This window comes from Scyliorhinus canicula, chromosome 4 (genome assembly GCF_902713615.1).
Source record: "Scyliorhinus canicula chromosome 4, sScyCan1.1, whole genome shotgun sequence".
NCBI classification, from domain to species: domain Eukaryota; kingdom Metazoa; phylum Chordata; class Chondrichthyes; order Carcharhiniformes; family Scyliorhinidae; genus Scyliorhinus; species Scyliorhinus canicula.
The window spans coordinates 121,764,248-121,908,426 of record NC_052149.1 but is presented as its reverse complement, the minus strand read 5'-3'; positions in this window follow the sequence as shown (position 1 = coordinate 121,908,426).

Here is a 144,179-nt window from a genome sequence, read left to right as displayed (position 1 = left end):
AGGAACCCCCTCCCCATAGAGACCCCCTAACTAAAGGATCCCCCCCACACAGAAACCCTCTAACTAAAGGAACCCCCCATAGAGACTCCCGAACTAAAGGAACCCCTCCCCCACACAGAAACCCTCTAACTAAAGGAACCCCCCCCCATAGAGACCCCCTAACTAAAGGAACCCCCCCCAAAGAGACCCCCTAACTAAAGGAACCCCTCCCCCACACAGAAACCCTCTAACTAAAGGAACCCCCCCCATAGAGACCTCCTAACTAAAGGAACCCCCCCCCCACACAGAAACCCTCTAACTAAAGGAACCCCCCCCCCCATAGAGACCCCCTAACTAAAGGAACCCCCCCCCCCACAGAAACCCTCTAACAAAAGGAACCCCCCCACACAGAAACCCTCTAACTAAAGTAACCCCCCCCCCATAGAGACCCCCTAACTAAAGGACCCCCCCCCACAGAAACCCTCTAACGAAAGGAACCCCCCCCACACAGAAACCCTCTAACTAAAGGAACCCCCCCCCCCCATAGAGACCCCCTAACTAAAGGAACCCCCCCCAACACACAGAAACCCTCTAACTAAAGGAAACCCCCCCCCCACAAAGACCCCCTAACTAAAGGAAATCCCCCCCCACAGAAACCCTCTAACTAAAGGAACCCTTCCCCCATAGAGACCCCCTAACTAAAGGAAATCCCCCCCCCACAAAGACCCCCTAACTAAAGGAGCCCCCCCATAGAGACCCCCTAACTAAAGGAACCCCGCCAACACACAGAAACCCTCTAACTAAAGGAACGCCACCCCCCCCACAGAAACCCTCTAACTAAAGGAACGCCACCCCCCCCCCCCACCAACAGAAACCCTCTAACTAAGGGAACGCCACCCCCCCCCCACAGAAACCCTCTAACTAAGGGAACGCCACCCCCCCCCCCACAGAAACCCTCTAACTAAGGGAACGCCACCCCCCCCCCACAGAAACCCTCTAACTAAAGGAACGCCACCCCCCCCCACAGAAACCCTCTAGCTAAAGGAACGCCACCCCCCCCCACAGAAACCCTCTAACTAAAGGAACGCCACCCCCCCCCACAGAAATCCTCTAACTAAGGGAACGCCACCCCCCCCCCCCCACAGAAACCCTCTAACTAAGGGAACGCCACCCCCCCCCACAGAAACCCTCTAACTAAGGGAACGCCACCCCCCCCCCCACAGAAACCCTCTAACTAAAGGAACGCCACCCCCCCCCCCCACCAACAGAAACCCTCTAACTAAAGGAACGTCCCCCCCAACAGAAACCCCCTACTAATGGAACGCCCCCACAGAAACCTTCTAACTAAAGGAACCCCCTGACACAGAGTCCCCCTAACTATACAAAAACACCTTCATTCATTTTATTTTGTTCCCTCTTCCTTCCCATTATTCCTCCAGTCCGCCGGCTCCCTCACCGCACCCACCTGCTTTTCAGTTCGCTCTCATCTCTGGTCTCCACCTCCTCTTATTCCCCCACACGCTCTTCTTCTATCTGCTCTTTTTTCTCCCTTTCCCTCTTCCTTCTTCCCCCTCTTCCTTTCCTCAGCTGTTATCGCCTCCCTCCCCTCATCTCTATTTTTGTTCCCTTCACCCCGTTCTCCTCTTCTGCCTCATGCAGAATAACGGAGGGCTTTCCAATCACTGATGTTCGACCACGCTTGTGTGTGGCACAGAGACAGAACTTGAATGAGGAAGTGTGTCTTGGTGATTGTAGCTCCACGTGGCCCCAGTGCAGCATCGAGTGCCGGCCTCTGACCCCATCAGAAACATTGAAATTCAAACCCAATTTCTGTTTAATTCCATTATTCCAGTTGGCTTCACCAAGGCAGTGTGTTAAAGATACATCACCCTCAGCCAAGCATTAAATTAGCTTTGCTCATTCCCATTTCAGTGCAAAGTGCACTGAATGCTGCCAGTTAATTATCTAAGTCAGCATATGTTAGATCTCTAATCAGTATACACATTAACACCTTGTTGCAGAATAGATAGATTCATTGCTGGCGTTGTCGCACATTGAGAGAATAATCAAATTCCTGGAAATGATATGAAGAGATAGGAAGTAAGTAACTAAGAGAGAGGGGGGAATAAAGCATCCAAGCGTGCTTCGTAGCAAGTGAATAAGTTTACAAAATGCAGTCACTTTGCCTTTTGTTGTTAAATGCAGCAGCCAATTTCTGCACAGCAAGATCCCACAAACATAGTTAGCGATCGGTGGACTCTGGGTCGAGGCCGATACACTTTTGTGCATTAAAGGTGTTGAAAGGATGCGAGAGGCAAGGTTGGTAATTTGATCTCACTTCATGGTGGAGCAGCTTTGTGGGGCCAAAGGGTCTCTGCTCACATTTCCATAATCTGGTTTGGTTGGTTCGGGGAGAAATGCTGGCTCGACGTGAGGAATTAGGAATTTTAACACAAGAGGGCCGTTGTGATCGTGAACACATGATCCAAATGAATGGTTGAAGCTGATTTCATAGGAAAGTCTGAAAGGAAATTCGGAGTACATTTGAAGTGGTTTAATTTATCGGATTATTGGAAAAATTTTGGCGTTTGGGACTAAATTGTCTCGCACTTTCAAAGGGCCAGTACAGTACAATTGGCCCAATAGCCTCCTCCTGTTGTATGATGATGTGGAGACGCCGGTGTTGGACTGGGGTGAGCACAGTAAGAAGTCTTACAACACCAGGTTAAAGTCCAACATGTTTGTTTCAAACACTAGCTTTCGGAGCAGGTGAAGGAGCCTGAGGAACCTGCTCACCTGAGGAAGGAGCAGTGCTCCGAAAGCTAGTGTTTGAAACAAACATGTTGGACTTTAACCTGGTGTTGTAAGACTTCTTACTGTTGTTATGGTGTTATGGTTGTAGGACATCAGGAGACGTCGTCCATTCCTCTTTGAATACCAGCTGCTGAAAGTAAGCATGCAGGTACAACAGGCGTTAAAGAAAGCAAATCATAGAATCCCTGCAGTGCAGAAGGAGGCCATTTGACCCATCAAGTCTGCACCGGCCTCTGGAATGAGCATCCTACTTAAGCCCATGCCTCCACCCCTAACACCTTAACCCAGTAACCCCACCTAACGTTTTTGACACTCAGGGGCAATTTAGCGTGGCCAATCCACCTAACCTGCACATCTTTGGACTGCAGGAGGAAACCGGAGCACCTGGAGGAAACCCACGCAGACACAGGGAAAACGTGTAACTCCACACAGGTGTGTTCCATATGAACATAAGAACTCGGAGCAGGAGTAGTCCATCTGGCCCCTCGAGCCTGCTCCGCCATTCAATGAGATCATGGCTGATCTTTTTGTGGACTCAGTTTGACTTACTTGCCCGCTCACCATAACCCTTAATTCCTTTACTGTTCAAAAATCTATCTATCTTTGCCTTAAAAACATCCAAGTGCTTCAGTGGGCAGGCAATTCCACAGATTTACAACCCTTTGGGTGAAGAACTTCCTCCTCAACTCAGTCCTAAATCTTTTCTACCGTATTTTGAGGCTATGCTCCCTAGTTCTAGTTTCACCTACCAGTGGAAACTACCACCCTGCTTTTCTCCAACAATTCCCTTCATAATTTTATGTTTCTATAAAATTCTCCCCTTATTCTTCTAAATTCCACTGAGTATAGTCCCAGTCTACTCAGTCTCTCGTCATAAGCCAATTGTCTCAACTCTGGAGTCAACCAAGTGAATCTCCTCTGCACACCCTCCAGTGCCAGTACATCCTTTCTCAAGTAAGGAGACCAAAACTGTACACAGTACACCTGGTGTGGCCTCACCAGCACCCTATGCAGCTGCAACATAACCTCCCTGTTTTTAAACTCCATCCCTCTAGCAATGAAGGACAAACTTCCATTTGCCTTCTTAATTACCTGCTGCATCTGCAAACCAATGTTTCACGATACTGCACAAGGATACCCAGGTCCCTCTGCACAGCTGCATGCTGCAATTTTTTTATGATTTTGTAATAGTCCATTTTGTTGTTATTCCTACCAAAATGGTTACCTCATATTTACCAACAATATACACCATCTGTCAGACCCTTTCCCACTCACTTAAACCATTTGAATCCCACCGCAGAATTTCAGTGTCCTCTGCACACTTGGCTCTACCACTCATCTTAATGTCATCTGCAAACTTTGACACATTACATTTGGTCCCCAACTCCAAATCATCTATGTAAATTGTGAACCATTGCGGACCCAACACTGACCCCTGAGGCTAGCTACTGATCACCAACCATAAAAACACCCATTTATCCCCACTCTTTATTTTCTGTTAATTAACAGATCCCCTATCCATGCTAATCTATTACCCATAAGGCCGTGCACCTTCATGTTATGCAGTAGTCTTTTGTGCGGCACCTTGTCGAATGCCTTCTGGAAATTCAGATACACCACATCCACTAGTTCCCCATTGTCCACCACGCTGGTCATGTCCTCAAGAATTCCAGTAAATTAGTTAAACATGACCTGCTTTCATGAACCCACGCTGCGTCTGTCCAATGGGACAATTTCTATCCAGATGTTTCACTGTTTTTTCCTTGATGATTGATTCAAGCATTTTCCCCACTACAGAAGTTAAGCTAACCGGCCTATAGTTACCTGCCTTTTGTCTACCACCTTTTTAAAACAGTGGCATCACATTTGCTGTTTTCCAATCTGCCAGAATCACTCCAGAGACCAGTGAATTTTGGTAACTTACCACGAGCGCATTTGTTATTTCCCCGCCACCGCTTTTAGTATCCTGGGATGCATTCCATCAGGGCCAGGAGACTTGTCCTCCTTTAGCCCCATTATCTTGCCCAACACTATCTCCTTAGTGATAATGATAATTTCTACTCAGACATGGGGAAAATGTGCAGGCTCTGCACAGATAGTGACCCAATCCGGGGATCGAACCCGGGTACCTGGCGCTGTGAAGCAATAGTGGTAACCACTGTGCTACTGTGTCGTCCTGGGGTTGGCCATTTAGGACAGAGATGAGGAGAAATGTCATCACCCAGGGAGTGGTGAGTCTGTGGAATTCGTTAGCACAGGATGTAGATGAGGTCAAAACATTGTGAGCAGGATTCTCTGTCCAGCGATGCTGGAATTGCGGAATGTGATTGGGCGGAGAATCGTGCGTGAGGCATAAACCATGGCTGGCGTTGGGTACCCGACAGATTGCCATGCTCCGGATCCTCGTCAGATTTAATCCAAGGTACCTCACGACAGAGAAACCTCTGTGAGTGAATGTGATCCAAATGCTGCCTCATGAGTCGCCCCAGGACCCGAAATTGGTAAAACACTGGTCCCGTTTAACAGACGACATTCCCAGAGAGCCAGAGATCAGCTGTACCTTCTCGGTGACCAGGTGCAGGCCATCTCAGTCCACCTGATATCCCAAATATACCACTTCTTTCATGTGAATCACGCACTTTGTGCAGCGCAGGCGGACCCCATATTCGTAAAACTGCTTCAACACCACCTTGAGGTTCAGCAAATGTTCTTGTTCCGTGGCCCCGTGACTAGCACATCATCTAAGTAAACCGCAACGTGCGGCCCATTCACGCAGGATGTAATCCATGACGCGCTGGAAGACTGCTCGCGCCCGAGGATGCTCCGAACGGGAGCCAGGTGTATTCATAGAGTCTCTTGTGCGTATTAATTGTTACGTCCATCCGTTAGGATTTATCGAGCTCCAGCTATAGATAAGCATTACTCGTGGCCAATTTTGTGAATGTACAGCCACCGGCCAATGTTGCACACAAATCCTCGATGCGTGGTAAAGGGTAAAGGCCCAATCCCGAAGCTCTGTTCACTGTCAATTTATAGTCGCCACAGAGACAGACTGCCTTATCCAGCTTCATTATGAGGACCACCTTCGCCACCCAATCAGCTACTGGCTGAATAATGCCCAATCTTTCTAAACGCGATGGCTGGTATCAACCTTCTCCACTATACCATAGGGAACCAGACGGGTACGAAAATACCGGGGCTGCGCTTCCGAACCCACCTGGACTTTGGCCACGGCCCTTTAATGGTACCCAAACCAGGCTGGAAAACTTCTGGGAATTTGCTCAGTACCGTACACAGACTGCCAGACCCCTCTTGGAGGATATACTGCCAATCCATCAGCAGCTGGTGTAGCCAATCACGGCACAACAGGCTGGCACCATTTCCCTCCACGATGGTGAGGGGAAAGGTGCACTGATCAGCGCCCAGTGAGGGTCACCAGAGTGAAGGTGGATCCCATGATATATAGTCCTTCCTCTCAATACGTGGCCAAATGAGCCGCCATGTCAGCCAAAGACAAAGTAGGCACTCCTTGTTTGAAAAGATCAGAAGTGTTATGTGCCACATAGACATGGTTGCTTCTGTATCCAGCTCCATTTGGAGCATATGACCATTCATCTGTATCGGAACACGGATAAGGGCACGCAGAGCACTACCTAACAGCTCAGCTACATCACAGCCTCATCCTCGGTCTGTTCCCGATCATCCAGATGCAAGGCCTGGCCCCAGGACGGACGCCTACCTCGACCAAAGGGCCTGGAGAGATGGCATTCCTTCTGCCTGCAGCTACGCCTGGACTGGCGGCCACATGTCGTACACAGGGCAGAATCGCCTTCAGCTGAGTCCGGTGACACCGCATGTCCCGGTGACCTGCTCAGAGTCACAGCGGGGTTCAGTCCGGGCCACGGAGATACCACATGAAGGGCGACACCCCAAGATGTTCACCTCCATCCCTTGTATTTTTTGAATGCTACATTCCACACTTTCTGGGGACAGGGAGATCTGTAGCGCCTGCTGAAAAGTTAGGGAGACTTTGCCCAAAAGGTTTTCCTGCGTCTCCATATTATTAATACCGCAGACCAAACGATCATGAAGCACATTGAACAAAGCAGTTCCATACTCACAAAACTCGGCTATCTTCCGTAGCCGAGATACAAAATTGGCACCACAGGTGCCTCAAGCTGGTTGAATGATTATGCATCTGATGTCACCGGATACATGAGACTCCATATCACCCTGAACAATGTGGTCCACAGGCCATCAATCGTATGACCGTCTGGCGCTCGTTCTCTGTGATATTGCTGTCCCGGAGGAAATTATGCATTCATTCAGTGTATTGATTCCAGTCCTCAACACCGGAAACAAATCTCACCACCCAAACAGAGGCATGACGAATCCAAACCTGGGCCCAGTATATTGTGGAGGTGGCTCAGCTGAGTAGGTTGCAAACCATCAACAGCAAACCAGTTTAATCCAAGTCGCCAGTTTAATAAGGACATGGGGAGTCCACATCGAGTAAAAATAAGAAACAAAGTTTTATTTACACAAACGATATGAAAATGAAAATGAAAAATGAAAATCGCTTATTGTCACGAGTAGGCTTCAATGAAGTTACTGTGAAAAGCCCCTAGTCGCCACATTCCGGCGCCTGTCCGGGGAGGCTGGTACGGGAATCAAACCGTGCTGCTGGCCTGCTTGGTCTGCTTTAAAAGCCAGCGATTTAGCCTGGTGAGCTAAACCAGCCCCTATGCACGTTACCCTGTAGATCCCTACCTGGTTCCTGCTGTGTCAGTGCTTACCTGGCCATCCTTGTACATATGGGTTTATTGAGGCACCCCAACCCTAGCGGATGAGCGCGAACTCCACCAGGAGCACAGGGAAGACAAGCAGTCCCTCACCATAGGTCCCGTGCGGGATATTACAACTATATATGGTGCACATTAGTATATATGATGCATATTAGAATATTAGTATAAATGGTGCATGTTAGCAAATTAGTATATATGGCATATTTTAGTATATAGGTTGTATATTAGTATAAATGGCGCATATTAGCATATTAGTATATATGGCGTATACTTATATATCTTACTGCGCTTTCATGATTAATTCTAATTCATCCTTATTGTTTATCAGAGGCAGCTTGCAATTGCATTCCCAGCTTTAGAGCGTTATGTATCTGATCTGGACCAATGTGTTGCTGTTTAATTTTGAACAAATTAACAAAGGGAGTGTTATACCGTCAATTCACTGTGAGACCGTGAGAACGAGTGAACATTAGGCTTTATTAACCATGAACTTGCCAGAGTCAGCTGTACAAATGAGTGCCACCCACAGGTGGCCGGGCTATATATCCCCCCGGTGAGGGCGGAGCCAGAGGCTGAGCCCACTGGGGTTCCAGTACAGTACCTGGAAGTAGCCCATATCATCACTTCCAGGTCACATCATTATACAGACAGTACAGACAGCTCATGCATTAGGTGAAATACATTCACCACAGGGAGAGGCAGTGAGTGAGAGACAGACCCTCGGTAATCTTACACATCAATAAAAGTTACCAAATTCTCAAAGCAGAGAAGTGTACAATGATAGTGCTGAGGATGTGAGAGGGAAAGAGGGGTGCTGACAGGGGAGGGGGAACAGGGGTGGGAGGAAACAGAGAACAGTGGCTCAGGGCAGGAAGTTTCAGGGCAATAATGTGCACAGCATTAGGGTGGAGGAGGCCCAAATGTGTTGCTCAGACAATAAAAACTGTGCTCAACCCAACATACAATGTAATAAATTCTTTATTTACAGCCTGCCTCCTCATTCCTGTTGATGTTTCGTCTGCTATCCCTTGAAGCTCCACGCTGCTCCCAGAGTGGTACCAATACACAAACAAACACTCAGTCCGCAGCCTGATTGCACCCGTCACCAACCCAACCGCTGCCTGCTGAAGCCGGAAAACTCTCACAGAGTAGCACAGAACAGAGTAGTGGCCAGTGCTTATGGCTGAATGTGGGCCTTAGGTTGCTCAGGCATATGCTGTGCACGTGCAGATACCAAAGGCACTTGGGTAGCAGCAAGAGGTGGCTCTGAGCAATCAACTTCAGTCACTGCTTGGAAGAATCTGGTACAAGTGGCAATTCCAGAAAGCCCAAGCACAAGATAATGGACAGGAAGGTTGCTCTTTATTTCAAAGGGGGCTGGAGCACAAAAGTAGGGAAGTCTTGTCACAACTGGTACAGGGAATTGGTGAGACCGCACCTGGTGTAGTGTGTGCAGTTCGGTCTCCTTACTTAAGGAGGAATATGCTTGCACTGGAAACAGTTCAGAGAAGGTTCACAAGGTTGATTATTGGGATGATAATGTTGTCTTGTGAGGAAAGGTTGTGCAGGCTGGGCCTAGACCCATTGGGGTTTAGAAGAATGAGAGGTAATCTTATTGAAACATGTATAATTCTGAGGGGGTTTGACAGGGTGGATGCTGTCAGGATTTTTCCCCTCATGGGGATATGCAGAACTGGAAGGCACAGTTTAAAAAAAGGAGATCTCCCTTTTAAGGCGGAGATGAGGAGAAATTTCTTCTCTCAGAGGGTTGTTAGTCTTTGGGACTCTCTTCCCCACAGAGTGTTGGAGGCTGGGTCAGCGAATATATTCAAGGTTCAATTGGGTGGATCCACATGGGAGACAAGGCTGATTGGGTCTTTATGGTGGCTCGAGAAACACACTGAAGGCTTCCAGTAGTTAATAAGGGGTTTATTAATGAAAGGTAAAGGCAGATAAGTAACAGACACAGAACTCAATACAACAGGTCTGATCACTTTGACTCCAGGATCCACACTGCCTGGGCCTTGCTCCCAGGGCCCCACACAAACTCCCTTTGGTCAGAGTTTGCACCTCCCATGCGAAAGGCCCCAAGCCGATCACGTGGTCTGTCAAGCCTTAAAGGGGCCGCGCTACCACAGGGTTAGACAGGAAAGTGAAGCTAAGGTCACAATCAGATCAGCCATGATCGTACTGAATGGCGCAGAGCAAGATCAATGGGCCGAATGGGCTACTTCTACTCCGATTTCAGAAGATCTTGTGAACAGCTCAGACAGTCTGCTGTACAAGATTGAGGCTTTCCTTTGGTTCTGTTACCTGTCATGCTCTGTAGACAGGCCGAAGTAAATGATAAATGACAGAACATCTAATTTAAATAATTTATTATTTTAACAACCATGTGATTAAAATAACTAAGATAAATAAAGTAATGAACTGCCAACAAATTAACTATCGTAGAGCTACTGCAAAATACGTCTGTCTCCTAGCACGACCTACTCCCAACTCGCAGAACCAGAGTCACGTGGTGGGTTAACACTGCCACCTAGTGGTCAGAGGTAATCCATAACATTATGTGCATAACTGCTTTATGCACATCATTACATTGCCTTGCAGATTATGTGGTTACATAGGGCAATGTAAACTTTGTTTGTTTATTTAGTACTGGCCAGATGCACACAGCAAAACAATAATAGAGAAATACTTCAGGGCATTGGAAGGCAGGAAACTGAACAACATGGCATTCTCTGTCAACACAACTCAAACCTCATTCATTTCTCCATCAATCACCCAAATCCTTCCAGCACAGGCCAGTGGCAGGTGGGAACGGGAGAGATTCCTGGTCAGCCACGTGATGGGAAGGAAATTGGAAGCTCTCCCATCATGATCCATAGCTCCAGTCTGCATGTTAAAAGGTGCAGGTTGCCACAGCAACTTGGCCTCCCTGACAAGGTCCCAAGTGTCACAGCTCAGCTTCATCAGCTGATCACTTTCAGCCATGAGGGCCAACCTTGTTGGCCAGAAGTTTGATGCAGGTTAGAATTTATTCTGCGGGATGCGAGAAACAACAATAAAAAAACCCACACAAAATGGGATCCTTAGGGTCAGAGTGCCAAACGCGTACCTTTGTTCTGGGTTGTCGGGTAAGAGGTCCAGAGTTTCCAGACTGAACAGTCTTAAAATGAAACAAGGACAACGTCTGGTTGCACTTTAGGTCTCATCCTTCCCCCCCCCCCCCCCCCCCCCCCCCCATTAACAGTTTTGATGTTATTCAGCTGGACAGAGACTTGTCTATGTGGATTATTTTCACCACTAGCATGTATTTGTAGTCAACCAAATATAGGACAGCATGAAACCCCAGCGGCTAAAGTCACTGCTGACTCACACACCCCCTCCCCCCCTCCCACCAATATGCCAAGCAACAATTAAGCTGCACTATCCCCTTCACCCCGTCCCTGCTGCTCCCCCATCACCCCTCACACAGCCCTCCCCCCGCATCCTCTCACCTGACAGAAAATAGATCCACAGTCGCTGAGGATACTCAACCCCATTGCTGAGATGGCCAAGGGCCAGTGCACTGAACATTGAGATAATCCTGGCAGCAGGCACTTCAATTGACGGGCAGGATGTGGGATACAAAGGAACTGCAAGCAACTGTCTGCCTTACTGATCCGAATAACCTTTCTAGAAGCTTCCGGGTGTTTCTCTTCATTCTACTGTCATAAATTGGAAAGAGGCAGTTCAAGCATTCAGGGGCCTAAAAGCCAGGCTTTGTTAGTGAGGCAATTGAACTCACAGAGTCTGGTGTCCATGGAAACCTGTTGGGGGGAGATGAGTTTGCTCATATTGAACTGACATGATAATTTCTGACAAGATTTGATGACTGCAAAAAATCGCATTTTGTTGTTGAATACTCTCACCCCACCAATGTAACACGCTATTCCAAAGCAAGGAGACAGCTCAGAAAAATGCTTAACCTCACAAAAGGCCTCATTGTGGCTGTCAGTCACAATATTTATCAGGCAATTCAATAAAGAATGCCTCCACTGTGGATGGCAACCGTATGGTGTTGGCTTGGGTGGCACACATGGTCGGCACCACCTCCTGCTCCTGCACGCGGTTAGATTCCTCGAACTGCACCTGCAGGTGCTGGATGCTCGCTGACAATCCCTCATGTAGTCCCTGGTTCTGCGACAGCATCTCCACAATCGATGGAAACTATTCATTCCAGAAGCCCGAAACCCATCTGGACGTCAGCTAGTTCCAGGGATCAGCCTGCCCTCTGACCGCCTGGTCTCCTCCACCTGCTGTACTGGGTCAACTACGTAGTGTGCATCAGTTAGTGTCCCGGGAGCCTCTTCACTGAAGTGCCCAACTGAGGTGGAGACTTGGCTACTGACGTGTAGCCAGTGTCATCATCGGACTCGAGTTCTTGGATGTCTTGGTTCATAGGAATATGGCTCCCATTCATGCTGCTCTCCTCATTGCTGGTCAACCAATTAGGCAGCTTTGAGAGCGCTCCATCAGTCCACCAAGGAGCAAACACAAACTACCGCTGACCACACCAAATGCAGCGAGAGATAGAGGGACTCCATTCATTACTTTCAGTTCAAGAGGGAGAAGAAGAGCTGGCTGATTGGGAGGAGTTACAGGAAAGTGCTCAAACGTATGTAGTGAGAACTGAGAGTCGAAAGCAACCACCACCACCCCCAGTAATAAAGACACCAGCTGCACCAGCAGGCCAGGTTGCACAGGTCACACCAACCCCAGTGAGTAGTGAAACTGCCCCGGCACTCATGAATCCACTCGCTGCATAAAGAAGGATATTGAATACCGCAGGTCCTGCTATTACCTTTACCACCCACCCACAGATATACACAGTCCGAGCTCCCCTCTTTTGAATTCAGTAAAGATACCCTGAAATTTATACCTCGTGAATGTTCGTAAACAATTGCTGCTAAATGGACCATTTTTGCCTTTATGTGAAGATTTTGGATTGGTGGTATGAAATGTGATGCTGCTGCTTTAAATTTCGTGTTGTAAATAAGTTTTCTTGGATGTATAAGCAAGCAGGCTGAGATTAGTTTAGTTTAGAAATGAAGTGTCTTTAAAATGAATTTGATTTTAAAATGAAATGGTAGTTAGAAATGAATTACATTTTGATGAACTGTATGCAACAATGAATTAGGTAAAATTATGCAATATATTTTGGTTGGAGTAGAATAGGACCTTGATTGACCCACAGGTGACTGGAAATGCAGGGCAGGTATTGGTTCGAGTCTGTGATCCACCATGCTTCGCATTCAGGATCAAGAGGATGGATATGTAGCAATCTAAAATGGCCACCGCAAAGGATGATGGGAATTATGGTTAGGTTGGGACACAGACAGGACACAACTTGTGTATATTGCAAACAACAACTCAGACTTATACAGAAACTCACACCTGCTAGTGGCCACTCACAGGCCTTACCGGGACAATGGGCTCCAGATTGAAACTTACCATTAGTAGCAGACTTGGGGGTGCCTGTTTTCCTTATTTGGGAGTTCCTACATGCCTTGGGCATTAATGGCCTTGACCGACTAGGACCCGCCCAGCCATCAAGGTACCCACCCGTAATTGGCCAGAATCGATTGGGGTAATTGAAATCCTATCGATCCATTGGATCCCAACGTGGGACCGCCCAAAAAAGCGCAAAAGATCAGAGGGTAAGAAGAATTTCGCAGCCAACATTCTGCCTCTTTTGGGGGACCGACTTCTGTCATCCAACTGCAGCACATCGACCAGCCAAGTTCAAGGATCCGCGATCTCCACCTGAAAGACGACACTCAGCCTAGACGAACTAAGCAACCTCCAGTCGCCACACGTGGGGAACCAGATAAAGGCCTTATCTAACCTGCACAGAGCCGGTCACTTGGAAATTAAGTCAACGTTGTTTAAACTGCTAGATATAGTCACATGTGTAAGCGTGTAATTTATTAAGTATAGAACTAATCCTATGTTGAATAATAAACTGTGATTATGCCAAATACCTGTGTGGTCATTTCGTAGATTATCATAGAATTTACAGTGCAGAAGGAGGCCATTCGGCCCATCGAGTCTGCACCGGCTCTTGGAAAGAGCACCCTACCCAAGGTCAACACCTCCACCCTATCCCCATAACCCAGTAACCCCACCTAACACTAAGGGCAATTTTGGACACTAAGGGCAATTTATTACGGCCAATCCACCTAACCTGCACATCTTTGGACTTTGGGAGGAAACCGGAGCACCTAGAGGAAACCCACGCACACGCGGGGAGAATGTGCAGACTCCGCACAGACAGTGACCCAAGCCAGAATCGAACCTGGGACCCTGGAGCTGTGAAGCAATTGTGCTATCCACAATGCTACCGTGCTGCCCAGTTGTCCCCATTTGTCCAATAAATTAATGAATGAAAATCGCTTATTGTCACAAGTAGGCTTTTTAAATGAAGTTACTGTGAAAAGCCCCTAGTCGCCACATTCCAGTGCCTGTTCGGGGAGGCTGGTACAGGAATTGAACCGTGCTGCTGGCCTGCCTTAGTCTGCTTTCAAATCCAGCGATTTATCCCTGTGCTAAACCAGCACGCTGTGGTTATTATTAATAAAGGTAGAAGTCAGCAACATGTACAGACACATGGAGATGCTGGACTACACGGTGTCAAAGTGAATCATTCCTCTTCACCCTGTGTGTGCTGTAAATATACGGGCATTGCATTGTCAAATTTTATCGTGATTTAGGAAGGCTTGAACATCTTGTCCTCACTGTTATGAGCCTCACCTTCTGACTGGAGGTAGACTATCTATTTGGAGAGCCAAGCTAATGCTGCCTCCCATTGGCTCACAGTGGTTGGGTTTAGTTGGGTCCTGATTTTCTAACTTGAATCTCAGAATCGAATTCTATATCGAGAGATCAAACACACTCAAACACAAACAAGCTGGCGGGAGAGGTGAAAATCAAGCACTGCCCTGGGTGCCGATTGGTTTGTGATCTAACCGGCCCGCTCCCGTTGGTGAAATCCAGATCCCGCTGCAGTGTGTCGAGAAACCAATAATCATCAATTAAGCCCAAACTCCATACAATTAATGGGAGCGACCCCCTATCTAACGGTCCGCATGATCCAATGGCTTCCCCAGCAAGTGGTCATGTGGCGCCTACGAGTACATCTTTTTACAGAAGTGAAGCTGGTGGAAGGGCTACTGCGGGGACCGAGGAGGTGAGGAGCCATCTTCGCTCTGGGAAATGAGCCCAGGGGCATTGGTGTTGCTGCCCCAGTGCTCAGAGTGGGGTTGGGGGAACCCCCTGGGGGGCTAGTCTCAGTCGGGTGGCCCGCCATCGTTGGAGGGGGGGGTTGTGCGGTAGAGGGGTGGCCGCCAATGGCCTGAGGTGAGGAGGGGGGGGGGGGGGGGGTAGATGGGTGTCTCAACACCCATGGGTCTGTCATGCAAATCCCTGGATCATATGTGTTCCCACTTTGGGGGCACCCCCAGCCCTTTAGCCCCACTGACCACACATAACTCCTACTGACTGTGGAGGCCTTTGGCCACGCAGCTGAATGCTATTGCGAATTGGGAATTGGCAATATTTGGTAAGTAAGCACTTCACACAACCCAAGTAGGGTAGGAGTGCCATGTAGCATGTGTGGGTTATTGCCTAGCATTCCAATCAGACCGTGATGCCTGGACACTGTGCCTGGACACTTCAGGAGGCAGCACCACAGGTGCAGCAGCCAATACCTGAACACCCAGGGGCTGGACTCCAGCACCGGGGACAAATCGGCGACCAGAGGGTGGGTGTGTACACTGGAGTGGGGACCAGCTCCCAGTCCAGGTAACATTACATGTGGGTGTCTGGGGTACAAGGTGTGGGGTCCAGTGTTCAGGGATCCCCGCTGTGGCTGGGGTTGCGGGTTGGACGGAAGGAGATGTGGGGCGAGGGTAGGGGGGAGCAATGGGGGAATGGAGGGTCCTGAGGAGGAAGACACCACTAATCGTTTGTCTCACACCCTCTCCAATTTCTTAAAGGTATTACATGGGATGGATGATATCTTGGGCCCCACAGAAGCTGCTCTCATGGTGCTGCTGGCAGGCCAGGTGGCTAAATGCCGGAGGAGGTGGCAGTAGTATTGACAGAGACTCCTCAGGGTGTGGGACCCTGCCGCCCATCAGGCGAGGGAGGGACCCAGAGGGGGAGGCCAGCGACGGCCCAAGGTATACAGGCATTGCTAGTGTTTCGAACAAATGATGGACAACGTGTGCCACAGGATGCTCCACTTCAACAAGGTGATGGTGCGGCACCTGTGCCATGTCCTTGCGGCGTTGTCACCAGGTGGAGGAGGAGGATACCCACTCGCAGTAACCTTCAATGTCACCGCAGCTCAGAATGTCTTCGTCTCAGGATCATTCCAGGGCTCGAGTGGGGACATGTGTGGCATCTCACAAACTACAGCCCACAAGAGCATTTATGAGGTCACGGAATGGACAGTTAGCTCTCAGGGATAAGGGGTACCCACTGAGGTCCTGGTTAATGATGACAGAATGGAGGCCTGAGACCAATCAGAAGGCCCGATACAATGAGGCCCATGTGACCACCCAGGCTTTCATTGAGTGGTGCATGGGACTGCTCAAAATGTGGTTCCAATGCCTCGACCGCTCTGGTGGAGCACTGCAGTTCACCTCCCCGGAGCTCACCCGTTTTGTGGTGGTCAGTGTGTCCTCCACACCCTCGCACATGCTGGAGGTGGAGGATGAGGAACATGTGGCCACCTCCGAGGAGGAGGTTGAGGCTGAGGACGCACAGGATCAAAAGGGGCTGGAGGACGAGCCCGGGCAGGACTAGCCGGAATATGGAGGACAGGCGGCAACAGTGAAGGACCGGCATGCCCGGAGCGCCAGAGAGCCCTCATTCTCGCTCGCTTCACATATGCCATTACCTCGTCTGTCATTCCCCCACCTCCCCCTTCCAATGTGGTTTTCCTGGGGGGTGTGGGGCAATGCACATGTGTGTGTGTGTGTGTGTGGGGGGGAGGTGACACTGACCATGGATAGGGTTCCAATGTTCAGCACCATTTGTGACTCCTCAGGTAATGAAGCAGTCCATGTCCAAATGCAGCAAGATCTGAACAATATTCAGACTTGGGCTGACAAGTGGCAAGTAACATTCGTACCACGCAAGTGCCAGGCAATGTCCATCTCCAACAAGAGAGGATATAACCATTGCCCTTGACATTCAATGGCATTGCCATCGCTGAATCCCCCACTCTTTGCATCCTGGGTTTACTATTGACCAGAAACTGAACTGAACTAACCATATAAATACTGTGGGCAGGATTCTCCGTTAGCGATCGGTGAAATCGGGAAAGGCGATTGGGCGGAGAATCGGTTCCAACGCCAAAATCTCAGGAGGTGCCAATGTGACGGCAAATTACAATGCGGTGATAGCGGTGACAATGCGTTCTGCAACGCACGTACAGTAAACACCGTTTGCAGATCATTAGCGGGCGTGATCTGGTATCCCTGGGGCTTCCACGATTTTCCACCTTCGATGGGCCGAGTTTCCGACGGCGTGGTTAACTTGAGCTTTTGAAAACGTGACGTAGCGGTTGCTGAGGGAGAGAGAGAGGCAATATGGGAAGTATCCAACTTCGCTATAGTTTATTGACAGTTGAGCCGCTGGCGGGGCTTCTGCCGGGGGTGGGGGGTGCGGCGAAGCGGGGGGGGGGGGGGTGGACAGGAATTGTGCTGTGGGGAGGGGGTGGAAGGGCATGGTGTACCATTACATCAGCCGGCAAGGCAACCAGACAGCTGCGCACACCACTAACAGCCCACCATGAACCTCAGGCCCATTGGTGCCCTCTGGCCCCAGCCAACCCGTCAGCTGTATGGGCGCACTGCAGCACAACCAGTGCCATCTTGTTGGCTGGGATGGTGTGTGTGGGGGTGAAGAGTGTATAGCTTGTCAGCCTCCCGAGTGTCAATCACGGACCCGGCGAATCCCGCACTGTTTTTCATTGGAATCGATTGTGTTTCACGTGGCATCGATGCCAGCTCCTCAATAGTAGTGAAATCGGTCCAGGTGCGGCGCCAGTTTTTCTGTCATAAAAGTCCACGAATTCTGCGTTGGCATCAACATTTATTTATCCCGCCCCATAGCTACAAGGGCAGGTCAGAGGGTGGGAATTCTGTGGAGAGCAATTGACCTCCTGACTCCCCAAGCCTGTCCACAACCTACAAGGTATAAGTCAGGAGTGTGACAGAATACTCCGCACTCACCTGCATTAATTTTTAAATAATTTTTATTGTCACAAGCAGGCTTACATTAACACTGCAATGACATTACCATGAAAGCACGGAGTCGTCACATTCCGGCACCTGTTTGGGTCACAGAGGGAGAATTCAGAATGTCCAAATTATCTAACAGCCGTCTTTGTGGGAGGAAACTGGAGCACCCGGAGGAAACCCCACACAGACACAGTGAGAACATGTAGACTCTGCACAGACAGTGACCCAAGCTGGGAATCGAACCGTGGATCCTGGCACTATGAAGTAACAGTGCAAACCACTGTGCAACTGTGCCGCCCACGATGAGTCCACTATGAGCCTTGGATGAGTGCAGCTCCAAGAACACTCAAGAAGCTAAACCCCATCCAGGACAAAGTGCCCTGTTTAATTGACTCCCCGTCCACAAACATCCACTCCCTCCACCACTGACGCACAGTACCGTCTGCAAGATGCACTGCAGGAACTCGCCACTTTTCCTTGGACAGCACCTTAACCACTACCATATAGAAGGAGAAGATACCTGTGAACACCACCAGCTGGAGGTTTCCCTCCAAGCCACTCACCATATTGCCTTGGAAATATATCTGCCGTTCTTTCACTATCACTGGGTCAAAGTCCTGGAGCTCCCTCCCTCCCTCCCTACCAGTACTGTGGATGTACTTACACTACATGGACTGCAACGGTTCAAGAAGAGAGTTCACAACCACCTTCTCAAGGGCCATTAGGGCAATATTGCTGGATTAGCCAGCGATGCTCACATTGCATAGAATAGAATCATGGAACCATAGAATCCCACAGTGCAGAAGGAGGCCATTCAGCCTATCGAGCCTGCACCGACCTACTGAAAGTGCAACCTACTTTGGCTCACTCCCCCATAACCAGACAATGAATAAATAAATGCTCCAGTTTCACTTTTGATCCAGATAGCAGAGAAAATGAGACATGAATTTCAGACCTTTACAAACTGGAAGTGTGATTATTAACATTTGGGAAGCAATGAAACAGCATAAAAACACAGCATGCTTTAAATTATGAAACAAACGAGAAAATGCTGGAAAATCTCAGCAGGTCTGGCAGCATCTGTAGGGAGAGAAAAGAGATAAAGTTTCGAATCGGATGACTCTTTGTCAAAGTTAACAGACAGAGAAAGTGGGAAATATTTATACTGTGGAGTGAGAATGAAAGATGAGTCATAGCCACAGAAACCAGGGAAACCGGGTGCTAATGGCCACAGGTACCAAGGGGAAAGAGTGCTAATGGCAGTCCCCAGAGAGGACAAAAGATGTGAAAGGTCCAACAGCAGGGAAATTAACATCAGAGGATGAACTGTAGGTGTGGGGGGAGGGGAAGGGGGAAGCAAAGAGGAGAAAGGTGAAGGAAAGGTGGATAAGATTGGGGGTGGGAATTAAATATATATTAAGAAAGAAAGAAATGGTAAAAGACAGTTAAAATGAAATGGAATGAAAACAAATGGGTTGAGGTGGGGTAGAGCTGATCATCTGAAGTTGTTGAAGTTGATGTTCAGGCCGGAAGGCTGTAGCGTGCCTAACCGGAAGGTGAGATGTTGTTCCTCCAGTTTGCGTTGCGCTTCAGTGGAACATTGCAGCAGGCCAAGAACAGACATGTGGGCATGGGAGCATGGTCTTTTGTCAAAATGGCAAGCAACAGGAAGGTCAGGGTCCTGAATGCGCACAGACCGAAGATGCTCAGCAAAGCGATCACCCAGTCTGCATTTGGTCTCTCCGATATAGAGGAGACCACATTAGGAGCAGCGAATGCAATAGACCAAATTGGAAGAGATGCAAGTGAAACGCTGCTTAACCTGGAATGAGTGTTTTGGGCCTGGAATGTTAAGCATGGAAGAGGTAAAGGGACAGGTGTTACACCTTCTGTGATTGCATGGGAAGGTGCAATGGGTGATGGGAGAGGTACTGGGTATGGTGGAGGAGTGGATCAGATTACCTTGGAGGGAACGGTCTCTGCGGAATGCTGACAGAGGGAGTGAAGGGAAGATGTGTTTGGTGGTGGCATCACGCTGGAGTTGGCGAAAATGGCAGAGGATTATGCTTTGCATACGGAGGCTGGTGGGATGAAATGTGAGAACAAGGGGGACTCGAGCCTTGTTCTGGGAGGGAGGGGAAGGGGCGAGGGTAGTGGCGCATGTTGCACATTTTACTTGAGTGTAATTCGCGTTTATTGGAGTGTATTAACACGCCTCCGTTTAAAGGCCGTGTGCTTAACACTGCTAGGCTCTGTATGTGTATTTTCAGCTTGGGAGTCGCCAGGTGTCGTATAAACACCTCACAAATATTCCAAGGTCAGGTTCAAAGTAATAAAACGATACACCGATTAGTAAGTTCCAAACGATTAGTATTTATTATTACAAATATAATAAATACACATGCACACGCTAAGGGACTAAGCTACAACTAAACTAAGCGATCAGAATACTTAACTAAACAGGAACAGGCAAGGTCAGGGAGCGAGGCCTTCGTTCCGATCTTGGTCTGTAACCTTCAGAGGGGCTGGTTCGCGTAGCGAGCGTCGTATTGTCACTTACGGTTCAGCGACTGGTGCTCAACGGCTGGAGTCAGGATACAAGTCGAAGTTCTGGGTCGAAGTCAAAGCCGGAGCACAAAAAAACAGACCGGACCATGTGTGGGGGTCTATCTTTATAGTGGTCCCCAATGTCCGTGCCTTTTCGGGGCGGGCTTTACTTTCCATGCATTGATTGGATCAATTCCCAATCGATGTCTCACTAATCCCCCAATCTGAGGGTCCCTTCTCGATGTGTGGGGCGGTTTCTAGGGTCTTTTGAGATGGATACTTTTGGTGCCGTTTTGTCTGGGCCTTTACTTAAAGTATCTATTCAAAACCAAATGTTGCTATTGTGTGTGCCCAGATCTGGATTGCCTCATTAATATGCAAAGCGTTTTGCTATTAACACCTTTGGTTGAGATCTTCCACCTGGCCAGAAACTAGTTTTGCTGCGTGCAAAATGCTAATCAGTCTTTGCAGACTGCTTGTCTTGGCTAAACTGCTTTTTCCCTGCAGTCTTAGCAGTTCTCCATCTTGTTAGCCCAGTGTCCATCTTAGGTGGCTACACGCGGGAGATGGACCGTGCACTGTTGAGGGCCCTGTCAACAAAAGTAGGTGGGAAATCACAGTTGAGGAAGAAGGAACACATTTTCGAAGCACCACTTTGGAAAGTGGCATCATCGGAACAAATGCAACGGAGGCGAAGGAGCTGAGAGAAAGGGATGGAGTCCTTACAGGGTGTAGGGTGTGAAGAGCTGTCGTCCAGATAGCTGTGGGAGTCAGTGGGCTTGTAGTGGATATTAGTGGATATTCTATTGCCGGAAATGGAGACAGAAAGATCAAGGAAGGGAAGGGAAGTGTCTGAGATGGACCAGGTGAAAGTGATGGAGGGGTGGAAACTGGAAACAAAGTTGATGAATTTTTCCTTTAAATGTTTTTTGCTCATTTCAGGTGCCAGTAGTTTCTCATGGCTCTCAGTGCACTGGCGAAGCAGGGAGGTCCCTACACCAGGAGAAATACTTACAGCTCCTTCACCATTGACAGAGAGGAGCAGGAGCAGAGATAACAATGTTTAATAATGCCAGCTCGACTTCCCCATGGTGCAGGGTGCCATTGAATGTTCACACATTGTCTTTGCATGTTCCTGATCAGCAGCCTCCGATATTCAGACAGAATGGGATCCAACTTCCTTGATGGTTGGTGATCACAGGCAGTGCAGCTTGCCTTCTATCCTGACAGCAGTTCATGTGTTCATTCTGCAGAAGTCCTCTGTGACGTATTGGACTCCTCGTTATTCGAATATACCCCAGCTGTACAACCAGGAGACAGAAGTTTGGGGAAAACCGGGACAATGCCATCTCAGTAAATCTAGCTGTCGAGCAAAGAACTGAAATTATGCCAGTAAGTAGGTGAAGTGAAGGGTAGCACGGTGGCCTAGTGGTTAGCACAACCGCCTCACGGCGCTGAGGTCCCAGGTTCGATCCCGGCTCTGGGTCAGTGTCCGTGTGGAGTTTGCACATTCTCCCCGTGTCTGCGTGGGTTTCGCCCCCACAACCCAAAAATGTGCAGAGTAGGTGGATTGGCCACGCTAAATTGCCCCTTAATTGGAAAAAATAATTGGGTAATCTAAATTTATAAAAAAATAAAAATAAAAAAAATAAGTAGGTGAAGTGCAGACTCGGGAATCCAAGGAAACGTAGTCTTGGAAAATGAGACTGAAACTTTGAGAGGTGAACAGTTGTAGAGACAGTCCAAGTTAGAGTGACCTTTGGAAGGAATTCAGACACTGGGCTGGGATATGTCAGCCCTGGTGCAGCAGGTCCCACCACGGCGGATGCGGCGAGCTAGCCAAAAGTCCATTGACTTAAACAGGACCGGAAGATCCGCCAGTGGGCAGGGCCATAAAATCCCACCCAAGATCTTCAAAGGTGAAGACTGTTAACCCCTTATGAGGGAGACAGAGTTTTAACGAGATTGTGTAACTCTTATGTAACTCACAGGGAACACTGATGTCTGAATGGGTTGCTGAGAAATCCATGGGATCTGTTTTGGTTGCATTTGCTATTTATTGTACAGTGTGACGTGGTTGACCACAGTTTGCGTGTTAATTCACATGTACCTCATATTAACCCTGAATATTATAGTATAAGCTAGATATTGTAAATTGTGTTACTTTCCTGAATTTGCAGAATAAAGTTTATTTTATCTCTTCAAAATCGGTGGAATCTTGCAGCTTTATTCCCTTGGCAAGTACCTGGGATCTCAAACTTTGTTGGCGATAAACAAAATGTTACCAGCCGTAACATGAATTTTGGGTTCTAGTCCAGGGTCATCAGTTGAAAGCTATATGACAAGGTTTATTCTCTCATGCCGCAGTCAGGAAACCTCGTCCACAGTAATTATTTATTTAATAAATTTAGAGTACCCAATTCATTGTTTCCAATTAAGGGGCAATTTAGCGCGGCCAATCCACCTACCCTGCACAAAGACAGGGAGAATGTGCAAACTCCACATGGACAGTGACCCAGAGCCGGGATCAAACCCGGCAGTTCAGCGCCGTGAGACTGCAGTGCTAATCACTGCGCCACCTTGCTGCCAACGAACACAGTAATTATACAGTGAAAGACATACAGCCACCAGTAACATTATTGAGCATTGTGTCACCATCTTCAAACAACTCTTCTGCTGCTTGGATTGTTCAGGAGAGGATCTGCAGTACTGAGCTGAGTGAATATCCAGATTTGTGGTATATTGCTGCACAACCTAGCCATTACGATTGGATTGGATTTTGGTTTGTTTTATTGTCACGTGTACCAAGGTACAGTGAAAAGTACTGTTTGTATATAGCCCAGACACATCTTTCCATGAAAAAATACATAGGGCATACATAAATGCACAATGTAAATATATAGGCACAGGCATTGGGTGAAGCATACGGAGTGTAGTACTACTCAGTAAGAGAAAATGTGTGAAGAGATCAATTCATTCCGTAAGAGAATCATTTAGGAGTCTGGTAACAGCGGGGAAGAAGCTGTTTTTGATTCTGTTCGTGTGTGTTCTCAGACTTTTGCATCTCCTGCCCGATGGAAGAAGTTGGAAGAGTGAATAACCTGGGTGGGATGGGTCTTTGATTATGCTGCCCACTTTCCCCAGGCAGCGGGAGGTGTAGACAGAGTCAATGAATGGTAGGTGGGTTCACGTGATGAACTGAGTTGTGGTCACGACTCCCTATAGTTTCTTACGGTCCTGGGCCGAGCAGTTGCCATGCCAGGCTGTGAAGTAGGCAGATCAGATGCTTTCTATGGTGCGTCTGTAAAAATTGGTAAGTGTCATTGTGGACATGCCGAATTTCCCTCCTTCCCTGAGGAAGTATAGGTGCTGTTGTGCATTCTTGGTCATAGCGTCGACGTGCGTGGACCACGGCAGATTGTTGGTGATGTGCAGACGCAGGAATCTGAAGCTGTCAACCATCTCCACCTCAGCCCCGTTGATGCAGACAGGGGTGCGTACGATACTTTGCTTCCTGAAGTCAATGACCAGCTCTTTAGTTTTGCTGACATTGAGGGAGAGATTGTTGTCATTACGCCATTCCACTAAGTTCTCTATATCCCTCCTGTACTCTGATTCATCGTTCTTTGAGATCCGACCCATTACAGTTGCGCCATCAGCAAACTTGTAGATGGAGTTGGTGCCAAATTTTGCCACGCAGTTGTGTGTGTACAGGGAGTATAGTAGGGGGCTACATTCGCAGCCCTGCTGTGCCCCGATATTGAGGACTATCGTGGAGGAGGTGTTGTTGTTTATCTTTACTGATTGTGGTCTATGGGTCAGGAAGTCGAGGATCCAGTTGCAGAGTGAGGAGCCAAGTCCTTGGTTTTGGATCTTTGATATAAGCTTGGCTGGGATTATGGTGTTGAAGACGGAGCTGTAGTCAATGAATAGGAGTCTGACACAGGAGTCTTTAATGCCAAGATGCTCCAGAGATGAGTGTATCGCCAGGCTGTGGACCAGTTGTGGTGGTATGCAAATAGCAGTGGAACAAGGCATTCTGGGAGTATGGAGTTGATGTGCCTCATGACCAACCTCTTGAAGCTCTTCATAATGATCGATGTCAAGGTCACTGGATGGTAGTTGTTGAGGCACGTTGCGTGGTTCTTATTTGACATCAGTATGATGGTGGTCCTCTTGAAGCAGGTGGGAACCTCAGAACGGAGTAGGGAAAGGTTGAAGATGTCCGCAAACACATCCGCCAGCTGGTCCGCACAGGATCTGAATGCACGACCAGGGACCCCATCAGAACCCGCCGCTTTCCGAAGGTTCACTTTCAAGAAGGTTGATCTGACTTTGGAAGCTGTGACAGTAGAAATGTGTGTGTCCAAGGTTGCTGGGGCAGTTGACAATGGTTTGATGGATTCCTGCTTGAACAGAGCATAGAATGCATTGAGTTCATCAAGGAGGGATGCCCTGCTACCAGAGATTCTACTCGGATTTTTGCTTTGTAGCCCATTATTTTGTTTAAGCCTTGCCATAGCCGACGAGAGTCCGTGCCATTAGACTGTGACTCTAGCTTAGTCTGGTATTCTCTCTTGGCATCCCTGATGGCTTTGCAGAGGTTGTACCTGTCTTGAAGCCTCAGACCTGGCCTTCAGTCCGGGGTGAATCTCCCGATTCAACCATGGTTTCCGTTTTCTTTGGCATGTAGTCTTCTACACACTTACTGATGAAGTCTGTTACGATGGTGGTATACTTGTTCAGGTTGGCCGCTGAGTTCTTGAAAATGGGCCAGTCCACTGACTCAAAGCAGTCACGTTGGAGTTCTTCCGTTGCCTCAGAGCAGCATTGCACAACCTTCTTAACCGGATTCTCCTGGTTAAGTGCGAGGGAGGAGGATGAGGAACAAGATGAACAAGGTGAAGCAGAGGAAGATGAGATGGAGGAAAAGAGGAGAAGGGGCAGAGAGTGACTGTGAAAGTCCCTTTCTGCCCAAGACCTGCTCACTAGCGATTGTTCGAGGTTGGCACGGTGACACAGTATATCGTGGTTAGCACTGCTGCCTCACAGAGCCAGGGACCCGGGTTTGATTCCGACATTAGGTGACTGTCTGTGTGGAGTTTGCATGTTCTCCCTGTGTCTGTGTGGGTTTCCTCCGTGTGCTCCGGTTCCCTCCACAACCCAAAGATGTGCAGGTTAGATGGATTGGCCATGCTAAATTTCCCCTTAGTGTCCAAAGATGTAGATTATGGGGACAGGGCAGGGGAGTGGGCCTGGGTAAGGTACTCTTTCAGATGGTCAGTGCAGACTCGATTGGCTGAATGACCTCGTTCTGCACAGTAGGGATTCTATGATACAACAGGGCCGGGATTCTCCAAGCCCGCGCCGGGTCGGAAAATCGCCGGGTGACACGAGAACCCCGCCACCCTGCTCCGACGCCAGGCCGGCAATTCTCCGGCGACCAGAGAATCAGAGCCAATCGCACCCGCGCGGTCGCCGCGGTGCCAGTTGGGGGCTGCGGATTCTCCACGGGCGGAACTCCCGCCGAATTCTGCCAAGTCCCACCGGCATGGTTCAAACCAGCTACCAACCATTGGGAGCCGGGACCAGCGGTTGATGTGGACGTCCTGGTAGGGGGGGGGGGGGGCGGGGGTATCTGACTCCGGGGGGGTGCCTCCACAGGGTCCAGGCCCGTGATCAGAAACCCGCGATATGGAGGGGCCTACCACCTTCCACGCAGGCCCACTGTTCGGTGGCCGACATGTTGCTCCATGCTGGCATGGAGACGGCAACCACGTGTATTCGCCGGCGCAGAGGCGGCCATCGTGTGGACCCGCTCCGGCTGTGGTGTGCATGTGCGGATCCGCACCAGCCGTGCATGGCTGGCTTTTGGTGCCAGAGCAGCGCACAGCACTTCGCCGCCGTTCTAGCCCCCTGAAATCCGGAGAATAACTGGGCTAGGAGGCCCGTTGACTCCGGCAGACACCACTCCGGTATTTATGCCGGCGTCAACACTTGGCTGGGATTTTGGAGAATCCCGGCCCAGAACTCCCAATTCCCCAATAGTCCCACATTCTTTATCTATCTTATCACAAATACCATCACATTGCTCTCTTGTAATGAGTGTCAGAATTTCAGATATATTGGTGCAGTCAGGGTTAGTGTGTGTGTAAGACTGCTGCAGCATTGTTTTTAAGAATCCTGGTTTGCAAGACAGCAAGGCTTTTTTGGGAGCCAGGGGTGTAATTGAAGTATCGTAAAAGATTGGGCTAATGCTTTTTTGTTTATATTATAGGAGCTCCTTGCGGAGTAGTTAATTAGAGACAATCAGCTGGATTCTCCATTTTTGGGACTATGTCCCCACACCGTTGTAAAAACTGTGGCCTTTCACGACAGAAAAACTGGCATGAAAGGGCCACCTATTCACAGCCCTGGAGGGGGCGAGCAGAGACCCAGCGTGAAACTAGCAGCTTTATCTGCAGATATGGGTCGGAGGCCACGCATGGTGACGGCCTCCAGCGGCCGCGCCGTGCTCCATGGCGGACTCAGATTGTGGAGCTGGAACTCCCCAATAGTGCCCACAATTGGCCGCGTGTCCGACTCGGACCGCCCGCCATAAATTAGTCCAGTGGCGTATGAAACCCTCCGATCGGCCTGCCCCCGACCATGGTGGCCGCGTACTGAGTCCGCTGCCGCCACTCTAATATCCTGACTGGCAGGACCACATTAAATCCATGCTATCGGGACTTTGGCCAGTTGGGGGCGGAGATTGGCGGAGCAGGCCTCCAGCAATAGTCGCAGGTAGGCAATACGTGTCGCGGCGTACTCGGAGATATTGTGCGCCAAAATGTATTCTCCACCCCACGCCAGCCGTGATTTCGGCGTCGGGGTGCGGAGAATCCAGCCCATTGTGTTCAGTTTAGGATGGTGTAGTTAATGGGAGGAGCCAAGGGTTGAAGCAGTCAGGTGTTGAGGTTCAGTTTTAGTTTGCGGCTGGAAGGTGACCTGAGAAGGTTTCTTGAAGAAATGCAGCCAGAAATTCTGCATTGTTCTGACAGGACTTTGGTCTATCTTTTCAAAAAGTCTCAAAAGACATCTCTATATCCAGCAAATATTCCTGAGTTCTAACTGTGTTTAAAAGTGGATTGGGATTTGAGATAGTTTTGTTGTTTGAGTGGGAATAAAGATAGCAGTTAGGGTTATTGTGTCACTGTAGTGATAGGGGCTGGTTTAGCTCATTCAGCCAAATCGCTGGCTTTTAAAGCAGACCAAGCAGGCCAGCAGCACGGTTCGATTCCCGTACCAGCCTCCCCGGACAGGCGGCAGAATGTGGCGACTAGGGGCTTTTCACAGTAACTTCGTTGAAGCCTACTCGTGACAATAAGCAATTTTTATTTCATTTCATTAAGAGGTAACTGTAAGCTATTTTCGTGTGTGATGTTAAAGATATTTTCATACTGTGTTAGTCATAAAGTTTGTTTTACTATACCATATTGTTATGGGCTAGGGTTTAGAAAATGCCAAAGTATATCATGGAGTTCACCTGACTGACAACTGTTTATTAATTTTGGTTACGGGGAGCACAAGGGCCTACCTTTCAGGTGTTATTCAACAGAGGGCTAAAGCACTTTTAATCAAAAATCAAAGTTTATTCTACAAATTTAGTTAACATTTTTATAAACACACCCAGTAGGCATTTTTATCAACTGCAAACATAAATACCCACACAGCTACAGTACTCTATATATAACCCTCAATAAACTTCCCCTTAAACTGTTCTAATTTAATGACAAGATCCCATAAACCAGAAAACCCTTTTCAAAGGTGTGGCCCAGCACACAGCACTCAAGACCTGGTTTAGAATTTCTTGTGTCCTTTCCAAAACCGCAGGTTTGAATTTCTTCCAGAAAACAAGTATTTATTTTCAAGTTAGCAAGTAATCTGGAAACAGTTTTTAAAATGCAGATAGAGACAAGACTTCTCTGTCTGAGTCCAGCAGCCAAATGTGAAAACGAAAGCAAAAAACTCAGAACCACAAAACAAGCCCAAACCAAAACAAAAGTAAAGCTCAAAGCCACAGCCCAACTCCACCCACATAATGACATCACTGAAGTCATGTGATAAGTATTTCTTAAAGGGACACTGCCATGACAATATATTTCTTTGTGAAATTACTCTTGGAGCAAAGTATCCTTTCCTCATATTCTACAAAATTCAAATAAAATACTGGGGGTGGAGGGGTGTTGGAGGGTGTGGGGGCGGTGACACAGGTACCATGGGGAATGGTAATTCAGTGGGGTCTCACTTGCTCGCCTGATGTCGACCTATGCCTCGATGACCGCATTCTCCCCGGGCCCACCAATCATGTCCAGTGCCTGCTGTTCAGCTGCGGTGAGGGGCCGCAGATCTGGAGGTCCCCTTTGGTTTTCTCCCTCTCTAGGCAGTTATGTTCCGCCTTCTCCTGGAGTCAGCGGGAGATAGAAAATGCACAGTGTTAGTTGGACACATGCAGCACAGGGGGTGGGTAGCTAGTGGCTGTCATGGCTGGGCACCTGACCATGGCGGCCGGTATGGGTGCTGGCAGATGGTACAGGGTGGGGGTTCAATCGCACCCTGAATAGGGAGGTGGAAAAGATGGGGTTATGTGTGTGTGTGATGGGTGTTAGTACCCGGGGCACAGAGTTGCCTGCTCACCCTGGTGGGCCCTGGCAGTGTTGCCCACAGCACTCATGACCTCTCCCACCTGTGCCCAGGCCTGGCATACGGCGGCAAGTGGCAACAGCCTCTGCACCCCAGGGTAGAGGGTAGCCAGCCTATCCTCCATTGCGTCGAGTCGGGTCTCCAGCTCAGCGTCCGTGAACCGGGGCCGCTCTCCTTGCTGCCACCTTGTTGGCTGGGATGAATGTGCGTGGGGAGTGAAGCGCTTATGTGTGGCTGAGTTTGTCAGCCTCTCGAGTGTCAATCCCGAATCCGGCGAATCAGACATTGGTTTCCATTGGAATCTGTCGTGTTCCACGTGGCGCCGGCGCTGGCCCCTTAAGGCTGGTGGATTGATCTGGGAATGGTGCCAATTTTGCTGTCATAGAACACCGCCGATTCAGTCAGCCCTTAGTTTCTGGCACGGAGAATCCTGCCGAAGAAAGAACTTTGCAAAGGAGCAGAGTAACACACGAAAGGCCACTGAGCTGAATAATTTACACTGCCTGTGAGATCAGTCCTTCCAGCTTCTCTGACACTACAACATTAACCATTAGCTCCACCTTCTGACGGTAGCACAAACTACATACAGTCAACTTGCACTCACCAGGCTAAATATCAGAATTCACCGTGTGTATTGTCAGCTGTATGCACTGCGGCGTCAACATATTGGACATGTTGCTGTTCACAGGAACAGGAGGCAGCCAATCAGCCCCTCCAGCTTCACCCATCAATCAGTTAAACCGTGGCTGGTCTAGTCCTTAACCGCAGCTTTGTGCCTTCGTATGCCACTTGCCTAAGAAAAATCTATCAATCTCAGTTCTGAAATCTCCCCCCCTCTCCCCCAGCCAGAGAGAGAGAGAGAGAGTCCCAGATTTCCATGACGGTTTGTGTGAAGAAGTGTTTCCTCACCTCACTCCTGAATAGCCTAGTGCCAGTTTTGATGTTATGGGCCGGATTTCCCAGCCGTTGCCGCTGGTCGGATCTTCTGGTCCCTGTTGTCAACGGCGGGGACTTTAGATCCCGGCACTAGTCGATGGAGGGCTACCTCCACCATCGCAAAGCACGTCGCTGGGGGCGGGGGCAAAAAATCCCACCCTTAGTCTCCTTGTTCTGGATCTCTTGAGCTGAGGAAATAATTTATATCAGTCTACGATTATCAAATTCTTTTCTAATTTTACATACTCCAATCAGATCATTCTTAACTTTCAATATTCAAGGGAATACAAACCAGGCTTAGTTAATTTTTCCTCACCTCAGGGTAATTCGGCTGAATCGGTGCTGCATCCCCTTCAAGGCCCATATATCCTACCTGAGTTGTGGTGCCCAGAACTGGTCGCCCTTTCTCCAGGTGAAATTCAACCAGAGCCGTATACAAACTGCAGGAGGCAGGGGGAACAAGTGGATGTGACAGCAGGAGAAAGGGGATGTGGGCAAAATGCAAGCTTTCAGCACCCAACAGCTGTATAGGCAATTGGGTATGGCTGCAAGTAGCTGCACCCTTTACTGATGCATGAGCAAAGGCCAATGGCGATGGTACGACAATGCACCTCCACCAGCTATGCAGCCCTATAAGGACAGAGCCACAGAGTAGCACAGAGCAGAGGCCTTCTTCCCACCCCTCCTGCCAGTGACTACCCTTAACAATTCGAGAACAAATGCTGACCAACATTATTTCTCCATTGCTGCCTGTGACCAGTGCCACTTCCACTTTGTGCAAACAGCCAGCGTTTAAGTCATCGGGGAAGTGATTTTAAAAACCTGAGAGAACTAGCCAGTGATAAATGCCTGCTGCTACGTTTTCCCGACCAGGCTTATCACGATCCCATGGGTTTCTCAGTCTCAGGAAGCGGGGAAGGTACCAAAACGGGATTTTTCTTTTGGAGCTGGTTACACACCTTGCTCCAGCCAAGGTCCCTCAGAAGATTGTTGAATAAGGAGGAGAGGCCAAGTGTCGGCAGACTCTGTCCAGATGTGTCTCCGCCTGCTCAGGTACCATCACCTGATGCTTCAGAGTCACAATGAGGGGGCGGACGATTGGAGGGCAGGCTGACCCCAGGATCTAGCTGCCGTCCAGATGGGTTTTGGGTTTCTGGGACAGACAGTCCCATCGATCGTAGTGATGCAGTCTCAGAGGCAGGGACGACAGGAGGGGTTGTCAGTCAGCATCCAGTACCTGCAGGTGCAGTTGGAGAAGTCCAACCCCATGCAGCAGCAGGAGTTGGTGCTGATCATGCATGCCACCCAGGCCAACACCACACGGGTAGAGGCATGGCAGGGGGGGGGGGGGGGGGGGGAGGGGTGACAGTTTTGTCTATGGATCAGCATGCCCAAGGCCTGGGGCATTCTGTGCAGGCGCGGGACGAGGCCCAGGACAGGGTTGCAGTCATTTGCCAGAGCCACCTGCAAATTGCAGCGCCGCTCCTGAGCCCAGTCACAGCAGGCCATGGCTGGGAACGTCGGCGGCATTGCCCAGGAGCTGGCCAATGTGGCACAGACACAGATGGAGGTGGATCAGTCCCAGAGGGAGATGGTGCAGTCACTGGCTGATGTGACACAGACCCAGAAGGTGGTGGCACAGTCAATGGCCTATTTGGTGTAGTCCCAGATGGAGTTCGTCCACTCCCTGTTCTCCACGGCCACAAGCGTGCAGGCCTGGTCGAGACCAGAGCAGGCCTCCAGGATTGGCAGCGGCAGGTGGCGGGGTGCCTCCGCAGATAGTTCTGCTTGCACCATGTCCCATGGAGTAACCCAGGGGCCATCGGGCACTCCGAGGGACGAGGAGGGATGAGGGCAGCACAGTAGCATAGCGGTTAGCACAGTTGCTTCACAGCTCCAGGGTCCCAGGTCCGATTCCCGGCTTGGGTCACTGTCTGTGCGGAGTCTGCACATTCCCCCCTTGTCTGCGTGAGTTTCCTCCGGGTGCTCTGGTTTCCTCCCACAGTCCAAAGATGTGCAGGTTAGGTGGATTGGCCGTGCTAAATTGCCCTTAGTGTCCAAAATTGCCCTTAGTGTTGGGTGGGGTTACTGGGTTATGGGGATAGGGTGGAGGTGTTGACCTTGGGTAGGGTGCTCTTTCCATGAGCCTGTGCAGACTCGATGGGCCGAATGGCCTCCTTCTGCACTGTAAATTCTATGATTCTATGACTCTATGATGTGTTGGGGCCCCTGCTGGTGACTCCTGGAGGGGAGTTGCCAAAACACCACAGCACCCCGCTTGTCTCTGGTGCATCTTGCGGGCAGCGGGCAGAACAAGGCAGCACCATGCCACCTGGGACACCCAAGCAGCAGCCGGGCCCATCCAGGCCTGACTGTCCAAGAAGACGCCCGCCAACGGAGACCCAGGTCACAGGGTGGAAATCACAGTGGGCCGCCTCCCCTCCCAATGTGCCGTCTGGGAATTCAGCTAGATGTAGTGTTAGGGCCCGAAAGGTCAGAAAGTTAGACACCAGTTAAGTCAGCATGGATGCAGGGCACCGTTTAGTCATAGGGGCCCGGGGATGTATCTGTAAATATTTGTGCACATTAAAAACCTGTTAACACTGTTACAACCTGTTTCTGTGCTTTATCAGATGGGTGTGAGGGGTGGGCTGGTCTGGGCTGGCCAGTCAGGGGGTGGATGGGAGGAGGAATGGGCGGACTTGGGCGGTGGCCTGGGCTCCCCCCCCCCCCCCCCCGATCACCCCCACCACCGTCACTCCAGCGATTCGATGGCACCGTGTGATGGAATGACCAGCTCACATTCCGGGATTACCCAGGTGGATGGTGGAAAGTGCTACCATGCGCAGGAGTCAGACATTGTCAAACGATGCAGAGCAGGAGACCTCATTGCAGAGCTTGTTGTCACCATCCTCCATCCCATGGACCAGACCCACTGTTACTGCCAACCCAGGACCCGCTCCCTATACCGCTGCAGGTAGGTGTCACAGAAGGGGCTGCAGGCAGGTGGGTGGGATGCAGTGTCCATGCCTCCGGCCAGTTCTCCCTCCCAACCCCCCCCCCCCCTAGCCTGTGAACATGGAGGCAATCAGAGCGCCTGTGTGCGTTGGCCCTGGCGCACAAGTTGTGCAGCCTCCCATGCCTGCCTGGGCCCTATCCTCCCCCTCTCTGTTCATTCTCCCCCTCCATAGTTCACCCCTCTGCTGTGCTATGTTGTGGAGGATGCAGCAGGCTGCCATGATGCGGGCGACCCTCTCAGCATCATACTGGAGGCCCCTGCAGAAAGGTCCAGGGACCTGAACCGCATCTTCAGGAGGCAGAAGCACCGCTCGATCATGCCCCTGGTCACTGCATGGGCATCGTTGTCGCGGGTCTCTGCATCAGTTAGGCTGGGGAATGGTGTCGAACATGTCAGGAATCATCGGCAGTGCCAAGATGAAGGCATCGTACACACTGCATGGGTACTGGGCGCAGACGTGCATGATGCGCAAATGATGATCACTTATCAGATGCACGTTCATCGAGTCGAACCCCCTTTCGATTTGTGTAGAGCGGCCTGTCCTCTGCAGGTGCTCATTGGAGGACAGCATCCCGCCGATCACCCCAGACCCGGATATCCTGCTGGGCTCGGTCCACAATGAAATGGATGAGCCACCTCCATGACGGTGCGGATGCACCTGTGCACCGTGCTCTGTAATATCCTGGACAGGTCCCCACTCAGCAGCCTGGGTGGACCCCATGGTGTAAACGTTCAGAGCAACCAGCACCTTGACGACCACCAGGAGTGGGTGTCCTCCCCCATTCCCTTGCGGTGCTGGGTGCGCCAGAATCTGGCAGATATGTTGCACTGTCTCCTTGCCCAGCTGGAGTCTTGAACAGCATGCCCAGTCCGGAAGATCCTCGAATGACAGGCGCTGCCAGTACATATGAGTCTCCATACGGCGTTTTTTTTGTACCTCCTCCTCGACCTGTAGGGCGGCCACTTCTCCATTCTGCATGGCTGCCTCCTGCCGCTCTGATGCACGGACCGCTGCTGCAGCTTCCTCCTCCGCGAGCAGCTCCAGCTCATACAGCTGCAGTGCATCCCCCACGGCTGCGATGACTAGGAGGAAAGCCACCATTGCTGGCTGAATTCCAATGTCCATTGTCTGCAGGGGGTGAAAGTCCAGTATGTAGCATGGTGCGTACCCCTGTGCCCAACCAGGCCCAATGGGCTACATGGTGGCCCCGGTAGGCACTGTGCTCTGCACCCGAATGTCCCTCCCCTGCATCCCCGTACCCTGCCTCTGCCCCTGGTGCCCATCCCTGCTGCCAGGGGTACAGTCAGCTGACGCTGCCCTTACCAGCCGTGCAGTCTGCAGCCCTCCACATTATCTCCATAGGGACTATAGTGGGTTGCCCAATACCCATGGGTTTATAAAGTATGGCGGAGGGTGGGTTGCGGGTTGGAAGGGTGGGGAAACCCATACGGCTGGTGTCACCCTGCAGAACCAGAGGCCAAGGTAGGTGGTCAATGGGGTGCACAGCAAAATGGCTGCCTCGCAGGCTGCGGTAATGGTGTCCGTGCCTGGGCACCGCCCCAATCCCGGGGGGTGTCACCCTGTCTCCCTCCCCCAACCCGGCACTGGCATTTCCCACCCCCAAACCAGCCAGCCCGGCTAGTGTCCGGCCCGGCAGCCTGTAGTTGCTCCTCTCTGTGTCCTCCCTCCTCTCCCTCATCAGCCATGGCGCTAGTTTCACGGTTTTTAAAGCACAAGTGAACTTCACTGTCATAAATTGGCCCACCGGCGGCGGAGAATCGCGGAGGCCCTGGATAATACCGTGTTGGGCCCGCTAATGATACACAAATGGTGTTTATTGCACGTGTGATCAGGAACACTTTGACACCACTGTCAAGGCGACGGAGAATTGCGATTTGTCGTGAAAACATGGGCGGCATGGTAGCACATTGGTTAGCACTGTTGCTTCACAGCACCAGGGTCCCAGGTTCGATTCCCGGCTTGGATCACTGTCTGTGTGGGGTCTGCACATCCTCCCTGTGTCTGTGTGGGTTTCCTCCGGGTGCTCCGGTTTCCTCCCACAGTCCCGAAAGACATGCTTGTCAGGTGAATTGACATTCTAAATTCTCACTCTGTGTACCCAAACTGGCACCGCAATGTGGCGACTCGGGGATTTTCACAGTAACTTCATTGCAGTGCTAATGTAAGCCTATTTGTGGCAATGATAAAGATTATTATTATTATAAATTGGCGCCCAACCCGATTTCGGCTTTGGAACGGATTCTCCACCCAATTGTGTTTCCTGATTCTGGCGTCGGCTGACAGAAAACCCAGAAACGCATCCCTGATCTTTGCCACCATCCTTCATCTGGTTAGTGCCTGTTGTGAAGGCCCAAAGTCAGGTGGTAAGCGCTGGGAGAAAAGTCTTCCCCGCTCATCCTGGGGCCCGTTCTTGATACAAGGAAGTTCGAGAGCTCTTTGAGAAAGGCTGGGTGATTGACATGAAGGATCTGCCTAAGAGAGACAAGCGTGGAGAATGGAAGTTGGTAGGAGCAGGTTATAGGCCAAGATTAAATCGGATCTGCGCAGACTCACCTCAGCACAGGACCATGTTCAAAGGCGACATGTTAGTAAACCGTGCTACAGTGTGGAAAATTCAGGTCTGATGTGCATTTCATCTCAATGTGGCTCCCTTGACAGTGGGTTGTATGTGTGGGCTTTAGCTCAATGATTTACATGCTAATTTACACTATCGATATCCTGGGGGTTACTACTGACCAGAAACTGGAATAACCGTTTAAATACTGTGGCTACAAGAGGAGGTCAGAGGCTGAGAATCCTGCAGTGAGTAACTCACCTCCTGACTCTCCAAAGCCTGTCCACATCTACAAGGTGTCATGTGAGAGTGCCGTTAAGAAATGGGGGTTTATAAAATAGCTGTAGTGGATGTACCTTTAAGAAATGGGTGTTTATCAGTGATGTCAGCGTGTGGGTGGAGCTGAGCTGTCTGTCTGCTTTTACTTTGACTTTCGGCTCGCAGCTACAGGGTGTATTTAGTTTTGTTTTCGATTTGGAAAAGCTGCAATGACAGAAAGATGTGTGTGAATCTCTGCAAGCTTATGAATATTCATTTAGTGATTTCAAAGTGGTAACTGCTCTCAGTAGTGAAGTTAAACTTGACGTCTTTCTGTAAAAGGGTTCTTTTTGTCTTATGGATGTTGCAAGGAAAGATTAAGAGTTACTTAGAGAGTACTGTATCCTTTGGGGGATTTATTGGTGTTGATAGTTAAGATGTTTACTGTGGGTTTATAAAGTGTTAACTGGTTTCATAAATAAACAGTTTTTTAATTTAAAAGTACTGTAGATTTTTGTTGCATCACACCTATAAAGTAGGCCCATGTGCTCCCCATAACCACAATCTATTGAAAGTGGTGGGTCAGGTGAACTCCATGATACACTTTGGGGTTCTCTAAACTCTGACCCATAACAAAGGCAGAAGGCAGGAGTGTAATGGTATACTTTCCACTTGCCTGGATGAGTCCATCTCCGGCACACTCAAGTAGCTCCAGACCATCTGGGACAAAGCAGCCTATTGGATTGGTACCCATTGCACAAACTTTCTCTCCCTCCACAACTATGCACAGTGTCAGCATTTTGTGTCATCTACAAGCTGCACAGCAGGATCTTCCCAAGGCTCTTTGGACAACACCCTCCAAACCCATACCCAGTACCATCTCGAAGGACGAGGACAGTTGACTCGGTAAAATATTACCATTCCTTCACTGTCACTGGGTCAAAATCATGGAACTCCCATGAATGCTTGCTCCTGGGTTAGGAAAGAAGTAGTTTCAACAAATAACAAGTCTGATACAGCACCAAGGGAGCACTGTGTTGGCAGAGGTGCCTATACCAATGTCACTGATGAACCATCAATCGAACGCAAGACGAGTTGCTGTACAAAAGTTAGGCTTTAATAAGCTAGAAGTTAGCCCTCCGGTCGACTACAGTAAATGGACGACCGCCGGGCGTTCTGGCTATTTATACCTCGATCTGGAGGCGTGGTTAACTCAGCCTCTCGACCAATCGGAGGGCCGTCACATGACTGGTCTCAACCAATCGGTCGAGAGGCACATGACCGACCCGGGCCAATGGTAAGCCGGTGTTCTGCACCAATGGCAGACAGCTATGCAAATCATACCACCACAGTCACTGTGTGTCCTTTCAATTCCCATTACACAAAGAGAGCAAGGGAGTTCCCCAGGTGTCCTGGTCAGTATTTACTTCTTCAACTAATATCATTGAAACAGATACTCTGACCATTAGCTGATTGCAGTTTGTAGGTGCCTGCTGTGCAGAATGGTTGCTGCACCTTTTACATTACAAGTCTAAAGTTAGGCACTTTGGAAAGTGGACACAGATTGTGAAAGGTGCTATTTCATAGAATCAGAGAATGGTTACAGTCCAGCAGAAGGCCATTTACCCATTCTGTCCATGCTAGCTCTCTAGAAGAGCTACTCAGCCACTCCATCACCTTTGCCCCACAGCCCTGCAATTTTGTCCAATTCCCTTTTGAAAGCCATGATTGAACCCATCTCCACCACACCCTCAGACAGCGCACTCCAGATTCTTAACTACCCGCTGCGCAAAGATGCCTTTCCTCATGTGAGCTCTGTTTCTTTTGCCAGTCACCTTATATGTTTCCCGGGGTGTTTATTTGCTGTAACCTACTTTGATACAAGTTTGAATAAAATGCGTTTTTAAAAAAACACTGTGCTGCCCATAATCTCATTGGACAGTTTGTTTCATTCTAAGCTAAGTTGTTGTAAGGAGTTTTGAGTTATGTTAGAACATAGAACATAGAACAGTACAGCACAGAACAGGCCCTTCGGCCCTCAATGTTGTGCCGAGCCATGATCACCCTACTCAAACCCACGTATCCACCCTATACCCGTAACCCAACAATCCCCCCCCCTTAACCTTACTTTTTATTAGGACACTACGGGCAATTTAGCCTGGCCAATCCACCTAACCCGCACATCTTTGGACTGTTGTTAGGGAACTGTTGTTAGGGAACTCTGACTCTGGCATGTATAACCCAGCCTTGTACAGTTGATGAACCTGCAATACGGGCTTTTGTTCTCAAGCTGCTCTTTATAAAGCTCAGCATCTGGTACGTGTACCATATTAACCAGTTTCTCAGATTACCCTGCTGCCGCCATTAAAAGCCCCAAGTCCCCCGTTTCTTCACCCGCTTTAGAATTGTACCGTTTATTTTATATTTGTCTCTCCCATTGTTCCTATTAAAACAAATCACTTCACACTTCTCCGCGTGTCTGCCCATTCCACCAGCTTGTCTGTTCCATTTACTTGAAGCTGCTGACTAACCGCTTCACAGTTTACAACATTCCCAAGTTTTGTGAAAATGAAATTGTGCCCTGCAACACCCAGTCTATGTAATTAATGTAGATCAGGAAAAGCAGCGCTCGTCATACTGACCCTCGAGGAACCCCCACTATAAACCTTCCTCCAGACTGAAAAACAGCCGTTCACCACTCCTCTCGGTTTCCTATTAATAATAATCAGCCAATAATAATATTAATCAGCCAATCTCATATCCAGACTGCCACTGTCCCTTTTATTCCATGGGCTTAAACATTGCTGAGAAGCCAGAGGTGTAGGGCTTTATCAAACGCTGTTTGGAAGCTCATGTAAGCACTGCATTATCAAGCCTCTCTATTACCGTATCATAAACTCAAGCAAGTTACTGTAGTGATCTCTATATGTGCATGTACACAAGGGGTTAATGTGTAATCAGTAGCACCACATGATCACTGGAGGGCCGGACCAACAGGGTATAAAAGGCAACCACATTGGGTCTCTCTCTCTCTCTCTCTCTTGGGTGCACTGTGACCAGGGCAATAGCAGACTAGTTCAGATGGCTAGTGGAGTTACGTATAGTTACCATAGTTACATCTTGTTAACCTCATCACTAGTATCAAACTTAAAGTAAAGAACTCATGTAAATATTGTTACAGTTACTCAATAAACCTCTTGTTACTACTGGATGAGTTTGAGTCTTCTTCATCGAGATTTAGAAGACCTCATCACTAACCAAGGTTTGAGAAGCACATGTTACCTACCACACAGGTAACAAAACAGTTACTTAAACATGATTTTTCCTGAACAAATCCGTGCTAGTTTTCCTTAACTCTGCCACACTTGTCTAAGTGATGGTTAATTTTGCCCCGGATTACTGATTAAGTGTGCAACATTTGAATTCTCCAGTCCTCCGGCACCACCCTTGTATCGAAGGAGGTTTGGAAGATTCTGGCATAGAACATAGAACATAGAACATAGAACAGTACAGCACAGAACAGGCCCTTCGGCCCTCGATGTTGTGCCGAGCAATGATCACCCTACTCAAACCCACGTATCCACCTTATACCCGTAACCCAACAACTCCCCCCCTTAACCTTACTATTAGGACACTACGGGCAATTTAGCATGGCCAATTCACCTAACCCGCACATCTTTGGACTGTGGGAGGAAACCGGAGCACCCGGAGGAAACCCACGCACACACGGGGAGGACGTGCAGACTCCACACAGACAGTGACCCAGCCAGGAATCGAACCTGGGACCCTGGAGCTGTGAAGCATTTATGCTAACCACCATGCTACCGTGCTGCCCGTGTGCCTCCTCCTTTTCCACCCTGACTTTCCCCAATTTCCTTGGATGAATCTCCTCCGGTCCCTATGATTTATCAACTTTAAGCACAAGCTGGTATTCTTGCCCTCACACCCACATGCTCGTCCTCGGCCTACTGCAGTGCTTCAGTGAAGCCCAGCTCAAGTTTGGAGGAGTAACGTCTTAGCTCCCGATTATGCCATTTACAGCTCTCAGGACTCAACACTGAATGCAACAACTTTACACTGTGACCTTTCTCCTCTACCTTGACCTTTTTTTTACTATCATAGAAGAATTACAGGATCACTACAGTGCAGGAGTAGGCCATTCGGCCCATCATGTCAGCCCCGACCCTCTGAAAAGAGCACTCCACCTACGCCCATTCACCCACCCTATCCCTGTAACTCCATCTAACCATTGAACACCAAGGGGAAATCAACCTAACCTGCACATCTTTGGATTGTGGGAGGAAATCGGAGCGGCCGGAGGAAACCCACGCAGACACTGGAAGAACGTGCAAGCTCCACACAGACAGTCCCGAAGGTCGGAATTGAACTCGGTACCCTGGAGCTTTGAGGCAGCAGTGCGAACCACTGTGCCAAAGGTTTTTTATTCCCATGCACAACCCCTCCCTCCCCCACCAGGCCATCTGTCACCTGTTAAGTTTTGCGACATCTTTGTTACAATCTCTCCCAGTTTCCACTACTCACTGTTCCAGCTGTTTCACGCCTTCTTATATAGTATTTAACCTGATACATTTTCCTTCTCTTTAGTTCTGCAGAAGGCTCATGCGGACCCGAAGTGTTAACACTAATTTCTTTCCCCCGGGATGCTACTGGACCTGCTGAGTTTTCCCAGATTTGGTTCAGATTCCAGCATCCGCAGTACTTTGCTATTATTTCAGTATTTCTAAGAGTTGCTCTGCATCAATGTTTAGCCTCTCCGGAACCTTACTATGTCCTTTTTCACCATGGCTTTGGCTGCACCTTCTCCCTTGTTTACAGAAGCAAAGTCGTACAAATGCAAGTTCTTCTTTTGAATTTAGCCTTTAACCTGCACTTAAATTGGGATGTGCCCGTCTCGAGAGGAGCTGACTTTTAGTAATAGAGTTTAATAAAGCTGAGCTGCTTCCCTTCAGCCACACGGATTTCTCTCGGCTCAGTGAGCACCAGAGCCACATTTCTAATGATGATGTGCGACTTTGTTTAATCAAATGGCCTTGATGGTGTGAAAGCTGTCAGCTGCTTGGCCATACCATTGGGAAAGTGCTTCAAACCAAATCATCTATACCCTCCCTCATTAAAGGGCAAGGTCCTCTGCTGCACCTTTTGTTGGTTCATGTCTCGACAGCCATTGGCACAAGGTGGCTAATTGAGTGGCCACATCCTACACCTGGACGCGAGTGGATTACTGCCGTACAATATTGATGCTATTTTTAAAATTCATCAGCGGGATGTCGGTTTCGCTGGCAAGGCCAGCTTTTGTTGCCCATTCCTAATTGTCCTTGAGAAGGTGGTGGTGAACTGCCTTCCTGAACCGCTGCGGTCCTTGAGGTGTAGGCACACCCACAGTGCTGTTAGGGTGGGGGTTCCAGGATTTTGACCCATCTACTCTGCCTATCTTTGGGTTGTTGGGGTGAGACCCACGCAGACACAGGGAGAATGTGCAAACTCCACACAGACAGTGACCCGGGGACTGGATCGAACCTGGGTCCACGACGCCATGAGGCAGCAGTGCTAACCACTGCGCCACCGTGCCACCCTCTGCTCTTAATTCATATGTTCGTATGCCCATAGGTGCTATGATTTGGATGAGACGTTAACCTTTTTGATCCCATCTGTCCTCACAGACAGGGATAAGAGATTCAGTGACATAATCGGAAGAAAAGCAGGGGGCGTTCTTCGACAGTGACTGAGACAGCATTTATCTATCAACTAACATCACTAAACAGGTTACTGGATCATACTACCTCATTGTAATGTGCAACTTCATTGTGGAACTTAACTAAGTACAAGGTAGCTGTCATCTTGCCCAACATTACAGCACTGACTAGATTTCTAATGTACAAAGCACTTTGGAACCTACTGAGGGCAATTGGATAAATGCATGAAGGATGAGGAAATTTAAAGGGATGGTAAGATAGTGGTTTCATTAATGGGGGGATGGACATTGATTCCGTTGACTCGACAGCCAGTTTGTGATGCAGAGCGAGGCCAACATCGAGGGTTCAATTCCCATACCGGCTGAGGTTATTCATGAAGGCCCCGCCTTCTCATCTGCCCCTCGCCTGAGGTGTGCTGATCCTCAGGTTAAATCACCACCAGTCAGCTCTTCTCCTCAATGGGGAAAGCAGCCTATGGTCATCTAGGACTATGGCGACTTTATTTTTGGAATCCTTAAACCCGGAATAACAAATTGTGGAATGTTTATTCAAATCTCACTGTGATGTTTGAACAATTTAAATGCAGTTACTTAATTACATCTGGTATAAAAAGCTGGTATTAGTAATAGTGGCATGAAGACTGATCTGGCTCATGAATATTAGGGAAGGGAACAACACCCTTCCGGCCTCTGCACAACTCCAGACCCAAAGGCCAGGATATTAGCCACAGTGTATGTGAGTGTGTCCGCCCCTCACCCCATTGATGCGACAGACATTTAAATTGGTGTTTCCTGCGACAGGAATGGGATATCTCAAAGGCGTGAGGGGATGTCAAAACCTGGCCAAAAAATATGTGGCTGCTCACAAATGGCCTAGCAAGCCAGTCAGAGTGTTGGACTGGCCAATGAATGCTGTTGGCCTTACCAGTGTCTCCCGCATCGAGTGGTACACCCGAGGGAAGTGAAAAGCTCTCTCAAAGAGCTGGCAGGGGTACAATGGGCTGAATGGCCTCTATCAACACGATAAGATTGTCTGACAGGAGCAGTGTGGTACAAATACAAATCGCTCTTACACTGAGCTAGCTGCTCAGAAGCAGAGAGACCTTCACTCTCTTTAAAGCAGAGGGTCTCGGATGCTGAGAGTTCCTCTTTTAAAAGGGTTCTAACGAGGAGGTCTCTTTAAACAGTGATTTGATGATGAGCCTTTCACTTGCAGCTTGTGTGGCACATTGCAGGTATGTGTGGGTCAACGTGGAGGGTGGTTTAATTCCCTACACCTACACTGAGCGCTGAACACAACGTTATGGTAATGTCACGACTGCCAGTGTTAATAAAGAGACTCATTAATCACAGCTTGACTCGAGTGGCAGTGTGGCTGCCTAGCCGCTCCTGTCTGGGTCCAAGTGAAACTCATTAGTTGTATTGTTTCAGCCCTGATTAATTAAAGAATGATTGCAGGACGCCTGCACTCTGCACCATCACAGGGCATGTGCCTGCATGACTTTCATTGAGGTAGTTAGTGGTCGGGCATCACTTTCTACAAAACAGCTAATTGATAGTGACATGTGTACCAGCTGTAGAGTGTGTGTAGGGATGCTAAGAGTCTTCAGTTAAAAACAATGAGTCTAGGACGACAACATTGTTGTGATGAAGAACACAATCAATTCATGATAAATGCATTCTAGCAGACAAATATCTCAATTTAATTCCATAGAATTGTAACAACCCTCTACCCATTCAGTCCTACTATCTACAGTTCCAAAGGATCAAGAACCTTCTCTTGCACTCCTACTTTATAAAATCCCAACCGACCATTTACTCCATGTGGATCACACCCCTTTCCATTCACTCTCACTGTATAAAATGCCCACGGATCACACCTGTTTCCATTCCAGGTGTATAAAATCACAATGTGAAGGCTCCATCCCATTCATGGCCATGAGGTAGGTTTAGATGGACCACATCTCTTCATATTTTCTCCGACAGTTCTGAATCCCAATGAATCAAGCAGTTTCTGATCAAATCCCAATGTACAGAATGCAAATTGACAACATGCCTATCCATTCACTCCCAATGAACAGGATTCAGGTTCAGTCTCAATTCATTAAAAGAGCGATGAATCAAAAACCTTTCCTTCACCACTCCTGTACAGAATGAGAATGGACCAAACTCCTTCCCATTCACTGACACTAGTGTCTGAATGAGTGTCTGAATGAGACAAACACCTTCATATTCACTCACACTTTAAAACATGCAAATCCCTTTCTCATTCAGTCTCATTGTGTAGAACCCCAAACTACCAATCGCCTTTTAATTTACCCCCAGTGTACTGAATCACAAGGAACCAAAGCCATTCCCATTTACTCCCCTTTTACAGAATCCCAATCGATCAAATATTTTCCCATCCAGTCCACACTTTAGGATTCAATTGGACCAGTGGTATTGTGGTATTGTCACTGGACTAGAAATCCAGAGTCCCGGGCTTCTGGGCTCATAGAATCATGCAATTTAGTGTAGAAGGAGACCATTCAGCCCATCGAGTCTGCACCGGCCCTTGGAAAGAGTACCCTACTCAAGCCCACACCTCCACCCCATCCCAGTAACCCAGTTACCCCACTTAATTTTTTTGGACAGCAAGGGCAATTTAGCACGGCCAACCCACCTAACCTGCACATCTTTGGACTGTAGGAGGAAACCGGAGCACCCAGAGGAAACCCACGCACACACGGGGAGAATGTTCAGACTCCGCACAGTGACCCAAGCCGGGAATCGAACCTCGGATTCTGGAGCTGTGAAGCAACAGTGCTAGCCACTGTGCTACTGTGCTACCCAGGGTCCCAGGTTCAAATTCCCCCACTGCAGATGGTGAAATTTGAATTAAAACAAAAGTCTAATGATGACGATTAAACCATTGTCAATTGTCATAAAAACCCATTTGGTTCACTAATGTGCTTTAGGGAAGGAAATCTGCCGTCCTTACCTGGTCTGGCCTACATGTGACTCCAGATCCACATCAATGCAGTTGATTCTTAACTGCCTCCTCAAGGGCAATTAGGGATGGGCAATAAATGCTTGCACAGCCAACGCCGCCCACATCTCATTGACGGATCAAAAATCCTTAATCACAGCCACAAAATGTACTTCCCCACACCCTTTATTCCAAGAGTGCAGAATTCCCAAAGAGCATATCATCTTCCCATTGACGATGTCCGTAAAGTATTCCATTCAATCAAACACCTTCTGACTTACTCCATTAATATGGAAGCAAAATGGACCAAAATAATCCATTATTGTTTTTTACAGAATCCCAGTGAACAAACACATTTACCTTCACACAAATGTATAAATTTTCAATGGAAACACAACTCCTGTTTACAAAATACACAATACCATTAACAAAAACACTTTTCAATTAAATCTTCATGTTCGGAAGGCTCAGCGAAAACAAGACATCATGGGCGGGATTCTCTCAGCCCGGGGCCGGGCCGGAGAATCCCCGTGACCGGCGCAAATCGCGGCACGCTACCCCGACACGGGCACACGATTCTCTGCAGAGTGCAATTAGCACCGGCGTGGTTGGCTCTACGCGGCCGGCCCGCCGATTCTCGGCCCGGGATGAGTTTAAGAGCCATCATAAAAAAGCCGAGTCCCGCTGGCGCTGTCCACAGCTTCTCTCAGCCGGTGGGAACTCAGCGTGGAAGGGTCAGGTGGCGGCCTGTGGTGGGGGGAGCGGTGCCTCTGATGTGGCCTGGCCCACGATTGGGGTCCACCGATCGGTGGGCCGGCCTCTCTGGTTGGCAGCCTCCTTTTTTCCGCGCTACCCCCTGTGGTCCTGCAGTGAATGGGGACAGTACACGGTGAATGGGGACAGTACGCGGTGAATGGGGACAGTACGCGGTGAATGGAAACAGTACACAGTGAATGGGGACAGAACGCGGTGAATGGGGACAGTACGCGGTGAATGGGGACAGTACACGGTGAATGGGGACAGTACGCGGTGAATGGGGACAGTACACGGTGAATGGGGACAGTACACGGTGAATGGGGACAGTACGCGGTGAATGGGGACAGTACACGGTGAATGGGGACAGTACGCGGTGAATGGGGACAGTACGCGGTGAATGGGGACAGTACGCGGTGAATGGAGACCGTACACAGTGAATGGGGACAGAACGCGGTGAATGGGGACAGTACGCGGTGAATGGGGACAGTACACGGTGAATGGGGACAGTAAGCGGTGAATGGGGACAGTACACGGTGAATGGGGACAGTACGCGGTGAATGGGGACAGTACGCGGTGAATGGGGACAGTACGCGGTGAATGGAGACCGTACACAGTGAATGGGGACAGAACGCGGTGAATGGGGACAGTACGCGGTGAATGGAGACCGTACACAGTGAATGGGGACAGAACGCGGTGAATGGGGACAGAATGTGGTGAATGGGGACAGGACGCGGTGAATGGGGACAGAACGCGGTGAATGGGGACAGAACGCGGTGAATGGGGACAGAATGTGGTGAATGGGGACAGGACGCGGTGAATGGGGACAGGACGCGGTGAATGGGGACAGGACGCGGTGAATGGGGACAGTACGAGGTGAATGGGGACAGTACACAGTGAATGGGGACAGAACGCGGTGAATGGGGACAGGACGCGGTGAATGGGGACAGTACGCGGTGAATGGGGACAGTACACAGTGAATGGGGACAGAACGCGGTGAATGGGGACAGGACGCGGTGAATGGGGACAGGACGCGGTGAATGGGGACAGAACGCGGTGAATGGGGACAGAACGCGGTGAATGGGGACAGAACGCGGTGAATGGGGACAGTATGCGGTGAATGGGGACAGAACGCGGTGAATGGGGACAGGACGCGGTGAATGGGGACAGAACGCGGTGAATGGGGACAGAACGCTGTGAATGGGGACAGGACGCGGTGAATGGGGACAGAACGCGGTGAATGGGGACAGGACGCGGTGAATGGGGACAGAACGCGGTGAATGGGGACAGTACACAGTGAATGGGGACAGTACATGGTGAATGGAGAGAGTACACGGTGAATGGGAACTGGACGCAGTGATGGGGACCATACATGGTGAATGGGGGCAGTACGCGGTGAATGGGGACAGGACGCGGTGAATGGGGACAGTACGCGGTGAATGGGGACAGGACGCGGTGAATGGGGACAGAATGTGGTGAATGGGGACAGTACATGGTGAATGGAGACAGGACACGGTGAATGGGGACAGGACGCGGTGAATGGGGACCGAACGCGGTGAATGGGGACAGGACGCGGTGAATGGGGACAGAACGCGGTGAATGGGGACAGTACGCGGTGAATGGGGACAGGACGCGGTGAATGGGGACCGAACGCGGTGAATGGGGACAGGACGCGGTGAATGGGGACAGAACGCGGTGAATGGGGACACAACGCGGTGAATGGGGACAGTACGCGGTGAATGGGGACAGGACGCGGTGAATGGGGACAGTACATGGTGAATGGAGAGAGTACATGGTGAATGGAGAGAGTACACGGTGAATGGGAACTGGACGCAGTGATGGGGACCATGCATGGTGAATGGGGGCAGTACGCGGTGAATGGGGACAGGACGCGGTGAATGGGGACAGGACGCGGTGAATGGGGACAGAACGCGGTGAATGGGGACAGTACATGGTGAATGGAGAGAGTACACGGTGAATGGGAACTGGACGCAGTGATGGGGACCATACATGGTGAATGGGGGCAGTACGCGGTGAATGGGGACAGAACGCGGTGAATGGGGACAGGACGCGGTGAATGGGGACAGAACGCGGTGAATGGGGACAGAACGCGGTGAATGGGGACAGTACGCGGTGAATGGGGACAGAACGCGGTGAATGGGGACAGAACGCGGTGAATGAGGACAGGACGCGGTGAATGGGGACAGGACGCGGTGAATGGGGACAGAACGCGGTGAATGGGGACAGGACGCGGTGAATGGGGACAGCACGCGGTGAATGGGGACAGGACACAGTGAATAGGGACAGAACGCGGTGAATGGGGACAGAATGTGGTGAATGGGGACAGTACGCGGTGAATGGGGACAGGACACAGTGAATAGGGACAGAACGCGGTGAATGGGGACAGAACGCGGTGAATGGGGACAGGACGCGGTGAATGGGGACAGAACGCGGTGAATGGGGACAGAATGTGGTGAATGGGGACAGTACGCGGTGAATGGGGACAGGACGCGGTGAATGGGGACAGAACGCGGTGAATGGGGACAGAATGTGGTGAATGGGGACAGTACACAGTGAATGGGAACTGGACGCAGTGATGGGGACCATACATGGTGAATGGGGGCAGTACACGGTGAATGGGGACAGAACGCGATGAATGGGGGCAGTACGCGGTGAATGGGGTCAGTACACGGTGAATGGGGACAGGACGCGGTGAATGGGGTCAGTACACGGTGAATGGGGACAGTACACGGTGAATGGGAACTGGACGCAGTGATGGGGACCATACATGGTGAATGGGGGCAGTACACGGTGAATGGGGACAGAACGCGGTGAATGGGGACAGAACGCGGTGAATGGGGACAGAACGCGGTGAATGGGGACAGTACGCGGTGAATGGGGACAGGACGCGGTGAATGGGGACAGAACGCGGTGAATGGGGACAGAATGTGGTGAATGGGGACAGTACATGGTGAATGGGGACAGTACGCGGTGAATGGGGACAGAACGCGGTGAATGGGGACAGAATGTGGTGAATGGGGACAGTACATGGTGAATGGGGGCAGTACACGGTGAATGGGGACAGAACGCGGTGAATGGGGACAGAACGCGGTGAATGGGGACAGAACGCGGTGAATGGGGACAGTACGCGGTGAATGGGGACAGTACACAGTGAATGGGGACAGAACGCGGTGAATGGGGACAGTACGCGGTGAATGGGGACAGGACGCGGTGAATGGGGACAGAACGCGGTGAATGGGGACAGAATGTGGTGAATGGGGACAGTACATGGTGAATGGGGACAGTACGCGGTGAATGGGGACAGGACGCGGTGAATGGGGACAGGACGCGGTGAATGGGGACAGAACGCGGTGAATGGGGAGAGTACACGGTGAATGGGGACAGGACGCGGTGAATGGGGACAGTACACAGTGAATGGGGACAGAACGCGGTGAATGGGGACAGGACGCGGTGAATGGGGACAGAATGTGGTGAATGGGGACAGTACATGGTGAATGGGGACAGAACGCGGTGAATGGGGACAGGACGCAGTGAATGGGGACAGGACGCAGTGAATGGGGACAGGACACGGTGAATGGGAACAAATGATCAGAGAATAGGGTAGCTGTTGAAGAGGCAGAAATAATACGCAGCAAGTCTGTGAGGAAGGATAGACAGTTGATGGGGCAAAGTTGCACTCAGTGGAATGGGTTAAGTGTGTCTGTTTCAATGCAAGGAGTGTTAGCAATAAGGGAGATGAACTTAGGGCATGGATCAGTACTTGGAACTACAATGTTGTGGCCATTACAGAGACACGGATTTCATAGGGGCAGGAATGGTTGTTAGATGTTCCGGCGTTTAGATGTTTTAAGAAGAATAGGGAGGGAGGTAAAAGAGGAGGGTGAATAGCACTGTTAATTAGGGAGTACATCACAGATGCAGAAAAGGAGGTAGTCGAGGAGGATTTGTCTACTGAGTCAGTATGGGTGGAAGTCAGAAACAAGAAAGGAGCAGTCACTTTATTGGGTGTTTTCTAGACCCCCCAATAGCAGCTGAGAGATGGAGGAACAGATTAGACGGCAGACCTTGGAAAGGTGAGGAAGTAACAGAGTTGTTGTCATGGGTGACTTCAACTTTCCTACTATTGACTGGAACCTCCTTAGTGCAAATGGTTTGGATGGAGTAGATTTTGTCAGGTGTGTACAGGAAGGATTCTTGACTCAATATGTAGATAGGCCGACTGGGGGGAGGCCATATTGGATTTGGTGCTTGGCAACGAACCAGGCCAGGTGTCAGATGTCTCGGTGGGAAAGCATTTCGGTGACAGTGACCACAACTCTTTGACCTTTACCATAATCATGGAGAGGGATAGGAACTGGGAATATATAAATATGGGAATATATTTAATTGGGGGAGGGGAAATTATACTGCCATTAGACTTGAGCTGACAAGCATAAAGTGGGAAAAATTGTTCCTGGGAAAATGCACAACAGTAGTGTGGGGGGTGTTTAAGGAGCACTTGCTGCGAGTGCTGGATAGTTTTGTCCCACTGAGACGAGGAGGGAATGGTAAGTTGAAGGAGCCTTGGATGACAAGAGAGGTGGAGCTTCGAGTCAAGAGGCAGAAGGAAGTTTACGTAAGGTTGGATTGGATTTGTTTATTATCACGTGTACCGAGGTACAGTGAAAAGTATTTTTCTGCGAGCAGCTCAACAGATCATTAAGTACATGGAAAGAAAAAAGAATAAAAGAAAATACATAATAGGGCAACACAAGGTATGCAATGTAACTACATGAGTACTGGAATCGGATGAAGCATACAGGGTGTCATGTTGATGATGTCAGTCCATAAGAGGGTCATTTAGGAGTCTTTTAACAGCGGGGAAGAAGCTGTTTTTGAGTCTGTTCATGCATGTTCTCAGACTTCTGTATCTCCTGCCTGATGGAAGAAGTTGGAAGAGTGAGTAAGCCGGGTGGGAGGGGTCTTTGATTATACTGCCCGCTTTCCCCAGGCAGAGGGAGGTGTAGGTGGAGTCCATGGATGGAAGGCAGTTTTGTGTGATCGACTGGGCTCTGTTCACGACTCTCTGATGTTTCTTGCGGTCCTGGGCCGAGCAGTTCCTATGCCAGGCTGTGATGCAGCCAGATAGAATGTTATCTATGGTGCATCTGTAAAAGTTGGCAAGGGTGAATGTGGACATGCCGAAGTTCCTTAGTTTCCTGAGGAAGTATAGACGCTGTTGTGCTTTCTTGGTGGTAGCATCGACGTGGGTGGACCAGGACAGATTTTTGGAGGTGTGCACCTCTAGAATTTGAAACTGCTAACCATCTCCACCTCGGCCCCGTTGATGCTGACAGGGGTGTGTACAGTACTTTGCTTCCTGAAGTCAGTGACTAGCTCTTTAGTTTTGCTGGCATTGAGGGAGAGATTATTCTCGCTGCACCACTCCACTAGGTTCTCTATCTCCCTCCTGTATTCTGACTCATCATTATTCGAAATCCGGCCCACTATGGTCCTATCCTCAGCAAACTTGCAGACGGAGTTAGAACCAAGTTTTGCCATGCAGTCGTATGTGTACAGGGGGTAGAGTAGGGGGCTAGGTACGCAGCCTTGCGGGGCCCCGATATTGAGGACTATTGTGGAGGAGGTGTTGTTGTTCATTCTTACTGATCGTGGTCTGTTGGTCAGAACATCGAGGATCCAGTTGCAGAGTGGAGAGCCAAGTCCTAGGTTTTGGAGCTTTGATATGAGCTTGGCTGGGATTATGGCGTTGAAGGCGGAGCTGTAGTCAATAAATAGGAGTCTGATGTAGGATGTTGCTGTTGTTGCTGAGATGCTCTAGGGATGAGTGTAGGGCCAGGGAAATGGCGTCTGCTGTGGACCGGTTGCAACAGTATGTGAATTGCAGTGGATCAAGGCATTCTGGGAGTATGGAAGTGGTGCGCTTCATGACCAACCTCTCAAAGCACTTCATTACGACTGAAGTCAGAGCCACCTGGACGGTAGTCATTGAGGCACGTTGCCTGGTTCTTCTTTGGCACCAGTATGATGGTGGTCTTCTTGAAGCAGGTCGGGACTGTCATGATATGCAGGCACACACATAATGATACACAGACAAGCAGCTAATGGACACAGAGAACAGGACATGACCAATACGCAGGCACGACAGTCAGGGGTGGGATCTGACTATAAAGGACACGAGGCACTCACACTCTGCCTTTCTCCACTAATGAACATCTAGAGAGCCAGTCAAGGGTGTTGTTACAATCTCACACCTCCACCACGTGGCTGAGAGCTAGTCTGGTTCAGTCAGGCAGAGTAACCACACTTAAGTTAACAGAGAGTCGAACTCACAGAGAACTGTGCTAACTGTGCTATTAGCTCAATAAACCTGATTGAACTAACTTCAAAGTCTGGAGTATTTTTCTGATCTAAGCTGCATCTAGTTGCAGGCAGTGTACCTAACACAACAGGGACCTCGGAGTGGAGTAGGGACAGGTTATAGATGTCTGCGAACACCTCTGTCAGCTGGTCTGCGCAGGCTCTGAGCACACGACCAGGGATCCCCTCCGGGTCCGTCGCCTCCCGAGGGTTCACTTTCAGGAAGGCCGATCTGACTTTGAAAGCTGTGATGGTGGGTATGGGTGAATTATGGGCTGCTGGGGCCCTCGACAGCGGGTTGTTGGTTACCTGCTCGAACCGAGCATAGAATGCATTGAGGTCATCAGGGAGGGGTGTGCTGCTGCCAGAGATACTGCTCGGCTTCGCTTTGTTGCCTGTTATGTTGTTTAGTCCTTGCCACAACCGCCGAGAGTCTGTCTGTGACTCTAGCTTAGTTTGATATTCTCTCTTGGCATCTCGGATGGCTTTGCGGAGGTCGTACCTGGATTTCTTGTATAGGACAGGGTCGTCTGCCTTGAACGCCTCAGATCTGCCCTTCAGTAGGGAGTCAGTCTCGCGGTTGAGCCATGGTTTCCGGTTGGGGAACATACGTACTGCTTTCATTGGCACGCAGTCGTCCACACATTTGCTGATGAAGTCTGTGATGATGATGACATACTCATTTAAGTTGATCGTTGAATTCTTAAATATGGACCAGTCCACCGTCTCTAAGCAGTCACGTAAGAGCTCTTCTGTTTCCTCGGACCAGCACTGCATGACCTTCTTCGCTGGATTCTCCCACTTGAATTTCTGCCTGTATGCCGGGAGAAGTCTTATGGTATGATTTCACAAAGTGTGATCGGGGGATGGAACGGTAGTAGGTGCCCTTGATATTTGAGTAGCAGTGTGATGCATGATCAATAACTCTCGAAGCGAGATTGGAGTACAATTGAAGGCTTTATTGGGCTAGATATTTTCCCCAGCAGCGCAGGTACAGAATGCAGCAGCTAGGGGGACACAGACTCTTATACTCCGCCTTACTGGCTGGAACCAGCAGGCAGGCTTCACCAATGGTCTTACAGTATCAGGTACCTCCAACACCAATAGGCTTACAGCAACGTGTACCTCCAACCTCGGTACCGTAATACCCCTAATCCCGACTACCACACAGCGGTCAAGAGTGTTGTCGCCCCGGTGGGACAGGAGATGGGCTGGTGGAATTTTGGCAGTACACTCTTGAGGTTGGCCTTGTTGAAGTCCCCAGCCACGATGAACAAGGCCTCCGGGTGTTCTGTTTCATAGTTGTTTATAACTGTGTACAGTTCATCCAGCGCCTTCCTCACTTCTGCCTGGGGTGGGATGTAGGCCGCTGTGATAATGGCTGAAGTGAACTCACGTGGAAGATAGTACGGGCGGCACTTCACGGTCAGGTATTCCTGGTCCAGGGAGCAGTAGGTCGCCAGGGTCGCCACGTCCAAGCACCAGGAGGAGCTGATGAGGAGGCAAACCCCTCTACCCTTTACATTGCCTGATGATGCTGTGCGGTCCGCCCGGTGAATTGAGAAGCCTTCAGGTTTTATGGCACAGTCCGGTGAGGCGAGGGTGAGCCATGTCTCTGTGAAACAGAGCACACAGCCATCTCTTACTTCCCTCTGAGTGGTAAGTCTGGCGTTAAGTTCATCCAGCTTGTTTTCGATCGCTTGGGCATTTGCCAGGAGTATGCTGGGGAGAGGGTCTTGAAACCACGTTGCTTCAGTCTAACCTGCAGACTGCCACGTTTCCATCGCTTCCTCGGTCGGTGGCTGCGGTTGGATGGTCCCGGGATCCGATGGGAGAAGTCTGACCTTGTGGAAGGTAGGTGGTTGCGTCTGGCAGGGTCCCGGGCTCTGGTTGAGGTAGAGGGGTTGCTAGGGGGGCATGTTTGTGATCCGGATGTGTCCCGGCATCCTGCGGGCACAGGAATACCTTGCAGCGCATTCGGGTCCTCGCGGGGGGTGTCCGACATTTTGGGGGTCCTGGGTCGTGGGTAGGGGCTTCCTGAGGCAGATTGGGCTGAGTCCCATGGTCTGTTTCCTCCCTGTGCACTCATGGGGTCAGTTCTTGAAGTAGGCCCGGTTGGGCCTCCACGTGGATTTTTCTTTCTTCCATCTCCAGATAGGTCGGGTCGCTGGGCGGGTCTCTCGGGATCGAGTGGGGCCGGGTCTCGTTGTCGGGTGTCGGGTCGGGAGTTCCGGGGACTGAGCCAGGCGATCTGGGGGTTGGCATCCGTAGTTAGGCCAGGTTGGGAGCTCCGAGGTCCGAGTCGGTTCCAAATCGAGGTTGGGGCTTCACTTCCAGTTTGGGCCCGATCCACTTCCACATCGTGGAGGTCAGGTCGGGCCAAAAGGTATCCATGGGCCTCGGAGGATATTCAAGCTTGCAAGAAAAGATAAAAGAGAGAGGTCAGTAATAATGTTAGTCTTAGAATTAAATTTTAAAAGATTAGAACGAGTACAAGTTAAGTGAAAAGTAGATCTGTTGGGAAGAGCTCGCAGAGAGTCGCCTCGCTCCGGCGCCATATTCTCTTCAGGTTGAGAAAGGAAGGATCTGGTACGGCACTAGAGAGTTACAAAGTAGCCAGGAAGGAACTCAAAAATGGACTTAGGAGAGCTGGAAGAGGGCCTGAAAAATCCCTGTGGGGGAAGGATTAGGGAAAACCCCAAGACGTTCTACACTTATGTGAGAAATAAGAGGATGATCAGAGTGAGAGTAGGGCTGATCAGGGATAGTGGAGGGAACTTGTGCCTAGAGTCTGAGGAGATAGGGAAGGCACTAAATGAATATTTTGCTTCAGTATTCACTAGAGAGAGGGACCTTGTTGCTCATGAGATCAGTGTGAACCAGGTTAATAGACTCGAACGGGTTGATATTAAGGAGGATATGCTGGAAATTTTGAAAAGCTTCAGGATCGATAAGTCCCCTGGTGGGATATACCCAAGGTTACTACGGGAAGTGAGGGAGGAGATTGTTGCGCCTTTGGCGATGATCTTTGCGTCCTCACTTTCCACTGGAGTAGTACCGGATGATTGGAGGGAGGCGAATGTTGTTCCCCTGTTCAAGAAAGACAATAGGGAAATCCCTGGGAATTACAGACCAGTCAGTCTTACATCTGTGGTGAGCAAAATATTGGAAAGGATTCTGAGTGATAGGCTGCGGGATTCTCTGATCCTGAGGCTAAGTGTTGACGCCGTCGTAAACACTTTCACATTTCCCAACGGTGTAAACATGGCCTCAGGAGCAGTGATTCTGACCCCTACAGGGGGCCAGTACGGCACTGGAGTGACCCACGCTGCTCCAGCTGCTGATCCCAGTGTCAGATGGGCTCTGCGGGTCTGCGCATGCACAGTGCGACCGGCGCGATTGCCGCGTATGCGCCGGTGGCTCCCTTCTCCGCGCCGGCCCTGACGCAACATGGCGTAGGGCTACAGGGGGCGGCGCAGAACGAAAGAGGCCCCCAGCCCGAGAGGCCGGCCCACCGATCGGTAGGCCCCGATCGCGGGCCAGGCCACAGCGAGGCCCACGCCCGGGGTGGGACCCCTCTTCCCCCCCCCCCCCCCAACCAGGCCACCCCCGGATCCATTCACTCCGAGGTCCCGCCGGGTAATACCAGGTTAGAACGGCGCCGGCGGGACTCAGGTTTTTTTGTACGGCCACTCGGCCCATCCCGGGCCAAGAATCGGCAGAGGGGCCGCGTAGTACTGCCCTGGACTGGCACTGCGCCGTCGCTAATGGCGCTGGTTCGACGCTCTCTGGAGAATCGTGTCCCGGCATTGGAGCGGCGTTGCGGGATTTGCGCTGCCCCCCCGGGGATTCTCCAACTTGGCGCGGGCTCGGAGAATCCCGCCCAGAATTTATGATTATTTTGAAAACATAGTTTGATTAAAGATAGTCAGCATGGCTTTGTGAGGGGCAGGTCATGTCTCACAAGCCTCATTGAATTCTTTGAGGATGCGATGTGACGCATTGATGAAGGTCAGGCAGTGGATGTGATATATTTGGATTTCAGTAAGGCATTTGATAAGGTTCCCCATGGTAGGCTCATTCAGAAAGTTAGGGGACATGGGATACAGGGAAATTTGGCTGTCTGGATACAGAATTTGCTGGCTGAAAGAAGACAGCAAGTGGTAGTGGATGGAAAGTATTCCGCCTGGAGATCGGTGACCAGTGGTGACCCGCAGGGATCTGTTCTGGGACCTCTGCTCCTTGTGGTTTTTATAAATAACTTGGATGAGGAAGTGGAAGGGTGGGTTAGTAAGTTTTCCAATGACACAAAGGTTGGTGGAGTTTGTAGATAGTGTCAAGGGCTGTTGCAGGTTACAACAGAACATTGACAGGATGCAGAGCTGGGGTGAGATGTGGCTGATGGAGTTCAACCTTGATAAATGTGAAGTGATTAATTTTGGAAAGTCGAATTTGAATGCTGAATACAGGGTTAAAGGCAGGATTCTTGGAAGTGTGGAGGAACAGAGGGATCTTGGGGTCCACGTATATAGATCCCTCAAAGTTGTCACCCAGGTTGATAGGGTTGTTAACAAGCGTATCTTGTGTTGGCTTTCATTAACAGGAGGATTGAGTTTAAGAGCCGCAAGGTTTTGCTGCAGCTTTATAAAACCCTGGTTCGACCACATTTGGAATATTGTGTCCAGTTCTGGTCATCTCATTAAGGAAGGATGTGGATACTTTGGCGAGGGTGCAGAGGAGATTTCCCAGGATGCTGCTTGGACTGGAGGGCATGTCTTATGAAGAAAGGTTGAGGGAGCTCGGGCTTTTCTCACTTGCTATGGGCAGGATTTTAGAGAACCCCAAAGTGTATCATGGAGTTCACCTGACCCACAACTTTTACTAGATTGTGGTATGGGGAGCACACGGCCCACTCTACAGGTGTGGTACAGCAGCAATGGAAAGGTGTTTTTTAAAGCAAAACAATATTTATTCCATGAACTCAAGTTAACCTTTTTAAAACATACAGTGACCATCTTAGCAACCATCAATTCAAATACACCCCCCAAAGAATACAACACTAAGTAATCCTTAATCAATTCCTAAACAACATTCAGAAGACAAAAGACCCTTTCAACACACAACTCAGGTTTAAATTCACTATTAAGAACAGTTACCACATTAAAATCAGCAAATGAACATTCATAAGCTTGCAGATTCGTACACATCCTGCTGTGATTTCAGCTTCTCCAAATCTAAAATGAAACCAAACCCACCCTTCAGCAAAAAGCCTAAAACGAAAGTAAAAAAACTGACAGACAGCCCAGCTCCACCCACTCTCTGACATCACTGCAGTAATACACACCCATTTCTTAAAGGTTCTATCACTACAGATATTTATATACACATCCATTTATAAACACCCATTTCTCAAAGGTACTCTCACATGACACACTGGAGCGAAGAAGGGAGAGAAGTAACTTGATAGAGGTGTACAAGGTGATAAGAGGCATGGATAGAGTGGATAGCCAGAGACTTTACCCCAGGGCGGAAATGGCTGTCATGAGGGGACATAGTTTTAAGGTGATTGGAGGAAGATATAGGGGAGATGTGAGGGGCAGGTCCTTTACACAGAGAGTGGTCAGTGCGTGGAATGCACTGCCAGCAGAGGTGGTAGAGTCAGAGTCAGTAGGAACATTTAAGTGACTCTTGGACAGGCACAGGACAGCAGTAAATTGAAGGGGTGTAGGTTACGTTGATCTTAGATTAGGATAAATGGTCGGCATAACATCGTGGGCCGAAGGGCCTGTATTGTGCTGTACTGTTCTATATTCTATGTACACGGTGAATGGGGACTGGACACGGTGAATTGGGACAGCACACGGTGAATGGGGACAATACACAGTGAATGGAGACAGTACACAATGAATGGAGACAGTACATAGTGAACTTGGACAGTACACAATGAATTGGGACAGTACACAGTGAATGGGGACAGTACACAGCGAATGGAGACAGTACATAACGAATGGAGACAGTGAATGGAGACAGTACATAGTGAATGGAGACATTACACAGTGAATTGGGACAGTACATAGTGAATGGAGACATTGCACAGTGAATTGGGACAGTACATAGTGAATGGAGACAGTGAATGGAGACAGTACATCGTGAATGGAGACATTACACAATGAATTGGGACAGTACATAGTGAATGGAGACAGTGAATGGAGACAGTACATAGTGAATGGAGACAGTGAATGAAGACAGTACATAGCGAATGGAGACATTACACAGTGAATTGGGACAGTACATAGTGAATGGAGACATTGCACAGTGAATTGGGACAGTACATAGTGAATGGAGACAGTGAATGGAGACAGTACATCGTGAATGGAGACATTACACAATGAATTGGGACAGTACATAGTGAATGGAGGCAGTGAATGAAGACAGTACATAGTGAATGGAGACAGTGAATGAAGACAGTACATAGCGAATGGAGGCATTACACAGTGAATTGGGACAGTACATAGTGAATGGAGACAGTGAATGAAGACAGTACATAGTGAATGGAGGCATTACACAATGAATTGGGACAGTACATAGTGAATGGAGAAAGTGAATGGAGACAGTACATAGTGAATGGAGACAGTGAATGGACACAGTACATAGTGAATGGAGACATTACACAGTGAATTGGGACAGTACATAGTGAATGGAGACAGTGAATGAAGTGAGTACATAGTGAATGGAGGCATTACACAGTGAATTGGGACAGTACATAGCGAATGGAGAAAGTGAATGGAGACAGTACATAGTGAATGGTGACAGTGAATGGACACAGTACATAGTGAATGGAGACATTACACAGTGAATTGGGACAGTACATAGTGAATGGAGACATTACACAGTGAATTGGGACAGTACATAGTGAATGGAGACATTACACAGTGAATGGTGACAGTGAATGGAGACAGTACATAGTGAATGGAGACAGTGAATGGAGACAGTACATAGTGAATGGAGACAGTGAATGGAGACAGTACATAGTGAATGGAGACAGTGAATGGAGACAGTACATAGTGAATGGAGACATTACACAGTGAATGGAGACAGTGAATGGAGACAGTACATAGTGAATGGAGACAGTGAATGGAGACTGTACATAGTGAATGGAGACAGTGAATGGAGACAGTATATACTGTGGTGATCTTTGTGAAGGGTTTGCAGGATGGTAGGCGTAGTGATCACAAAGTTATGCAAAGCTGTTTTAAAGAACTAATCTATCTTTATTTTAACGCTACTAAATATGAGTTTGACGCTTATTCCAAAAAGCAAACATACATATAAGAATTAAACTACACTCACTAACACTATCTATGTCTATTAACTATAACAATTTAACTAACTCTGCAACACACTTTGAATCTAATCTCCTCGAGCTCCAACCTAATCTGACCCAGAAGTCCAAGAGCCTGTGCAATATATAGCACTGTCCCTTAATTCCCTTTAGTGGCTAGGCTTAACTTAACATTAACTCTTCACATGCTGTACATTTGTATAATGTCACATCCTCCTTTCTTCGAAAACAATGTTGTCTATACGTTTTCTTGTTTACAATATTAAACAGCAGTCAACAATGCTAGAACTAATGTCATAGAACATAGAACATAGAACAGTACAGCACAGAACAGGCCCTTCAGCCCTCAATGTTGTGCCGAGCCATGATCACCCTACTCAAACCCACGTATCCACCCTATACCCGTAACCCAACAACCCCCCCTTAACCTTACTTTTTAGGACACTACGGGCAATTTAGCATGGCCAATCCACCTAACCCGCACATCTTTGGACTGTGGGAGGAAACCGGAGCACCCGGAGGAAACCCACGCACACAGGGGGAGGACGTGCAGACTCCACACAGACAGTGACCCAGCCGGGAATCGAACCTGGGACCCTGGAGCTGTGAAGCATTTATGCTAACCACCATGCTACCCTGCTGCCCAAATGTCATTTTACAAATTCACAAATTTAATTTATTTGGAGGTTTCCTACATTTTGTATACCTTCTTAATGTTACTACAGTTACTATGGTGTTCTATGAATTGTCTGGTACATTTGACAATATAGCGTTTGGAACATTTGTAGGAAATATGTGTTTTTGACTTGTGGTAGCTGATTCTGTGAATGTAATAGGTTGTTTAAGTTTAAGGAGATCTCTTCTGTTTCTTCTAAAAGTGTTTCCAGATTGTGTTCTGATGACGTATGATCTTGGTGTGAGCTGATTGAGTACTTTTGCAATGTCCATCCATCCACCTCCAGGATTACCAATGTGTACAATATCATCTTCCCTGAATGTAGATAGTGGTTTGGAGTTTTTATCGTAGCATTTCTTTTGTTTGTTCTTCAGTTGCTGCATTTTGTGATACACTTGTTGATTTTGTTTGGAATAATGAGAGTTGGTAACATAGTACATATTTTTCGTCCCATCCATAGTTGTGCAGGAGAAAGCCCTGATGACAATGGTGTAGCCCTGTATGCTAACAGTGCTAAGTCAAAGTCCTTCTTGTCCTCCATAGCTTTTCTGAGAAGCTGCTTCACAATTCCTACCCCTTTCTCAGCTTTTCTGTTCGCCTGTGGGTATAGTGGGCTGGAAGTTACATGTGTGAAGTTATAGTCATTAGCAAATTATAACCACTCCCGGCTGCTAAAACATGGTCCATTGTCTGTGACAACAGTAATCGGTATGCCATGTCTGGCAAATACATCCTTTGTTGCCTTGACAACTGAATGTGTTGTTGAGTCAGATAACTTTTGGAAAATTTGAGTAATAATCAATGATTATCAAATAATCACAGCCTTGAAGGTAAAATATGTCCATGGCGACTTTAGTCCATGATTGAGTAACTAGTTTTCTTTCCACTAAGGTCTGCTTACATTGTGCTGGTTGGTGTGTTTGACATATCCAACACAGTTGAATGTAGTTGTCTATATCCTTGTTGATGCCAGGCCAATACACCGATTGCCATGCTCGTCTTCAACATTTTCCAATGCCTTAATGTCCTTTGTGGATTTATGCAAGAATGTCTAGTCTAAGACATGATGGAATTACAATGTGGTCGCCTTTCAATAGAAAGTCATCTATGATTGTCAAGTCCTCTCTGATATTGCGAAAGTTTGCACATTTTCAATTGAGCCAGTTAGTAGGTTGATATTTTATCACTTGCTGCAGTGTTATATCTCGTAAAGTTTCTGCCTTGATTATTTGTAGTTTAGTATCTGTGACAGGTAGCATTGCTGTGATGAAGTTGGCTTGTGCTTCATTACTGAGTACAACGTCAACTGTTATCATCGTGCATTGTGGATCTGGATAACATATCCGCAAGTACAAATTTTTTTCCTGGTGTGTATATTAATTCAAAGTCATATCGACGTAGCTTCAGCATCATGCGTTGAAGTCTCGGCGACATGTCATTTCGATCTTTTTTGATTATATTGACCGGCGGATGGTGATCTATCTCAATGAAGAAGTGTGGCAGTCCATAGACATAGCAGTGAAATTTAGTGATACCTGTTAAGAAACCTAGGTACTCTTTTTCAATCTGAGCATACCTTTGCTCAGTTTGCGTCACGGAGCGAGATGCATACGCAATCGGCTTCCACGAATCACCATCTTCTTTTTGTAGTAAAACTGCAGCAATGCCATTTTGACTTGCATATGTTGACATTTTGGTGGCTCGTGTGGAGTTGTAGAATGCAAAAACTGGTGCACTGATTAAAGATGACTTTAGATCTTGCCACTCCGCTTCATGTTGTGGAGTCCAGATGAATGCATCATTTTTCTTTATCAGGTTTCTTAATTCAGGTTGTCCTGCTTGATAAGGTTTGGAATAAATTTCCCCATAAAGTTGACAACCCTGAGCAATCTCGATATGACTTTCTTGTCTTTTGCCGTTGTCATTCGCTTTGACTTTTGATTGGTCAGGTTGCACTCCATCTTTTGAGGTGCCGTCTCCCCAAAATTGTAGTTTTTGAATGCCAAATTGGCATTTTTCTTTATTTAGTTTGAGTCCATAGGAGTCAATTCTGGTGAGAACTTTAAGTAGTCGATCACAGTGTTCTTCCTGTGTATTGGACCATATGATGACATCGTCCACATACACGCGTACACCTGGAATGCCTTCAATGATTGTCTCCATGGCATGATGAAATATTTCAGAAGCTGAAATGATGCCGAAGGGCAGTCGATTAAAACAATACCGACCATAAGGAGTGTTGAAAGTGCAGAGTCGTTAACTTGTTTCATTCAGACATAGTTGCCAAAATCCCTTAGACGCCTCAAGTTTGGGGAAGAATTTGGCATGCGCCATTTCTTCACGTTTTGGAATCCGAAAATGTTCCCTGAATATATTCTCATTTAAGTCCTTGGGGTCTATACAGATTCTGAGGTCACCATTTGGTTATTTAACACAGATCATTGAGCTTACCCAGTTTGTTGGATCTGTAACTTTTGATATGGTGCCATTCTGCTGCATCCTATCTAGTTCTTCCTTTAGTCATTCTCTCAGAGGGGCCGGTACCCATCTGGGAGCATGAATGACAGGTTTAGCATTCTCTTTGAGTTTGATGTTGCAGGTAAATGGTAATGTCCCCATGTGTTAAATCTGCATTGTGTGGCAAAATGATTTAATTTATTACATGTTGTACACCTTTTTCCAAATGCAGGACAGTGTTGCTTTGAGTGGGAGTGTCCATGGGCAGCACGGTGGCACAGTGGTTAGCATTGCTGCTTCACGGCGCCAGGGTCCCAGGTTCAATCCCGGCTCTGGGTCACTGTCCGTGTGGAGCTTGCACATTCTTCCCGTGTCTGTGTGGGTTTCGCCTCCACAACCCAATGATGTGCAGGGTAGGTGGATTGGCCACGCTAAATTGCCCCTTAATTGGAAAAAATGAAGTGGGTAGTCTAAATTTATATTTTAAAAGTGGGAGTGTCCACAGTGTGTACATGTCATCATATTGGTGGCGTCATACGTAAACATCTCGTGCGCATGCGCAAATTGGTCAACTTCCGGTTCACGTTGTCATGAGAATGTTGCTTTAAGAAATGTACCTTTAAGAAATGGAGCTGCTCATGTTACTGCAGTGATGTCGGAGTGTGGGTGGAACTGAGCTCTGGTTCTGTTTTATAGTTTCAGTTTGACAAAAAGCTTGGGTGTGTCTCTGTTTCTCAGTGTGTTGCAGCTGAAGTCAGCCAAAGCAGCTGTATTGTCAAGCTCTCTGCCACGAAGGACTATTTCTTAATCATTTGGTGAATTCAGAAGAATTATAAATGTTTTTGGTAGTGATTGTAAACCCTGATGTGCTTATGTTTAAAAGTTTGTTAAGTCTTTTGGATGTTAAAAGAACAGCATACAGATTACACAGTGTTGTATTCTTTGGGGGGTGTATTTGAATTAATGGTTGCTAAAATATTCACTTTGTTTTAAAAAGGTTAACTTGAGTTCATAGAATAAACATTGTTTTGTTTTTAAAATAAAAATACTTTTCCATTTCTACTGTACCACACCTGTAGAGTGGGCCGTGTGCACCCCATACCACAATCTATTAAAAGTTGTGGGTCAGGTGAACTCCAGTGATACACTTTGGGGTTCTCTAAACCCTGGTCCATAACAGCATCCTTTTTCAAAGTGCGCATGTGCGAACTGATCTTGCACATGCGCAGAATATCGAAAGTCTGTTTTGTGGTGTTTCCTTCCCGGCACCTGCGCAAAACAGCTACCAGCTGCAGCGTAATTTGTTTTAAATAATTCAATAATTGAGGAACAATTGCACGGATTGTGCTCGGAGCCTCAAATTGGTTAGAAAAGAGTCAAAAAGATTCTCCTTTTAGCTGCACCCTTTTTTTAAAAACATGTATCTTTCATGTACCTCATCAACCTGTTTTTGCAACGAGAGTCAAATTTTTCCATTACTGTTTCAGATTTATTTTTGTCTTCATTTTCTGAAAAATTAAATGTATTAAAAAGTGTTCAAATACCAGCGGACCTGCCAGATTTAGTAGGAGAGCTATTTTTCTAGTATCAGGAGCTGATTCAGACTCAAACATACATATAAGAATTAAACTACATTCACTAACACTATCTTTATCTATTAACTATAACAATTATATTTTAACTAACTATGCAACACACAATTAATCTAATCTCCTCGAGCACCAACCTAACCTGACCCAGAAGTCCAAGAGCCTGTGCAATATATAGCTCCCTCTAGTGACTAGCCTTAACATAACATTAACTCTTAACAAGCTCTACATTTGTACAATGTCGTACATGGTGAATGGGGACGGGGAAGGTGCACAGTGAACAGGGACGGCGTACAGTGAATGGGGACAGCCCACGGTGAATGGGGACAGTAACTAGTGAATGGGGACAGTAACTAGTGAATGGGGACAGAACATAGTGAATGGAGACAGCACATAGTGAATGGGGACAGCACATAGTGAATGGGGACAGCACATAGTGAATGGGAACAGAACATAGTGAATGGGGACAGGACACATTGAATGGGGACAGGACATAGTGAATAGGGACAGGACATAGTGAGTGGGGACAGTGAATGGGACAGTACATAGTGAATGGGGACAGCACATAGTGAATGGAGACAGTACCTAGTGAATGGGATCAGTACATCGCGAATGTGGACAGTACATAGTGAATGTACATGCTAAAAAATTGGGGCCTCAAAAGTTAGTAATCTCAGGATTGCTACCAGTGCCATGTGCTAGTCAGAGTAGGAAAGACAGGATAGGCAGGTTGAATGCATAGCTTGAGAGATGGTGCAGGAAGGAGGAATGAACATTTTTGGGACATTGGAACCGGTTCTGGGAGAGGTGGGACCATTAGAAATCAGACGGTCTACACCTGGGCAGGACTGGAACCAATGTCCTAGAGGGGGTGTTTGCTAGCGCTGTTGGGGAGAGTTTAAACTAATGTGGCAGGGGGATAGGAAGAAATGCAGGAAGTCGGAGGGTAGTAACGAAGGCAGTAAGAAGAAAAGTGGATGGCAGAGAAACAGATTGAACTGCGTTTATTTCAATGCAAGAGGCCTAACGGGCAAGGCAGATAAACTCAGGACATGGATAGGTACATGGGACTGGAATATTACAGCTATTACTGAAACATGGCTAAAGGAGGGGCAGGACTGGCAGCTCAATGTTCTGGGGTACAGATGCAATAGGAAAGATAAATCAGGAGATAGGAGAGGAGGGGCAGTTGTGTTATTGATTAGGGACAGTAGCACGGCAGTACAGATAGAGGATATATCCAAGGGTTCGCCCACTGAGTTTATATGAGTAGAACTAAAAAATAAGAAGGACGAGATCACTTTGATACAACTGTACTAAAGGCCCCTGTTATAACCTGCCTGATAACTATTGGCTGGGGGACTATTGGGGTGTATTTTAGTTTAATAACTTTATCAAAATACAGAAAAAAGTACAACAAGGACACCAAACACATGGCAACCCAAGACACACTTACCACCGCACCCCCCCCCCCCCCCCCCCCACCCGCCCTACATCAGTGGAAAGGCACACCAGCCCAAGCCACTAGAATAGGCCACTCCAACACGGAGCACGGCAGAGGGGAGAGAGAAAGAACAGTTCACCTTTCTCAAGAGGGGCATAATTCAACCCGGAATAACACCGGCTAAACCAAACCGTACAGAGCATATCAAAAGACAAGGAACTATGGCACTAGCTGCTGGGGCAGTGCCTCCCCCCCCCCCCCCCCCCCCCCCGCCACAGAGACCCATATCAGTGGAATGGCGCATCGAGCAGCCCAACTCACCGGAAAAGGTCTCTCTGCCACATGGTAACGGAAGAAGGAGGGGGAATATCCCCACCCCCACCATGCACCTAAAGGAAAACACAGAAAACGGGCAGAAACATAGCAAAGACTCCAGCCCACACAGTAGACAAAAACAGCACCAATACAATAACAAGTATATGAGCAAACATTAAACAACAATATGCAACAATACAAAGACACCAGCCATTAACATGGCTTTCCAAATTTGAACTAGAAACAGTCATTATTACACGGAAGCGGCCAACAGCCTTCAAGGTCATGTCAGTACCTCCAAGGTGTCCAGTTGAGGTGAGCCATCACTGCCCTCCTTCTGAAGTCCCAATATCCGGTTACCTGTTCCACCCAGCCCCCGGTCCTGGCCAGAAAAGTAGGAGTGGTAGGAACAACACATGGCTTCCAAACAAAGAAACGGTCAACAGTCAGCAGTCCAAACAAAAGCAGCATCAGATGGTAAATCAGTCCTCCAAACTTCCAGCATGTTGCAGTTGACTTGGGCTGCTACCTTTCCTCACCGGCAGCACGGCACCTGACTTCCTCTCTCTCCTGCAACAAGGCATTCAGATGAACCAGCCACCACCCTTCTCTCCTCCTTCCTCCAAGAGTCAGCAGCAGTAGTCCATCAAACAAGCAGAAAGGGAGGCAGGCAGTTGTTAAATCCAGCCTCAGGCTGAACCTCCAGGCCAGGCCTTTCCAGCAGAATGTCCTGCCTCTCATGATGTGGAGATGCCGGCGTTGGACTGGGGTGAGCACAGTAAGAAGTCTTACAACATCAGGTTAAAGTCCAACAGGTTTGTTTCAAACACTAGCTTTTGGAGCACTGCTCCTTCCTCAGGTGAGCACAGTAAGAAGTCTTACAACACCAGGTTAAAGTCCAACAGGTTTGTTTCAAACACGAGCTTTCGGAGCACGGCTCCTTCTTCAGGTGAAGCAGTCTCTCAGCAATGGAACTGAGAGCCTCCACAGCCCATGTGTGCTCTCCCCACAATCCTTAGTGAGTATGAGCTCCCGCAATGTGGAGGGTGGAGAAATCATTAGCAGAGTCACCTGCATAAATAGAGCTGTGTGGAACCAGCTAGAGGAGAGAGCAGTAATGGAGTACTGCTGTTGTTGTATATATGTAATTGTAAATAAAGTTATTCCTTTCAACTCTACAAACACATGCTGGATTCTCCATAGCCCTCACAAAAAACCCCAAATAGTCAGCGGGAAATCGAGAAGCAAATATATAAGGAGATTACAGATAGCTGATGGAAAAATAGGGTGGTAATTGTTGGGGACTTTTACTTTATCAACATTAACTGGGACAGCCATAGCACTAGGGATTTGGATGGAGAGAACTTTGTCGAGTATATTCAGGAAGATTTCCTCAATCAATATGTGGATAGCCTGACTAGAGAGGGGGCAAAACTTAACGTCCTCTTGGGGAATAAAGAAGGGCAGATGACAGAAGTGTTAGTGAGGGATCACTTTGGGACCAGTGACTATAATTCCATTAGTTTTAAGATAGCGATGGAGAATGATAGTGCTAGCCCAAAAGTTAAAAGTCTAAATTGGGGCAAGGCCAATTTCAATGGTATTAGGCGGGAACTTTCAAAAGTTGATTGGGGGAGCCTGTTTACAGGCAAGGGGGCAGCTGGTAAGTGGGAGTCTTTCAAAAGTGTGTTTGCTAGTGTAGCCATCTGGGATGGCCACTTCCAGAACACAAAATGGACACTCACAAAGAATGTAGGGAAATATGGACAATGCTAGACAGCAAGCAGGCACAATTCCTTGAGCGTATATTTAGGAATCAGTTACTAGACGGAATCGAAACTCTGGGTCAATTAGCATATTGATGGCCCATCTCCGAGAAACAAAGGACTAACAATCAGATAGTTGATACTGTTGCAGATATCCCGGCGCCAGAAAGACACAAACAAACCAAGGCCAATGGCCACCTAGGACACGCCCAGCCATCAGGGCACCCACCCCTTTATTGGACAAGATCTATAACAATAATCGAGAAGCGGCCCAATTAATTGGGGCCAAGTTTAAGGCCCGCCTAAAAGCGTGCGTAGCCCCTCCAAGTATAAGAAGGAACCCCCACGAGAGATACACTCTCTTGGACTTGGCTCTTAAAGCGGAGAGACCCATCCACCAGCATCACCAGAAGCAAGTAAGTTCAAGGCCAACGCTCGCTACCAGACGGACGATCTTAGCTGTTCTCCTGTATCTCTTCGAATACAACAGCCTCAGATCCGAACAACGGCCATTGTTCCTCTGACTAAGTGGGCACCCGAAGTTAAGTATAGGCATTAGCGTAAGAGATAGTTTGTAGTTTGTGGTACTGTTGTGCATGAGTAGATCTTACTGTGTATGTAAATAAATAGTATTGACTTTGAACTAACTAACTGGTGTATTGGCACTTTGATCGGTATTCGGTTTGAACCTTGTGGCGGTATCGAGAGATACCTGGTGACTCTGAAAGTAAACAGAATTAGGATTAAGGAAGGTGACCATATTGACTGCTATATTTATAGCAAGTAAACAGAGCAACACTCGGGTTCAGGGTGAGCACATTCATCTCAGAGTGAAGGGTAAGGCTGGTCGAAGGAGGAACCCTGGATTACACGGGACATTGAGGCCATGGTCAAAAGGAAGAAGGAGGCATATGAAATGCATAGGCAGCTGGGATCAAGTGGATCCCTTGAAGAGTATAGGGCTTGTCGGAATAGAGTTAAGAGAGAAGTCAGACGGACAAAAAGGGGACATGAGATTGTCTTGACAGATAAGGCAAAGGAAAATCCAAAGAGCTTTTACAGATACATAAAGGGTAAAAGGGTGACTAGTGTGAGGGTAGGGCCTCTTCAGGATAAACAGGGTCATCTATGTGCAGATCCACAAGGGATGGGAGAGATCCTAAATGAATATTTCTCGTCAGTATTTACCGTTGAGAAAGACATGAATGTTAGGGAAATTGGGGATATAAAAAGTGATGTCTTGAGGAGTGTACATGTTACAGAGAAACGCATCAAGATAGATAAATTCCCAGGATCTGATGAAATGTATCCCAGGGTGTTGTGGGAGGCTAGGGAGGAAATTGCCGCCCCCCTAGCTAAGATATTTAAATCACCGACAGCCACAGGAGAGGTGCCTGAAGATTGGAGGGTAGCAAATGTTATGCCCTTGTTTCAGAAGGGCTGTAGGGAAAAGCCCGGGAACTACCGACCAGTGAGTCTTACGTCTGTAGTGGGTAAGTTATTAGAAGGTATTCTGAGGGACAGGATCTGCAGGCATTTAGACAGGCAAGGGCTAATTAGGGAAAGTCAGCATGGCTTTGTAAGGGGAAAGTGTTGTCTCACGAATTTGATTGAGTTTTTTGAAGGGGTAACCAAGAAGGTAGATGAGGGCAGTACGGTCGACGTTGTTTACATAGACTTTAGCAAGGCCTTTGACAAGGTACTGCATGGTAGGTTGTTGCAAAAGGTTAACTCTCATGGAATCCAAGGTGAGGTAGCCAATTGGATACAAAATTGGCTTGGCGACTGAAGCCAAAGGTGGTTGTGGAGGATTGTTTTTCAAACTAGAGGCCTGTGACCAGCGGTGTGCTTCAGGGATTGGTGCTGGGCCCACTGTTATTTGTGATATATATAAATGATTTGGATGACAATGTAGGAGTCATGGTTAGTAAGTTTGCAAACCCAAGATGACACCCAAGATTGGTGGACAGTGAAGAAGGTTATATAAGATTCCAACAGGATCTTGAGCAATTGGGCCAGTGGGCCAATGAATGGCAGATGGAGTTTAATTTGGATAAATGTGATGTGATGCATTTTGGTAGATCAAATCAGGACAGGACCTATTCAGTTAATGGTAGGGAGTTAATGGTAATGGAGACAGTTACAGAACAAAGAGATCTAGGAATATAGGTTCACTCCTTGAAGGTGGAGTCGCAGGTGGTCAATGAAAATTGCTTATTGTCACAAGTAGGCTCCAAATGAAGTTACTGTGAAAAGCCCCGAGTCGCCACATTCCAGCGCCTGTTCGGGGAGGCTGGTACAGGGCCAAGGTGGTGAAGAAGGCATTTAGCATGCCAGGTTTTATTGGTCAGAATATTGAATACAGGAGTTGGGACGTCTTGTTGAAGTTTTGCAAGACATTGGTCAGACCACACATGAAATACTGTGTACAGTTCTGGTCACCCTATTATAGGAGAAAGAATGCAGAAGAGATTTATGAGGATGCTACCAGGACTTGATGGTCTGAGTTATAAGGAGAGGCTGGACAGGCTGGGACTTTTTTCCCTGGAGCGTAGGAGGTGATAGAGGTCAATAAAATAATGAGGAGCATCGATAAGGTCGATAGTCAGCATCATTTCTCAAAGGTAGAGGAGTCTAGAACTAGAGGACATAGGTTTTATGTGAGAGGCGAGAGAGACAAAAGAGACCAGAGGGGAAATTTCTTCACACAGAGGGTGATGAGCATCTGGAACGAACTGCCAGAGGCAGTGCGAGAGGCGGTACGATTTTGTCTTTTAAAAAGCAGTTAGACAGTTACATGAGCAGGATGGGTATAGAGGGATATATGCCAAATTCAGGCAAATAGGACTAGCGGCATGGACAAGCTGGGGCGATGGGCCTGTTTCCATGCTGTTAATATCTATGACTCTATGACTCTACATAGTGAATGGAGTCAGTACACAATGAATGGGGACAGTACATTGTGAATGGGGACAGTACATTGTGAATGGGGACAGTACATAGTGAATGGGGTCAGTACATAGTGAATGGGGACAGTACATAGTGAATGGGGACAGTAAATAGTGAATGGGGACAGTACATTGTGAATGGGGTCAGTACATTGTGAATAGGGACAGTACATTGTGAATGGGGACAGTACATTGTGAATGGGGACAGTACATAGTGAATGGGGACAGTACATAGTGAATGGGGACAGTACATGGTGAATGGGGTCAGTAAATAGTGAATGGGGACAGTACATTGTGAATGGGGACAGTACATAGTGAATGGGGACAGTAAATAGTGAATGGGGACAGTACATAGTGAATGGGGACAGTACATAGTGAATGGGGTCAGTACATAGTGAATGGGGTCAGTAAATAGTGAATGGGGACAGTACATTGTGAATGGGGACAGTACATAGTGAATGGGGACAGTAAATAGTGAATGGGGACCGTACATTGTGAATGGGGACAGTACATAGTGAATGGGGACAGTAAATAGTGAATGGGGACAGTACATAGTGAATGGGGTCAGTACATAGTGAATGGCGTCAGTATATAGTGAATGGGGACAGTACATTGTGAATGGGGACAGTACATAGTGAATGGGGTCAGTACATTGTGAATGGGGACAGTACATAGTGAATGGGGTCAGTACATAGTGAATGGGGTCAGTACATAGTGAATGGGGACAGTACATTGTGAATGGGGACAGTACATAGTGAATGGAGTCAGTACACAATGAATGGGGACAGTACATTGTGAATGGGGACAGTACATAGTGAATGGGGACAGTAAATAGTGAATGGGGACAGTACATAGTGAATGGGGTCAGTACATAGTTAATGGGGTCAGTACATAGTGAATGGGGACAGTACATCGTGAATGTGGACAGTACATAGTTAATGGAGACAGTACATAGTGAATGGAGTCAGTACATTGTGAATGGGGACAGTACATAGTGAATGGGGACAGTACATAGTGAATGGGGACAGTAAATAGTGAATGGGGACAGTACATAGTGAATGGGGTCAGTACATAGTTAATGGGGTCAGTACATAGTGAATGGGGACAGTACATCGTGAATGTGGACAGTACATAGTTAATGGAGACAGTACATAGTGAATGGAGTCAGTACATTGTGAATGGGGACAGTACATAGTGAATGGAGTCTGTACATAGTGAATGGGGTCAGTACATGGTGAATGAAGACAGTAAATAGTGAATGGGGACAGTACATAGTGAATGCAGTCTGTTAAAAATTCCCCTTATGTCATCGTGCATGGCCGCAATTTAACGGCTGCATCGCGCACGGTGAAGTTCTGGGCAAGCCGGTTAGATAGTGGGGAGGGCCAAAATTGAGATTTACGGCCGGCTAAATTATTTTGCTATCAAACCAACTTGCTCCTGCTGGAGCATTTTCGAATTTCGGCTAAAGATGGCGGGAAAATCATAAACTACAGTCTGCATTAATTTACATCTCATTAGCGAAATTGAAGTTAAATATAACGGCCTACCCCCGGGATCTATCCGGCTCCCCAGCGAGACACCACACGAGTTGTTTACTATTCCTTTCCAAGGACAGGGACATGCTCTGCAGTGCCTCAGCAAAACCAACCATATCTGAGACATATCCCTCAGTGACTGGGACATGATGTCGAGGCCCTCAACCATTATCATCACAGACTGAGCCACGCCCTGGACACCACAACTCATGGCATGGATGTTGTGCATCAGGCTTTCCGCTGCGGTCGCACCCGAGCAGTTTTGGCCTCGGTGCCACGCAGTGACGGTGCCATCTCCTGCACACATAGCCTTTGGGGCTCCTCCATTCGGCAATGGACTCATTGGAGTGTCGCTGACATCCCCCTCTGAATCTCAAGGCAGCATCCTAGTGACTGCATGAGCTCGGGGATAGCCTGGTCCAGAGTCTCACCATCTGACTGGGACTCAGCGGAGGCCTGGGATACTGCCGATTCCCGACTGCCGACTCTCCTGGATGTTCCCGATTCCACCTGATGTGCATCAGCATCTCTGCGGTGCATGCCAACCTCACAGTAGTTCGCTGGTCTGTGCTCTGTTGTGCCCGTAATCTCCAGGGCTCGTTCCTCATGTCGGGTGAGAACTCGGATATTCAGGTACTCCATCCCCCCATCATGTCTCATTCTCCTCTTGTTATTAGTGAGCTTCTCCTGCGGGGACAGAGACAGGGCGACATTGTGAGGTTGGTGGATCAGGGGTGTCTGTAGCAGGTGGCATGTGAAGGGCAGCAGACCGGGGCATGATGGGGATTGTGCTGCTGGGCGCCGGGGGTTCTGAGGAACAAGCACGAAGGTCAGTGTGGGAGAGTGAGAGGTGTCAGCCAGCGACTTGTTTGGGCCGGGTTGGAAATTTGAGGGGCAGCAGGCAGAACTGATGCCAGGAGAGAGGTGGTGACTTAGCCTTGCAGCTCGTTAGAGGTCGTTGGTTTTCTTCCGACACTTGAACGTTGGTCCTCCAGTACATGTTGCCCGCATTGACAGCCACTGCCTCCCAGGTAGCATTGCAGGCCCTTCTACTGGGCCTCCGATCCCCCTCGAGGGAACAGGTTGGCCTGTCTCCCATCCACCGTGTCCAACAGCCTGACCAGGTCGGCATCACTGAAGCGAAGGGCTGGTTTGCGCACTGCCAATCTTCTGTGTCAGCTGTGGTGAGGGAGTGTTGAAAAGCAGCTCCCTCCTGCTGCCGAGAAGCAGCTGTGGTGCGAGTGTGGCGAATCAGACGACGAGCGAGCCCGGAGTAGCGAGAAGCCCGTGGGGCTGATTTTCAGAACTAACTGCTATTAGATACGGGTCGTGATCTCACCAACGCTCCACTAATCGCACCAAAATCACGCTTAGAAATTATTCCACTAGTTTGCGGCCCAGATGCAGGTATTCAGTTGTTAGGAACTGTTTGGTGCCTTTACGATAATATCAGGTTGAGTATGTTGGGCTTTGTTTTTCAACCTAAGCTGATTGCGCAATGTCACTTCCGTAAAATAGTCGTGCGTAATATTTTCTAGAAAGGTCAGGTATTTCCCCGACATCCTTGTTGAGCCATAAGTCACAGTTGGCTGGACGGCTGGCTCGTGATGCAGAGCAACGCCAACAGCGCAGGCTCGATTCCTGTACCGGCTGAGGTTACCGTGAACCTTGCCCCTCACCTGAGGTGTGGTGACCCTCAGGTTTAATCACCACCAGTCAGCTCTCAAAGTGGGGAGCAGCCGATGGTTCTCTGGGACTGTGCCAACATTTGAATTTTGCTCATAACTGCCATATTTGATGCAACGTCTTGGCTCTGGCGCCCAAAAACCACTGCCCCCCCCCCGGGCAAAACATTCTTTTCCGACGAGGCGCTCCACCTTCATCACCGGGTGATTGACTTTCTCAATCTGTGGGTGGTGATTTAAAGAAAGCAGCCCAGAGATGTAATGTCAAACAAAACCACAGGATTAGGCCAGGAATCTCCCTATCAATCTGCTATCAAACACTTTTCGTGATTACGTCTGAAGAAAAATGTTTGTGTGTCATTTAATCTTTAAAGCAATGCTTGATGCTGTACCATGTAATGCAGCGTTGAACATAAGCAGGCCTGAATGATTTTGCATGACGCCAGCAGGCAAACTATCAAAATCGTATCAAGCCAATCCTTAACTCATTGTGTTCACATCTCAATTGGCTTAGATCTGGCAGAAGAGGAGATATCATCTCCCAATCTGCTGCAAAAGGATTAAGTACAGATGGCAGATACTGAGTGATTGTGTAATCAGGGAGATTTTTTTATCAATCGCTTACCATTCAAACGCATGTAGTTAATTATGTTCATCATCTAAAGACATTCTTGGTAGTGCCACTTATATAAGTAAATCACGGGCAGCACGGTGGAGCAGTGAGTAGCACTGCCTCACAACACCGAGGTCCCAGGTTCTATACCGGCTCTGGGTCACTGTCTGTGTGGAGTTTGCACATTCTCCCTGTGTTTGAGTGGGTTTCACCACCACAACCCAAAAGATGTGCAGGGTAGGTGGATTGGCCACACTTAATTGCCCCTTAATAGGAAAAAATTAATTGGGAACTCTAAATTTAAAGAAAAAAAATATAAGCAAATCACAAGAATCCTACAATTATATTCCAAGTTGTAACTCACTCCCGGGTATGTGTTGTTCTCTATACAAACAATCAAAACCCCTCGATTAGATTCAATCTGAAACTCACTCCCAGGTATCTGCTATTCTAAAGATGAACCACCCAAACCCCTCGATTAGATTCCAGCCTGTAACTCACTCCTGGGTCTCTGTTATCCAACATGGGTCCCAGGTTCGATTCCCGGCTTGGGTCACTATCTGTGTGGAGTCTGCATGTTCTCCCCATGTCTGCGTGGGTTTCCTCCGGGTGCTCTGGTTTCCGCCCTCAGTCCAAAGACGTGCAAGTTAGGTAGACTGCCGGTGATAAATTGCCCTTAGTGGCCAAAAGGGTTAGGTGGGGCGATTGGTTACAGGGATAGGATGGAAGTGAAGGCTTAAGTGGGTCGGTGCTGACTCGATGGGCCGAATGACCTCCTTCTGTACTGTATGTTCTATGTCCTATGCAAACCACACAAACTCCTCTATCAGATTCCAGTCTGTAACTGACTCCCGGGTATCTGTTATTCTATTTATAAACCACCCAAACCCCTCAATTAGATTCCAGGCTATGACTCACTCCCGGGTATCTGTTATTCTTTATATAAACCACCCAAACCCCTCGATTAGATTCCAGTCTGTATCTCACTCCCGGGTATCTGTTATTCTTTATATAAACCACCCAAACCCCTCGATTAGATTCCAGTCTGTATCTCACTCCCGGGTATCTGTTATTCTATATATAAACCACCCAAACCCCTCGATTAAATTCCAGTCTGTAACTCACTCCCGGGTATCTGTTATTCTATATGTAAACCACCCGAACCCCTCGATTAAATTCCAGTCTGTAACTCATTCCCGGGTATCTGTTATTCTATATATAAACCACCCAAACACCTCGATTAGATTCCAGTCTGTAACTCACTCCTCGGTATCTGTTATTCTGTATATAAACCACCCAAACCCCTCAATTAGATTCCAGTCTGTAACTCACTCCCATGTATCTGTTATTCTGTATATAAACCACCCGAACCCATCGATTAGATTCCAGTCTGTAACTCACTCCCAGGTATCTGTTATTCTATATATAAACCACCCAAACCCCGCGTTTAGATTGCAGTCTGTAACTCACTCCCAGGTATCTGTTATTCTATATATAAACCACCCAAACCCCTCAATTCGATTCCAGTCGGTAACTCACTCCCGGGTCTCTGTTATTCTATATAAACCACCCAAACCCCTCGATTAGATTCCAGTCTGTAACTGACTCCCGGGTATCTTGATTGATTTCATTCTTTGGTATATCGACTTGCTTCTGTTCTTCCCTTTAATGAAATCTATCTTCAGGTTTCTTTCTGAGGGGCTGATGCCATAAAAATATTTTGTTAGATTACTCCGTCGACATTCTGGATTGTGTTTTACTGCAGGACACAGGGCACAAATTGTTTCACATTTGCAGCCTGCCTTGATTTTTTTCAGCCTCTGATTAGTCTGTTGCTAAGGAACCCCCGACCAGCTCTGAGTAACATCAGTCGGAACCCCATAATATTCCAATGCCGATTACTCAGTCAGCGAGACCTGGGTCTCAAGAGCTTGTAAGAAGTAAGTGCAATGCTTGTCGACAGCTGTGATTTAGGATGCTTCCAATTTCTTTGTCTCTTTCTCCATGTGGATTTGGCGGACCTCTTCTTTAAGATGGACAACCTTTTGAATTGGGTTTAATTGGCAGTAAAATTGATCGAAAAATCAAAGGTATCAATCTTCCGAGGGGAGAAAGAGTGAGTAATGGGGAGAATCCTTTGTGAATCTGTAGCTGGCAGAGTGGGATGGCATGTGCGGGGAGATCAGGCTGGCACACTCGACAGAAGGGCGAACAGCAGGTCGCCAGGGTGGGCCCTGGCTACTCAAGTCTGGCTTTCACTAAGTAAATGTGACAGATCCAATCAGGAGAATCCAGCACGGCTTCTGACAGAGAAGTCTTAATTAACACCCGTGAAAGTGTGGGTATGCAGGCCTGACGTGCTGGGCACAGGTTGAGGGGGTGAGGGGGGGGGGGGGGGGGAGGGTAGCTCCGGAACTTTGATTTGCCGGCCTCATCCGCCTCCCTGGAAAGGTGGCGAGAAGCTAATTAGTAAACTAATATAAGCTAGTGGCCCCTAGCACAGCATCCGGTGCTCACTGCGACAGGCCGGATTGATGGCGAGCCGGAAGACCACTGGCTGGGTGGCCACACTAATAATTAGGTTATTACTGCCCTGCTGTTTCGATCTGCTGACTGCGGCGGATGTCTGATTTTGCTGGCAGTATCGGCACTGCGGAGGGCGGGGAGACTGGGAGTCTGGTCACTATTCCTCTTCACCCATCCTCAGACAGATGTTTGGGAGGCACTGGGAGAGTTGGCCGCTCGAAGCATTGCAAGCTCTCCTCGTTAACCCCTTCTCTCTCAATCCATCTTTCCAGTGTGATCCCAGTCTTGACACTCCCTTGAAAACATTGCCATGTACTGCTATTGGAAATGTGTCCACGTTTAAGTCACACTTAAAACTTAATGGTTCAACCATGTTTTTGATATCCCTTTTTGGATTAAAGGGATTACACAATTTTTCCAATCCACAGGTCTTATCTCCCTGATCTTCATCCTGCATGTTTAACCAATGTTTATATTTCATTGTGTCTTTTCCTGTTTGTTCTGGCTTGTGCTGATTGTCCCTTCAAGGGCATCACAGCAGAAGAGGGTCACCTGGCGTGGGAGGCCAATTGGGACCCAGCAGGTGATTCCTCTCTTTGGCAGAAGATATTTAGAAGACATGTAGGGCAGCTGGGTGAGCTTCTGGTCTCTGTACAGTTTTTCTTTTGAATAAATACCATTAGTGCTTCTAATGAAGTCTGTGAAAGTGCATCATTACATTTGGCGGTGAGGATAAAATTATGACGACACAGCCCCTGTTCCGACACCTGTGAATATCCTGTTTTCACATAAACCATAGAATCGCTACAGTGCAGGAGACCATTCAGCCCATCCCGTCCCTTTGAAAGAGCATCCTACCTCGCCTTTTCCCCCGAGCGATCCCCATAACCTCACCTAACCTTTGAACACTATGGGACAGCTTTTGCATGGCCAATCGACTTAGCCTGCACATCTTTGGATTGTGGGAAGAAACCGGAGCACCTGGAGGAATCCCACGCAGACGCGGGGAGAACTTAGAAACCCCACACACACAGTTGCCTGAGGTCGGAATCGAACCTGGGTCCCTGGCACTGTGAGGCAGCCGTGTCCTTTAATCAAAATCTGAAGAATGCCTGTCTTTGGGCGAATAGACCCATTTGAGATGTTGAGATATCGCCAGACTCTGAGTAATGTAGAATCAAAAAAGATGGACCGTTTCAAGCTGCGTGGGCAACAGAGAGAACATGGTGAGATCCTTGGGTTGAGTCCACAAGAAGGGAGAGGAAGGTACCTCCACTCACGTTGTAGACGAGCAGGCGAGGCGGTCCAGGAGGCTCTGTGCATTGGAGAGGCTGAGGGATCGACGATGAGCCAATCCGAATTGGCCGCTACAGTCAGAGGTTTAAAAAGGTGCAGAAAGAAATAAGAGAAAATAAGCCTCAGAAGCAAGAGCTGTTACTTTGAGTTTAAGGAAAGTAGAACTTGGGTTAAAGAAAAACAATAGGTTTACTGGAGCGTCTTTTGAAGAGAGAGAGGAGAGCACAGACAGCAGTGTTTTAAATGAAGAAGAAGAAATGCCCCAGGGAGATGCGTCGAGTTCTTCAAAAGCGTGTGAAAATGAAGAGGCTTAAGCTGACAGGCTCCTGATTGGAGCAGAGCCTGCGGGGGTCCCGTGGCAGTATTCGCTGAAGGACCGCAGGAAGCAAAGGTCTGGCAAGTCTGCCGCGGGATTCTCCGTCGCTGAGACTAAGTGTTGACACTGGGGCAGGATTTGTGGACTTCCACGACAGCAAAACTGGCGCCGCACCAGGACCGATTTGGCAACTGTTGAGAGGCCGGCACCGGCGCCACGTGGAACGCAATCGATCCCAATGAGAAAAGGTGCCGGATTCGCGATTGACACTCAGGGGGCTGACAGGCTGTAGCCACATATTCACACTGCAGTCCTCTGACACACACCATCCCAGCCAACAAGATGGCAGCAAGGAGAACGGCACCCCGGTTTACGGGCGCCGAACTGGAACCCTCCTGGATGAGGTGGAGGAGAGACAGGCCACACTGTAACCGGCCCGGGAAGGAGGCTGCCAGCCACCGCCATTCGCCGTGCCCAGGCACAGGTGGCAGAAGTGGCCAATGCCACCAGCAACACCGTCTGGACCGGCCAGCAGTGCTGAAAGAGACTGCACAACTTCCTCATGGTGTACAGGGTGATTAGGCAACACTGTGCCCTCAGCACCAACCCCGTCCCACACACCCCTAATCAAACTCCCACCCCCACCCGGAGGTTGTCCGAACCCCCACCCTGCACACATGCCGGCACCCATACCAGCCATCATGGCCAGGTGTCCTGGCCACTGAGGCCATCTGCTACCCACTTCCTGGGCTGCATGGGTTGGACTGTCTAGCACTGTTGTTTTCTGTTTCCCCCTCCCCAGGAGAAGGTCGCCCATAACTGCTGGGAGCAGGACAAAACTGGAGGGGGACCGCCGGACTTTCAGCCCCTTACTGTGGCAGACAAGCGGGCCCTGGACATGTTCGGCGGCCAAGAGGAAGGGGAGGTCATTGGGGTGGAGATCGGCCCTGGGCGAGGAAGAGAGACCCCGCTGAGTGGCGCTTCCCCATGCCATGTGTGTCAACCCAACCCACCCTTACCCTCATCCTCACACCACCCTCACCCTTACACCACCCTCACACCCATTCTCACCGCCAGCCCCACTTGTAGTGATATGCATGACCAAGTGTAAGTGTAAACTTGTGTAGCCTCCAACCAGTAGATGTCAGACAAGGAGTAGCATGTGTCACTTTAGCCGGGGAGAGACTTGAGGAGAAACTCTTGTGGTCAGTCGTGCTTGTATTAGTTCCAATTTGATAGCATTAGTTTCCTACCCACAGTTTATTATACTATATTAAAATTAGTAAGAAGTCTTACAACACCAGGTTAAAGTCCAACATGTTTGTTTCAAACACTAACTTTCGGAGCGCTGCTCCTTCCTCAGGTGAAACAAACATGTTGGACTTTAACCTGGTGTGTAAGACTTCTTACTGTGCTCACCCCAGTCCAACGCCGGCATCTCCATATTAAAATTAATCTGGATGTTCTTCAGTACGCCAACTCAGTAATTGTCTCTGTACAAAAACATAACACCACCCTCACCCAGACCCCCACTCCCCCCTGGCCTGCGATCTGAACATGCCTGTTGTCTTGTGTCTTGCAGGACTGCTGGTGATGAGGCAGGTCCGTCTGGTGTCCCCTGCCCCCAGCCAGTGCCACAGCCGGAGACCTGCCATGTGCTGACCAAGACAAGGAGAGCAGCATGGACGGCAGCTTTCAACAAGAGGCCCATGACACCTCGGAGCTCGAGTCCGGGGATGATAGTGGTTTCCCCTCACAGCTGTCTCCAACACCCTCCACCATCCCAGAGACACTCACCTCGGTTGGGCACTTTAGTGATTATTATTATTAGTTGGAAGAGTCTAACCAATTGCAGGAGAAGGAGGTGGTGCCAACCATACGTGACACCCAGGCCAACACTGCACGAGTGTTGTCCGCGGTTGAGGCCTTGGGGGCGAAGGTTTCGGCCATGGGTCAATCTGTGCAGGCAGTGGCTGAGGCCCAGGACAGGCAGACATGTACCAGAGCCACTTGGACATTGCAGAGGCACTCCAGAGCATGGCCCAGTCACAGCAGGCCATGGCTGAGAGTGCGGCGGTATTGCCCAGGTGCTGCTCAAAGTGGCACACACACAGAGGGAGGTGGCCCAGTCGCAGCGTGATGCGGCACAATCCCAGATAGAGGTGGCCCACTCCTTGTGCCCCATGGCCGCAAAAATGGAGACTTGGTTGTGACGACAGCAGGCCCCCAGGACTGGCAGTGCCAGGTGGCGGGGGAGCCTCAGGGGCTAGCACCGCTCGCACCCCCATCCCATGGCGTGGCTCGGGGGCCATCGGGCACCCCGAGAGGGAAAGTGGTGATGGGGCCCATATGTCGGTGACTCCCACAGGGGAGGTGCCGGAACACCGCAGCACCTCGGACTTCACCCTTTCTGTCCCTGGTGCATCATACGGGCAGCGGGGAGAACAGGGCAGCACCATGCCACCTGGGACACCCGAGCAGTAGCCGGGCCCATCCAGGCCTGGTCACCCCAGAGGTCAGCCGCCAGGTTACAACATGGCAATCACAGCAGGCCGCCTCCACTCCTGATGTGCAACTTAGGGATCCACCCAGACATAGCGTTAGGCCCCGTATGGCCAGACACCAGTTATGTTGGCACAGGTGCGGGGCACAGTGTACCGATAGGGGCTAGGGCACAAACCTGTATATAATTGTTCACATTAAACACCTGTACACAACATTACAACCTGCCTTGGTGGCCTGTCAGACGGTTATGAGGAGTGGGCAGGACTGGGCTGGCCAAGGAGCGGGTGCGGGGGTGGGTTAATGAATGGTCATTGGGGGTGGGCTTTGCCCAGGAGCGGCAGTTCAGCCGGCGCTTATGGCTCCGATGTCCCATCCCCATTCCCCCCCCCCTCCCCGCCCACCCCACCATTCCCACCTACCCCACCCCAGGGATTCGATGGGACCGAGTGATTGAATGGTCAGCTCACATGCAGGGATCACCCAGGTGAACAATGCAAGGTCTCCAGCTCCGCGTCCGCAAACCGCGGTGCCGTTCTCCAGCAGCCATCTTGTTGGCTGGGATGAGTGTGTGTGGGGAGTGGAGTACTGATGTGCAGCTGCAGCTTGTCAGCCTCTCGAGTGCCAATCCCGACCCCGATGAATTGGACGCCGTTTTCCATTGGAATCTCTCGTGTTCCACATGGTGCTGGTGTTAATCCATTTGCGGTGATGAATTACTCCGGGAAAGGCTCCAGTTTGCTGTCATAGAAGTCCACCAATTCTTTTTTAAATAAATTTAGAGAACCCAATTCATTTTTACCAATTAAGGGGCAATTTAGCGTGGCCAATCCACCTACCCTGCACATCTTTGGGTTGTGGGGACGAAACCCACGCAAACACGGGGAGAATGTGCAAACTCCACACGGACAGTGAACCAGAGTCGGGATCGAACCTGGGACCTTGGCGCCGTGAGGCTGCAGTGCTAACCACTGTGCTGCTCAAGTCCACTCATTCTGTCCTGGCGCCAGCACTTAGTCTCTGAAAGAGAGAATCTCGCCTCAAATCTGTACGAGAAAGGCTGATCCCAGCTATCCGGCAAGGGAGGACTACCCTTTTGGAAGACACTAATGTGTGTCATCTCCAAATCTGAAGTTGTCCTCGAACTTCCGTCAATCTGCCTCATCAAGAGACCCCACGTAGCGGTTAAACCAGTCCACCCAACACACTGTGGAAGTGCAACCGCTATCTAAAACTGCACAGTTAAATGAATCAGCCACCACAATACTCATCACCAGATTCAAGCTTTCAGTGACTCACACAATTCCTTCATGGTTGTCCCCAACATCGTTGTCAGCCTTGGAATTAACTGCTTCATGTGTTATTTTCAATTACTCAGAGCGGGATTCTCCGTCCCGCCAGCCTGGTTTTCTGGCACGGCGCATCTCCGCCGGCAGCGGAATTCTCTGTTCCCGCAGCTGGGTATTGAGGCCCCCTGCATGCCGTCGGGAAACCCGCAGGCGTGGGTGCGCTGCCGGCGAAGCGGATGATCCCACCAACGGAGAATCCCGCAGTGGATTCTTTCTCTGTGGGCAGCACATTGCATGATGATACTTGGAATCACACTGAGTAATCAATTCAGCATTCCCTGTGTGTTTCTCAGGGCCGAGCATCTGTGGTCACCAACCCAGACCTGCTTTTTGCCTGGCCTCCCAAATGGGTGAAAAGTACGGCCATCTTCTGATCACCTATCAATAGCCTCATCCTTCTACTGGAACCTGCATTAATTGATTTCAAAATAGGGCCAGCAGCGAATCCTCCCTCATTGCTTTATCACATCGTTGCCTATATTCAATAGGAGAGTCGCTGGAAATGACTCTGTGTTGAGATTTTTAGGGCAGCAAACAATCTGTCTGAAAGAAAGTCTTTACTTCAGAATAGAACTCCTGTCAATACTAAAAGCCTGGTGACATGAGAAATGCGTGTACAATCGAGTAACTTAAATGCCAATAACAACTGCGGGATGTCAATTTCAAATCTCTTCAGTCTCTTACACCATCTGTCAGAGCCCATGTTCCGCCTCTCCATGGACTGATCATCTGTTTTCTTAAATCTATCAAAGGCTGACCAGGCTTCATATGCTTCCAGTAAGTCATCCTTTCTGTCGAATTTATACAAAACCTTAACAGAAGATCCAATCCCTCTTTGTTATCCAAATCGTTCACACTGTACTCTGAAAACACTTGACTCCTAATTTTACTATTTGCCGGTAATGATAAAGCCAGAGCCAAACCTTGTTTCTTTTTGGCTAACGAAGTAACCTGTGCCCACATCTCAACTTCAGTTTTTCATTGCTTGTATCGTCCCTCCTCCGAGGAAATTGGTGGATAATCACAGCCTGATATTTAGCAACGTCCTTCTGCCAGCCTCTGTGTTGGGCGGCACGGTAGCACAGTGGTTAGCACTGTTACTTCACAGCTCCAGGGATCCGGGTTCGATTCCCAGCTTGGGTCACTGTCTGTGCGGAGTCTGCACGTTCTCCTTGTGTCTGCGTGGGTTTCCTCCGGGTGCTCCCGTTTCCTCCCACAAGTCCCGAAAGAAGTGCTGTTAGGTAATTTGGACATTCTGAATTCTCCCTCTGTGTACCCGAACAAGCGCCGAAATGTGGTGACTTGGGACTTTTAACGGTAACTTCATTGCAGTGTTAATGTAAGCCTACTTGTGACAATAATGATTAGTATTATTCATTATTATTATTAATACTAATTATTATTAGTATTATTAATTATTATTAAATTTGTCAGCAGCAGTATACTTCAATTTCAGCACGGTAGCATTGTGGATAGCACAATCGCTTCACAGCTCCAGGGTCCCAGGTTCGATTCTGGCTTGGGTCACTGTCTGTGCGGAGTCTGCACATCCTCCCCGTGTGTGCGTGGGTTTCCTCCGGGTGCTCCGGTTTCCTCCCACAGCCCAAAGATGTGCAGGTTAGGTGGATTGGCCATGATAAATTGCCCTTAGTGTCCCAAATTGCCCTTAGTGTTGGGTAGGGTTACTGGGTTATGGGGATGGGGTGGAGGTGTTGACCTTGGGTAGGGTGCTCTTTCCAGGAGCTGGTGCAGACTCGATGGGCCGAATGGCCTCCTTCTGCACTGTAAATTCTATGTCTATGAGATACAAACCTTCTGTTACAACAACCAATTCCCAAGGATAATGTTCATCCCCTGCCACCAGGTTAATTCCAATAGTCTATGGCAGAGGTTCCCAAACCGGTGTGCCACAGCATACTGCTGTACTGAGAAAGCCCCACAAGCATGCCGCAAAATAAGGTTCAAAATGATTACACAGTCATGTAAATAAACTAAATCTAATCTTCCTTTTCAGCTCCGTGTTTGGCATCCCCAAGTCCCGATGAACCTCGGCCTTCCCATGCATGCGCCGGTTCGGATTATTCATATTGGTCAGGCACATGGGCCTAACTGATGTAAAAAAGATCAGAACGGCACATGCATTATCCTTTCCGGCTGACACATTCATGGTTCGGGTTACCAATGTAAAACATTCCGAACCGGTCATGTGCAGCCCTTTCCTGGCTGACGCACGCACAGGAGATCCTGGTTTCTTTGGGAATTGGAGATGCCAACTACGGAGTTGAAGGCAAAGGCCCCCGTGCGCCTATGCAGAAACAAAACCGCAGAAAGGCCGCAAAAGCCTGGGAGAAGCGAGGGAGGCAGAGAGAGGTTGAAAAAAGAAGAGGAGAGAAGACAGGGAAAGTTTTTTTTAAATGCTCCCAGTCAGGGAAGAAGACAGAGGTAAGAAACAGGAACCAATAAAGTTAAGAAAAGGAGAGACAGGCTCCAATGTGCAAGTTAATGAAAATTGTATTAAATGGTGGCTTGGCATGTCATTAGGAGGTCTTAGAGATAGTAATAATGATAATAATATTCACTTATTGTCACAAGTAGGCTTCAATGAAGTTACTGTGAAAAGCCCCTAGATTAAAGGCTTTTTCGCGAGGGTGGTTCGGTTGAAGAAAATATGAGTGGCGCCTCAAATATTTTATAGTATAAAATTGCGCAACGACGTAAATAAGATTGGAAACCAGTGATCAATGGTGAAGTGATCAATGTTGAGCTTGACTGACACCAAGTCTCTGCCTCCCCACTCTCAACTCTTCCAGGTGTGTCCATTTATATACTCCTCGAGGTTGAGACAATGATCATCACCTGCAATTGATTGAACAATGTAATTGCTAATTGCCGATTGACATTGACAGAGATATCCTCCCAACATCCACCATGTCAAGTCCCCTCAGGATCTTATATGTTTCAATAATCACTTCTCATTTGTCTAAACGCCAATGGATACAGGCCAAATCTGTTCAACCTTTTCTCGTAAGGTAACCCTCTTATCCCAGGAATCGGTCAAGCAAACCTTCTCTGAACAGCTTTGAATATGTCAGAACCCACACGGGATATTTGAAGTGGCAATGATTAAACTCCCCGTTTAAAGGGGGCAGGGTACCCTCAACCATGTATAGCTACACGTCTGTGTAAAGTCGGCCAGTTTGGGTAGAAGAGAGACCATTATTAAAACACTATCTCTATCTAAAACTCGGCGTGGACTCCCTTCGTGGTCCACTAGACTGGCGACAAGGGTTCAACTGGCTTTCTGTCAACGCTGAAACTCTGTCAGCTATGCCACCTCACCTGCTGGATACAGGTCGGACCCTTTTCATTTACCATGTCGCTGTTCAGAAAATTAGATATGTTTGACGCAAATGTGGAGGTCTGGCCTCAGTATGCAGAAAGAATGCGTTACTTTTTCAGGGCCAATGGTATCAGGAAAATGAATACACTGTACATACCTACGGTGTGATACAGACCCTCACCTATCCTAACACTCATACTTTCAAGCAACTAGTAACACTAGTGAGACAATATTTTAACCCAATGCCATCTGTAATTGCGCAGAGATAGAGCTTTCATTTAGCGGAAAGGACACTGAGGTTTTATCGAGGTTACAAAAGATAGCCAAATTCTGCGAGTATGGTACGTTCTGTCGGAAATGCTGCGTGACCGCTTGGTCTGTGGCATCAATAATGTTGCCACTCCAAAGAAATTGATGGTCGAAATGTCTTTAAACTTGCATCACGTTGTGCAAATTTCCCAATGGCTGCTCCAGGGAATGGAAGTCAACGCCTTAGGGCACGCCCCTTCCCGGCGGTCAACCATCCCCCAAAGAGCGGATCCCCACAGGAGAAGTTGTCCCACGATAGTTGGGAAAGGGCCCAGACGGGCGGCAGGGTGCCGGACATCAGAGTCCTCACCCCCTACGAGGAACAAGAGTTGAAGGTCACAGGGGTGACCAAGGACACATCTGTCACTGACATAAACGTTGGCGCATGGCACAGATATGGGAACCACCTGCCCCATCCATGTGATCATAAGACCATAAGACATAGAAGCAGAATTAGGCCACTCGGTCCATCGAGTCTGGTCCGCCATTCAATCATGGCTGATATTTTTCTCATCCCCCATTCTCCGACCTTCTCCTCATAATCCCTGATCCCCTTATTATTCAAGAACCTATCTATCTCTGTCACAGGTGAGTTATTAATGCCATGCAGCTGAACCATCTCTCGCACTGACCACATGTCAATTCTCCCGCGGGATACTCAACTGACAGTGCCGGCGCATCCGGGGTAGTTCGTCGGCACTCATACAGGGACCTGCAGGAGATCCAGCCATTTAAAACTTTTTAAAAAGCTGCCCCTCCAGCTTGACCAATCGGAGGCAGTTTTTTTCACTTTGTCGGCGACTGATAGGCGCACTGAATAATGAAATGAAAATCACTTATTGTCACAAGTAGGCTTCAATGAAGTTACTGTGAAAAACCCTTAGTCGCCACATTCCGGCGCCTGTTCAGGGACGCTGGTACGGGAATTGAACCGTGCTGCTGGCCTGCCTTGGTCTGCTTTAAAAGCCAGCGATTTAGCCCAGTGTGCTAAACCAGCTCCTTAAACCAGCACTATCAACCTATCAGCGACAAAGCCAGCGAAGGTGCCTCGATGGCTGAGCTAGATAGGCTGCAGTCCCGAGGGTCGTGGGAGTGAGAGGGAGAAGTGGCAGTGTGGTGGGGAGTCCAGAAGTAGGGGTCATAGTTTGAGGATTGATGCGACCATCAATTCACTCGAGACATGAGTAGAAGTAAACTGTGGCTTTAATCAACTTAGAACAGTACCTGCCTGCGACTGATCCAATACTGAGAACTGCCTGCAGGTCGACTGATCTTTATACTTCCCTTCAAGGGGAGGAGCCATAGGCGGAGCCCATACATGCCCCAACATGTTCCCCTATGGATAATGCCATACAATGGCCCGTAGGAGAAGCCCACATGAGCAATAGTATGGCACAGATACAAATATACAAATACAAGTGCGACAGCACAGATACAAATACACTGGTGGATTATTAGTATAATACATTCACCACAAGGATAAAAGGTAAACCTTTTAGGACTGAGGTGTGGAGACATTTCTTCACCCAGAGAGTGGTGAATCTGTGGAATTTGCTACCACAGAAAATAGTTGAACCCAAAATGTTGTGTAAGTTCAAGAAGGAATTAGCTGTAGCTCTTGGGGCTAAAGGAATCAAGGGATATGGGGTGGGGGGGGGGGGGGGGGGGGCGGGATCAGGGTATTGAACTTGATGATCAGCCATGATCATAATGAATGGCAGAGCAGGTTCTAAGGGCCGAATGGCCTCCTCCTGCTTCTATTTTCTATGTTTCTCTGTTCTAACAGGAGTCCTGGGATACCAATTATGGTTCGAAAGCACCTCTTTACCTTGTCTCTCACACTCCCACCCCCTGCCACCCCAGCTCCAGTCCGTGACTCCACTTTCCCCTCCATCCCTCTCCATAGAACAGTAGACTAGAATAGAATCCCTACAGTGGACTCCATTCAGCCCATCCTATCTGCACTGACATTCTGAAAGAGCACCCCACCCAGGCCAACTCTCACGCCCTATCCCTATAACCCTGTAATCCCACTGTGACATTATACAAATATACAGCATGTGAAGAGTTAATGTTATGTTAAGCCTTGCCACTAGAGGGAGCTAACGGACAGTATTGTAAATTGCACTGATTCTTGAGTTTGGGGAAGGAGATTAGATTGGAACGGAACAAGACAAGATTCATAGTGTATTACAGAGCTAGTTAAGATATAATAGTAATAGTTAACAGATAGAGGTAGTATCAGTGAGTGTAGTTTAATTCTTACATGTATGTTTGATATTTAGAATAAGTGTCAAACTCAAATTTGTAGTGTTAATAAAATTAGCTTGGTTCTTCAAGAGAGCCTTTGGTGTCTTTGTGATCACTATGTCTTCCATCCTGGAAACCCCTCACAAAGAGCACCAGACCCATCTAACCTTTGGACACTAGGGGGCGATTTAGCATAGCCAGTCCAACTAACCTGCACATCTTTGGAGTGTGGGAGGAAACTGGAGTACCTGCTGGAAACCCACGCAGACACGAGGGGAATGTGCATACTCCACACAGATAGTCGCCCAAGGTCAGAATCGAACCTGGGTCCCTCGCGCTGTAAGGCAGCAGTGATAAATACTGGACCACCGTTCTGCCCCAGAGTCTTGTATGACTGGTCTCAGAGAATCACATGCTTTGCTTACGCTGTTCTTGCCTCTCTCCATTACCGCCATTCCTGCGTGCGTTTGCTAATGGAAAATTGTCATGGTCTCTGCCGGGAATCTGCTCGCAGAATGTTCTGGAGTTGAGTTCAGGGCCGTACACAGTGTGTCAGCAAAGGGAATGTTTGCCAATGCATTTTCGATTTTCTGTGTCACTTCAGTGCACAGCATTGGCCCAAATCTTCCGGTTTGGCCCAATATGTAGATTGGGACTCCACAGACGTCCTGTGCGCTGACATACATGGAAATTGCTTGGGGCGGGGGGGGGGGGGGGGGTTTAAACTTTCAATGGGCAATTCTCCAACTCCCCTGGGTCCACTGTGAATGTTTCTGATTCTGAATTAGAATTCTTTGAGACTTTGGACAGTTTTGTGGGACTAACCTTGATAGATACCAAGGAAATGTAAGACAGAAAAATCGTAGTCACACCTAGGGTCGAACTGACACCCCCCCCACACCCCACACCCCACACCCCACTGCAAACCCTCAACAAACTCCCCTGATCCAAACTGACTACCCCAACCCAACTACCCCTGACCGACCTATCTGCTTCACCCACCTATCACCCTACCCACCGGCCACCCTGCCCACCAGTAAGTCTGCCACCTTACCCACCTCACAAACTACCCACATGCCACTCCACCCACTTGCCACCAGACCCATTTAACTAATTCGGCTCACCACCTTACCACGCTGCCCATTCACTAACATTCACACTAGACATTTGGACTTTCCTGACAGAGTTGTTACTATGAAAAGGTGATCGGGCTTGTCCTCCGCCAGTGCCCCGCTGTAATGGAGTTCTTCGCCAGACTGTACGCTTTTCATTTCTAAACAAGCTGGGCATGGAGGACCCAGCCCGAAATGCGGAGCAGGCTCAGGCTGTTAAAAAATTTAAGGGGTGTAGCAATTCACCAACCATTACCACGTTGTGGAAGAACTGGGACCAGTGTTTCATCAACTTCAAATCCTTCCGCAAATGGAAAGCAAACCAGAGCTTTAGCTTCAGCTCTGTGTCCGTTGTGAGCCAGGTCAGAGCATTGTTGTTTCTGAGTTCGAAAGTCTCCGAAAGTTCGAGTCTCCTGAGCATTTTTAGGCCCAAACCGGCCTACCTGAAAATGGTTTAGCGGCAGGATGGGGCCAGTGAGTCAGCAGTGGACCGGAGACACCTGCCGGGTCGCCTCTGCTCCCAGTCCCATGTGGGGAGAATATCCTTGTGGTGAATGTATTATGATAACCATTCACCACTGTATTATGCTGTTGCCCATGTGGGCTCCACCTATGGACCATTGTACTGTATTACACCGCTTGTATCATGTTGATGTCCTTGTGGGCTCCGCCCCTTGCTCCGACCCCTTGAGGGGAGGTATATAGAGCTGCTGCCCTGTAGGCGGCTCTCAGTGCAGAGCAGTCACAGGCAGGCACTGTTCCAGCTGATTAAAGCCACTGTTCATTTCAACTCGCTGTCTCGCGTGAACTGATGGTTGCATCAATCCTTCCCAAAACATTCGCTCAATAACCTCTCATTCTAAGTGGAAGATGTCAAGAGATGTTTAGTCAGGGGGAAAAGGGGGCAGGAACCCAAGGCAGGGAAGGCCTATGCTCATGTGCAGGACAGGGGCCATTAAATGACAAAAGTCGATAGTGGCCCAAAGTAAAATGAGTTGACAACAAGGGAAAAGATGACGGCTGGGATTTTCCGATCCAAGTGTACCCTTCCACCACTGCCAACAAGGTGGAGAATTTGGTGCTCCGCATTGACTGCTGCGGGAACGGAGAATCCCGTCGGCGTGAACGGATGGAAAATTCCAGTTGACAGATAAAGCTTGAGTCACTGGCCTGTTAACTCTGGCTTTCTCCTCACAACCACCTGACCTATGGCATATTCCACCCGCTTTAAAAGGGAGGGGTGTCTAGAGGAAGGGTAAATGGAAGTGTAAATACTGCACACCCAGGACAAAATATGAGCAGTGGTTTAAATTGTTAATTCCAATGTTTAAACTCTAAAGTGCCTAATAGGATAAGGATAGGGACCAAGCACATAAATAGGTTACCCTCTGGTAATGTTTCCGAACACCAGCTACATAGAGAAGCCACTATAATTTTTTTCTATTAATTCAGGCATGTCCATTAAAAAGATGTCTTGATGGCCGGTGATCCTTTCTCTTCTGTATGTCTCACTGCCTGAGTGCCGGTGGGAGGAAGACCTGTGGCTGTGACAGATGGGAAGATTGTGAAGCTGGCAGCTCAAAGTGAAGGGATAAGTTGATTTGTTAGTCGGGAGAGCAGTGTGTTGAGGACCCGACTGAGAGTGTTGCATTGGAAATCTGTGGGAATGTGTGAAAATGCTGGGTCTGGGGCTCTGGGCCTGGCACCGAGAGCATCAATCATCGTGGTGGCAGAGTGTGGACAGGCACAAGGCAGCCTGAGGGCAGCTCGACAGTCAGCCCACATCACCAGTCTGGTGGCAAAAACTCAGGTTCCTTCAAACGCTAAGAGGCAATCTGCTCGGTGAGGAAAAGGTTTGTTCTGGGCACGTGTTCATTAGTCTCTGCCAGCACAAGCCATTGTTCTATCTACATGTCTCACCTACATCTTTGTGTGAATGTCTGTTTCTCAATGTCTGTTCTTTTGTATCTCTGGCCTTTTTCTCTGTTTGTATGTGTCTCAGTATCATAGAATTTACAGTGCAGAAGGAGGTCATTTGGCCCATCGAGTCTGCACCGGCTCTTTGAAAGAGCACCCCCTACCCAATCCCACACCTCCACCCCATCCCCACAACCCAGTCACCCCAGCCAACACTCAGGGCAATATTGAACACTAAGGGCAATTTAGCATGGCCAATCCGGAGCACCCAGAGGAAACCCATGCACACACGGGAAGAACGTGCAGACAGCAACCCAGCCGGGAATCGAACCTGGGACCCTGGAGCTGTGAAGCGATTGTGCTAACCACCATGCTACCGTGCTGCCCCTTGTGCTTTGTACCTCTATTTATCTCTGGCTTGCTGTTTATTTGTGTGATTGAATATCTGCATGTAACTTTGTTCGCCTTTGAATATTTATGGCTGTGTGGGTGTTTGTCTGCACTTGTGTATGTGTGTATGTTTGTGTGTCTATAAGTCCTTTGTGGGTGTAAGTCTGTGTGAGTGCGTGTGGGTGAGTGTGTATGTCTTCGTGTGTGTATGCATGTACGTGTATCCATGTGTGCCTGTGTGTGTGTATGTATATACATGCATCCACGTTTGTGTTGTATGTGTGTGGTGTGTGCATATGTGACAACTTGTGAGTGTTTCTGCTTGCGTATGTGTGTGTGTTTATGTCTGTGTGTGTGAATATGTGTGTCTGTGCGTGTGTGCCCATGTTTGTGTGAGTGTGTTTATGCCCATGTCTGTGGGTGTGTATGTCCATGCGTGTGTTTATGTCTGTGTGTGTATGTGTGTGTTTGTATGTGCATCCATGTTTGTATTGTATGTGTGTGGTGTGTTCATGTGCGTGTAGAGATGTGTCCATGTGTGTGTGCATGTGTGTCTGTATGTGCGTGTGTCTATGTGTGTGTCCTTGCCTGAGCATTTATGTCCATGTTTGCGTATGTGTGTGTCCATGTGAGCATATATATATCTATGTATATTCTTGTGTGTACACATGTGTGTCTGTGTATGAGTTGCTGTTTCTGGTTCTGTAGGATCTTTGTGCTTTGTATCTCTGTTTCTTTCTCTCTTGGTATCTGTCTGTGCCAGGGAAGGGAGCAGGTAAATCAATCTGTGCAGCTCCAAGAACGTACATTTGTTGCCAATATAGTCGCTGAAAACGGCTGCCATCCCTCAAGGCTGCTTTCATTTTCAATGCAGCAGTATGAGTTCATACAAAACAGTCAACAAACAGAGATATTGAATATTACAATGTCACTTTCAGCTGTTAAATTCAGAGAAGTATTGTTTAAAACCAAATCATTTGAATATTTCAATTTTTAAACTGCATCCATAATATTCCCAACATACCTTCCAAACGTTAGGCTGCAACCCAGAGTTGGTGTTTGTCTCTGCTCCATTCAATTCACCAAGGAAGGGGTCTCAGCCTTTCAAAATCTCTCCTTTAATCACATTTATTCTTGGCAAGTAGGAAACCTGACGAAGCAGAATTTATTTCTCATCCTGAGTTTAGCTGAGTCTATTAGAAACACAATCACATGATAGTTTCGCTCCCAACACATCAGGAATTCACTAACGACCTTCAACGATGTGTACAGATGTACTTTCACAGACTTCATGAATGTAATAACTTTGCCAAGGCCAGACTTCTAGTGATAACTCCCTTTATTAAGGTAACATAAAAGGTCCGCTGCTGCGGTGTACAGCACTTGTGAACCCAGCCCAGGGAGCAACATGCCAATACAGGTCTGAACTGCGGGTTTTAAACTCATACCATGCGTCTCCCACTGGGTGAACCTCCACCCGCTCGATAGAGGAATTAGTATTCCATGAAACCACTCGGCAATCGATTAGCAATCCCACATGTCCTTCGTGGTCACCATAACATCCCTCCCCCCTGAAGTCCATTTCCTCTTCAGTACTCCTGTGGCGAGGATGTCTCTTCTGCCTCTTTGCGATCATCTTGAGGTTCACCGCAGGTGGAATGGGATATGAGATGTGAAATGGATTGGCATTTTTCGCTTCCAGGGGTAGTACCGAAAAGTTACCAATGCAGATTCTTCCTCGGTGTCTGCTACCATCGGAAAACCTGCTTCCTCTTGTTATGGGCCAGGGTTTAGAAAACTCCAAAGAATATCATGGAGTTCACCTGGCCTACACTGTTTATTGAATTTGGTCAGGATGAGCACAAGAACCTGCCTTTCAGCTGTTATTCAACAGAGTTCTGAGGCGCTTTTTGTCAAAACACAAACTTTATTCTACAAATTTAGTTAACGTTTGTATAAACAAACACTGTATGAATTTTTATCATCAACTACAAACATAAAGACCCCACACAGCTACAGTAATCTATATATAACCCTTAATGAATTCCCCCTTAACTGTTCCAATTCAACAACAAAATCCAAGTAAAACCAGAAAACTTATTACAAAGGCATGGCCCAGCACACGGCAATTTTACTGGTATAACCCTGTTATTGATACTCTGTTCCCCTTTTCAAACAGCAGATTTGAATTGCTTCTAGAAAGCAATTATCTCTTTTAAACTATCAAGCAGTCTGGAAACAGCTTTTAGAATGAAGATAGAGAAACACTTCTTTCAACCTGTGCAGTTCAAACCAGTCCAAACCCAAAGCGAAAGTAAAAACTCACAGAGCCTCAGCCCAGCTCCACACACACAACAACATCACTGAAGCCATGTGATAAGACAAAAGCCTTTCTTAAAGGAACACTCACATGACACTCTTCTTCTATCTTGGAACCTGAGTCCTCGACATCAGGGGAGATGGACACAGGGTTACCTACGGGTAGTAAGCCTGCACTGTCGACGGCCACCTCCATGGCCGGGAGTGAGGCTTGGATGGGGATGGACTCCCTACTTCTAAGGTGGTCCACGTCTTTCCTCAAGGCTTTATCCTGGACATTCACCTTGTCGGAAATTTTCTTCAATATGACTCCAGGGACAGAACTGGAGCCATCACCGAAATTCCTCACACAGATTAGGTCACCTATCTTGAATATTCCTTCGGATCTTGAAGATTAATAATTTCTTTGCTGATTCTCTTGTTGGGACTCTACCCTCCCCGCCAGGTTTGGGAATAGTGGACTTAATCTCATACGAAGCTGTCGTCCCATTAACAATTCTGCCAGGAAGATTCCTGTCGTAGTATGAACGGTGGTCCTGTAATTGGATAAAAACTGTACCAACTTGGTCTCTATGGATGATGCCGGTCGCCTTTTGATGATGATTTTAATGGTCTGCACCACATGTTCCTCCAATCCACTCAACAATGAGTGATATTGTGCCATTCTTATATGCCTGATGCTGTTTGATTTCATGAAGAATTGGAACTCCACACTAATGAAGGTTGTGCCATTTTTTGAAAACCACGATGTCCAGAATATGCCATGCGAACATACACCCTGTCGAAGTTCCTCAATCATAGTCTGGGAGGTTGTGGAGTTTATGTGGTGTACCTTCAACCATTTGGAGTGTGCATCCACCAGAATCAGGAACACTGAACGCAGAAAGGGCTCGGCGAAGACTACATGCCTTTATGTAGACTACATACATGGCCTGCCTGGCCACTCCCATGGGTGTAGGAAGGTTGAAGGAGGGAGTTTCTGGTTTTCCTGGCTGGACTCGCACATGTTTCACCAAGTCCGTGATGTCTGAGTCGAGATCGGGCCACCAGACATAGTTCCTGACAAGAATTTCCATTTCAGTGACCTCAGGGTGGCCACCATGTAGCTCCAGTAGAATTGGGCACTGCCTAAGGTGGGGGCCGACTACCTGGGATCCCCAAAGATTGATACCATCCTCATCACTCAGGCCATCTTTCTTGGTCAGATAAGGTTTCATGTGGTCAGAGGGTTGTCCTCATACTCCGCCGTTCAGGATCATACACTTCAATTTTGACAGTTGGATCCTTTTGTATCCAAGTCTTAATTTGCTTTGCAGACATTGGTGATGTCTGTAAAAACTCCAGGGTCACCTGGACCAAAGAGGTCAGTAAGGATGTCAGGCGTGTGGTGTAGCCATCTGGGATGGCTACTTACAAAGGGAAGTATGGCCACTTGCAAAGCATCACGGGAAATATGGCCAGTGCAGGATTAAGATGAACTCAGAGCTTAAATGTATATTTGCCACTTGAGAACCAGATACTATCGAAACCCCCAGCCAATTTGCATTCTAATGCCCCACTTGTACTCAGGTATCAGATACAGATACAGACTCATCGGCGCCAATCCCTTCACCCAGGAAGCCCAAACAACCAAGGTCAATGACCGCTCAGGACACGCCCAACCATCACGGCACCCACCCCTTTATAGGCTAAAACCGAAGGCAGTAATCGAAACCTGCCGAATTATTGGGTCCAAAGCTAAGGACCGCCCAAAAGAGCGCAAAACCCGAGAAGGATGAAAAGAGACACTGCCATGTGTTCAATCTCTTTTGGCCCTGGCACACCGGCACTCTCTTGGCCCTGGCTTATGCCTAAAACCAATTGCAGCATCACGACCAGAAGCAAATTCAAGACCAAAGGTCGCTACCAGACAGATGAGCCCAGCAGAAACGAAGTCACTTCTCTAGACCCAGCCACGCAAGATTCGAACAAAGGCCTTGTTCCTCTGCATAAAGCCGGGTGCCTGACGTTAAGTACAGGTTGTTGTAGTGTTAGGTGTAATTTACCTTGTAGTGTTTTATGTTGCATCTCAAAGTAATTCTTGTGTGTAAATAAACTATCATTGAACCTGAACTAACTGACTGGTTGTTTGGTATTTGATCGATACCGGACAAGTGGGAAACTGTACAGCCTTCGATGCCCCCCCCCCCCCCCCCCCCCCCTGGCATGCATCAGAAACATGGACAATGTACAGCACACACCTCAATCCTTGGAGAGATATCACCAGAGCTGCCTGAGATAAATCCTGCAAATCCACTGGCAGGTTAGGCATCCCAATGTGAGCATCCTCTCCCAGGCCACTATTCCCAGCATCGAGGCACTGGGCACGCTCGACAAGCTGCGATGGGCAGGACACATCGCTCACATGCAAACACAAGACTCCAAAAAGAAGTGCTCTAGTCCAAGCTCCGCAAAGCACACAATCACTAGGTGGGCAGGGGGAAAGGCTACAAGAACACTCTGAAAGCCTCCCTAAATAAAAACAACATCCCCATCGATATGTGGGAATTGCTTGCCTTAGAACGCACAAACTGGGGGAAAAGCATCTGCGATAGCGCCAATCACCTCGAGCATCGTAGAGTATAGCAGACGGAGGCCAAGTGTAAACAGCAGAAGGAGAACACAGAATCCAGAGGGTCCCACCCCCACCCACCCCCTCATTAAACACCACCTGCCAAACCTGTGGCAGAATCTGCAGATCTAGGATCGGACTTTTCAGCGACCGCAGAACCCACCTCCCGGATTGGAAACAAGGCATCCTCGACCCTGAAGGACTCCCAAGAAGGAGAAGATTCATAGGCAGCAAGTAACTGTACCCAACATTGTATTGGGAGTAGGGAATAGGGAGGATTGCCTTAACCTCCTTAAAAAGTTCCAATAAAGGCTTGTGGTCGGTCACGAACCCAAAACAGCTGCCATAGACATACTGGTGAAATTATTTACAGCAAGCACGACTGCCAAGCACTCCTTCCCCAATTTGAGAATTCCTCCGCTCGCGTCCGAGATGGAGCAGAAAGACGATGGGTCATTTTGCTCCGTCTTTACAAAGGTGTGAAAGTAACACCCCAACCGCGTAAGGAGAAGCATTGCACGTCAGCATGAGTTCCTTTTGGGGATCAAAATGGGCCAATAACTGGATCACTGTCTATGTGGAGTTTGTACATTCTCACCGTCTCTGCGTGTGTTTCACCCCACCCCCCCACACAACACAAAGATGCGCAGGATAGGTGGATTGGCCACACTAAATTGCCCCTTAATTGGAAAAAAAATAATTGGGTACTCTAAATTTAAATAAATAAAAAACGGGCCAATAAATTGGATGACAACAGCTGCCATTTTACTTTTTCGAAGACCTCCACCTGTGGCACTTACTGAGACTACTTTGGGTGCTTTCAAGGTAGTATGTGTTGCGAAGACACAGGAGGCAAATCGGGGTAACCTTCCCATAATATTTTACTAATCCCAGGAAGGATTTCAATTCCATGATGTTTCTTGGAGGTGGTGCTTCCTTCAAGCCCTGACCTTGTTCTGAAGTGTCTGTGATCAGACGTCCATCCCAGTACACTGCCACTTTTGCTAACCCTTGGAGTATGTTCTCCATGACCCATTGGAATATGGCACATGCTGATGAGACCCCGAAGGGCAAGATAGTATACTCATGTCGGCCCTTGTGAGTGTGAGTATTTGAAGGAATGCTTGTCTAATTGGAGTTGCAAATAGGCGTGGTTCTTATCTAACTTCGTGAATATCTGGCCACCTGCTAGTTTGGCATATAGGTCTTTTATTCGTGGTGTGGGGTACCAATACAATTTGGAAACCTGATTGTCCATAAGCTTATAATCGCTGTAAAGGTGGACCGATCTGTCCAGTTTAAGGACAGGGGTGGCAAGTGCCACCCACTCTACGAGTTGCACCTAGACTTTTTCTAGGCAGCGAAGCTTGGTCTCTACCTTCTCCAATGGGGAATATGGAACCGGTCTTACTCTGAACTATTCAGGCATACCATTGGGAGCAACATTGATTTTGGCTCTGGCTCCAAGGAGCCCGCTGGAGCGGGTCCAGCGGAGATTCACACGGATGATCCCAGGAATGGTAGGCCTAACATACGATGAACGTCTGAGGATCGTGGGATTATATTCATTGGAGTTTAGGAGGTTGAGGGGAGATCTAATAGAAACTTACAAGATAATGAATGGCTTGGATAGGATGGACGTAGGGAAGTTGTTTCCATTAGCAGGGGAGACTAGGACGCGGGGGCACAGCCTTAGAATAAAAGGGAGTCACTTTAGAACAGAGATGAGGAGAAATTTCTTCAGCCAGAGAGTGGTAGGTCTGTGGAATTCATTGCCACAGAGGGCGGTGGAGGCCGGGACATTGAGTGTCTTTAAGACAGAAATTGATAAATTCTTGATTTCTCGAGGAATTAAGGGCTATGGGGAGAGAGCGGGTAAATGGAGTTGAAATCAACCATGATTGAATGGTGGAGTGGACTCGATGGGCCGAATGGCCTTACTTCCGCTCCTATGTCTTATGGTCTTATGGTCTTATGGCTCCACTTATTTTCCCAAGGCCCTCTTGAAGATTTTAGGATATGTGTTGATAGCTTCGTACAGTCCACCAACGTCCAATCTAAAATCTCTTGTCAATTCAGCTTGATCCACTGGAGCCAATCTCTCCCCATAAGACTGGGTCCCTGTCCTCACACGATGATGAGTGGAAGCTGAGGTGACTGCTATAGGTCACCACGGTTGTTGTAGTATCTATAATCCGCAAAGGTTCATCCATGTAGGTTAATATGGATCTAGTGTCTTCCAAACTCAAGGATTGGATTCAGGTTTTGGAGGTGATCAGATATCTGCTCTCTAATGATGGAGACAGAAGCCCTTGTGTCCACCTCCATCTCCAATGGATGACCATTTACTGACAACTTTATCATTATTGATGTCGTGATGGTAGGGTTTAATTGCATTGTGTCTTCATCTGGGAGCGGGCATATATGCATGGTGCGAGCCTGTGATGGCCTTGGCTTCTTCCCGAAATAGCATGTGTATTGTCAATTCCTACAGCCTTATGTTGGCTGCACCCTTTTACAAGAGTACATTGCCTGACAACTGCAACCTTCCGGAGCTGGTTCCTTAAGGTTGTCATGAAATTTCCTGGACAGCCGGGGGACACTAACTGAACTCCGATTTGATGACGAGCAATTCCCACAGGTGCTTTCAACTGAGGAATGAACGCTTTTACATGAGGTCCCCCCCCCCCCCCCCAACCGGAGAACATTACTATCTAATACCCCTTGTAGCTCCTGAGTCTCTTTTTATGCGTTCTCCAGGGATAGGGCCACCTTAATGTTTTTTTTTAGATCCAGATTGGGCTCTGCCAGTGACTATTTTTGAGTTGTAACATTGTTTATTCTACACACCAGTCTGTGTCGCAACATCTTGGTCACGGACAGGCCGAATTTACAATGCTCTGTCAGTTTCCGCAACCTGCTAAAACAATGCAGTGACAGGTTGCTCCAGAGTTCCCCTCTCCTCGTAAAGCAGTAATTCTGGGGGATTATACAGGGCTTTGGGTCGTACAGATTTTACACTAAGTCTATGAGCTGGTCAAACGTTTGTGAGGCAGGGGCATCTGAGTAGGTCAGGATTTTTATCATGCTGAATGTCGGGGCCCCACATGCTGTCAGCAGAATCACTTTCTGCTTCTCATCTCCCACAATGTTATTAGCCCAGAAGAAGTAAAGCATGTGCTTCCTCTACTGGGCCCATCTTCTCCATTAACATCATAAGGTTCGAGTTTACCCAAGAGAGGCGTTTTCTTTCTTATCGGAGAAGTTGCTCGCATTGGAAAAACCTGTTGTTTACTCCCCGTTACCAATGGAATAACTTCGCCAAGGCCAGTTTTCCAGCGATCCCTTTATTAAAGTAACAAAAAGGGCCGCTACCACAGCATAGAACACTTGTGTACTGCCCAAGGACCCACGGAGATGCCAGCCTGGGTTAGAGCAGTGGGATTTAAACTCCCACCATGCATCTCCTATTGGGCAAGCCTCCACCTGCTCAATAGGCAGGCTTGAATTCCATGAAGCCCACGGAGAAGTTATTGACAATCCCCCATGTACTTCGTGGTCACCATAACAATGAATGAACACAAAAGTTATTCATTGATAAGAATTGTACAGCAGTCTCATGGCTGTGGCTAGCTCCCAAAATGTCTCTTTGCCGAAGAAGGCGCCAATCTCTGGGGTGAGTCCTAATTTGTCACACAGGCCACGTGATCCTTACTCTGCTGTGTTGTCATTAAAGGGACAATCACCACATGAAGGATATCTGCCACTCTTCCCTCGTCTGGCCTTTCTGTGACTCCAGACCCGCAGCAATGTGGTTGACTCTTAAATGCCCTCTGAAATGCTCCAGCAAGCCACTCGGTTGTATCAAAATCACGAGAAGGTCTATAAGGAATGAAATCAAATGAATCACCTAACATTCACAAGGCACTGGAAACAACAGTAGCAAATTTAGCCCTGTTGGCATTGCAGAGCCCTCCTTACTAACATCCAGTGGCGTGCAGAGGTCTGGTGATGCCCGGGGCAAATCTTGATTGTATGCCCCAAAGCCCCACGTAAATATTTCATTAAATATCACCAAAAAACCTATAGAAAACGTAGTTGCACCCGTTCTAGAGCTATTCACTGACCTCTTTATCTTTAGAACATAGAACGATACAGCGCAGTACAGGCCCTTCGGCCCTCGATGTTGCACCGACATGGAAAAAAACTAAAGGCCATCTAACCTACACTATGCCCTTATCATCCATATGCTTATCCAATAAACTTTTAAATGCCCTCAATGTTGGCGAGTTCACTACTGTTGCAGGTAGGGCATTCCATGGCCTCACCATTCTTTGCGTAAAAAACCCACCTCTGACCTCTGTCCTATATCTATTACCCCTCAATTTAAGGCTATGTCCCCTCATGCTAACCACCTCCATCCGCGGGAGAAGGCTCTCGCTGTCCACCCTATCTAACCCTCTGATCATTTTGTATGCCTCTATTAAGTCACCTCTTAACCTTCTTCTCTCTAACGAAAACAACCTCAAGTCCATCAGCCTTTCCTCATAAGATTTTCCCTCCATACCAGGCAACATCCTGGTAAATCTCCTCTGCACCCGTTCCAAAGCTTCCACGTCCTTCCTATAATGAGGCAACCAGAACTGTATCAATACTCCAAATGCGGCCGTACTAGAGTTTTGTACAACTGCAACATGACCTCATGGCTCCGGAACTCAATCCCTCTACCAATAAAGGCCAACACACCATAGGCCTTCTTCACAACCCTATCAACCTGGGTGGCAACTTTCAGGGATCTATGTACATGGACACCGAGATCCCTCTGCTCATCCACACTACCAAGAATTTTACCATTAGCCAAATATTCCGCATTCCTGTTATTCTTTCCAAGGTGAATCACCTCACACTTCTCCACATTAAACTCCATTTGCCACCTCTCAGCCCAGCCCTGCAGCTTATCTATGTCCCTCTGTAACCTGCAACATCCTTCCGCACTGTCTACAACTCCACCGACTCTAGTGTCGTCTGCAAATGTACTCACCCATCCTTCTGCGCCCTCCTCTAGGTCATTTATAAAAATGACAAACAGCAACGGCCCCAGAACAGATCCTTGTGGTACGCCACTCGTAACTGAACTCCATTCTGAACATTTCCCATCAACTACCACTCTCTGTCTTCTTTCAACTAGCCAATTTCTGATCCACATCTCTAAATCACCCTCAATCCCCAGCCTCCGTATTTTCTGCAATAGCCGACCGTGGGGAACCTTATCAAACGCTTTACTGAAATCCATATACACCACATCAACTGCTCTACCCTCGTCTACCTGTTCAGTCACCTTCTCAAAGAACTCGATAAGGTTTGTGAGGCATGACCTACCCTTCACAAAACCATGCTGACTATCCCTAATCATATTATTCCTATCTAGATGATTATAAATTGTATCTTTTATAATCCTCTCCAAGACTTTACCCACCACAGACGTTAGGCTCACCGGCCTATAGTTACCGGGGTTATCTCTACTCCCCTTCTTGAACAAAGGGACCACATTTGCTATCCTCCAGTCCTCTGGCACTATTCCTGTAGCCAATGATGACCTAAAAATCAAAGCCAAAGGCTCAGCAATCTCTTCCCTGGCTTCCCAGAGAATCCTAGGATAAATCCCATCAGGCCCCGGGGACTTTTCTATTTTCACCCTGTCCAGAATTGCCAACACTTCTTCCCTACGCTCCTCAATGCCATCTATTCTAATAGCCTGGGTCTCAGCATTCTCCTCCACAATATTATCTTTTTCCTGGGTGAATACTGACGAAAAGTATTCATTTAGTATCTCGCTTATCTCCTCAGCCTCCACACACAACTTCCCACCACTGTCCTTGACTGGCTCTACTCTTACCCTAGTCATTCTTTTATTCCTGACATACCTATAGAAAGCTTTTGGGTTTTCCTTGATCCGACATGCCAAAGATTTCTCATGTCCCCTCCTTGCTCGTCTTAGCTCTCTCTTTAGATCCTTCCTCGCTTCCTTGTAACTATCAAGCGCCCCAACTGAAACTTCACGCCTCATCTTCACATAGGCCTCCTTCTTCCTCTTAACAAGAGATTCCACTTATTTGGTAAACCACGGTTCCCTCGCTCGACCCCTTCCTCCCTGCCTGACTGGTACGTACTTATCAAGAACATGCAATAGCTATTCCTTGAACAAGCTCCACATATCCAGTGTGCCCAACCCTTGCAGCCTACTTCTCCAACCTACACATCCTAAGTCATGTCTAATGGCATCATAATTGCCCTTCCCCCAGCTATAACTCTTGCCCTGCGGGGTATACTTATCCCTTTCCATCACTAACGTAAAGGTCACCGAATTGTGGTCACTGTTTCCAAAGTGCTCACCTACCTCCAGATCTAACACCTGGCCTGGTTCATTACCCAAAACCAAATCCAATGTGGCCTCGCCTCTTGTTGGCCTGTCAGCATATTGTGTCAGGAAACCCTCCTGCACACATTGTACAAAGAACGACCCATCTAATGTACTCGAACTATATCTTTTCCAGTCAATATTTGGAAAGTTAAAGTCTCCCATAACAACTACCCTGTTACTTTCGCTCTTTTCCAGAATCATCTTCGCCATCCTTTCCTCTACATCCCTAGAACTATTAGGTGGCCTATAGAAAACTCCCAACAGGGTGACCTCTCCTTTCCTGTTTCTAACCTCAGCCCATATTACCTCGGAAGAAGAGTCCCCATCTAGCATCCTTTCCGCCACTGTAATACTGTCCTTGACAAGCAGCGCCACACCTCCCCCTCTTTTGCCCCCTTCTCTGAGCTTACTAAAACACCTAAACCCCGGAACCTGCAACAACCATTCCTGTCCCTGCTCTATCCATGTCTCTGAAATGGCCACAGCATCGAAGTCCCAGGTACCAACCCATGCTGCCAGTTCACCTACCTTATTTCGTATACTCCTGGCATTGAAGTAGACACACTTCAAACCACCTACCTGAACACTGGCACCCTCCTGCGAAGTCAAATCTGTGCTCCTGACCTCTATACTCTCAATCTCCCGTACCCCAAAACTACAATCCAGGTTCCCATGCCCCTGCTGAATTAGTTTAAACCCCCCCCAAAGAGCACTAACAAATCTCCCCTCCAGGATATTGGTGCCCCTCAGGTTCAGATGTAGACCATCCTGTCTATAGAGGTCCCACCTTCCCCAGAAAGAGCCCCAGTTATCCAGAAATCTAAATCCCTCCCGCCTGCACCATCCCTGTAGCCACGTGTTTAATTGCTCTCTCTCCCTATTCCTCATCTCACTATCACGTGGCACGGGCAACAACCCAGAGATAACAACTCTGTTTGTTCTCGCTCTGAGCTTCCATCCTAGCTCCCTAAAGGCCTGCCTGACATCCTTGTCCCCTTTCCTACCTATGTCGTTAGTGCCAATGTGGACTACGACTTGGGGCTGCTCCCCCTCCCCTTAAGGACCCGGAAAACACGATCCGAGACATCACGTACCCTTGCACCTGGGAGGCAGCATACCAAACGTGAGTCTCTCTCGCTCCCACAAAATCTCCTATCTGTGCCCCTGACTATTGAGTCCCCAATTACTAATGTTCTACTCCTTTCCCCCCTTCCCTTCTGAGCAACAGGGACAGACTCCGTGCCAGAGGCCCGTACCCCATGGCTTACCCCTGGTAAGTCGTCCCCCCCACAAGTATCCAAAACGGTATACTTGTTACTCAGGGGAACGACCGCAGGGGGTCCCTGCACTGACTGCTTCTTCCCAGTCCCTCTTACAGTTACCCATCTATCTCCAGTCTTTGGTGTAACTACGTCCCTGAAGCTCCTATCTATGACCCCCTCTGCCTCCCGAATGATCCGAAGTTCATCCAGCTCAAGCTCCAGGTCCCTTACACGGTTTTTGAGGAGCTGGAGTTGGGTGCACTTCCCACAGATGAAATCAGCAGGGACACTGACGGCGTCCCTCACCTCAAACATTCTGCAGGAGGAGCATTGTACTGCCTTCCCTGACATCACCTCTAGATTTAAAAAAAAACAAGAAGAAGAAAAAGAAACGAAGAGCTTACCCGATATTCCCTCAAACTCTGCTCCCGGTGAAAGGTAAGCAAATTTAAAGGCACTCACTCACCTTCACGACAGGCCCCAAGCTGCCTCTAGGTCATCTCTAAGGTATAGGACGGCTGCCTGAGGTTAAATTGCGCTGTAAGAGTTAGTCAATTTCCCCTTAGCGCTGGGATTCTAGGGATATTGTTCTCTTCTTCAGTCATTTTGCTTTGCAGCAATGGGTGAGATGTTATGTCTCGAAAGTTGTGCCTCCCTCCTCTGCAACCCCCATGGAGAAGGATAAGAGCAGCAACGTCATGGAAATACTGTTATGACCCTTGTGGAAACAAACTACAAACAACCCAACTAAGACCAATATACAAGACTTCACTTTTATATTAGCAATCACACCAAAATCAACGTAAATTAAACGTGAATTAACAGGAAAATTGCAATAATATGACCGATAAATTACACATAGCAGATAGAAAGACATATCTCACACATTTCTCAGTCAGCCCATTCAGCACGTATCGCATTCATTTCAGCCACAATATCCTTCAAAACGTTGAACTTCTTCAAATCAAATTCCATCTTCATTTCTCTAAAGCTTTAGCACCAAGTCTCATCAAACACCGGCATTACTTCACCCAATTTCCACAAATATAATTTTCACAGTCGACACATTTCCAGATCCCTTCTTCTTCACAAAACCCTGGTCATGTGGGGCCTGTTTGTGCACTATGCCAGTGCATAAAGGGTCCCCAAATCCAGATATAAAAGCTCTGTTCAAGATCCGAGCTCCAGCAGCTTGCAGTCAAGTAGAACATAGAACATAGACCAGTACAGCACAGAACAGGCCCTTCAGCCCTCGATGTTGTGCCGAGCAATGATCACCCTACTCAAACCCACGTATCCACCCTATACCCGTAACCCAACAACCCCCCCCTTAACCTTACTTTTATTAGGACACTACGGGCAATTTAGCATGGCCAATCCACCTAACCCGCACATCTTTGGACTGTGGGAGGAAACCGGAGCACCCGGAGGAAACCCACGCACACACGGGGAGGACATGCAGACTCCGCACAGACAGTGACCCAGCCGGGAACCGAACCTGGGATCCTGGAGCTGTGAAGCATTTATGCTAACCACCATGCTACCGTGCTGCCCCTGTCTCTGAGAATCTCCCATTTATAGGACCCTGGGCTTTAAGTATAAAGGGTAAGAGGGCAAAAGTTAAGAGGCCATGATGAATCTTCATAAAATACTGGTTCTGTCCCAAATGGGTGCCCCTGGCCCAAATGTCAAATTCTGGGCACGACAGTTTAGTAAGTTGACAACTATAGAGAGGGTGCAGAGAAGAGTTTAAAAATGGATCAAAAGATAAAGATAAAGAATAAATAAAACTCACCCATGGTGGCATTGATTGCCGTCGATTCGGGAGAATTCGCGCCCTTTTTGTTCACGCTCCAGCCGCCGAGTGCAAAGCCGCCTCTTCACCAGCGGCGTCCGCGGTGCGCAGGCGCGCTCCGGCCGCCCGCGGTGCGCAGGCGCGCTCTGGCCGACCGCGGTGCGCGCTCCGTTCTCTTCACGCTGCTGCCCCCATCCAATCGATGCCCGGGGCCAGCGCACCGTCGGCCCCCCCTCTGCACGCCACTGCTAACATCTGGAGTTTTGATGCACAATTGGGAGAGCTGTCCCACAGACTAGTCATGCAACTGACTTACATAGTGAAATGCCCGGAATCATACCTGACAGATAATGTCCCAGACAGCACTATCACTATCCCTGGGTATGTCTGTCCTATTGGCAGGACAGGCCCAGCAGAGGGGAGGCACAGTGGTACACAGTCGGGAGGAAGTTGCCCTGGGGGTACTCAACATTGACCCTGGACCACCATGAAGTCTCATAGCATCAGGTGAAACATGGGCAAGGAAACCTCCTGCTGATTACCACGCACCATCCACCCTCAGCTGATGAATCAATGCTCCTCCATGTTGAACACCATCTGGAGGAAGCACGGAGGGTGACAAGGGCTTAGAATGGACTCTGGGTGGGGACCATCAATGTTGATCACCAAGAGCGGCTCAGTAGCAACACTACTGACTGAGTTGGCCGAGTCTTAAATGACATAGCTGTTAGACTGGGACTGCAGCAGGTGGTAAGGGAACCAACAAAGGGAAAAACATGCTTGACCTCATCCTCCCCAATCTGACTCCACAGTTGCATCTGTCCATGACAGAGTCGGTAGAAGCAGCCACCGCATAGTCCTTGTAGGGACAAAGTCCTATCTTCATATTGAGGACATCCTCCATCGTGTTGTGTAGCACTACCACTATGCCAGATGGGATGGATTTCAAACAGATATAGAAACTCCAGACTGGGCATCCATGCAGACCTCTGGGTCATCAGCAGCAGCAAAATTATACTCAGCCGCAATCTGTAACCCCATGTCCCGGCATATCCCCCACTCGACCATTACCACCAAGTCAAGGGATCAACCCTGGTTCAATGAAGAGTGCAGGAGAGCACACCAGGAGCAACATCAGGCATATCGGAAAATGAGGTGTCAACCCGGTGAAGCTACAGCACAGGACTACTTGAATGCCAAACAGCATAAGCAGCACGTGATAGAGCTGAGTGATCCCACAACCAATGGATCAGATCGAAGTTCTGTAGTATTTAGTGATGGAACCATCAATTCAGCGAACACGTGTAGTTGGATCTGAACAGAGGCTTTAATACACTTACAATAGAGCCAGCCTATTCGTCGTTGAACTTCAGGTGAACTGGCAGGCTGGCTGTAAGGTACTGATCTTTATACATCGGTCCCAGGGGGAGGAGTCCTGGGCGGAGCCAAGGGAGGAGCCCAGTACAAACTCTCGCGTACTCCCAGAGTGGCTCCCCCTGGTGGTCAGATAGTGCAACTGCACTTACAATGGGTAGATAACGAACATATATACATGGAGTGATATTGGCAACTATATATAGTGTGAATCACATTCACCACATTTAGTACTTTCTTTTCATGTACTAAATGATCTGTTGAGCTGCTCGCAGAAAAATACTTTTCACTGTACATCGGTACATGTGACAATAAACAAATCCAATCCAATCCAGTGCTGTGAATGGTGGTGGGCAATTAAACAACTCACGGGAGGAGGAGGCTCCACAAATATCCCTATCCTCAATAGTGGAGGAGTCCAGCGCATCAGTACTAAAGGCAAGGCTGAGGCAACAATCTTCAGCAAGAAGTGCTGAGTGGATGATCCATCTCGCCTCCTCTGGAGGTCCCCAGGATCACAGATGTCATTCTTCACACAATTTGATACACTCCAGATGATATCAAGAAATGGCTGAAGGCACTGGATACTGCAAAGGCTGTGGGCCCTGACAATATTGCGGCAATAGTACTGAAGACTTATGTTCCAGAACTTGCCGCACCTCTAGCCAAGTTGTTCCAGTACAGCTCCAACACTTGCATGTACCCAGCAATGTGGAAAATTGCCCAGGAAGGTCCTGTACACAAAAAGCTTGATAAATCCAATCCTACTAATTCCCACCCCATCAGTCTACTCTCGATCATCAGTCATGTGATGGAGGGGGTCATCAACAGTGTTAGCAAGCAGCATTTACACAGCAATAACCTGCTCACTGACCCTCAGCTTGGATTCTGCAGTGTCACTCAGCTCTTGACCTCATCACAATTTTGGTTCAAACATAGACAAAGAGCTGAACTCCAGACGTGAGCTAAAACAGAAAATACTGGGCAATCTCAGTGTGGTAGTCACCACTGTTGTATATATCACATACGAGATGTAATACGGTAAGCCTCCTGTACTACAGGTACGGGTGTAGATCCCTGCCTTCTGGCTCCGCCCAGTAGGCGGAGTATAAATGTGTGTGTTCACTGAGCTGCAGCCATTTCGGCAGCAGCTGCAGGAGGCTACACATCTCTGCTTAATAAAGCCTCGATTACTCTCTACTCTTGTTTCGTCGGAGTGCATCACTCAGCAGGTCTGACAGCATCTGTGGAGAGAAAGGAGTCTCTCTTTACAGATGCTGTTAGACCTCCAGAGATTGTCCGGTATTTTCTGTTTCTGTTCTAGGTTGCAGCATCCGCAGTAATTTACTTTTATCTTGATGCAAGCGGAATGGCGACACAGTGGTTAGCACTGCTGCTTCACAGAGCCAGGGATTCCGATCGCGGGTGGCTGTGTAGCGTTTGCACCTTCTCCCCATTTCTGCTCTGGTTTCCTCCCACAGTCCAAAAATGTGCAGGTTAAGTGGATTGGCCATGCTGAATTGCACGTTAGTGTCTAAAGTCGTGCAAGTTAAGTGGGGTTAGGGGGTTACAGGGATAGGCGGGGGAGTGGGCCTCGGTAGGGGAGTCTTTCAGAGGGTCGGTACAGACTCGATGGGCCGAATGGCCTCCATCAGTACTCTAGGGATTCTATGAAGTCCTTCTATGAAATGAGTAACCGTGGCGACACGAGCACGTGAGTTACTCATCCCTGACATCACAAAACCTGTCCACAATTTATGGGGCACAAGTCAGGAGTGAAATGGAATACTCTCCACTTGCCTGGAGTGCAGCTCCAACAACACTCAAGCAGCTCGAAACCATTCAGGACAAAGCAGCCTGCTTGATTAGCATCCCATCCACAAACATCCACTCCCTCCAACACTGACGCACAGTGGCAGCCGTGTGTACCATCTACAAAATGCACTTCACTATCTCACCAAAGCTCCTTAGACAGCACCTTCCAAACACATGACCACTACCATCTAGAAGGACAAGGGCAGCAGTTACAAGGACAGCAGTCACTCACCATCCTGACTTGGAAATATATCGCTGTTCCTTCAATGTTGCTTGGTCCAAATCCTAAAATTCCCTCCCTGACAGAGATCAGAATCCTGAATTCCCTCCCTAACAGAGGTCAAAATCCTGGAATTCCCTCGCTAACAGCAGTGTTGGTGTACTTACACCACATGGACTGCGGCAGTTGACGGAGTCAGCTCACCACCACCTTGCTTCACAGCTGCAGGGTCCGAGGTTCGATTCCCGGCTTGGGTCACTGTCTGTGCGGAGTCTGCACATTCTCCCCGTGTCTGTTTGGGTTTCCTCCGGGCGCTCCGGTTTCCTCCCACAGTCCAAAGATATGCAGGTTAGATGTGTTGGCTATGCTAAATTGCCCTTAGTGTCCAAAATTATTAGGTGGGGTTGCTAGGTTACGGGGATAGGGTGGAGGAGTGGGCTTAAGTGGGGTGCTCTTTCCAAGGGCCAGTAAGACTCATTGGGCCGAATAGTCTCCTTCTGCACTGTAAATTTTATGATTATTGGGGCATTTAGGAATGGGCAATAAATGCCGGCCTAGCCAGCAAATCCCACATTCCCAAGGATGAATATTTTTAAAGTTGGTGATTAATCTTCCTGACACTTTGTGTAAGAAACCAGGGCCATTGACACTGTCCACCCATTCCTTTTCTCTGGTGGTGTTTCTGCTCATTACGTCGGGTGCAGGTTGAAGGCTTCAGATAGCTCTGCCACTGATCCCTACAATCTTAACCTTTCACATCGACTCACTCACCGTATGGCAACCTGATTTGAAATTGAAGTCACATCCGTTTGTGGAAGAGTTCAAAACTAGTGGAGAGCGCATGGCATCAAAATAGAATAGTCACTCATAAATGCAATGAGGAATTCTGGAGAACCTTCTTCATTTAGAAAGCAGTCAGAACGGGGATCTCTCTATCAGATGGAGTGAATGAGACAAATAGCATTGATTCATTTCTGGGAAGCTACATGAGCGAGTTAGGAGTAGAAGTAAAAGCTGATATAATGAGATGAGGTAAACATAAATATCGGCTTAAACATGGTGATGTATTGGTAACATCACTGGGCGGGTATTCCAGAGACTTGGGTTAATCCTCTGGGAGCAAGGGGTTCAAATTCCACCACAGCAGTTGGTGGAATTCAATTGTTAATTGAATGGAGAGTTGGCTATCAGTAATGGAAACTATCATCAGTTTTTGTAAAATAAACCCATCTGGTTCACTAATGTCCTTCAGGGAAGGAAATCTGCCGTCCTACCCTGTCTGGCCTACATGTGACTCAAGACCCACAGCAATGGGATCAACTCTTAAACACCTCTCGGAAATGGTGTTGGCAAGGGCAATTAGGAATGGGAAACATATGCTGGCCTTACCTGTGATGCACACATGCCGAGAAAGAGTACATTTCTGTGGAAGTTGAATAAATTCCAGGGGGAAAGATCATGAAAAGATAAGACAGGGTAAGATGGAATAAGGTGTAAGGAGGCTTGTGTAGAGCTAGACCAGATGGTCTGTTTCTGTATTTCAGATTCAACATGATTCTATTTGGAGGAGTGTGCACTGTAGAATTTTAACTGACTATGCTGGAATCACAGGAGAGTTTTGGGATTTGGAAACAATCTCTGATTTTTCTCCCAACTATGGTACTTGTGGTAAAAAAGAAAGGCTTGCATTTATATTGTGCTGATCCTGGCTTGAAGGCATCCCAAAGCACATTTCACATTCACTGTTGTAGTATAGGAAACCCAGCAGCCAAACTGCACACAGCAAGATCCCACAACCAGCAACGTGATGATCTGTATTGGTTCTGTGGGCAGAAGGAAATTTATTACCACAGCGTTCGCGATCAGGCCAACCCAGAATAATTCCCCATCATTAGATTACTTTCAAAATGAAAGTCACTGTTGTCATAAAGGAAATGGCGGCATTAGTTTGTACACAGGAAGATCCCATAAACAGATAACTCAGGTAACTGTGAAGGCGCCAGGATGTCTGCACCCCATCCTTTAAAATAACGCCACTCCATTTGTTACATTCAGCTAACCCAGCAGCCTGGGCCTGAGCTTGCTTTCTTGTGTAAAGGATCGTACCTCAGGCAACACAGTTGTCCCTCTGTACTGTACCATGGGTCGTGTATTGCAGAAACAATCACATTTGGGACCAAACTGTGATGTGGAAGAGTAATACTCACGGCCAAAATGAGAGATCTGGGGCAGGATTCTCCCCTACCCGGCGGGGCGGGGGGGTCCCAGAGTGATGGAGTGGCGTGAACCACTCCGGCGTCGGGCCGCCCCAAAGGTGCGGAAGTCTCCGCACCTTTAGAAGCCAAGCCCTCATCTTGAGAGGCTAGGCCCGCGCCGGAGTGGTTGGCGCTTCGCTGGCCGGCGGGAACGGCCTTTGGCGTCACGCCAGCCGGGGCCAAAGGGATTTCGCTGGCCGGCGGAAGTCCGCGCATGCGCTGGAGCATCAGCGGCTGCTGACGTCATCCCCGCGCATGTGCAGGGGAGGGGGTCACGTCCGCCTCCGCCATGGTGAAGACTTTGGCGAAGGCGGAAGGAAAAGAGTGCCCCCACGGCACAGGCCCGCCCGCCGATAGGTGGGCCCCGATCACGGGCCAGGCCACCGTGCGGGCACCCCCACGGCCCAGATCACCCTGCCCCCCCCCCCCCCCCGCCTCCCCCAGGACCCTGGAGCCCACCCGCGCCGCCTACTCCCGCCGGTAAGGTTTGATCCACGCCGGCGGGAGAGGCATGACAGCAGCGGGACTTCGGCCCATCACGGGCCAGAGAATCGCCGGGGGGGCCCGCCGACCGGCGCGGCATGAATCCCGCCCCCGCCGAATCTCTGGTGCCGGAGACTTCAGGACACGGCGCGGGCGGGATTGCCACCGCCTCCCCGCCGATTCTCCGACCCGGCGGGGTGGTCGGAGAATCCCGCCCCAGCTTCTTCATGTAGCAAATGAAAGTTTTGAATAAGAATACTCCAAAAAGCAAGGTTGCAGGATCCAAGATCCCGTAGCCTCAACAGTTTATTTACTGTTTGGATGAATAGGTGTCAGGCTCTGGTCAAATGACCATTTAATTAAAAAGTTATCACTTCCTAGTCTGAAAGTTGGAAGAAAGCAAATTTCACGATTTCACAGGGTAACTATTTACACACTGTTCCCATGAACCATTGGGAGGTGCATCACTTCACATGGGTGGGCTCTTAGATCATTGGCATCTGCCAGCATGGCCCAGGAGACTACTCGGCACAATCCCACTGGGCCGGATGTCAGAGACTCAGTCACAACCTGACTGTTCACATCCCTAAGCAACCTGTGAACTCTGAACAGATGGCATTCAATATGCACTCAACAGATTGATCAAAGTCAGGCCACTTGACTAACTGCCCAGCCAACTTGCACGCTGGGCGTCAAGATGTCATGGCAGCTATACAGCTGCTTACGTCCAGTTGGCACAGTGGCCAGGACAACATCGCTGCCCAAAGACATCAGTTCATTACCTGTGCCTGATTGACACAAAATGGAGGTTTCAGATTACCTTTTAAACTGCAAATGATGTCCCTTGCTCTTTTTATTGGTATAACATAGTGTATCCCAGGCAGTGAGACACTGAAATTGACAAAATTGCTCCAGCCCTTCCTGGTTATACAAGTCAGATTCTGGATTCACCCTCACAGTAGTCCTGTTCTTCCTGTTTGGGTCTCATGTACAGTCTGCCCTATCATAGTCTCTACTCACCCATTTAATCTCCTTCTACACCCCATGTACACTCTCCCCTATCATAGTCTCTACTCATCCATTTAATCCCCTACCATGCCCCATGTACACTCTCCCCTATCATAGTCTCTACTCACCCATTTAATCTCCTTCTACACCCCATGTACACTCTCCCCTATCATAGTCTCTACTCACCCATTTAATCCCCTACCACGCCCCATGTACAGTCTGCCCTAACATAGTCTCTACTCACCCATTTAATCTCCTTCTACACCCCATGTACACTCTCCCCATCATAGTCTCTACTCACCCATTTAATCCCCTACCACGCCCCATGTACACTCTCCCCTATCATAGTCTCTACTCACCCATTTAATCCCCTACCATGCCCCATGTACACTCTCCCCTATCATAGTCTCTACCCACCCATTTAATCTCCTTCTACACCCCATGTACACTCTCCCCTATCATAGTCTCTACTCATCCATTTAATCCCCTACCATGCCCCATGTACACTCTCCCCTATCATAGTCTCTACTCACCCATTTAATCTCCTTCTACACCCCATGTACACTCTCCCCTATCATAGTCTCTACTCACCCATTTAATCCCCTACCACGCCCCATGTACAGTCTGCCCTAACATAGTCTCTACTCACCCATTTAATCTCCTTCTACACCCCATGTACACTCTCCCCATCATAGTCTCTACTCACCCATTTAATCCCCTACCACGCCCCATGTACACTCTCCCCTATCATAGTCTCTACTCACCCATTTAATCCCCTACCATGCCCCATGTACACTCTCCCCTATCATAGTCTCTACCCACCCATTTAATCTCCTTCCACACCCCATTTATACTCTACCCTATCATAGACTTTACCCACTCATTTAATCCCCTTCCATATTCGAAGTACACTCTACCCTATCATAGTCTCTACTCACCCATTTAATCCCCTTCCACACCCCATGTACACTCTATCCTATCATAGTCTCTACTCACCCATTTAATCTCCTTCCATACCCCATGTACACTCTACCCTATCATAAACTCTACCCAACCATTTAATCCCCTTCCATACTCCATGTACACTCTACCCTCTCATAGACTCTACCCACCCATTTAATCCCCTACCACGCCCCATGTACACTCGCCCCTATCATAGACTCTATCCACCCATTTAATCCCCTTCCACACCCCATGTACACTCCACCCTATCCTAAACTCTGCCCACCCATTTAATCCCCTTCCACACCCCATGTACACTCTACCCTATCATAGACTCTACCCACCCATTTAATCCCCTTCCACACCCCATGTACACTCTACCTATCATCGACTCTATCCACCCATTTAATCCCCTTCCACACCCCATGTACATTCTACCCTACCATAGACTCTACCCACCCATTTAATCCCCTTCCACACCCCATGTACACTCTACCCTATCTTAAACTCTGCCCACCCATTTAATCCCCTTCCACACCCCATGTACACTCCACCCTATCCTAAACTCTGCCCACCCATTTAATCCCCTTCCACACCCCGTGTACATTCTACCCTATCATAGACTCTACCCACCCATTTAATCCCCTTCCACACCCCATGTACACTCTACCCTATCACAGGCTCCACCATATCTTGTGTTGCCCTATTATGTATTTTCTTGTATTTTTTTGAATTTTGTTTAATTCCCTTTTCTTCCATGTACTGAATGATCTGTTGAGCTGCTTGCAGAAAAATACTTTTCACTGTACCTCGGTACACATGACAATAAACAAATCCAAATCCAAATCCAAATCCAAACCCATTTAATCCCCTTCTACACCCCATGTACACGCTACCCTATTATAGACTCTACCCAGACATTTAATCCCCTTCCACACTCCACTCGACTCTGTGTTGCAGGTGTCAGCTGTGGTTCAGTGGGTAGCTCTTTTGCTTCTCAGTCTGCAGGTGGGGAGTTCAAGCCCCACTTTATGGACATACCTCTTCATTCACCTGAGGAAGGAGCTGCGCTCCGAAAGCTCGTGTTTGAAACAAACCTGTTGGACTTTAACCTGGCGTTGTAAGACTTCTTACTGTGCTCACCCCAGTCCAACGCTGGCATCTCCACATCAAGGATATCAGTAGATCCAGAGGCCAAACCGCGCTATTTTCAGGCCCGCCCATTCCTTATGCTTTGAAGCCAAAGGTCGACGTGGAACTAGGCCATTTGGAGAAGCTGGGAATCATCTGCCTGCTGCTATTTGGTTCACAGTATATGCCGTGAACGCATGTCCATAGACATACTGATGGAAGCATTTCATGCCGAGTACAAGCACCAAACCTTCCTTTTCTATTTGGACGTAATTTCACTCTGCCGCCGCCAAAGTGCACAAAGCAAACACAATGGATCGCTCGGAACCATTGTCCATCCTGTGTGCCAGGATAGCCCCGATTCCGTACGACTGGGCATCACACCCGAGCCAAAGACCACCTGCAGTGCAAAAAGTGCGTGTTTCATGCGACGGAAGTGGTCTCTTAGGGCGACAGGGTTGACAGGCAAGGACTACACCCAGTAGATGATAAAGTCCAGATCATCCGGCAGGCATCCGTACCAAAGGATCCCACGGGACTTTGTTCATTCTTGGGCCTGGTCAACTATTACAGGAAGTTCATCCCTCTCTCCGCCGGACATCGGGGATAGGATCCATGACCAACAGGGACAGACCGGAACAAAGTAAACCTTCGCCTGTGAGAGAATTCGCCGCTGGCGACCGTTTGTGTCCGGAATTGTACTAATGGGGCATTATGGATTCTGGGAACGATCTTAAAACGGTCCGGGCCAGTCTCATAATTGGTGCAGGTGCAAGGGAAGGACTCGGTTCGTCATGTGGACCATCTCCTCAAATCGGTGCAGGACTGGGGGTGACCACTGAACTAAAGGCTGAGGAACCTACACGGCCTTGGCGAAGAGGTCGAAGGATTTCCTCCCTCCTTTCGAAATGGACGACATGTCAGATTGGGCCTCCCATAGGGTTATAACACCTCCCCCCAACAGGGATCTACAACATCAGAGTCCCTATGGCAGGGGTGTCAAACTCAAATACACCGTGGGCCAAAATTAAACAATCGGGACAAGTCGAGGGCCGGACTGGTTCAATGTTTTTTTTGCAAAACTTATTGAAATGAACTTATTGAACCTGGAACTAATAATGCTTAGGTTATTGCCTATAAAAACAACATTAAATATTAAATAAATAAAAAAATTAGTTGCATTTATTTCTTATTGCTTTATCTGGAGCTTTTCCAGAGTAATTTCTAATGAAAACATTTTTCCACAGGCCAACACTTTGTGATTCACACTATACCTGAATAAACTCGGCATCAGCCATATCATACGCCATAGGCTCTTCAATTGCTGGGGCCAGCTTTAATAGTAATTAGATATTATTAGGGCAGCACGGTGGCCTAGTGGTTAGCACAACCGCCTCACGGCGCTGAGGTCCCAGGTTCAATCCCGGCTCTGGGTCACTGTCCGTATGGAGTTTGCACGTTCTCCCCGTGTCTGCGTGGGTTTCGCCCCCACAACCCAAAAATGTGCAGAGTAGGTGGATTGGCCACGCTAAATTGCCCCTTAATTGGAAAAAATAATTGGCTAATCTAAATTTAAAAAAAAAAAGTAATTAGATATTATCTCGCGGGCCAAAGATAATTCCACCACGGGCCGGATTTGGCCCGCGGGCCTTGAGTTTGACATATATGCCCTATGGCCTCACATGAATACGATCTACCCTGATAAGGGGAAGGGGCTGCCCCCCCCTTTTCCTAAGACTGCTGGGATATAAATGCTCCAGCCCGGGTGTGGGCAGGTCATGGGAGGACCTTCAGGGAGTAGGAGGAGTGGATAGTAAGGAAAATAAAACTGAACTTTTCTTAAGTCATCGCTTCCAAATGGTTGCTTGCCTTTGCACCAAGCCATGCCAAATTTGTGTTAACTGTATGGTCTATTTACTTAAAAACCATATGGGGACAGAATTGAGCTCTACATGACCAGTTGTAGGTGCAATAGCAACATAACACTCAAATAATAAGGCCAAACACTTAAATGCACACTCCTGACACTATATTCTTCCTCTTCCACCCTGAACTGGTTCCTGTTCTTATGGACCAGAAATGAGAAGAGGGGTAAGGCCTGGGTCATGGAAAGGGAAGAGCAGAATGTAAGAAGTGTGCACGTACATCTTCTTCACATTTGTGAGTTTGAAAAGATTGAGGGTGAAGTGGGTTGAGATAAAGGTACCATGACCATCATCAACAACTGCTCACTACCTCAGTGAGCTTCCAACCACACTAAAACCAATTATTTTTTTATCCAGTTAAGGGGCGATTTTGCATGGCCAATCCACCTACCTTACACATCTATTGGGTTGTGGGGGTGAGACCCAAGCAGACACAGGGTGAATGTACAAGCGACCATGGGCCGGGATCAAACACGAGTCTCGGTGCCGTGAGGCAGCAGTGCTAACCACTGCGGCACCGTGCCGCCAACACTAAGGCCATCTATTTCCATCTCTGGAACATCGCCCGGTTTTATCCCCTCTCAGCTCACCCACGTCTTTCTTGCCTCGAGACTTGACCATTCTTTTTTTGAACTTTTTTTTACAAATTTAGAGTACCAAATTATTTTTTTCCGATTAAGGGGCAATTTAGCGTGGCCAATCTACCTAACCTGCACAGCTTTGGGTTGTAGGGGTGAGACCCACACAGACACGGGGAGAATGCGCAAACTCCACACAGTGACCCAGAGCCGGGATCAATCCCGGGTCCTCAGCGCCCTAGGCAGCATTGCTGACCACTCCGCTACTGTCCTGCCCTGAGACTTGACCATTAAAGGGGAAAGCTACCTTTCCTAATATCTCCTGACGTGGCTCCGTGTCATATTTTGATTTATAATGCAACTGTGACGCATCTTGGGATGTTTGTGATGTGCAATGAGCTATATAAATACAATTCATTGTTGGGACGATGGTGACAGAGTTATCCTTTTGCATCAATGCGCGAGATTCCGTGGCTGGGGCTGCACTAGTGGAAGACAAGCCCACGTATATCATTTTGGCAGCCAGACGTATGGAAAAATGAGTTACCTCACATTCCCAGGCCAATGCAGCATGATCTCCCAACCTCTTTTGGCATAGTCCCATAAGCAGGCAACGATTTCTCTTGCTCTCATTGCCAACCTGTGTGAAGGTGCAATTTCACACCTCAGAGTCAGTTTTACAGAACAGAAAGACGCCCTTCGGTCCATCGAGTCTCTGTTGGCCATCAAGCACCTATCTATTCTAATCCCATTTGCCAGCACTTGGCCTGCGGCCTTGTATGCTATGGTGTTTCAAGTGTTCATCTGAATGTTTCTTAAATATTGTGAGGGTTCCCACCTCCGCCACACTTTTAGGCAACGAGTTCCAGATTCCCACCACCCTCTGGGTGAAAAGCCTTTTCCTCAAATTCCCTCCAGCCCATTTCCGTAAATCTATGCCCCCTGGTTATTGCCCCCTCTAATGAGGGGAAATGTTTCTTCCTATCTACCCTATCTATGTCCTTGATAATTTTACACACCTCAGTCAGGTGCCCCCTCAGTCTCCTCTGCTCGAAGGAAAGTGACCCCAGCCTAACCAGCCTCTCTTTATAATGAAATGTTCGTGCCTGGGCAACATCCTCGTGAATCTCCTCTGCACCCTCTCCAATGCAACCACATCCTTCCTCTAGTGTGGTAACCACAACTTCACACAGTACTCCAACTGTGGCCGAACCAGCGTTTTATACAGCTCCAACATACTGTTCCTGTATTCTATACCTTGGTTAATAAAGATACATACCTAATATGCCTCCTTAAACACCGTTATCTACCTGTCCTCCTGCCTTCAGGAAACTTTGGACAAACAAATGGCTGCGCAATTTACTGACGTCACATTAATTAACTTGACTATCTCATGCCACAGAGGATTCAGAAAATAAATTAGCCCATCCCCTGATAACTGATTTGCAATCACTGGGTAACAGGCGAGTTTATGGCCAGAATCAGATTTGGCTCTGATGTGATGCCAGACGGCCACCTGGTGAAGTATCCAGTATTCACTGCTGAAACTGTGCTTTCCTCGACATTGGGGAGACCAAACACCGATTGGCTGCCTGTGTTGCAGGAAACTCCATTCAGTCCACAGGCATGACCCCACGCATCCTGTCACCTGTGATTTTAATACTGCACTTTCCTCACACACTGGTATCCCTGCTGCAATTATCCATTGACACTCAGTGTAAGTCCGAGGAAGTGCACTTTTCTTTCAGTCAGGCACCTTGTGAGTTCTGAGTTCTGCTCTTCTGAGTTCGACTATTCCAAATCATTACCATTGCCCCCATTTTGTGGCCTTCTTTAGTCTGACTTTGTTTTTCTTCTGTTTTTGCTTTTGGAAAGCAACTGTGTATCATTCTGCTATTTACACCTTCTCAAGACCCATCTTTTCCCAGAAGGAAAACACAGTTTAGACCAGTTTTGTTAATTCCCTGTCTTTTGCTGGTGTTCCATTTTAAAGTATACAAGACCAGTTCAGACCAGTTGTCTTATTTCCCCCATTTTGCTGTATCTGCCATCTGAGTGTTTCTTTATTTGCCCCATTCCCGCTCCCCTAGGACTTGTACCACCTATTGTCATTTAATGGGGCGATCTACCGGTCGCGTTGCACCCAAAAAGCAGCGCAAGCGCAACGCGATCGGTAGATGCCAGGAGATCCCAATTCCGGGATCTAGCCGGCTCACCACGCCTCGCGGGATCTAACGCAATCTCGCTATGTGAACCCTGCCCATTGTAGACGGATCACTTTCTGGCAAATCTGCATATTAGCGTGAGACAGCTAATCTCACTCTAATGTACGTACGCAAGATCTAACCAAGGCTTGGGATCTAACCCCTCTCACCTTGGAGACATCGGGCGAGCACTGTTCAAATACTGGTCTCCACAAAAAAGGACAAGATGGAACGGCACTTGTGGGAGTCTCCCAAGGGATTGCAGGTCCCCAGGTGCATGCCCTCTGGGCAGGGAGGGCGGTGCTCTGACACTGCTGGTGCCACCTAGGCATCCTGGCACTGCCAGGCTGGCACCCAAGGTGCCCAGGATGCATTGCCAGCTGGCAGGGACACTGCCAGGGTGACAGACTGGCATTACCATAGTGCCAAGCTGGAATTTTCTTCGTGGCGGTGATCGGACTGGAGGTGCCATGCGCGGGTGTGGGGTGATGTGGGGTGGGCCTTATCGTGAGGACAGGGGGAAAACAGATATGCCTTAAATGTGGCCGCTCCTGAATGGGAGCAGCTTCACTTCTGCTTTCAGATGGGTTAGGTGGCTGCTGTGATGGACATGTTGGAGCTGAGCCACGTCCTCCCAGTCTGACTTTCTGCTTGTTAGCTTGCCTGGAGCAGCTCTGAAGCTAAGAGCTGTGCTCCAGTCAGCACAGACAGCTTTCACAACCTGCCAGCACAACCCTGCTAGCTGTTTATACAACACTCTGAGGAATCTCCAGGGTGTGGTTTCCCCTCAAGGTCGCGATGATCGTTAACCCTTCAGCAGCTAACACCCCCGAGCAAACCCCTAGCCGTTTTGTTCAAAACACCCAGCGACACATAATAATAATCATTATTCGTGTCACAGGTAGGTTTACATTAACACTGCAATGAAGTTACTGTGAAAATCCCCTAGTCACCACATTCCGGCGCCTGTTTAGGTACACAGAGGGAGAATTCAGAATGTCCAATTCACCAAATGGCACATTTTTCGGGACTTGTGGGAGGAAACCGGAGCACCCGGAGGAAACCCACACAGTTATGGGGAGAACATGCAGTCGGTGACCCAAGCTGGGAATTGAACCTGGGACTCTGGAGTTGTGAAGCAACAGTGCTATCCACTGTGCTACCGTGCCACCCTTAGCAGTGTTATGCTTCTTCCTGTAGCATAAGCTGCTTCCTTGATGTATGCTTTGATAAAGGACGGTCCAGACTTTGTAATGAGTTCAATATGTTTATTGAACTATTAACATAGTTCTTAAATGAGTTTGACTCTCCTGCTAATCTAACTGTAGTAACTCAGTCTATCTAAACCAGTCTGCTCGAAGCCACGTGCTGGGTGTGATGATGCTGATCAACCCTGATGTACTCTCTAGATGTCTGTCTGTGGAAAGAGACAGAGCATGTGTGCCCTGCCCTTTTATATGGGGTGTGTAATGCCCCCTTGTGATAATGCCACCTCTGGGTGTCTTGACTGCTCATTGGTTGTATCCTATTCTAAGTGTTCATTAGCTGCATGTTTTCTTTTAATAGAATTTACAGTGTCCTTAGTGTCCAAAAAGATGAGGTGGGGTTACTGGGTTATTGGGATAGGGTGGAGGCGTGGGTTTAAGTAAGGTGCTCTTTCCAAGAGCCGGTGCAGGCTCGATGGGCCGAATAGCCTCCTTCTGCACTGCAAATTCTATGATTCTATGACTTCAAACTTGCTAATGAGATTGAAATGAATGCAAATTGCGGTTTATGAAATTCCCGCCATCTTTGTGCAGGATCTGGAACTCGCCATTGGGAGTGGGCCAGTTGCAAACTGATTCACGCCCAGTGCTACTCTTGATAGGGGCTGTTTAGCTCACAGGGCTAATCGCTGACTTTGAAAGCCGACCAAGGCAAGCCAGCAGCACGGTTCGATTCCCGTAACAGCCTCCCCAAACAGGTGCCGGAATGTGGTGACTAGGGGCTTTTCACAGTAACTTCATTGAAGCCTACTCGTGTCAATAAGCCATTTTCATTTTGGCCTTTATTTTCCTCTATTAAACCGGCATGCCCAGATCCGTGCCGGGCGCGACATAGCAGTTAGATTGCAGCCTATATGTCTCACATTCTTCTGAACTTCAATGAGTACAGGCCCAAACTACTCAACCTCTCCTCATAAGAAAATCCCCCCAAGATCAACCCAGTGAATCTTCTCAAGACTGCCTCCAGTGCCTATATATCTTTCCTTCGATAAGAGGACCAGAACTGTTGACAGTATTCCAGGTGTGGTCTAACTAGCCTTCTATAGTTTTTGCAGAATGTGTCACATCTATTGCTACGTTTCCTAAATTACAACTTCAAATTTTCCTGCATTGGCTGGAATTCACTTTACGATCTCCTGTCACTGTGAAAAGTGCTATAAATATATAAATATAAATCCTTCATTACAGGAACAAACGCCACTTCCAAAGTCCAGAATGCTCAGGTCCAGAATGCAAGAGCCCAGGTTGAGGGAGCCTCTCTCCTCCCAATCCCTGTGCAAATGTGTGCAGATACTGCTGGGATTTAATGAGCAGGAACCATTGCACTGCCCACTGGTAAGGAATTCTGCTGACCATCACGCGGTTTGCCAATCCTCCGCAAACCCAACCTGCCCAGCCTACTCATCCTCCTACATGGTCAGCGATAACACACCTCCCACAATCTCAATCTAGTTGAAAGCTCCTGCCCAGTCCTATCCCAAATATGGGGCGGGATTCTCTGATCCCGCGGCACAGTGTCCAGGACATCATAAATACCGTCACGAGCCGGGGGCTAATTCTGGCCCCTGCAGGGGACCAGCACAGCACTGGAGCAGTTCACGTCGTTCCAGCTGCCGATCCCAGAGCGAACTGGAAGCTGCGGGATCCGTGTATGTGCAGTGGCGCCCGTGCCATTGCGCGCATGCGCAGTGGCTTCCTTCAACACCCCGGCCCCGACGCAACATGGCACAGGGCTACAGGAGCCAGCGCGTAGGAAAGGAGGCCCCCAGCCAGAGAGGCCGGCCCGTCGATTGGTGGGCCCTGATCGCAGACCAGGCCACATCGGAGCCCCCCCCCAGTGGTCGTACACCGCCCAAAAGGCCACCCCCAACGCTTCAACACCGAGTTCCCGCCGGCTGAGAGCAGCTGTGGACGGCGCCAGCGGGACTCGCCGTTTTTACTAGGGCCGCTCGGCCCATCGCAGGCCGAGAATCGTCGGGCCGGCTGACTAGAGCGGCCCCCGACTGGCGGCGTGCCAACCACGCCGGCGCCAATGGCGCCGATTCTCCGCTCTGTGCGGAGAATCGCGTGGCAGGGTGGTGTGGCGCAATTTGCGCTGGTTGCGGGGATTCTCCGGCCCGGCCCCGGGCTGCGAGAATCCCGCCCATGATTCATCCAAGATGTCAACTGTATCAAACTCCGTGATACTGCTTTTAATCCCACTCGTAACCAGATATTTACCTCACCTTTCTCACAGATTAAACACAGCATTAAGTGCTTTGTCAGAGATTACATTCCATAAATGCAAAAAATACATTCAAAAAGTAAAGGAAAAAGTCCCTTCCAGTCGACATTTATGCTCGAGGCCTGTGGATTTTGTATTTTGATCTTTTACCTCTGTAATTACAGCTAATTATGATAAGCTGCTTACAAATACATTGTACATGTCTCTCGTTGCTTCAAAGAGCTGAATCGGTGCTGACATGAAATCCTGCTGCTTCAAAGAATTTCACCTTTCCCTGGATACTGGCTCACGACGAGCAGGACACAACAAGCCACAGAGAAAGTATCAAGATAATGTGAATATTTCAACACAGGCTTCACACCATTTCAACATCTCGAACATTTCGCCATTCTGCTGTCCAATCTTTAAAGTGAGCCGCAGGGTTAGATTCAGAAGGACCGGATGGATTTGATGACAGTGCTCTCGTGCTGTCTGGCCATTATAGGGGAATAAGAAAGAAGAGGGAAAGGAAGAATGAATGAAAGAGGTAGAGAAAGAACAAATGGTGAAAGTGAAAGGGAAAAAGAAATGCAGAGAAAGCACGGATGAGGGAAGTGAGACAAATGAGCAGAAAACAACTGAGAGTTGAAGTAACAAAAAGGAGAGAAAGCGATCAGGAAAGTGAGTGTGGGAATAAAGCAGCAAGACTGAAATGGAGAGGGAAAGAGGGAAGGGAAAGAAAAGGGATGAATAAAAAAGAGAGGAAGAAAGAGTGACTGATTAGTGAAGCAACGTTGTAAATTATTTGCCACACATGACTATGACTCCGAGAGCATGGCAGCTCAACATTTCAGATGTTCCAGTTGTATTTTGGACCAGTACAACCAACAAAGGAGAGATTAATCCAATTTGGGCTAGGTTTTGTCCTCTCTGTTTTGTCCTCAAGATAGCTTTGAAGCAAGTCTCAGCAACCAGATTGAGTGTTAACCTTGGTGACCTGTGTTTAATTGTCCATGACGTTTCTACACATCTCAAGTATTCAATCCACCACTGTATTCTTCTGTGTTTCCTTCTGCTAATGCTCATAATCTCCCAATGATAGATTGTTCACTTAGAGTCAAGTTCTTTTTTTATATAAATCTAGAGTACCCAATTCTTTATTTTCCAATTAAGGAACAATTTAACATGGCCAATTCACCTACCCTGCACATCTTTGGGATGTGGGGGTGAGACCCACGCAGACACGGGGAGAATGTGCAAACTCCACGAGGACAGTGACCCAGGGCCGGGATCGAACCCTGGTCATCAACACCGTGAGGCAGCAGTGCTAACCACTGCGCCACCGTGCAAGTTCAAGGGAGATATTCTGACCTGATTGGCTGGCCACTCATCGATTTCATGCAGATGAAGCATAGAGAGATGATTGGAGAATGGCTTTGAGAAAAGGGAAGAATGTTGGATTAGATTGGATTGGATTTGTTTATTGTCATGTGTACCGAGGTACAGTGAAAAGTATTTTTCTGCGAGCAGCTCAACAGATCATAAAGTACATGGGAAGAAAAGGGAATAAAAGAAAATACATAATAGGGCAACACAAGGTTTACAATGAAACTACATAAGCACCGGCATCGGATGAAGCATACAGGGTGTAGTGTTAATGAGGTCAGTCAATAAGAGGGTCATTTAGAAGTCTGGTAACAGCAGGGAAGAAGCTGTTTTTGAGTCTGTTCGCTCGTGTTCTCAGACTTCTGTATCTCCTGCCCGACGGAAGAAGTTGGAAGAGTGAGTAAGCCGGGTGGGAGGGATCTTTGATTATGCTGCCCGCTTTCCTCAGGCAGCGGGAGGTGTAGATGGAGTCAATGGACGGGAGGCAGGTTCGTGTGATGGACTGGGCGGTATTCACGACCCTCTGAAGTTTCTTGCAGTCCTGGGCTGAGCAGTTGCCATACCAGGCTGTGATGCAGCCCGATAGGATGCTTTCTATGGTGCATCTGTATAAGTTGGTAAGTGTTAATGTGGACATGCCAAATTTCACTAGTTTCCTGAAGAAGTGTAGGCGCTGTTGTGCTTTCTTGGTGGTAGCGTCGACGTGAGTGGACCAGGATAGATTTTTGGAGATGTGCACCCCTAGGAATTTGAAACTGCTAACCATCTCCACCTCGGCCCCGTTGATGCTGACAGGGGTGTGTACAGTACTTTGTTTCCTGAAGTCAATGACCAGCTCTTTAGTTTTACCAGCATTGAGGGAGAGATTGTTGTCGCTGCACCACTCCACTAGGTTCTCTATCTCCCTCCTGTATTCTGACTCATCGTTATTCGAGATCCGCCCACTATGGTCGTATCATCAGCAAATTTGTGGATGGAGTTGGAACCAGATTTTGCCACGCAGTCGTGTGTGTACAGGGAGTAAAGTAGGGGGCTAAGTACGCAGCCTTGTGGGGCACCGGTATTAAGGACTATTGTGGAGGAGGTGTTGGTGTTCATTCTTATTGATTGTGGTCTGTTGGTCAGAAAATCGAGGATCCAGTTGCAGAGTGGGGAGCCAAGTCCTAGGTTTTGGAGCTTTGATATGAGCTTGGCTGGGATTATAGTGTTGAAGGCGGAGCTGTAGTCAATAAATAGGATTCTGATGTAGGAGTCCTTGTTGTCGAGATGCTCTAGGGATGAGTGTAGGGCCAGGAAAATGGTGTCTGCTGTGGACCGGTTGCGACGGTATGCGAATTGCAGTGGATCAAGGTGTTCTGGGAGTATGGAGGTGATTCACTTCGTGATCAACCTCTCGAAGCACTTCATTATGACTGAAGTCAGGGCCACCGGACGGTAGTCATTGAGGCACATTGCCTGGTTCTTCTTTGGCACTGGTATAATGATGGTCTTCTTGAAGCAGGTGGGGACCTCGGAGCGGAGTAGGGAGAGGTTAAAGATGTCCGCAAATACCTCTGCCAGCTGGTCCGCGCAGGCTCTGAGTGCACGACCAGGGATCCCGTCCGGGACCCTTCGCCTTCCGAGGGTTCATTTTCAGGAAGGCCGATCTGACTTCGGAAGCTGTGATAGTGGGTATGGGTGAGTTATGGACTGCTGGAGCACTCAACAGCAGATTGTTGGTTATTGAGAGGAGTTATAGGGAGGTAGTCACACCTCAGGTAAAAGAAGAAGGTAGATGGGTTACCGTCAGGGGAGGGAGAGGGAACCGGCAGGCAGTGCAGGGATCCCCTGTGGTCGTTCCCCTCTATAACAAGTATACCGTTTTGGATACTGTTGCGGGGGACGACTTATCAGGGGTAAGCAATAGGGCACAGGTCTCTGGCACAGATTCTGTCCCTGTTGCTCAGAAGGGAAGGGAGAAGAGGAACAGAGCACTTGTCATTGGGGACTCCATAGTTAGAGGAACAGACAGGAGGTTCTGTGGGAACGAAAGAGACTCATGGTTGGTGTGTTGCCTCCCAGGTGCCAGGGTTCGTGATGTCTCTGATCGTGTTTTTGGGATCCTTAAGGGGGAGGGGGAGCAGCCCCAAGTTGTGGTCCACATAGGTACCAACGACATAGGTAGGAAGAGAGATGGGGATTTGAGACAGAAATTCAGGGAGCTAGGGTGAGAGCTGAGAGCTAGAACAAACAGAGTTGTTATCTCTGGGTTGTTACCCGTGCCACGTGCTAGCGAAGTGAGAAATAAGGAGAGAGAGGAGTTGAACACGTGGCTACAGGGATGGTGCAGGAGGGAGGGTTTTGGTTTCCTGGATAATTGGGGCTCATTCTGGGGTAGGTGGGACCTCTACAAACAGGATGGTCTTCACCTGAACCAGAGGGGTACCAATATCCTGGGGGGGGAGATTTGCTAGTGCTCTTCGGGGGGGTTTAAACTAATTCAGCAGGGGGATGGGAACCTAAATTGTAGTCCCAGTGTAAAGGATGTTGAGAGTAGTGAGGTCAGGGATGGGGTTAAAAGTTTGAAAGAGGGCACCGGCAAGCAGGACGCTGGTTTGAAGTGTGTCTACTTCAACGCCAGGAGCATCCGGAATAAGGTGGGTGAGCTTGCAGCATGGGTTGGTACCTGGGATCTCGATGTTGTGGCGATTTCGGAGACATGGGTAGAGCAGGGACAGGAATGGTTGTTGCAGGTTCCAGGATTTAGATGTTTCTGTAAGAACAGAGAAGATGGGAAAAGAGGGGGGGGTGTGGCATTGTTAATCAAGGAAAGTATTACGGCGGTAGAAAGGACGCTTGAGGACTCGTCTACTGAGGCAGTATGGGCCGAGGTTAGGAACAGTAGAGGAGAGGTCACCCTGTTGGGAGTTGTCTATAGACCTCCGAGTAGTTCCAGAGATGTAGAGGAAAGGATTGCAAAGATGATTCTTGACAGGAGCGAGAGTAACAGGGTAGTTGTTATGGGGGACTTTAACTTTCCAAATATTGACTGGAAATACTATAGTTCGAGTACTATAGATGGGTCAGCTTTTGTGCAGTGTGTGCAGGAGGGTTTTCTGACACAGTATGTAGACAGGCCAACAAGGGGCGAGGCCACATTGGATTTGGTACTGGGTAATGAACCCGGCCAGGTGTTAGATTTAGATGTAGGTGAGCACTTTGGTGATAGTGATCACAACTCGGTTATGTTTACTTTAGCAATGGGCAGGGATAGGTATATACCGCAAGGCAAGAATTATAGCTGGGGGAAAGGCAATTATGATGCTATTCGGCAAGATTTAGGATGTATAGGATGGGGAAGGAAACTGCAGGGGATGGGTACAATCGAAATGTGGAGCTTTTTCAAGGAACAGCTACTGCGTGTCCTTGATAAGTATGTACCTGTCAGGCAGGGAGGAAGTTGTCGAGCAAGGGAACCGTGGTTTACTAAGAAAGTTGAAGCACTTGTCAAGAGGAAGAAGAAGGCTTATGTTAGGATGAGACATGAAGGCTCAGTTAGGGCACTTGAGAGTTACAAGTTAGCCAGGAAGGACCTAAAGGGAGAGCTAAGAAGAGCGAGGAGAGGACACGAAAAGTCGTTGGCGGATAGGATCAAGGAAAACCCTAAGGCTTTCTATAGGTATATCAGGAACAAAAGAATGACTAGAGTAAGATTAGGGCCAATCAAGGATAGTAGTGGAAAGTTGTGTGTGGAATCAGAGGAGATAGGGGAAGCATTAAATGGATATTTTTCGTCAGTGTTTACACTGGAGAAAGACAATGTTGTCGAAGAGAACACTCAGGTTCAGTCGACCAGGCTAGATGGAATTGAGGTTCAAAAGGAGGAGGTGTTAGCAATTTTAGAAAATGTCAAAATAGATAAGTCCCCTGGGCCAGATGGGATTTATCCTAGGATTCTTTGGGAAGCCAGGGAGGAGATTGCAGAGCCTTTGTCCTTGATCTTTATGTCGTCTTTGTCGACAGGAATAGTGCCGGAAGACTGGAGGATAGCAAATGTTGTCCCCTTGTTCAAGAAGGGGAGTAGAGACAACCCTGGTAATTATAGACCTGTGAGCCTTACTTCGGTTGTGGGTAAAATGTTGGAAAAGGTTATAAGAGATAGGGTTTATAATCATCTTGAAAAGAACAAGTTGATTAGCGATACTCAACACGGTTTTGTGAAGGGTAGGTCATGCCTCACAAACCTTATTGAGTTTTTTGAGAAGGTGACCAAACAGGTGGATCAGGGTAAAGCTGTTGATGTGGTGTATATGGATTTCAGTAAGGCGTTTGATAAGGTTCCCCACGGTAGGCTATTGCAGAAAATAAGGAAGTATGGAATTGAAGGTGATTTAGCGGTTTGGATCAGTAATTGGCTAGCTGAAAGAAGACAGAGGGTGGTGGTTGATGGCAAATGTTCATCCTGGAGTTCAGTTACTAGTGGTGTACCGCAAGGATCTGTTTTGGGGCCACTGCTGTTTGTCATTTTTATAAATGACCTGGAAGAGGGTGTAGAAGGATGGGTTAGTAAATTTGCAGATGACACGAAGGTCGGTGGAGTTGTGGATAGTGCTGAAGGATGTTATAGGATACAGAGGGACATAGATAAGCTGCAGAGCTGGGCTGAGAGGTGGCAGATGGAGTTTAATGCGGAAAAGTGTGAGGTGGTTCACTTTGGAAGGAGTAACAGGAATGCAGAGTACTGGGCTAATGGCAAGATTCTTGGTAGTGTAGATGAACAGAGAGATCTCGGCATCCAGGTACATAAATCCCTGAAAGTTGCCACCCAGGTTAATAGGGCTGTTAAGAAGGCATATGGTGTGCTAGCCTTTATAAGCAGGGGGATTGCGTTTCGGAACCATAAGGTTATGCTGCAGCTGTACATAACTCTGGTGCGGCCGCACCTGGAGTACTGCGTGCAGTTCTGGTCACCACATTATAGGAAGGATGTGGAAGCTTTGGAAAGGGTTCAGAGGAGATTTATCTAGGATGTTGCCTGGTATGGAGGGAAGGTCTTACGAGGAAAGGCTCAGGGAATTGAGGTTGTTTTCGTTAGAGAGGAGAAGGCTGAGAGGTGACTTAATAGAGACATATAAGATAGTCAGAGGGTTAGATAGGGTGGACAGTGAGAGTCTTTTTCCTCGGATGGTGATGACCAACACGAGGGGACATAGCTTTAAATTGAGGGGTGGTAGATATAGGACAGATGTCAGAGGCAGTTTCTTTACTCAGAGAGTACATAGACATAGAACATAGAACAGTACAGCACAGAACAGGCCCTTCGGCCCTCAATGTTGTGCCGAGCCATGATCACCCTACTCAAACCCACGTATCCACCCTATACCCGTAACCCAACAAACCCCCCTTAACTTTACTTTTATTAGGACACTAAGGGCAATTTAGCATGGCCAATCCACCTAGCCCGCACATCTTTGGATTGTGGGAGGAAACCGGAGCACCCGGAGGAAACCCACGCACACAGGGGGAAGACGTGCAGACTCCACACAGACAGTGACCCAGCCGGGAATCGAACCTGGGACCCTGGAGCTGTGAAGCATTTATGCTAACCACCATGCTACCCTGGTGCCCAGAGTAGTAGGGGTGTGGAACGCCCTGCCTGCAACAGTAGTAGACTCGCCAACTTTAAGGGCATTTAAGTGGTCACTGGATAGACATATGGATGAAAATGGAATAGTATAGGTCAGATAGGCTTCAGATGGTTTCACAGGTCGGCGCAACATCGAGGGCCGAAGGGCCCGTACTGCGCTGTAGTGTTCTATATTCTATATTCTATATTCTATACCTGCTCGAACCGAGCATAGAATGCATTAAGTTCATCGGGGAGGGGTGCGCTGCTGCCAGAGATACTGCTCGGCTTCGCTTTGTAGCCCGTTATGTTGTTTAGTCCTTGTCACAATCGCCGAGAGTCTGTCTGTGACTCTAGCTTGGTTTGATATTCTCTCTTGGCATCTCGGATGGCTTTGCGGAGGTCGTACCTGGATTTCTTGTATAGGTCAGGGTTGTCTGACTTGAATGCCTCAGATCTGTCCTTCAGTAGGGAGTCAATCTCGCGATTGAGCCATGGTTTCTGGTTGGGGAACGTACGTACTGCTTTCTTTGGTACGCAGTTGTTCACACATTTGCTGATGAAGTCTGTGATGATGGTGGCATACTCATTTAAGTTGATCGCTGAATTCTTAAATATGGACCAGTCCACTGTCTCTAAGCAGTCACGTAAGAGCTCTTCTGCTTCCTCGGACCAGCACTGCACGACCTTAGCTGGATTCTCTCGCCTGAGTTTCTGCTTGTATGCCGGGAGAAGGAGCAATATCTTATGGTCTGATTTCCCAAAGTGCGGTCGGGGGATGGAACGATAGGCGCCCTTGATTTATGAAATGAAATGAAAATCGCTTATCGTCACGAGTAGGCTTCAATGAAGTTACTGTGAAAAGCCCCTAGTCGCCACATTCCGGCGCCTGTCCGGGGAGGCTGATACGGGAATCGAACCGTGCTGCTGGCCTGCTTTAAAAGCCAGCTATTTAGCCCAGTGAGCTAAATCAGCCCCCTGAGTGGCAGTGGTCAAGAGTGTTGTCGCCCCTGGTGGGACAGGAGATGTGCTGGTGGAATTTTGGCAGTACACTCTTGAGGTTGGCCTTGTTAAAGTCTTCGGCCATGATGAACAAGGCCTCCGGATGTTATGTTTCGTAGTTGTTTATAACTGTGTACAGTTCGTCCAGCGTCTTCCTCACTTCTGCCTGGGGTGGGATAATGGCTGAAGTGAACTCGCGTGGAAGATAGTATGGGCAGAACTTCACGGTCAGGTATTCCAGGTCCGGGGAGCAGTAGGTCGCCAGGGTCGCCACATCCAAGCACCAGGAAGAGCTTATGAGGAGGCAAACCCTCCACCCTTCGCTTTGCCTGATGGTGCCATGCGGTCCGCCCGGTGAATTGGGAAGCCTTCAAGTTGTATGGCACAGTCCGGTGAGGCGGGGGTGAGCCATGTCTCTGTGAAACAGAGCACACAGCCGTCTCTTACTTCCCTCTGAGAGGTAAATCTGGCATTAACTTCATCCAGCTTGTTTTCGATCGCTTGGACGTTTGCCAGGAGTATGCAGGGGAGAGGGTTCTTGAAACCGCGTTGCTTCAGTCTAACCTGCAGACCAGCGCATTTCCCTCGATTCCTCGGTCGGCGGCTGCGGCTGATTGATCCTGGGATCTGATGGGAGAAGTCAGACCTTGTGGAAGGTAGGTTCCATCTCCAGGTAGGTCAGGTTGCTGAGCGGGCTTCTCCAGGTCGGGTCACTGGGCGAGTCTCTTGGGGTCGAGTTGGGCCGGGTCTCGTCGTCGGGGTCGGGTCTGGAATTCCGGGACTGGGCCGGGCGATCCGAGGGCTGGCGTCGGTTGTTCGGCCAGGTTGGGAGCTCCGAGGTCCAGGTCGGCTCCAAATCGGGGCTTCACTTCCAGTTTGGGCCTGATCCACTTCCAGGTCGTGGAGGTCGGGCCGGGTCATAAGATCTCCACGGGCCTTGGAGGATGTTCAAGCCTACAAGAAATAGTGTAATCATGTGATAGTGTAAGAGACACTGAGAGTAAAAGAGTTGAAAAAGAGAGGATGCAATTAGCTTGTAAGTGCATGGTAGAATTAATGGGAATATTGGAGAGTATGATAGACAGAGGGAATATGACAGTTCGAGAGTGTTGGAGGGTATATTCATGTCAGAGAGTACATTCTTCAGTATATTTCAGTTGATAAGTATGATCAAGAGTATATTCCATTTGGGGAGTATGTTCGAGTCTATATTCCAGTTGAGGAGTATGTTTGAGGCTATATTTGAGTTAGAGAGTGTATTTGAGGGTATATTGGAGTTAGAGGGTACATTCAAGGGTATCTTGGAGTTAGAGGGTATGTTCAACCGTATCTTCCAGCTAGAGAGTAGGTTTGAGGGTATATTCAAGTTTGAGAGTATATTCAAGGGTATATTTGGGTTGGAGGGAATGTATGAAGGTATATTCCAGATAGGGAGTATGCTCAAGGGTATATTCATCAGCAAAAGTGTGGACGACTGCGTGCCAAAGAAAGCAGTACGTATTCCCCAACCGGAAACCATGGCTCAACCGCGAGATTGACTCCCTACTGAAGGACAGATCTGAGGCGTTCAAGGCAGACATAGAACATAGAACATAGAACAGCACAGAACAGGCCCTTCGGCCCTCAATGTTGTGCCGAACAATGATCACCCTACTCAAACCCACGTATCCACCCTATACCCGTAACCCAACATCCCCCCTCCCCTAACCTTTACTTTTTAGGACACTACGGGCAATTTAGCATGGCCAATCCACCTAACCCGCACATCTTTGGACTGTGGGAGGAAACCGGAGCACCCGGAGGAAACCCAAGCACACACGGGGAGGACGTGCAGACTCCGCACAGACAGTGACCCAGCCGGGAATCGAACCTGGGACCCTGGAGCTGTGAAGCATTTATGCTAACCACCATGCTACCGTGTTGCCCTCTAACGACCCTGACTTATACAAGAAATCCAGGTACGACCTCCGCAAAGCCATCCGAGATGCCAAGAGAGAATATCAGACCAAGCTAGAGTCACAGACAGACTCTCGGTGGCGCAAGGACTAAACAACATAACGGGCTAAAAAGCGAAGCCAAGCAGTTTCTGTGGCAGCAGCGCACCCCTCCCCGATGAACTCAATGCATTCTATGCTCGGTTCGAGCAGGTAACCAACAACCCGCTGTCGAGGGCCCCAGCAGCCCATAATTCACCCATACCCACCATCATAGCTTCCGAAGTCAGATCAGCCTTAGTGAAAGTGAACCCGCGGAAGGCGACGGGCCTGGATGGGATCCCTGGTCGTGCACTCAGAGCCTGCGCAGACCAGCTGGCAGAGGTATTCACAGACATCTTTAATCTGTCCCTACCCCACTCCGAGGTTCCCACCTGCTTCAAGAAGACCACCATCATACCGGTACCAAAGAAGAACCAGGCAACGTGTCTCCATGACTACCGTCTGGTGGCCCTGACGGCAGTCGTAATGAAGTGCTTCGAGAGGCTGATCATGAAACGCATCCCCTCCATACTCCCGGAACGCCTTGACCCACTTCAAGTCGCATACCGGCGCAACCGGTCCACATCAGATGCCATTTCCCTGGCCCTACACTCATCCCTAGAGCATCTCGAAAACAAGGACTCCTACATCAGTCTCCTATTTATTGACTACAGATCCGCCTTCAACATCATAAAAGTATTTTCTTTTATTTCCTTTTCTTTTCATGTACTTAATGATCTGTTGAGCTGCTCGCAGTAAAATACTTTTCACTGTACCTTGGTACACGTGACAATAAACACATCCAACCCAATCTTTTCTTGCCTTATGAAATTTCTGCTGTACATCCCAGGAACCAACTCACATGCAATATGGATAGCTTTCTATATTACACCATAATCTACAGATACCTTGTCCAACAATAATGCATACACCACACTAGCCCGACCTCCCAGTTTGCTTTGTAATAGTAATGTCCAAATTTATTTTGGCCATTTCATCTGTTTAGTTACTTTTTCAATAGAAATAAAGAATGCTTCCACATCCTTTTCCTAAAATTTTGGACGAACTTGTCTTAATTTAAACATTTCCCCATGAGGTTCGTGTATTGAACTACTTCCTTCCTCAGCCTGCTCTAATATCTCTGCCTTAACTTCCCGGATTTCAAATTGAAATTCTCTCTATTTCTCCTTTTCTCTTTCTTCCATTGCTAACTTTTTCATTTCTATGTCAAGGACTCTCATTTCAATTTCCTTTTGAAAAGCTCTCTCTTTCCTCTCTTTCCCTTTCCTTTTGCTTTTCCTACATCTCTAGTTCACGTTTTTTTCATTTCTCTTTCTTTTTCCTTTTCCTGCATTTCAAATTTCTTGATTTCTATTTTTAATTGAATTTGATAGAGCTTGATCCATCAGACAAACCTTGCAATTTTAAATGTTTTGTTCAGCTTTTCTTACTCCTGCAGGTAATCCCAATTCCAATGTTACTGCTAATTCAGTTAACTGATCCTTGGTTACTTTTTGCAAACCTGTTTAATTACATCTTCCAACTTTAGGAAAGTCTGAGCTATTTCCAATGGCATTTTGGATTCTAACCCACGCCCTCACAGTAACTCCAATTCCCTTGTCCAGTATCTCAGTACCCCACGTATTATTTCTTAAGGATTCAGAGATCTCATTTAACAATAAATCTCAGAGCAAGTTTTACTATTCAGCATTTATTGTCCTGCTTTGCTCATTTTAAAATGTCCCAACATATGATTACTCATCAGCATCGAATAACTTTCTCCAAATTTTGAAATTCCACAAGCTCTCCACTTTTACGATGTCAGTGATTTAAAAAGTAGATGGGAATATCCCAGAATGGAACCCTGGCTTAAAGACTGTAACTGTAAAACATGGAGGAATAGAGTCACAGGAATGCTAATTAGTTTTAAAAACACGAAAAGAACATTTATGAAACACGGAAAATTGGATTATTAAACAATACTCCTTTACTTCACCCCTATTTTAAAATATGCACTCATTTAAAGATTAACATGGATTACAAAGTACATCTTAAACTACAATGCCTCATTAACACAGAAAGTCCCTTTTAAGCACACAAGATGACAATGGTCAAATACACTCTCCCTATTCTGAATCCCAAGTAAATGTCTGTAAATGTCTCCTCAGAATCCTGCCAGATGATTGTCATATCAGTATTTTTAAACTCCACTCCCAAAAACACACTTTAAAATCTTGGTTCGCAATAATGCCTTCCATTACTGGTTTGCATTCTGAAATCCAGTCCACGCTTTCCAAAATAAACTCGTGAACAAACCTTCCACTTCACGAGAACCAGAGAATCCGGGCCAGGATTTTATACCAACCCCTTTCAGGATTTCTTTGCTTTAAAGACTTCCACACAAACTCTGGAATCCAGCCACGGAATTATTCAATTCCTTCAAGTAATGCCTCACAAACTTTAACGCCACTGCAGATATCTTTCTGGTCTCTCATGATTCAATGCCTTTTCAACTCCCTGAATTTACTGGACAGTAGTCTGTCTTCTTTCCAGTTTCCTCTGTCCTGTTTAACTCCAGAGTTTGTGAGAAACTCTTTCTGTCCCAATTCCCTGGTTATCTGGGCTGTACCTTGTTCCTGAGGAAACTTGCATCATTGCAACTCCTTTGTCCTATCCAGCTTCTTCTGGCAGAGTTATAGCTGTTCACTCCTCAGTGGTCTGGCTCCAACTGCTCTAGCTTTCAGTTAAAAAAAACGAAGAGCAAAGGAAACCTTTTTTTAATCCTTAAAAGGCCCCAGTTGCTAAGCAACAACTTATCCTTCTCTAAGCTTTTATTTATTCTTTCACACCTTAGCCCTCTCTAAGCACAATAGGATCCCAATTGGAATTTAAACCAACGCCCAAACATTCAAACATTTTGTCCAGCATGAATCTAACTATAAGTCCTTTCCAGCACAGAAACATTAAGTTAGACCCACATAAAACTATACCTTAATTCTAATGTTTACCCATACAAATATAAATCACTTAAAACTAACTTTGGTTTCCTAACAGAGAGGGCATATTCCATTTCAAAAGTCTATTCAAGGCTATATCCCAGTTAGAGAGTGCATTATTAGGATTCCAGTTGATGTGATAACTGGACGGGAAGATGCTAGAATTGAACCCTGACACAAAAGACCGTAACTTTTATCTTTTTCATAAAACACAGAGGAACAGGGTCACACTACCACCCATTAGTTATAACAACAAGAAAAAAAAATTAATCAAACATGAAAAATTGGATTCTAATACAATACTCCTTTACTATCCCCTTCGTTCAAAGAATACACGCAGATTTAAAGATTAACATGGATTTCAAAGTACATATTAAGATACAATGGTTTAATTCACACAGAAGGTACAGTCTAAGTACACAGATGACTGTGGGAAAATACACTTTCCACTCTGCACCCCAAGTGAATGTTTGTGGATATCTCCTCAGAATCATCCCAGATGATTGTCACGAGCAAGTTTCCAAACGCCACTCCCAAAGACACACTTTAAAATCTTCTCATGGGTATGCTTTTTCTTCGTAGTTTGTATTCTGAAATCCAGACTAAGGTTTCCAAATTACACTTTAATCCATGCTTCCACTCCACTTTTAACAGTGAATCCAGTCCAGGATTCAAAACCAACCCCTTTGGGATTTATCTGTCTTGACAGCTGTACAAGCTGTTCACAATTGCTTTAACTCTCGATCCCAGACTGTATTAAAATTACATCAAATGTTTTGTCTCCGTCTGAAGCCTGCTGTCCTGCTTTAAATGTAGTTACTGCAATTGCCTCTGTAACTCAGAACATGTGTTTACTCTTCCTTGAATTCTTGAGCAATACCTTGATCTCTGTTCACTTAACTCCAGATTTCTTAGGCAGACTTTCCAATTCCATGGTTATCTGGACTGTATCTTGTTCCTTAGAAAGCCTACATCTTTGCAACTCCCTTGTACTGTCCAATTTCTCCTGGCAGAGTTGATTAACTGTCCACTCCTCAGTGACCTAGCTCCAACTGCTCTGGCTTCCAGTTAATACTAAGAACAATGGAAAGCCTTTCCCTGTGGAAAGTGGCCTCCTATTGCTAAGCTTCCACTATTTAGCCCTCTCTAAGCACAAGTGAAACTTAACCAACCCCACAAATACAGGCACCTTTGTCCAGCATGAATCTAAGTATAGGTTTTACCGGTCCAGCCACAGAAACAGTAAATTAAACACACTTTAAACTATACCTTATTTCTAATGTTTACCAATATAAATCCATTAAAACTACCTTTGTTTTCCTAACAATGTTCAAGGGTAAATTCCATTCGAGAGTATGTTTGAGGGTATATTCAAATTTGAGTTTGTTTTGTGGGTATATTCGAGTTGGAGAGTATGTTTGCGGTGTTATAAACCATGCTGATGTTAAATGCATGTTAAAACCCAGAAGCGTAACTTGGAACACTAGTTCTTCGTGATGTATGTGTTTTCTTGGTATAATGTGAGGAATGATATACAACGCAGTGAGGAACAGTCCAGTCATTGCGTGAACAATTAGTAAAGAATATTTATTAATTTAAAAGGTAGACAAAAAACACACACAACAATAAGGACTATAATACATCATGACACTTGAGTAGACTGATGACAGTACACACATAATTTTACATGAAACTATCTCTTGGTCTTCAACAGCCTACCTTTAGCTGAGTTCTGAGATACCTCTTTCCCAAAACAACACCCAATTTAAAGTAACTTTTATGAGCTAAATCCATCAATTAATTACCACAACCAGGTTAAGGTGGCTATGTCAGGGAAATAATGGTCTTCAAAAAGAAGGAAACATCTTAATTTGAAAGACAATTCCATTTCTCTACCATTCCCTATTGACTTTAACTTATCAACCATTGCAAAGATTTCAAAACTATGCATTAACATAAAATATACCCTAGAATATTTACCCCAAATGTTCCCAATAGTCTCTCTTACACTTGGGATAAAGCATTTGCAATGACATATTCTGTCCCAGCCACATGAACGATTTTTAAATTTAACGGTTGTAGTAACAAATTCCATCCACATAACCTGGACTAGCAAATATAGCAACTTTTAGGTCATTATCGTCCATATATATGATTGATTGCGTTGGATTACTGACAACATAAATCTCAATGTTGCAATGCCAATACCAAACTTAAGGTCTCTTTTTCAGAATACTTCTGTTGGTAATGATTTGATTTCCTTGCAAAATACCTCACAGGCTTCTCAAGCCCAAGTTCATCTTCTTGTACCAACAAGGCTCCCATACCAATGTCACTTACATCCACAACCGGTTTAAACTGTGCAGCTAACACTGGCTTTGTTTTCAGCACAGTTTTCAAATGTGGGAACACAGTTTGGCAGTCTTCCATCTAGTTAAATAATAATAATAATAACAATAATATTAATAATAATAATAATAATCGCTAGGCTTCAATAAAGTTACTGTGAAAAGCCCCTAGTCTGTTTAGCTCACTGTGCTAAACCAGCCTCTATTTCTTGCTCTTCTTCAAAAGTTTTGTTAGTGATGCTACTATATGGCTAATGTTTGCCGTGAACTTACAATAAAATCCATTCATTCCCAGAAACCTAAAAATCTCTTTTCTTGTTGTAGGTTCTGGAAAATCCCAAATGGCTTGTATTTTTGAATCTCCTGGGGCCATTTGACCATGTCCCACATCACGTCCTAAATTTAACTTTGAGCTTTAGCAAATTCATTTTTTGTCAAATCCATGATGAGATTAACCTCTTTTGAGCGTTCAAACAGTTCTTTTCTGCGTTGCAGATGCTCTTCTTAACTTCGAATAAACACCACTGTCAATGCACACTCCTTAGTGAGCTATGCCTTGAATAAACTTAGTTTTAGTCTCTGAAATGTTATGGGGCCATTCTTCATGCAGAATGGCTTAACTTTTAAATTGATAAAAGTCCATTTGACATCATGAATACTGAGGTTTTGGGGCAACACAGTGGTGCAATGGCTAGCACTGCTGCCTCACGCTACCGAGGATCCAGGTTCAATTTTAGCCCCGGGACACTGTCCATGTGGAGTTTGCACATTCTCTCTGTGTGTGGGTCTCACCCCCACAACCCAAAGATGTGCAGGGTAGGTGGATTAGCTCCGCTAAATTGGAAAATCTTTTTTAAAACTGAATGATGAGATTTCCTTTGCCCTCTCAGACAAAGGTACTTGCCAATATCCCTTTAGCAAGTCTATTTTTGTGATTAATTTAGACTGTCCAACTCATTCAATGCAATCCTCCAACTGTGCTGTCGGAAACTAATCCCTTTTGGTGACTACGTTCACTTTCCTATAACTCACACAAAGTCTTTGTGTTCCATCTGGCTTCAACGCCATTAGAATAGGTGAACTCCAGTCACCAGAAGGCAATTCAATAATGTCATTTTGGAGAATATAATCAATTCTTTCTGTACTTGTGATAATTTTGCCGGATTTAACCAATATGGGGCTGGTTTCGCTCAATGCGTTAGACAGCTCGTTGTGATGCAGAACAAGGCCAGCAGCGTGGGTTCAATTCCCGTACCAGCTGAGAATTCTGAATTCTCCTTCCGTGTACCTGAACAGGTGTTGGAATGTGGCAACTAAGGGCTTTCCACAGTAAATTCATTGCAGCGTTAATGTAAGCTTACTTGTACCAATAAAAAATATTATTATTATTAGATATTATTTTATAGGAACTGTTTCCCCCACACATCTACATCAATCATCAGTATCTCTGTTCTACCTAATTTTGTCCCACAAATACATTTATAAGGCTGCAGTAACTCTTCCAAATCACCTCAACTCATATCTGGAAGGTAACTTAACTAGTTGTTTAAATTTCCCAAATTACCTTTTATTTCCTTTCATTACCCAAATTAATTTGAGGAAAGTCACTCTCAATTAACCCTTCCTCTTCTCCCTTTTCATTACTACCAAGGCCTCATGCTTACATAGAATTTACAGTGCAGAAGGAGGCCATTCGGCCCATCGAGGCTGCACTGACCAACTTAAGCCCTCACTTCCACCCTATCCCCATAATCTAATAAACCTCTCCTAACTTTTTTTGGACACTATGGGCAATTTATCATGGCCAATCCACCTAACCTACACGTCTTTGGACTGTGGGAGGAAACCGGAGCACCCGGAGGAAACCCACGCAGACACAGGGAGAACGTGCAGACTCCACACAGACAGTGACCCAGCGGGGAATCGAACCTGGGACCCTGGTGCTGTGAAGCCACAGTGCTAGCCACTGTGCTACCATGCTGCCTTCATCTCCTCTGCCCCAATACCTCTTAAGCATTTAATATGACATCTTCTGTGAGGTTTCCTTCTGTCTATTGTACATAACAGAAAATTTACTTTGCTCCGATTTCTTTCAATTTTTATTATTCATTCATAGGATGTGGGCGGCGCAGGCTGTGTCAGCATTTATTGCCCATCCCTAACTGCCGTTGAGGGGGCAGTTAAGAGTCAACCACATTGCTGTGGGTCTGGAGTCACATGTAGCCCAAACCAGGTAAGGATGGCAGATTTCCTTCCCCTAAAGGATATCAGTGAACTGGATGGTTTTCTTTTAATGACAATCGACAACGGTTTCATGGTCATCATTAGAATTTTTATTCCAGATTTTTATTGAATTCAAGTTTCACCATCTGCAGTAGTGGAATTTGAACCTGGGTCCCCAGAACATTACTCTGCGTTTCTGGTTTACTAGTTCAATGACAATACCACTTTGCCACCGTCTACAGTCTACTAAATCAAGTTTTTAGTGTTTCGCCCGACACAGGAAATAACCCTAGCACTTTCTTCCTTGCTACAAAACTACAGGTCTGTGCATTCCAATCAGCTGTGACTTTCATTCCCTTCTGTGCTATCCTTAAATGCTTCCTTGCCACCTCACAAGCCCCATTCCATCTTTCTATGAAATCTGATGCATCGTCCAAAAGTGTAGTCTCTGACTTCTTACTTGATTAATTTTCTTGGATTAATTTCAGTGATCCTTTAACTTTATGTCCATAGACCAATTAAAAAGGACAAAGTATGGTAGAATCATTTTGGTGCATCCCTAATAGAAAATAATAAAATTGGATTCCCTTTGTCCCAATCATGAGGGTAATCTTGGCTATACTTGGCTATACATCATTGTTTTAAAAGTTTGATGTCACCTCTCTAATGCTCCCTGTGATGCTGGATGATACATTGATGATTTATACTGTCGTATTTCCATTTATTCATGACTTCTTTAAATAATCCTGACATGAACTTTGACCCTTGATCCGATTGTATCTCTTTCGTTCAGCCATATCGAGTAAGGAATTTGGATAATGGTTCCTTATGGTATGGCTTCAGGAAATCCAGTGTGTTATATTTTAAATAATGACTTATCTAAAATATATATATTACTCTTGAATCTACCAGGATGATAAACTGATCAATAGTCTTCTTGTTGAAAGATGAACTATTTAATGAGTAATAAAATAATAAACTGTGCGTCCTTTTACTCAATACTAAACTAACAATAAAGAATCAAAGTACAATACAGGTGACTATATAACTATAATTATACACTATTATAACAAACTAGTTCTAACTTCTCTCACTCTAGCTATTCTATGTCTTACTTGTTCACTGTTCTGAATCACATCATCATGTCATCATTAGACTTAAAAAAGGCAGGAAACCAGTTCTTATAGGGCGCGATTCACTGCCCCCCACGCCGGGTGGGATAATAGCGGGAGGGCCTCCCAACATTTTTCACGCCCTCCCGCTATTCTCCCCCCCCCCCCCGCCCCCACGCCCGAGCCACACCACGTAAAAAACACCGAGCGCCGATTCTCCGAGGCCGATGGGCCGAGCGGCCGGGCCTTCATGCCCGTTTCAACACGGCAGCAAACACACCTGCTCACTGCCGTCGTGAAACGGGCGCCAGATGCCTGGGCATCTAGAGGCCCAATTGCCACGGGAGGACCACGACTGTGCTCGGGAGGGGACAGGCCGGCGATCGGTGCCCACCGATCGTCGGGCCAGAATCGAAAACAGACGCACTCTTTCCCCTCCGCCGCCCGGCAAGATCAAGCCGCCACGTCTTGCCGGGCGGCTGAGGAGAAAGATGCCAACTGCGCATGAGCGGGTTGGCGTTGTCCAACCTGCGCATGCGCGGCTGACGTCATCGGCCACGTCAGAAGCCGTGATGCTTGACGTGCGGCCTTGTCAACCGGGGCAGCGCTCCTAGCCCCACCCGGGTGGGGGTGGAGAATCGGCCCCGGAAGTGGCCGTGAAGGCCGCCGTGGGTCACGGCCTGTCCCACGGCAGCCTTTACGATTCTCCGCATTTGCGGAGAATCTCGCCCATAGTATCTGACTGAGCCATCTAGTGTTGAAATGACTGTACTACATTTACGTGCATTGATCATGTATATCTGAATATCTGAATATAACTACATCCCCCTTTCTTTTTAACATTTTCTTTCAAATATGTGAAAAGAAAATTTACATAAGAAACACAGTGTAAACAGTATACAGTAATCACTAGATTATTGAAAAAGTTCACAAATTCAGACGATTGGGTATTCTTCTCCTCAACTTCAAAGGTGATGAAGAATTCTCCAGTTTGTTGTGAATCAGTGCATTGGATTGCATTCTTCTTTCAAATTATTTGGAAACAGTCAGGTTCAATTCAAGATCTGGAGAAATGTTGACAATATCTTTGCCTTGAAGTAGATCTCTTCTATTTCTTCTTAGAATAGTTCCATCAGAAGTTCTGATCAGATAAGATCTTGGTAAGAATTGCCTAATTATGTGAGCTTCGTCAAATCAACCTCCTTCAGGAAGTCTGAATCTAACTATATCATCAGATAGAGCAGACAGTTCTTTCGAATGTTGATCAAAATATATTTTCTGACTCAGTTTCTGTTGTTGCATTCTTTTAAAAAGATTTTGTTGTTGTTGATCAGGAAAGTGTAATTGAGGTAATGTTGTTCTCAACACTGTTATACAACATTTGAGATGCAGATACGCCTGTTGATAGAGGAGTTGTTCTGTAATTGAGTAAAGCTAAGTAAAAATCAGAATCGGGGCCGTAATTCTCCCAAAGGGAGACAAAGTGCCGATGCCGGAGTGAAACCCGGAGTGTTTCACTCCTCGCCCCCTATTCTCCGCCCCCCCCCCCACCCGGGGGCTTGGAGCAGCGGCGCGTCAGTCTTGCGCGCCGGGCCTTGACGCTTGCGTCAAAGTGGCGCGGCCTGAACGACGTGGCCAGCGGTGCCGAAATGACGTCACCTGTGCATGCGCGGTTGCCATCTTCCCCTCCGCTGCCCCGCAAGACATGGTGGATTGATCTTGCGGGGCGGCGGAGAGAAAAGAGTGCGTCTTTTAGAGACGCCGGCCCGACGATCGGTGGGCACCGATTGCGGGCCAGGCCCCTCCTGAGCACACCCCTGGTGCTCGATCCTCCCTCCGCCCCCCCACAGGCCCCACACGCAGCGGTCGCGCGATGTTCACGCCAGCGGCGACCAAGTGTGGTTGGCGCCGGCGTGAACCGGTTGGATTCGGCAGGCCGCTCGGCCCATCCGGGCCGGAGAATCGCCACTCGACCGGAGCGGTGATTCTCCGAGCGGCCTGTCGCAAAACGCGACACGCCGTTTGGGGGGGTGGGGGTGGGAATATCGCATGTGGGTGCCAGAGCGACGTGGCGTGATTCGCCCGGCACTCCCGCGATTCTCCCACCCGGCGTGGGGTCAGAGAATCGCGCCTCAGATTCTTTAAATTTGCTAAGTAGCTGTTTCATGATGTGAACACCTTTCTCTGCCTTTCAATTTGATTGCGGAAAGTGTGGGCTTGAAGTAACATGTTGAAAATTATATTTCAATGAGAAATCATGCCATTCATGACTTGAGAAACAAAGTCCATTCTCAAACATTACGATACTGGGAAT